This window comes from Calliphora vicina, chromosome 1 (genome assembly GCF_958450345.1).
Source record: "Calliphora vicina chromosome 1, idCalVici1.1, whole genome shotgun sequence".
Classification (NCBI taxonomy): Eukaryota; Metazoa; Arthropoda; class Insecta; order Diptera; family Calliphoridae; genus Calliphora; species Calliphora vicina.
In genome coordinates, this window is record NC_088780.1 from 170,334,329 (window position 1) to 170,456,112 (window position 121,784).

At 30.8% G+C, this 121,784-nt stretch overlaps 5 protein-coding genes across 6 annotated transcripts; 3 read left to right on the plus strand and 2 right to left on the minus strand.

Moving 5' to 3' along the window:
* Positions 1-20,525: 20,525 nt before the first annotated feature.
* On the plus strand, positions 20,526-32,647 carry Rfx. The gene is made up of 9 exons (XM_065512307.1): positions 20,526-21,330; positions 24,634-24,718; positions 26,014-26,221; positions 26,322-26,501; positions 27,047-27,508; positions 27,573-27,872; positions 27,952-28,266; positions 28,981-29,349; positions 30,959-32,647. Exons 1-9 carry the CDS (start codon positions 20,697-20,699, stop codon positions 31,055-31,057), a joined length of 2,652 nt encoding a protein of 883 aa, XP_065368379.1. The 5' UTR covers positions 20,526-20,696; the 3' UTR covers positions 31,058-32,647.
* Positions 32,648-39,990: 7,343 nt separating this feature from the next.
* jumu (jumeau) lies at positions 39,991-55,089 on the minus strand. Its single transcript, XM_065498194.1, has 3 exons — positions 54,501-55,089; positions 40,764-42,887; positions 39,991-40,659 (listed from the first exon to the last, which is right to left on the minus strand). The coding sequence occupies exons 1-3, from the start codon at positions 54,558-54,560 to the stop codon at positions 40,219-40,221; spliced, it is 2,625 nt and encodes an 874-aa protein (XP_065354266.1). The 5' UTR covers positions 54,561-55,089; the 3' UTR covers positions 39,991-40,218.
* A 444-nt stretch (positions 55,090-55,533) lies between these two features.
* On the minus strand, positions 55,534-62,004 carry sle (slender lobes). The gene is made up of 7 exons (XM_065498195.1): positions 61,865-62,004; positions 61,479-61,580; positions 57,016-61,403; positions 56,749-56,860; positions 56,589-56,671; positions 56,400-56,493; positions 55,534-56,330 (listed from the first exon to the last, which is right to left on the minus strand). Exons 1-7 carry the CDS (start codon positions 61,896-61,898, stop codon positions 55,765-55,767), a joined length of 5,379 nt encoding a protein of 1,792 aa, XP_065354267.1. The 5' UTR covers positions 61,899-62,004; the 3' UTR covers positions 55,534-55,764.
* A 1,733-nt stretch (positions 62,005-63,737) lies between these two features.
* Positions 63,738-94,208, plus strand: Bruce (BIR repeat containing ubiquitin-conjugating enzyme). Of its 2 annotated transcripts, none has more exons than XM_065498196.1 (39): positions 63,738-64,191; positions 66,078-66,388; positions 66,516-67,602; positions 68,448-70,161; positions 70,227-70,480; positions 70,552-70,773; positions 70,855-71,239; positions 71,312-71,572; positions 71,640-71,806; positions 71,905-72,149; positions 72,763-72,880; positions 72,955-73,850; positions 74,552-74,752; positions 74,813-75,024; positions 75,093-75,355; positions 75,420-75,598; positions 75,671-75,907; positions 75,967-76,116; positions 76,194-76,308; positions 77,116-77,178; positions 77,243-77,673; positions 77,734-78,093; positions 78,172-78,436; positions 78,504-78,724; positions 80,235-80,352; positions 80,704-80,943; positions 84,237-84,418; positions 84,509-85,017; positions 86,662-87,092; positions 87,155-88,633; positions 89,650-89,955; positions 90,018-90,208; positions 90,512-90,953; positions 91,011-91,225; positions 91,278-91,472; positions 91,570-91,919; positions 92,016-92,502; positions 92,581-93,009; positions 93,066-94,208. In XM_065498196.1, exons 1-39 carry the CDS (start codon positions 63,924-63,926, stop codon positions 93,840-93,842), a joined length of 14,976 nt encoding a protein of 4,991 aa, XP_065354268.1. In that variant the 5' UTR covers positions 63,738-63,923; the 3' UTR covers positions 93,843-94,208. The 2 variants fall into 2 exon arrangements, with proteins under 2 accessions (XP_065354268.1, XP_065354269.1); XM_065498197.1 differs by having other exon boundaries at positions 70,552-70,755.
* A 6,217-nt stretch (positions 94,209-100,425) lies between these two features.
* Positions 100,426-121,452, plus strand: LOC135948761 (solute carrier family 23 member 1). Its single transcript, XM_065498199.1, has 8 exons — positions 100,426-100,671; positions 114,374-114,996; positions 115,077-115,197; positions 115,262-115,517; positions 115,596-115,735; positions 115,823-116,192; positions 116,615-116,735; positions 120,911-121,452. The coding sequence occupies exons 1-8, from the start codon at positions 100,633-100,635 to the stop codon at positions 120,972-120,974; spliced, it is 1,734 nt and encodes a 577-aa protein (XP_065354271.1). The 5' UTR covers positions 100,426-100,632; the 3' UTR covers positions 120,975-121,452.
* Positions 121,453-121,784: the final 332 nt, after the last annotated feature.

Below are 121,784 nucleotides of genomic sequence, written 5' to 3' on the forward strand. Positions count from 1 at the left end.
ATTTTCAATAGGCTTGGTCCTTGGGCCAAAAAAATTATATGTACCAAATTTTATTGAAATATCTTCAAAATTGAGACCTGTACTCTGCGCACAAGGTTTACATGGACAGCCAGACAACCAGATGGACGGACATCGTTTAATCGAATCAGAAATTGATTCTAAGTCGATCGGTATACTTTAAGGTGGGTGTTAGACTAATATTTTTGGGCGTTACAAACATCTGCACAAACGCATAATACCCTCCCCACTATGGTGGTGTAGGGTATAAAAACAAACCAACTTGCCGTGTACAAGCAAGTATGTACTCAAATTTGAACAAATTTGTTCTCCTTAAATCGACCTTACTTAACTCTGACATCTACATTCTTGGTGCAACAAATTATTATTTTTTTAATCACGCTAGCTTTTAAAACCACCTCATATATTTTCTAAATTATTCATTTACAACTGATATTTCGGCCAAAATGGTTCCAAAAAAATAACATGAAAAAATATGAACTTTCAAAAAAATAAAAGATATATCGTCACACTGTTTCAAAAGCCATTAAACAGTATAAGAAATACTTGAACATTGAAAGAAAAACTCTTTCCAAGAGCACCGAGAACTTGTATCAGAAAATCAGCTCGTAAAGTTAAATGCTCTGATTCTTTTGTACGCAGAGCCAAAGCTAATTTTGGGTTGATGTCGTATAAAGTTCAGAAAGTTCCAGATCGTTCAAAGTTCAAACAATAATGTCAATATTGTACCACTGGAGGCAAATCCACCCAACTGTCCAGATAGGTATTAAACTCTTATAAAAAATTAAAGATCACAGGAAAGGTATCCCAGGACATGTCCGATTTTATGCGTAGTTGATACAGTTTTTCTTTTCCAGGAAATCGGGATTCATTTTAAAATTTCCCGGGAATTCCCGCCTAGAACAAATTATTCAAATTTAAGAAGGTAGACTTCGTTAAAAAGCTTAAAAATGTGTTTAAAATGGTTTTAAAATGTAATTAGGTACATATAAAAAATCCAGTTAAAATTGAATATAAACAGATAAACTGACACGGTTTCTAATTTTGTTTATATACAGGCCCGTCGTATCGAAATGGCTTCAATTTCCATTAGATTTTGTTCTACCTCCGTTAGATTCCAATTAACTTTGTTTATATGCTAAAATGTAAAAAAAAATATTTTTTTTTTATTTTGAATTGCAATTTTTGCTTATTATAAAGTAAAAATTAAGTAAAGATGTTAATTAAAACTTGGTGGAAGTTGGTTTTATTCCAAACATTTTCGTTTTACTTTTTGTGAAAAAGCTTGAATAATGAACTTGTTATTGGTATATTTGGGTTAAATCTTTTTTGCTGTATGAATCTTCTGCATTTGTTTTCAAGATTTAACCCTCCGTTAGTCGCAATCATTTTCAATCGAGACTAGTCGCAATGTATCAAATTGATATCAATAAAAGAAACGCCTGTTTGAAAATAATCTCTTCACTTTTTATTTCGAAAACATAAAAACAATATTAAATTCAAAGTAAGTATTTTAAAGAATAATAAAAATAAAATTGCAGTATAAATATATTTTTATCAAAAAATAGCTTAAAATTTGGGGTGTTTAAAAAATTTGTCTGTAACGGAGGGTTATTTTTCCCGGTATTGAAAATTTTGCTGAATTCCAGGGATTTCCCGTCAGATATTGCCAATGTACTGAAGATAGTATTCGAGATATAGGCAAATATAACAAAAAAAATCAAGGTAATGGTTTTAATGAAAAATTATGAGCCTTTAATTGAATTTCGCTCACTATACTATGTATTTATACATACATATTTTCCTTTTTATTCTATACACATGAAATGTTTGTTCGAAATTTGTTTAGTGGTTGCTGCTATCGTTGATGTTGTGTTGTGTTGTCGTTTTTAATTTTGTAATAAAATCAAGTACCATCGGTAAAAGATACCAAGTGCCACAACATCTCGCATCGTTATTAACTGAAGCAAAAAACCCCGTATTAAAAATCTGTGATACACGTTCATACTGACAAATCATTTCCCGAGTGTGCATTTAACACTATTGTCATATACTCATTGAGCCCAACCAGAAAGGCACAAGGGGTGTTATGGTGGTATAGTTAGGCGAACAAATAGACAAATAAACAATATGTATCTAGATATCAGCAACAAGCTGCAATAGATACATTCACCCATCAACTAATTCAAACATTTATGCGAACAAATGTGACAGTACGTGTCCAAAACATTAAGACCGATACGTCCTCTTTTTTAGAGGGCAATCATCTATTTTAACTGGCTGTCATCTATAAAATGTGTGTCCTCTATCTGTCATCTTTTTCAGATTTTTTTTTTAATTTTTTATTTAGAGTTAATTTCCATTTTTGTTCTGTTATTATAAATACCTACTATACTTCATGCTATATTTTTCTAAAGTTTCATTAAAATCGGCCTTAAAATATATAACGTTCCGCTATCTTTCAATTAGAAATTCCAAATATTGAAAAATTTGTCCTTTGACCTTCACGATGTAACGGTTAACGTTTTCCGATTTTACTAAAACATTCACAGTATTTTTAAAATTGTCTGGACTATAATATTCTGGAAAGGTTTACTTAATATTCATAACAGTACGGAAATTGGGCTCATTCGCCAAACTATGGCCAAGTAATTAGTTTTTATCGAAAATCGCAAAATGTAAAATCACAGGTACGGAAGAACTATAGGTTGTATTGACATAATTTTTTTAATATTTCTATTTCCTATTATATTCTCAAAAGTTTTAAAAATTTTAAATGTAGTTTTGAAACAGCCGCTAAAAAATTAAATTTGTTTGGCTATATCTGCGAATTGGTTAACGGATTCTTTTAAATTAAATTGCATCGTTTTAACTTTGTAACTGTTGTAATCAACTTTCCGAAGCCCCCAAATAACTTACATACACGATTCATACATCAATATCTCCGGCTCGGTTGTTATTTAAAATCGAGAGATAATAGGTCCACAAACCAGGACAACCTCGATTTGTTACCTATTTGTTGACCTATATCTGGATTACTAAGTCATTAATAAAGACAATATGGATATCTATTGATAGATATTTCAAAGACCTTTGCAATGACGTATATAAGACCATATTAAGTTGGACCTACAATGGGTCAAAATCGGAACAAATATTTTTTAACCATATTTTTTTTTTCACAAACATTTTTTTTCCGCTAAATACATACATTTTTTGAAAACAATTCGAAAAATTTTTTTTCCAAAAAGTAAAAAAAACAGTAAAAAAATATTTTTTTTTTACCTAAAAATATTTAAAATTTTTATTTTGAAGTATAATTTAGTGAAGGGTATATAAGATTCGGCACAGCCGAATTTAACTCTCTTAAAGGGGGGTCAGACGGCATGTATTGCTTGTGTTTTGTGCCATGTATTGGGACATTTTTCCATATGTAAACATATACATACCGTGTAATCCACATGAAACTTTGTGTATGTAAAATACATGTGTATTACTCGTGACATTTTTGGCAATTAGAGCATGTTCTATTTTCGTGTGTTGTATTTTCAAATACAACACTGTGTGAGTGCAAAATAAAAAAAACAAAACAAAAGCGAGTAAAGAAAAATCATAATAAAATAAGTTTCATTGCATTAAATATATTTATTGTGATTTAAAAATGTTTTAAATAAATATATTGTTAAAAACAATAAACATATAAACTTATAGAGGTTATGTCACATGCAATTACATATGTACGTTTGAACGTGGAAATTATGAATCGTATGTATAATGTGAATTATGACATACACATGGAATTCCATATGTATCGAATACATGTCCCAATACACAAGCAATACATGCCGTCTGACCCCCCTATTACTTGTTTCTCTTCTATCGTTTTATATGTGAAAAGTGAGATAATTTTCAACGATTTGCGGTTTTGCAGACTTATTGTTTTTAGAATTTCATTCGTAATTCCTCATAGACAACTGAGGCGATTGAACACACTAGATCTGGACAGATAATCATTTTAACAAGCATTCCTATAGGACATTGCAGCGGCAATAACATCTTTAGTTTTAGTTTAGGTTAAGATTTTAATACTTATTGTAAATCTCTCAAAAGAAAGCTTAAATAAAGAAAAAGATTCAAAAAAGAAATCGTAATTCCCGGGTCTCTATAAGAGATATCACTTTGGAAGTCAAGATTTTTTCTTTAATGTTTAAGTGAATGAATGGAATGAATGGAACTAGCAATAAGAACGAATAAAGTAGACAGCATTAAGTCCGTCATAATTATCAGATTACTTACTGTATAAACATGTAAAGCACACTTACCGAAGGGAAGCCGCTTCGTTTAATCACAAATTATTAACTCAGTGGAAAAAAGGTGAAATCTACCTTAGAATGGTGATTTTCTGAAAAGGGAAACTTAACAAATACAAATCGCCCATCTCGCAATGTATGTATGTACGTGTACAATAATTATTTGGTAATGATAAAATCCACAAAAGGTAACAACAAACAACAAACCCTTGAGGAGTGAGTGGTGCATGATATTAAATAGATACATTTAATTAGAAACGTTCTGCTGCTACCACATGGATGAACGGGCATATTTAACACTGGGAATCAGAATAAGAATACGAGTATGAATGTCATTGCACATCTCAATTAAGAATTGATATTTCATTTTTTGACACGTGCAATGTAAACATACTTTTGCGATGGTACCGTTCCGTTCAATTCAGTTCAGTTCAGATCACACAACCGGTGTTTGTTGTCTCTTATCCCCTTTTTCTTTTCCTACATTGTAGATTTGTTGTATCACAACAATAACAACAACAAGATGTGGTAGTGTTACAACAAATAAACAACAATAACATAAAAAAAACATGAAATAAGTCTTTTTAATTGTTGTTTGCAACAATACCGTATAATAATCACTAAATTACAAGGACTTTACTGACATAAATACATCAAAACACACACACACACTGAGATACTACTCTACGTATGGATGTGAACGTACATATGTATCTCTGTAAATTGCCGTGTTTTTACCTTTGATTTCTACATAAGGACCTAGAGATAGATAATCTCTCCGCCGCTTGTTTGATGTTTTTAATATTATTTTTTTTAATTTACATTCATTCATACATACAAGTATGTATCTATATATGAATGTAGATGTCTGTATTGTATTTAAGCGAACAAGTGTAAAATGCCTACTTATAGGGATATTTTTAAAACAGTAACGGGTATTTAGCTTTGTTTAGAAACACTTGAAGGAGATTTAATTCCGCCTACGACAAATAATTTAAAATTTTCTTTTAATTTTTGAACTTTGTACGTGCCAACTCCGTAGCACGTAGTTTTAGAAGTAATTTTCTTTATTTATTTTATAACTGGAAGCTAATTTATTATAATATTTAAACCACAAGACATCAGAGTACAATGTTTTGAGATATAAGGCTTTTGATATGTTGAGCATTTTTTACACGATTTTGTCCAGAACTATCCTAAAGACGATATACTATACAGCTTAAATGAGACGTTTTTTATCAATACTCCGCGATTGTTGTAATAAAGTGGCTAAAAATTGATTTTCAAAGTGTGCAAAAACACTCTTCTTTTAGAATCTATGAAACCTACCTTCATTGTACATTATCTCTTAAGTGTTTATGATTTCGACAAAATAACAAATAAATTTGACACTACTAGCAACAAAATTGCAATATTTCAGAATCCAAAATATTCTAAAGTTGAAAAATATAATATTGTATTATCATAAATTCCAAATTTGGATTTTGAGTTGTATAAACGATCTGTTCAGCATAAACAGATCTGTTTTTAATACTAAAAAGTCTTAGAATTTTACCAGTGTTTTAAAAGAAGTATAAAATAATTCTATTTGGTTCTACAATGTTGGTCCACACTTTAACGTTAAAGTGCAAAAAAAATTTCCTTTTTTTTGCACTTTAACGTATTTTTTTGTATTTATTTTTCCGTTTCAATTCAAATTTCAAATTTACATGTATTTGAAACTTTGTTTATATTTACATGTATAGACGAAACTTTTTTTGAAACGAGTCTTTTATCAGAACTTAACGAAACTATTGAAAGTATTTTATTTTTATTTTATTTATTTTTTATGTCCAACAACCTAGCCTTATTGGCCATAACCGGTTATAAATTTCTACTTAAGAAAGTATTCAAAATCTAAAACAGTCCAAAAAGTACTACAATGGTATACGAACAATTTTATATGCTTAGAAAAAACTAAAAAAAGAACTGAGATATTGGATATTCTTTATCAAGCGATTCGATTTCTTCAACATCTTCAATCAGCCAGAGAGTTTTTTTCCAAGTCAAGTTTTAATAAATCTAAAGAAAAAATCATTTAAAAGGAAAACATTTAAATTATATTCTTTTTTAAAAGACTATATCAGAAGATCTCACTAAAATCCTAAAAAAAACTCACATGCGTATACAAAAAGGATTTCAAATAACATATTTGCTATTATTTTTTGGTTGAATTGTAATGTTTTGTTTGTTTTTTTATGATTTTGTAGACAAAATTCGTGGTTGTATTTTCAATTAAAAATTAAAATAGAAATTATTCGGTTAATCGAATAAATTTAAATTAATCGAATACACCCCGATTAATTATTTGCTCAATTAACCGATTAAACCAGAAACCCGATTAATTGAATACCCTAGTTTGTACTATAATAGTGACATTTAATCGGTCTTGTACAACACGTAGTCCAATAAATTATATTATTTTAGTAAACAACTTAAGAAATCCGACTATGTCGTAGTTCACTTCGAAAGAGACATTTCGCAAAAAACTGTCCCCAAACCAATCTTAAAGTCCCCATTTAGGAACAAATCTGTGTAAATTATTCTTTAGTATAAGAAACATAAAAATTGTCCGTATTTTTTTTAAATTCTATACAAAATTTGTTTTACAAATCTTTAATAAATTGTATTATAAATAAGTCATTTAGAGCTAGTTTCTGGGATAAAGATAATCTACATTCTTCGCTTAAACCTAAATTGAACTAAAAATTGTGTTTCTCACTTATTGTTTATATGCTATATAATCTAGGTTTAACTGAGCATCATTGGTCAGTTAAACCTAAGTATATAATGCCAAAGCACAAACAGATGAAAAATAAAATAAACAATTCAGCACAGCAGCTATTTGTCATTTTATATACATACTTTAATGTCACTTTTTCTTTTACAAAGTTAAAATTTACAAAAAAAAAGTTATGCACGCGGTTGCTTTTTCTTATAAAATTTACGTATTGCCATATTTATATGAAAAATTTTGAATAATAAACATGTGATTTGACGGTAATTAGCATTGCCATACTAACAAAATTAATCCACTAGTGAGAAACACAATCATTGGTTAAATTCCGGCAAAATATGTTTCTGGTTTAACATAACAGTGTGTTAAGCTGAGTTTAACTGACAAGTAAGAAACTAGCTCGTAGTGTTCAGTATTTACATAAAATACTTGTAGTTTAAAAACAAACAAACAAATAAAACAAAAAACACTTTTCCGATAATAACTAAGTAAAAAGTTATGAATTTTTGTTTGAAGAACTTGAAGTAATTAATTGCTCGTATATTGTAAATGTATGTACGAGTACTAGGGTATTTAATCGATTATCCGTTAATCGGTTAACCGATTAATTTTGGTCGGTTAACTGTTCGAATAATTTGAAATTGACGATTTTCAAATAATAAATAAACCGATAAATTTGTGTCGATTAAACGAAATTTCTTTTTTTTGCACTTTATATATAGAAATATAGTTTTAAACAGACAAATTTCATTTTTAACTCGTGAACATTCCCTTTTTGAAGTATAGTACGAAAACTGAAACTAAAGGTAGGCTCACACATGACACATATTGGACGAAAAAGGCGTAACCACTAAATAAAATACATTTGAATTCATTTATTTATTTCAAAAACTTATTTTACTTAGTATGATTCAAAACAAAAAATTTAGTTTTGTTTTATTTAATGCTGTTTGATTTTACAAAACACTTGTAAGAGTAAACACGTCAAACTAATTTGTGCTAAAAAAAATGGTTACGCTTTTTTGAGCAAATATTTGTCATGTTTCTAAAAAAAGAACTGAGTAATTGGATATTCTTTATCATGCCTTACTTTCGATTTCTCCAACATCTACAAACAATGAGAGAGTTTTGTCAAGTCAAGTTTTATTAAAACTATAAAAGGAAACATTTAAATTGTTTTAAACGATTATTTCAGAAGATTCCCTATTTGTTGTTTATTGTTTTGTTGAATAGTTTTATGTTATTCGATTAATCGAATAATTTAAAATTAACCGATTAAATCTTAACCCCGATTAATTATTTGGTCGATTAACCGATTAAACCAGAAACCCGATTAATTGAATACCCTAACGATTACTAAATGCCGTACATACAAAATCAGTTTTTAGCCAAAAAGAAACAATGTTCTTTAATTTTACAATATAAAATTTTGGTACGAAATATTTTCGGAAGTTTCGTTAATTTGTTTTCGAAAAATAAAAAATGCCTTAAGAGAGTTCGTATTTAGTATGGCGCCTTCTTTGGTGAGGCGGAGCAAAATCGGGTTGTTAATCGCAAGATACATACATGTTTTTCTTCTAACAATATTCCGATTCTACTTGATTTCTTCCTCCGTAAAAAGATTGCTTGCACAAGAAACTTCTTGGAAAATTTTGTTTGTTTTTTGTTCGGTATTATTCTTGAACATTACCATTACAATTTTTGTTGTAAAATTGTATTTAGGTACTGAGCTACCAGTGGACGTGCACTGTTTAATTTACTCGCATAAAAAATACAAATAAATATTTGCTAAAACTCAGCTGGAAATTATTTAGCCGAATTTTGGATTTTATTACAAATTAATATAATTAGAAATGATAAGAAAACTGAGCACAGAGAATAAATTATAAATCTACGTATTGTTTGTAACTACATTTTGGAACATTTCAATTGTAATAAATTGGAAACTTGCTGTTGCTTTCTTCACCTGTATTATTTTATGAATATTTTCTATTTCCCAAAAGGGCGTTGCTAGGTAATAACATCTTTCTGGAATCCTCCCCCACACACTAAAAATGTGTGGCATGTGTAACTAAGGTAATTTGTATATGTATGAATAATAAATAAATATGTATGTATCTATGTATGTATATTTATAAAGAGATTTTCATACATACATATATATTTATTATGTATACATATACATACCTACACATTAGACTGCCGCAAACAAATTGCTAATTGATGCCACATTTGGAATCTATTATGCAGGACATTGATTTAAAATTATAAAGTTGGGAGATTACAAGTGTTCCTTATTGCAAACATTTAGCAATTGAAATGGATTTTGTATCAACTCAGTTTTATATATTAAATGTACTGTAAATATACTCTTCCAAGATATTTTTTTAAGGACATGCTTATTTACTAAAACATACAAGTTCTAAATCACGAAATTTATTTTGTTTTATTTATTATACGAACAAAATAGAAACGAATACATAAGAAATAATCCTAAAATGTAGTTTCGGTGAACATTTATTTAATTGTATTATTAAATACATACTTATACAAATGGATCAGCGAGAGTTTGACATATTTGTCTTATTATTTGGAGTAAAAGTTGTCTCCATATATTTATGTATATACAATAGAGTTCGTTTGTGACCAGATAACTTCATTTGATTTTCGGGTATCATCATTTTTCTGAAGGTTTTTGCGCAAATAAAAATAATGGCGTCCTTTTTTTTTTGGAAAATTTTCACTCCTTGTGGTTCAACGCACCTAAAGACGCACATTTTGAAATTAACTCTAATATACATAGTACATAGTATGTTTAATTCATTTTCATTTTGACATTTTCAAATTTAACCCTCCGTTGCAATCATTTTCTATTGAGATTATAGTCGCAATGTATCAAATTGATATTAATAAAGAAAAAGCCGCGTTTGAAAAAATCTCTTAATTTTTCAGTTGCGAGTAACGGAGGGTTAATATATGTATTTAATTGTAAAAAACAAACGACAATTGCCGATGCGTTCATTGCTTGTGAACATTTAGTCGGATTTTGTTGATTCAGGAAACATATTAAATATTTTTTTAAATTTTATAACTACATAGAAATATTTTAATATATTGGTATATTAATAATGCAATACTCTGTCAAAATGATTATTATGTAGATCTCTCAACAGAGTTATGTATTGCAATTATTATGGACAATAAAATTTTCTACATCGATTAAATTGAAAATTCATAACAAAAACTTCGAGTTGCTGAAAAATCTTTTAGTTTCATAATTTTTTTTTAATGTTATTTGTATGAAATTGTTATTTTTCAAGTAAATATGTACATTACAAATTATTCAATACATTTAAAAATTATTGTGTTTAACTTTAACAAGTTATGTACGTACACACGCGGATCCAGAGGTGGTAAAATAGGTTTACCCCCCTCTCCCGCGAAACCGAAAAGTTCTCATATAAAAAAAGAGAAATGTAGAATATATTTTAATTCCCCAGCCCCAGGTTGACCTGGATCCGCGCCTGTATAAACATAACCAATTTTGCCATATGTTTAGATGATTTTTTATTTTTTTGCTTGGACCAGCACTCAGCCGATGTCACCTACTCATGCAATGCATTGTGTTGGAACTAGGAAAATAGGTTATGGGAAGGAAGATAGAGGGAGTAGTGTTTGTGGACATTTGATTTGAATGTTCCTACATTGAACGGTACAGGAAATACTTCGACAGGAAGCTTATTCCACATACTACTAAAACATAAATAAAATCTGAAGTAGTTTAAACATTTCTCAGAGATCGCACTATACGAGTTGTTGTAGATCATCAAATTAGTTCAAGATTAATTCAGGGCTACCGCAAGGCTCCATTATTTCTCCTACTCTATTCATTATTTTTCTAAATGACCTTCTAAGTCTAAGAGCCCCCGCTGATGAACGCGTATTTCATAAGAAACTATGGGTATCGGGAACAAGTTCTCTAATTACATCAGAAAACATTCCATTGTAGTATCGATAGAACAGTGAACATTGCGACGATGCTCCAGAGAATCAATAGAGCTACATACTGTCACCGATTAGTACCTTCGCCCTCTCCTATACGCGGTCGAGTAACTCCAAAATAGACTTTGAAGCACAGGTCAATACATGACAGTTGTTATTGTTGTAGCAGCAGTGATTGCTGAGTTGACAGCCCTTGGTCGAGTGAACTCGGGTCATTCCGGTGCGTAGAACTGGCTGTCGTGGGAATTATGAGAGTTGTATTCCATTTTGGGTCGGATATAAGTGGAGCAAATAATAAAGGAGATCAGATGAAGTGAAGTATTTCTTACACCCTCTTAGAAAACCGAGGAACTTTGAATGCTTCTTTCGACACTTGAAAAATGTGTTTTGTCCAGCGAACATTCTCATGCCTAGAACATCGATAGCTTCTGATTCCTTAATATATACACTTACTTTACATGATCTGTCGTGGGTTTGTGTGTTAACATACAACATTGAGTCTTACGTACGTTAATCTCGACTCTGTTCGTACAACCCCATTCAGAGATTGTCACAAGATATTGGTTAAGTGTATCATGCATGTTTTGCCTCATTGCCCCAATCTCCGAAAGGCTTGACCTATAGTTGAATGAATAAGAATGGCAAATGTTGGTGTCATCTGCAAAATAATAGATAGGATTGGATGTTTGACTTAGGTCATTTAGAAAAATAATGAATAGAGTAGGAGAAAGAATGGAGCCTTGCGGTAGCCCTGAATTAATCTTGATCTAATTTGATGAGATGCCATCTACAACAACTCGTATAGTGCGATCTCTGAGAAATGTTTAAACTACTTCAGATTTTATTTATGTTTTTGTAGTGTTTTAAATACATATGGTCAATTCACAAGGTCTCTTATCATCTCATATTGTCATAATGTCCTAATATTTCACAACGGTTTTTATTGTTTTTCAAGCAAAAAATGTCTTAAAATTATAATACTCTGTATGCTATGTTTATTGTGTTATTGTAACCAACCAGCAGAGACCTGCGCCGAATGCCTAAGCCGAGCTGTCGAGTCGTGATATATTAGGACATTACGACAATATGACTGATAAGAGACCTTGTGAATTGACCAATAATCTTATTTGTACTATTCAGATAATTTTTAACTGAAGGTGCTTTCTAAAACGGTTCATAATTTATAGTTTAATGGATTCATCTCTGGTGTAGCAGAAAACAAGTTCTCATAGATATAAAATTGTACATACTATACATATGTATTATTTCTTACCTTATAAGCTGATCGTTCGGGAATAGTGTGTTATTTAGGGGCTTCGCAACTTTTTCAAAAACATCAGTTTGTTACACTTGCTTTGTTTTCAAAGTAAAATTCTTTGAACTCTAGACTTAGACCCTTCATGTCTAATTTTGTAAAACAAATGACAATCGATTGTGAAATCGTATATGGAAAAAAATGCAAAATTCAAAGAAATTCTTAGTATTATAGTATTCATACCCATTTTAAATGTTGCAAAAAATATACTTGTTTTATAAAACATGGCCGTTATTTTTATTTCTTACAAAAATGGATACAAATATAAATTCTATATGCTAAATAAAGTATGTATGCATGTATTTCAATGAATAATGTACATATGTATATAAATACTTCATACATACATACACACATATACATAAATATTTTTACTTTTATTTAAAACGGAAATAGCTTTAAATACATATACATAAATGAAAATATGTATGTTTGTAGCTGCCAATTTGCGCATGTACCATACGACAACGACAAGGTTAAGATATCAATTACAGGTACATACATACATCCTATTCTATGCATGATATTTTTACCACGAAGATGGCTGATATGATGAATATATGTAGTTGATTTTGTATACATATCCATTTTTTCAAATTCAAAAATATTTATGTATTAATATTAAAATATTGGCCGAAACTTTTAAATTTATTTTAAGATTCTAAATGGTCCTTCAAACCTTCTTTTGATGTATCACAGAAAAAAATTACGACAAATCAATTGTCATATTAATTACCATTTTCGTCAATACAATTATTTTTTTAATTGAAAAGGCACCAACAACCGATTTTGTAGATACAAAAAATATTTTTGTTACTTAAAATTGTTAACACTCAACAATATGTTTTAACAACGAGTTTGTCAAATTAAACAAAAAAATTGTTAAATTTTAACAATAGAGTTTGTAATATATATTAATTAAAAATGCATTTGATGGTTTTAATTGTTGTTTTTATTATTATAAACAAATTTACAATTTATTATAATAATGACATACATATGTATGTATATAAATTTAAAATATAAAGTTAATGCTTGTTATGTCCATTATCTCACCTTTTCAACTGGTACAAAGTACAGGTCTGTATTACCTTCCACGAACGGTTATACAGATTGTTCCTCCAGTATTGTTCTTAAATGCGTTTCTTCAACATTCGGCGCATTTTATGTCAAAAGTTTTGTATATAAAATCGATGTCCATTTTTTTTCCTATTGCAGTATTATATTTACATATTCAACTTACCATCTGGAATACACCAATTTCTTTATAATCCGCAAAAGAAAACATACATACATATTTTTTATGAAACAACAAAATGTTTATATTTTTCTTAAATTTTTATTTTCTTGACACATTTATTTTTGTTACTATCAATTTTTGTTAATAAATATCTAAGAGAAATTGCTGATATGAGTATTAAAAAAACATATTCAATTAAAAAATGATTGAAAATCATCATGAAAATCATATTTCAAACAATTTTTTTCAATTCTTAATAACTGTTACCATTTTTTTCTGTGTATAATAACACAGTACAACATTTTTCAGTTCATTGCTTTTGGACTCAATTCTGACAATTGCACGCGAAAGTAGCCCCAAAAATCATTAGTTTTGTCAAGTTGGCTGCCGTAATAATTTAATGGACATACGGTCCATTGTGGCTGAAGCAAAGTTGTAGATATTGAATAGGAGAAAAAAAAGCGGAACATACCTACCAGAAAAAAGTGCCTTAAAAATCGCAAAAATGTGATTTTTCACCTTTTTTGCTCAATAATAGGGGGGTCAGACGGCATGTATTGCTTGTGTATTGGGACATGTATTCGATACATATGAAATTACATGTGTATATCAAAATTCACGTTATACATACGATTCATAATTTCCACGTTCAAACGTACATATGTAATTACATGTGACATAACCTCTATTAGTTTATATGTTTGTTGTTTTTAACAATATATTTATTTAAAACATTTTTAAATAACAATAAATATATTTAATGCAATGAAACTTATTTTGTTATGATTTTTCTTTACTCTTTTTTGTTTTGTTTTTTTTTATTTTGCACTCACACAGTGTTGTATTTCAAAATACAACACTGTTATACACACGAAAATAGAACATGCTCTAATTTCAAAAATGTCACGAGTAATACACATGTATTTTACATACACAAAGTTTCATATGGATCACACGGTATGTATATGTTTACATGTGGAAAAATGTCCCAATACATGGCACAAAACACAAACAATACATGCCGTCTGACCCCCCTTTAACTGGATTACAAATCCAATTATGAACCGATCACCATGAAATTAGTTCGTGTGATTTACGTCTATATATCATTTTTAAGAGATTTATGCACTTTATAGTGATTTTCGGAAGAGGCTATGACTAATTATGGACCCAAAACTTAATTTTTAGTTTAACTAATGAAATAAAATTTTTTTTTGGAAAATAATTAAATCGAGTGATTTCAGAAACTATCGTTTTTCATTAAAAAAATAATCCTGAAAAATCCCGGGATTTACAATTATAAAATCCCGAATCCATGGATTGATAAATTCAGTCCCGCTTGACATCCCTAGTTTTGAATTACTCTAAATGAATCAGCTATTATTCGGATTCTTAACAATTTCATTCCCGAGATTTCGAAATATCGATCGATATCTAATGCTGTGATTTGCTTCCAGAATTATTGATTAAATACATTCTCCACACACTGTTGCAAGATAATTCAGGTATAAAATAGTCAAAATTGAACTAAAAAATCTTCAAAATCGGTAAAATATTTTTGAAATCGTCAAAAAATACGTGTTTTTTTTTGCGAAATTTTAGAAAAAACTAACAATCCAATAAAGAATTCACATATTAAAAGAATTAATATTATAAAATAGATGTTATATAATAAGAATTATTTAATACATATTTGTATACACAAATTAATTACTAGTTTATCATACCGTTATTATTTTCCACATTTTTCATTTACGATCCTTATAAATAGAGTAGTCGATATTTCAATGTTCGTCTGTCTGTTTAAATAAACTTTCCGAAGGCTCTCAATAACTTACAAACATGAATGGTACAACAGGTATGGTTCTGGTTCGGTTGCTAATTAAAATCTGGAAACTCGGCTTACAAAAGCCTGAAAGATTTGCAAAAAGCTACGACTTACAGTTGCGAACAAGATAATAGCAGTACCACGAAATTTTGAAATATTTTAACTTTTTTCACAGTGTACTGTGTTTGACATACAGAAGAGGATGGACCAGTTTAGACCCGCCAGTTCACAAAATATTGTGATATTTGCTTGCAAGCCAGTCGGCATTCAGCGTACTCCAAACGAGTACCACTATGTATTTTTGTTAATAGTGGCTTTTTCCTTGGACTTCGTTCTGTGAAGTTTGCATCTAGAAATCATCTCCTTACTGTCACACCAATAACTTCTAAATTTCATTAGGTTTTTATTTGCTTGACAGATTAAATGGATTGCATTTGATGATTCTAACGATATTTCGATTGTCCTGAGGTGGAGTTTTCCGTTTGTCAATTACGTTTGATATAAAGTTGAATATGTGGAAAAGATTTTCCTTATTTTTTTAACTTTAAAATTAATTTTCCCTAAGCAATGGTGCAATGTTTTGCGCGACCCACTAAAAAAGGAATTACATATATAAAAACGAACTATTTTTAATGTTAAATATACAATAAATTCAGCATATTTAACTAAATTGTACTTTTACATCACAAAAAATTTACAGTCTTGACCGATTATGGGTATAAACAAAATTTTAAGTTTAACATTTTTAAAGACGTTGTACGCCGTTTCAAAAAAATTTCCTAGTGGTACTGCTATTTCCTTGCTCGTAACTGTACATAATATCGCGAATACTAAGTCATGTACAAAAACCATTTAGCAAACGTTTCGGACCAACAATGTTTCAATTTCTGGAAAATCAAGTCTTAATTAACTTTAATAATTCTTTAGTATAGGTTTATAGAAATCTTTGAAGTAGCTGTTATACATATTGACGGACGACTAAAATTAAAAATTTCACAATTTTTTTCTAAAACCTTAACAAACATTTTACATATTGATTCATTAAATTATTAAAATCATGTAATTTAAGCTCTTTAAATTCGGATTCTGTTTTTATATACATAATAATCTTCTTTCCAACAAAAAAAAAATACTGTTCAATTTGTATTCATTCTATTTATTAATTAACCCTTTAATCATTAATCATTTTTAATTTAATTTAATCATTAAAGTTTAATGCATATTGTTGCCAGTTGTCTACATTCCAGTTCCACTTCATTTTAGACGAATATAAGCTTGATACTAATTCAGATTATAATTCCGAAAAATCAAATGAAATACCAAATGTTTCAGCTAAAGGAAATATAATAAATAAAAATCAACTAAATATTTGATACTTTATAGAAAAATAAAATTAAAAATTATGCATTTAATTAATTATATGAAAACCTCGATGTAAATATGTATAGACTTTTCATAAAATCGTCATTTTGAGTACTAAAATAGGCAAATCGCACTTTGCCATTTTTCCGACCAAAAATCGCCAAAATGCCGATAAATCGGCAAATCTGGCAAGTGAAGTATAAAATAACTATATTTGTTTGTACAATGTTGGTCAAGCCTTTATAAGGGTTTCTAATTTAATAGTGGCATTTGATCGGTATTGTCACAGTTGTAGTTTTAATCAGTATAAAATCAATAAATTCTTTGTTTAATTAGAAAACTTAAGAATTTCGACCATGTTAAACCTATAAAACAACCGAAAAAATCTGTGGATACAATAGAATAATTCAATTAGCAACAAATTTGGACATCGAAACTTATCTGAATATTGTAACTTTTAGAAGAAAACTTATGAAGAAATTCCCAAAAATTATCCGAAAATTAACAAAAAAATATTCCCGACAAAAATTTCCCGTGTAGGAACCCTAATGTATACACTATTCTATAGGGATTCCATATGTTTCGGGTAGAAATTTGTATGGTGGATGGAAGAAATACTGGACAGATTCTTGCCATTTTCAACAGAGCTTGTTGAAATGGCAATTTTTAAATAAAATAGCAAAACATTTTCGAAGAATATCAACTATAATTGTATACCCCTATGTCCTTCTCTCGTGTCTCTATCATGCCTTCAATATACGGACAGACGGAAGGACATAGCTAGGTCAATATACGGACAGACGGAAGGACATAGCTAGATCGTCTTAGAATTTTAGCAGGACCCAGAATATATGTATATGTATACATTTTGGGTCTACGACCAATATTTCGATATGAACATTTATTGGAAAGTATTCACACAAATAAAGATGTTTCCTAAGTGCAAACTAACTTTATATTGAATTAATAACAAAAATCAAACGTTATTCAGTTAAATAGTACATACATTTCATTAAAGCCTAATTGGACTTTGAAATAAGTATCTTTTATTTTTACTTCAATGAATTTTTGAAGACACTTAGAAAAATATATCGATAATTTGAATGACTATAACTCTTAAAATAAGAAAGATTGGTGAGAGTATACAGAGTATGCATTTTTGGAAATAGGAAAACAATTAGACATTTCGGGGTCCTGAAATTTGTCCATTATTGTGTGGTATCCGCCTATGGAAGGTTTAATAATACATAGTTTATTTAATAACAAAACACAAAAAAGACCATTCCAATCCCATGTTTGTATCTTCCACGAAAGATATAGATTCAAGAATGTCGATTTTTTTTTAACCATCTAAATTTGACAACAAAGATAACCAAAAAACACTACCTTTTGTACAGTCATGCTGACACAGAATAATAATGATAAATAACCCTTCCTTAGTCAGTTTACCTGATGTACAGTTCATATTTTTAAAAGCTGGTGTTTTATTGGGAAGTGCTCTATAGAATAGACTGCTTTCATCAGCATTGTACACATTTTCTGGTTTAAACTCGCGAAGGAATAATTGCAGTCTATGCCTGAATTGGTTAACATCATCTTCAGACACTTTTACTGCCAGACCTTTGATGCAACAAATGTTGTCTTGCCAATTTTTGTCATTTTCTTGAACAAGAGTTCCAGACATAGGAATGTTTTGTGAACAAATCAAACCACGAATATGCAAAATCGATGCCAGATTTGCGAAATTAAACATTTTGTTTGCATTATGGCAATAAATAATTTTTACATTCCTGTATTCATTTAGATTTTTACAAATAATGCATTAGAATTAAAACATTGTTGCTTTACAAGTTATATTTATAAATGTTTACGTTGAATTTTACCGATCAAATTTAAATAAAAGCATCAATGACATTCATAAATAAGGACACAGCTCTTTAATCCCCCCAAAAAAAAATAAAGAGAATTTCGATAACATGATTGATTACTTGCAAATGTGGAAGTGTTTAATATGTTTCAGAAAGTAGTATGTTTTAAAATCGTAAATTGTGAGTAATTATGTGCACTAAATAAATATTATATGTACATAGAAAGATAGATAGATAGATAGATAAATACATACATACGTGCATACATTTATTTATGTTTTTTGAATGTGGATTCAGTGACTAAATATTACTACACAAACTACAAACTTTAAAACGTATAAATACTCGTAAATACAAATACTGATTATTAAGTATTATTATTATTATTATTATTATTATTTTACTTATTTTTTAGTTTGTTTCTACATCGGGGATGAATCATTGAACCACTTGTCAACGAAACAGAGTGAAAAAGAAAATTATAATGGTTGCTTTTAAGGCATCAACTGAAAATCCTTGCCACCCGCAGTTTTATCCATCTCACTTTACGTGGGGGAGGTGCTTGTGTGCTCAGCTTCCTTGGTGATTGGTTGCTTAACTCCCGACTATTGTTAAAATGGTGCGTTCGACGGAGCTTGAAATGAAAAAAAGTTGTCTGACTGCGTTTCTATGGCCATAAGCAACAGTGGTGGGTTTTGGTGGGTGGTGTTACATACATACACATGTGTACAATACGTATGTATAAGAATGAGAACAAAAAAAAGTAAATAATGATAGAATACGAAATGTTCCTCAACAAGAGCCAATAATTATAAATAAATTAGATTTATTATTTATTATTTATTGTGGATAAATTTTCCTAAAAAGGGCCTACTGATGGATCAATTGTTATTTTTATTTATTTTTTTTGGTTTTTGTTTTTTGTTTTACAAAATTGGGATGTAACGTTAAAAGGGGGATGCAGTAAGGATAGAGTGGAGAGCTTTTCGGATAATGTGTTAATGTGGATGGAGGATAATGGTGGTTGTAGTGAATGTATGTATGTATGTACGTACATGCACAAATACTCACATTCTTTAAAGCATTCACACGTAAGTATCATAACAACCATCCCCTTTTTGACTCATAAACATCATCATTATTATCGTCGTCATCACCAATATCATCCTTGTCAAAGTTTTATTTCATTGTCTATTAGTTGAGGCATTTTACCGGGATAAAGTTAAATTTTATTTTCAGTTGTAATTCGACCATTCGCTGCAGACGTGCGTCAAATATTTTACGCGCTGCAGTTGCTTAGCTACAAATATTTAGCAAGTGCTTTGGTATCTATCCTAGCCTCTCCTTCAACGGATTTATTTTGCTGCCAATATATACATACATATATACCAACATACCAGGCACCCACGCAACCATTACTATCCATCTATCTATCATTCGCAATACATACATACATATGTATGTATTTATCATTTAGTATCCTTCCGGCCTCGTTCACTTTCGCTTTCATATTGTGTTGCTTAGAGCGCTTCACTTTTGCTCCCGTGCGCTATAAAAACAAAACAAACAACCCAAAAAAAAAGCAACACTTTGCACAGAGTTGATATAAGAGATACAGTGGCAGTCATTCAGTCAGATAGATTGACGGTCGGACAGACAACACAATTGTGTGTCCTTGATAGATGGACACATGGAAACATTTTCAATTTGAATCGGTTGCTTGGTTAGTCATCGTTCGGACGGGTTTTCGGTCGGTCTCTTTTTCGGTAGCTTGTCGTCTATTTACACAATTGTGAATTTGTTTATGATTTCTTTTGTTTACCTTAACGTTCTCACGTATGTGTATGCATATGTATGTATGTGTGTGGAGGCGGCATTGCATTCTAATATTTTCGGAAATGCATAGTAAATGACGAATCTTCTTCTCATCCAGCTAAATGTTTTTAAAATTTTAAACTTGTTTTTAAAATCAAACGAATGCATTCGCGACTGACTTTGGATCAACAGCAGCATTTACATCACCACTTGCAGCAGCATTTAAATACGTCAACAAATTTTAATCATATTTTGGAACGGTGTTGTTGTAATGCTCTTGCTATAAGTGGTCATCAAAACCAACGGAATCAACAACATCCACAGTTCCTTCAACAAACCCATCAGGCTTTAACGCCACATCACCATCATCATCATCATCACCACCACCATCATTACCAACATCGCCAGGTACACCTGCACCAACAGCAATCGTTGAGTCAACAGCAGCAACCACAACAGTTATCTTCGCCAGTGCTGTCCGTTTTATCATCCACTCAACAACAACAACAACACCATCAGCAGCCACAAACACAATCCCAAAAGAAGCAAAACTCTATAGCCCATCGTTTGTATCATCAGTATCACCAGCAGTCGACAGTCGTTGCTACCGTATCTTCAAGCTGTTCGGCTGTAACTGCAGCTTCTCCACCATCACACTTGCAGCTTTCACCTCCTCCACCTGCTCCTGCTGCAGCTTCATTTTCATCGTCTGCAATTTTATCACCAATTCCACCGGCTCTCTCGGCGACGGCATCAACAATGTATCGACGTCATAACAATTTATCATATTGTGGTGGTATGTTATTTATATTCCTCCTTCCTTTTCCCATTTAACTTTGTAAATAGTTTTTCGACACAGTTGAACACATTTCTTCTTTTTTGCATCAGTAACCATTCGAACGTTATTGATCTACATACATACATAATTAAACTTTTCAGTTTAGTTTTATTTCTGATTTGGAATCGATACTTGTTAATTCAATTATTGTCTTATTCCAAATATTTATTATTAAAGTGAAAATACAAGTGAATTTATTACAAAAAAAATTCATGACAATAATAAAAACCCTCTGGATATTAAATATTTGTTCAGTACCTGTCTGTTTGCTGTCCGAATCTTTATTTAGACATCTTGTAATTAAGCGCATTTTAGACATATTTTGTGAAAAAAAATAACCATATATTGGAATATAACAACGTTGGAGACCAATTCAAAGCTATTTTTTGGATTATGACGGTAACATACACTATAATTATATAATGCCAAACTATGTAATTAAACCTATGTACATATGTATGTATGTATATTGTAAAATTCTTCTAATATACATACATATGTGAAATAAACTCAGTTTGAAATAAGTAGAGTAAGATCGGGTAATGTGGTATACCTATTTTATATTTGACTGTAATTTTTGGAATCTTAATTCGATTGGAACAGTTCTTAGCTGGTGTTCTACTACAAGCGTTAGGTTTACATCCATGAAAGTAAAAAAGTGGTTTATGTTCAAGTTTCAGAGAAGTTTGGGAAAAAGAGAAACAACCCATTAACAAGCCATTGAAATGTGGTATACCATGTTTTGTGAATATTGTATACTAAACCACATATCCGATGTAAATGAGTTGCATTTTATTTAAATCATCTTCAATGGATGCGATTAAAGTTGACGGCTGGCTAAGCTTCCCAGAAGCTCCTCAATACATTCTTCGCTTCGTAGGAGACATTGAATGACTGATGCTAAAATAATGTCCATCACGTTGTTTCTAATAGATCAGATAGCTTTCTTCAAATCTTCCGCTGGCCATTTTCTTACTTCACCTTTCTTTGACATATTATTTGTTTGAAATTCTTTAGCTATACCACCTTAGCCGACCACCACGTGGTTTATTGAAATTATGATAAAATTAAACATATACACTAAATATGCTGTATTGTTGCATGTGTTATTCAATAGCAAAATATTCCCATTTGACTTTAAAATTAAATTAATGAAGTTATTTTAGAAAAAAATTAATTTTTAACAGATCACAAAAAAAGTCTACCACAAGATCACGCTGATTTTTTACAACTGACTATTTCCATGACCTGCAAAAATGAAATGCACTCACCCAATGTTAATATTCTGAGATCATAAAACTCCTAAGCTTGGTACCGTTACTCCTATGCTCTCAGTTTTAGAGAAAAGTAGCTATACCACATTACCCGCCTATACCATATTACCCGAACTTACTCTATAAACTTTTTTATGAATCAAACAGTCTGATAAATTATGAGCAAATCTTTAAAAATCAGTGTTTAATTACCTAGTCTTTATAATCGGGAAATATTTCACGGGAATATTTTGGGAATTTCTTTATAAGTTTCTTTCTTAGTATTACAGTATTATTTATGCACAGATAAAATACCGACCGATTTTAAAATTTTGAAATCGGTCTAAAAATGTGTGAGTTAGAGGTACTAAAGTACTACGATCTACCCTAAAACAGTTTTTTCAAAATATCTCAAAATTTTGAGGGTGTTTCAAAATCGTTGAAAACAGTTTTAGTATGTCCTCACCTAGGCCTACAACCCCCATTAGGTCGCTTTTCAAGTTCTGACAAAAAGTGTCATTTTGTAGCAGAGTGTAATTATTGATATTCATATTTAGAGAAAATAATGGTAATAATAATGTTTTAAATATCATTATACACATTCTGATTTGAAAAGGTTCTTGTTCGAATGAAATTACGAGTACATATTTTTGATCTATTAATCAATATGTTCATTTCGGGTAATCGTTTAATACTAAATTAAGCCAAAAACCAATAAAGTTTTTCGAATAAGACAATTGGTTAATTCACAAGGTCTCTTATCATGTCATATTGTCATAATGTCCTAATAATTCACAATGGTTTTTATTGCTTTTCAAGCAAAAAATGTCCTAAAATAATACTACTCTGTATATGCGTAATTTTTAAATCATTGCACTACAATTTCAATTTCAAAAAATCATAAGTATGTTGTTTTGAAATTTTAATGAAAAAGCATACTAATAATAATAATAAATATTCCTGTAAATTTACTCCATTTATGTATATTAGGTAACTTTTCTCCACTATAATTAGGGTAAAAATACATACAGTGCACTCGCGATAATATTTACGAATGGCATATAATTCCCATCAACAAACATTTTTCCCGTAAAAATAACAGTTTCTTATGTTACGCACTTTCTGTAATTTTACATGAAATTTTACTTACTTTATACTAGTAATTTTTAGAGTGTAGCTTTCCAAAGCACGCAAATAAATAAAAATCTATTAAAAAATTAATGAGTTATGATAATTTAGTGATTTTGTGAAAACATGTTTTCGACATTTTCAGTTTTTTCATACAATAGCTTTGTTCAATAACTAAAAGTTGTTACTAGTTAGTAACAATTGTTACTGGAAAAGCGTTCTTTAACTCAAAAAACTTTCAAGTAGAGCAAAAATCAAGAGCGTATAAATTTTAGAGACTGTTCTCTCGTTGCAAACTATTACAAGTCCTATTTTGAACTCGTAATTGTTAGCAGCTTATATTTCATATGTTTTGTGTTATTATTTATTTATTTATTTATTTATTTATTTTTGTGGTGAAAAAATGTAAAAAAAATAATTTAAAAATTTAAATTGAAGAAAATGTGAGTATTTTTTTACATTTTAAAAGGAATAAAATAAGAAAATTGTGTGTATAAAACAATTGTTACTGGAAAAGTGTTCATTTACTTTTTACTATTTTTGAGAATTTAAGAGAGTAATTTTGTAAATTTTGATTTTATTCTCTCGTTGCAAGTATTTACTGGGAAAGTAAATGAGCAGACCTAATGCTTGTGAGTAATAATTGACTGTATTTAGCTTTAATTGGAAAGCGTTCTGATTTTAAACTACCGTATCTCAGCCATTTTCCAACCGAGTTTTACAAATCTAGTCCGGTTTAAAATTAATTTCAAAACAAAAAAAGAGAGAACAACCTCTGCATATTTTTTCGTTTATTTTTGTATCACTGTGTAATTAGTATATGTGAAAATAACAATCATTTAAATTATTGTTTGTTTCTGTTCGTATTTATTTATTTCAGTTTCAAACCAAGATGCAGGCCAAAACTATCAAGTTCAATATGTGGACACAGAGTTGTATCATAGCAATTCAAGTCAATCTCAAATGTAAGTTAAAATTCAAATTGAAAAAAGGTAAAATTGAAAATTATTTGATATCAATGATTTTAAATTTGAGATAAATATACAATGGGAAGTACTAGAATTTTTAAAAAAATAATAATATTCATGATGCACTTATTACTTCTTTGTATGTATAATGTATGTAGTTATATTGTATTCAGTAAAAACACATATGTTTACTATTAAGATATCAATCTTCGTCGCGGTATAACTTGTGTCTAATGTTTTGCCACAGTAAAACTAAACTGCTGGATTTCTGTTATCTTGTGAATAACACTAGACCATTTTATTTTACGGGGGGATATTAATCGCACTACATATGATATTGAGTGTATGTTCATAACATATATAAATACACATAGATCGGAAACTCTAGGACATGTCAAAGGCCTAACTCAGTTGTCAAAACCCTAAGTGGTCTGTTTTCTTGTTTCCGCTCTATGCTTCTCTATGATTCATACACTGAGGGAAAACCTGCAACTTAGGAATAAGAACGCGTCATATTAATTCAATAATGTTCATAATAATAGATTTCAATAGAATAATGATGTTGAAATACGATAAATCAATAATTGTCAACTTTAAATCAATATTTTTCGATATTGAAATAAAAAATTTCAACATTACTAGACTTTCGTTAATGTTTCTTATTGATTCAATATGGCTTTTATTGATTTTAAGTCGTTTTTTCTCTGGGTGTACACTATATACATACATACATATATTTGGGGCATTCAAACAGTCTGCTATTAGGTCATATTGTCATAATGTCCTAATATATTATGATAGTTTAAACAAATTGTTGTTGTGCTATAAACAAAATAAGTGTTATTTTATGACAAAACAATAAGCATATGGTCAATTCACAAGTTCTCCTATCTTGTCATATTGTCATAATGTCCTAATATTTCCCGACTCGGCGCATGTCTCTGCTAGTTGGTTACGATAACACAATAAACAAAATAGCATACAGAGTAGTAATATTTTAGGACATTTTATGCTTGTAAGGCAATAACAACATTTTCAAACCATTGTGAAATATTAGTACATTATGACAATATGACATGATAGGAGAACTTGTGAATTGACCAATAGTTCAAAAAGTCTTATTAGTTTAGAATTTTTTGTTTGAAACACAACAAAAATTCGATTAAACTATCATAATTCGATTAAACTACCATAATATATTAGGACAATATGACCTAATAGCAGACCGTTTGAATCTCCCATTTATATATTGTCTGTTGAGGGAAATTAAACATACAAATTTCTATTTTTAGGGCCTATCCATTTTGTCCCATTGGAGATTATCAGGCCGGTGGGCAGTCTTATTATTCCACAACGACAGCCCCCAATTACTCCTCAGCAATACCTTTGAATACATCCACACATCCATCTTCGTTGCCATATATAGTTCCCGTGGAAGAAAGTCTGCTGTTAAATACATCCTCACAGTCTCATAGCAGAGATTCTCCACATAGTTTAACGGTAAGAACGCAGTTTTATTGTTTATTCCAATTCATATGTATTGTACATATTATGTATATAATTATGTATCTCATTCATGTTTTCTATGTTATTTTTATAGGAGGTTGCATTTATACAAGAGACCCATAGTACATCCCAAACGCCTACATCTACAACTACAAACTCCGTAAATATCGGAAGTATTAATATACAGGGAGGAAGTAGCTCCGGCGGAGGAAATGTCTCTCCGGACCACGACCACAACACTTTAGGGAACACGAACAAAATAGCCTCAGCGACTGTAAGTAAATATCCACCGTTAAAGAAATACAATCATTTCGAAAAAACTTTAATGGATTTAATATTTTTTAAGTTCGAGGAGATAGGTGGTTAAGATCTTCCACAAAAATTATCCCCATAAAATTCTACAATATAACTCTGACAATAAGAATTCTCTCAGATATTAACTTACAACATTTTTTTGCAGTTAGTATAATGCTACCTCCGATCAAAAAATTAAAACTTTGACCCACTGTAAAAAAAATTGAGACCAGCTGGACTATAAGTGTATTCTACAAAAATGATCTACTCAACATGACCTTTCAGAATTATAGTCTGTTCCAAAAATGCTGTTGGACAGTGTTATTATACTAACAATTAATTACTTTTTTTCGTTGTAAAAGTCAAAATTAAAATTCATGTTTTCTCGTATATTTGATAAGTAAAAATTTGGGTTAAATACAGATTAGAAAGATAGAAACGACCTTTTTTTAATTATGATGTTGTGCAGCAAATGAGCGATATTTAAAAACTGAATAAATATCATAAGATGTTTTTTTTTTCTAGATTAAATGGCTGTCGCGGAATTACGAAACTGCAGAAGGCGTTAGTTTGCCACGTTCAACATTGTATAATCACTACATACAGCATTGCAATGAAAGCAAAATCGAACCTGTAAATGCAGCCAGCTTTGGTAAACTGATACGATCCGTATTTTCGGGTTTGAGAACTCGACGTCTTGGTACTCGAGGCAATTCCAAATATCATTATTATGGAATACGCATCAAACCAGAATCGATGCTTAATCAAATTCTTGACGAAAAGCCAGCATTTCAAACACAAATCTCAAATACTGCTCACATGACTCAGAGTCAAAGTCAAAATCCTATGACCCCCTGTAGTTCAAGTCCCATTGCTGGGACATCCAGTTCACTACACTCTGGTGGCCCTAACAATATGCTGCATAATAGTCGGTATTCCAAAAAATCACATTCCTTTAAAACGGAAACACACGAAGCATGTGGACAAGTAAGTAATATTATTGATTCCCTTCTAAAAGACACGTACGTAAGTAATGTATTTAATATTTTAGTTTCTTGGCGATGGTGCTGGAGCGATACCATCATTTCCTACAATCGAACTGGATAACACATTTGATAGTGAGTTAACTCAAGAAGATGTCGAAACATTTCGTTCAATGTATCGTGAGCATTGTGAGAATTTTTTGGACGCTGTCTTAAACCTAGAATTTAATACTATTGAATTTCTGTGGCGAGATTTTTGGCGTGAAAACAGCAGTATAGATGAGTGTACCGAAGAGGAGAAATATTTAACTAAAACTAAATTATATTTAATGTGTCACTGCACAGGCGTTCAGAAGTTCGTGCGTGAGGTACTATTACTGATTACACTATAATTGATGTCCTTCTTCAAACCTTATAATCTATTTTTACTTACGTTTACATTTTTAGATTGACTATCAATTTTACCAGAATATAGTAGATGTTATAATACCAGATGTCTTAAGATCTATTCCAAACTCTTTGACGCAAGCCATACGCAACTTTGCTAAAAATATGGAAATTTGGTTATGTGAATCAATGATCGGTGTTCCTGAGCGCATGGTACAAATAAAATCATCAGCGGTTTCGGCATTCTGTCAAACACTGCGCCGATATACGTCCCTCAATCATTTGGCTCAAGCAGCCCGTGCTGTTCTTCAGAACAGTGGCCAAATATCACAAATGTTGAACGACTTAAATCGCGTAGACTTTCACAACGTCCAGGTAAACTTTAAGGCATTTAAATAAGACTACACAACATAACCATGAATATGAATTAAATTATTTAATATTTGGTGTACAACTGATGTATCTAGTTTGTAATCCATTAAACATATGTACATTAGGCAGATAACTAATTTTGGCGATATTTTTGGCATGCCACCACGTGATGGCCAATGTTGTATAAGTAAAAATCATTTTTTTAGGTCATTTGGAATCAAAAACATCACGCACCAACACCAATTTCTAAAATAAACCAAATTTTTTTTCTCTGAAAAATTATATAAATAATTTCATTTTTTTTTTTTGCAAGTATGTGGGATACTTCCCTTATTTAAAAATTATCTTTTGAAGTATGTCCGCAGTTAATAAAATAAAATATATTGTTTTTCAAAATAATTGAAACAATTTAATGAAAAACTTTATTGCGTTTGGTGCGTGAACTTTTTTAACAACCGCGAAAAAATAATACCGTGTTTTTTTTTATTTTTTAATACTCTATCCAACTATGCTACGCCAATTTGCATATTTGCAAAAATTGTCAATAGTTATATCCCTAATGTACATATATAAATGTTTTTTAATTAAATAGTCATTTGATGAATTAAACATACATATGTACCTACTTATAGTAAATTTGGATACATAAATATTATAATTTATAAATACATATACGTACGTACATATGTTTGTACGTATTTAATTATTTAATTATAGGAACAAGCCGCTTGGGTGTGTCAATGCGAACCGGCCATAGTACAGCGCCTAGAAAACGACTTTAAATCTGCTTTGCAACAACAAAGTTCATTGGAGCAATGGGCTGCCTGGTTACAGGTGGTTGTAGATTCAGCTTTGCAAGATTATTGCGGAAAGCCTGGATATGCTAAAGCTGCTCGGCAATTTCTACTTAAATGGAGTTTTTATAGTTCAATGATAATTCGAGACTTGACACTGCGGTCTGCATCCAGTTTTGGCAGTTTTCATTTAATACGTCTACTCTATGATGAATATATGTTTTACTTGGTCGAACATAAAATCGCGGAAGCCCATCAGAAAACGGCCATTGCAGTTATTTGCGATCTAAAGGTAAATTTCATAAAATTCATACACTATTTTGTTGTAGTTTGTGCTGATGTTTGTAATGCCAAAAATATTAACAGTGGTATAGAAAAAAAAAAAGAAGGAATTAATTAAATCTGTAACTTCTAAACACTTAGTCCGATTACATTGAAATTTGATATGCGCAAAGAAGAAGTGTTGTCGAGTTCAAAGGGTGCACCCAGGGGTCCCGGGTATGTTACATATTTAAAACGTCTGTGTTCCGATTTCAATTATCTTTTATAACTTAGGAGATATTCGCATTTGAAAATTAAATTTTCAACATTTTTACCCACTCTACTCCATTTTTGTTTTATGGGACTAAAAACAAATGTATGTATATGGGCAATTGCATATCATCGTACGTGACATTTGTACTCCTCTAGAGTGGAATAGATTTTGCAAAAATAAGAGTATCTGAAAAATAATTTGGTCTTTATGTTCCATTCAGAGGGGGTACTATATTTTAAAATAATAAAAAGTTATTTCGAAATATTGTTGTCCAAAATATTGAGCGAAATAAGGGTATCGTACGTGACATAAAACGGAACTCATTTTGAGGTACATGCGAAATTATTCGAATCGTGCGAGGCGTTATGTTTTCTTTTAATTTCTTACACTAAACGAAATATTTTTCCTTTACAATCCGTCATATTTAAATAAAAACAATGTTTGGATGATTTTATAATAAATAAAATTTAATATCGTACGTTACATACCGTACTTGACAGATTTTTCTCTTATAATAAAACAATATATTTTCTGTAAATATATGTATACAAAAACTAAAAAAGTGAATAGAAAATATACATACATTCGGTTTCAATAAACAATTTGACAATAGCAAAAAAAAAATCAGAGTCAAATTCATTTCATACTACAAGCTAATTGGGAGCCTAGTTTTCGCCGCAATTTTACCCTATAACATTCAAAAATTAAATATAATCAGTTTAAACTAATATTTTTGTCTTTAAAATGTTGTAATATGATCTAAATACTTTCACATATTAACATTTTATTATTTTCTTCTATTCAAATCATCTTGAAAAAAAGTTTCAAGGTTTTTTGTGTTTTCTCGTGGAATTGCCAGTCAATCAAAAAAAGAATTGTTTAAAAATCGTGACTGACTCTAAAGTTATATACATTTGAATTTGAAAAAAGGCGATTTTCGCCAGAATTTATACTTTTTGAAAAGCTTACAAAAAAAATATTTTAAATGAAAACAAATTTTAAAATTGTAGACATCGAAGGGACCAGGTCCATCCAAAAAACGAAACTAAAAAAATAATTTTTTTTGATTTTTTTTAACACTTTTTTGGGAATTGCGGAATTACTGATTACTGATTATAAATTTCAAAAATTGTTTTTATATTTCCATTTTCAATAGAAAAATCTAGTATATAACTGTAAAATTTCTTTAAAAATATTCATAAATAAAAATTTAATTCCAAAATTTAATCTTTGCAAAAACTCAATAAATAAAAAGCTTTTTTTAATTATCAAAAGTTATACAAACATACATATGTATATATATATATATATAGTACCGAGGTGTTAACAATCGTTCATGTATTCATATTTTTATTTTTAATTACAGCACAAAGAAGTGGAATTTGATTTTGGCTACCAACTGGAATACATTGCTGCTGATAGTGTTGTAAATGAGCGTGGACCTAAACGAATGAAACATGAATGAGTTAGACATTATCGTAATAAAGAATTCCAAGATAGGGATCTTGGAATAACGCATACCACCAGAGTGCTTTGTTAACGCACAAAGTATCATCATAGTACCTTAAGAAACAAATGCTCATACATATATAAGTATATATGTATGTATGTATGTACATTAGGGCAATAACTTTTTTACATGTTTTGCAAATATCAAAAGGGCCCTAGCATAGTCGAATAGACCAATGAAAGTTATTTAAAAAACTTGGTATTACTTTTTCGCGCTTGTCAAAAAAGTTCACCCACAAAACGCTGTAAAGTTTGGAGATAATTTTTTTATTTTCTTTTTATATCCAAAAACCGCATTTTTTTTTTTATAAATATATAGTATATCAACCTGACTCGAATCTTTATTTAAAATTTGCGGTAACTGGACAAATCTGCTATTTTAATATAAAAAAAGTAAAAAAAAAAATTAATAAACATTTTGCCTTTAAAAAATAGTTTTTGTGGGTGAGGTTTTTATTCCAAAATGACCCGAAAAAAATTTTATCTTAAATAACACATGTGTCATCGCGTGGTGCTAGTACCTAAATTTGGTTATTGCCCTAATATACATAGATATATATGGACATTGTACATACTGTGTATATTTTTGGCTGACTTCATAAACACAGTTTGCAATGCAACACTGCAAATAAATTCGTTTACAAGGCAAAGCAATACTTTATGACAATACTGCTTTGTCAAACTATGCAATGACATTTCAGTAAATACATTTTTTTTCTGGTAAATTTACGTAAAATTACATAATTATTTACATAAACAAAAATTCATTTCTAACAACATATCTATAATTTTCTTTTGCCTGCAAAATAATTGTATGAAGAACTCAAACAAAGTATGTATTAAAGAATCATAAATAAAAACAAGGCTCAAATTTTAAAAAAATTTGCGCATTGAAAAGCATTGTCATGCAATAATGAACTTGTAACATTGCCAAAACAAAATCTACTGAGTTTATGAACGCTATGCTTGGCAGTGTTGCATTGTAAATTGAGTTTATGACATGAGAAGATCTCGTGTAACAGCGGCTTTAGAAAAATATTTATATGTAAATGTATGTATGTTGATGCTCATCGATAACTACATTCTAAAACATGCCAAGTCATAGACACATTTTCGAAATCCGCCTAAATATTTTAATTAAACTGATGGACTATAAAAAACATAATACAATTACAAGCCAATCAACAAAATACTAAAGTTCTATTTCCTACCTCTTCTGAGATATCGTTAAAACCCTTTGATGTTTTACACATTTCATTGACTTATCATGTTGTAGAATGAAGGTATCGACATGTACATATCGGACCTATCCATACTGTAAAGATCATGAACAATTATGAAAATATGTACATACATTGGAATTCGATCGCGTCGATCGCATTTAAGTTTTGAAAATAAAGATTTTATATGTATGTAGTACTATGTATTTAATTTAAATGTTTAATATTGAAAAATATTTTAAAAAATAAACAAACCATGTCTAATATAAGGTAAAATTTTGGAATTACATACTTTCAAAATAATAAACATTTCCATAAAAAAATCATTAACCTACATTTATTATTTTTTTTAATTTTTATTTCATTTATTTATTTATTTTTTTTAATGATGTGTGAAAGAGATCGATTTCAAATGATGTGTTTATTATCCAGGACAACCTCTATTTTTTACCTATATCTGTATTACTAAGTCATTAATTAACAATATGGTTATCTAATGATAGATATTTCAAAGACCTTTGCAACGACGTATATAAGACCATAGTAAGTTTGACTTTAAATGGGTCAAAATCGGAAAAAAAAATTTTCACCAAAAAAAAAATCTTTTAACCCGCATTTTTTTTCACCAAAAAAATTTTAAAAACAAAAATTTTTTTTTAAAATTTAAAAAAAAAATTAAAATAACAATTCGTAAAAACCAACTGGAAAAAAAATAAATTTTATTTACCTAAAAATATTTAAAGTTTGTATTTTGAAGTATAATTTGGTGAAGGCTATATAAGATTCGGCACTGCCGAATATAGCTCTCTTACTTGTTTCTCTTCTATCTGTCAAAGTTTGTTTACTTTTCTTTGTTAATTTAAATATGTATAACGTTTTCTTTTAAGAAAGAAAGAATAGTAGAAAATGAATAAACGTGAATAATAAAAGTGAATAACGTATTATTTTATTGAGCGTTGCCGTTTGTGTGTTCATATTAACGTTTTAACCAGATGTTATTTGACCAAATTGGACTACATATAGTAAAAAAATTTAAACAATATATCGGTTTAAAAACTAAAAATGCGTCTCCTGAAAATTTAAATTTTTTGAGTTATGACGACGTTGCTGCAAATGAGCAATAAGTATTTATGTTGACAATTTTTGCATATCCTACAAACACCATATTATTCAATTCAATTTTATTTATTCACAATCTGACATAATTTATAGTATTTGACATACGTCAAATTTGATCGCATATATAATTTATATTTTGATAGTATGTATATAGTATTTCCGTTATAGTTACACGTGTTTTCACTACTATGTATCTTTGTTCCAACTATTGTGATATTTTCATAGAGTTTATAGCCCTACACATGTTGCAAGTACATAAGTATGTAAATTAGGGCTATAACTTTTTTACATGTTTTGCAAATATCAAAATGGCCCTAGCATAGTCGAATAGATCATTGAAAGTTATTTAAAAAAAATGGTATTACTTTTTCGCGGTTGTCAAAAAAGTTCACCCACAAAACGCGGTAAAGTTTGGAGATAATTTTTTTATTTTCTTTTATCTAAAAAACGCAAATAGTTTATTTTTTAAATATATCAATCTGGCTCGAATCTATATTTAAAATTTGCGGTAACGGGAAAAAATCTGCTATTTGACTGTAAAAAATAAAAAAAGTAATACAAATTTGACAAAATTTTGTCTTTAAAATTTCGTTTTTGTGGGTGAGGGTTTTCGTAAATAACACAAGTTTTGCCATCGCGTGGTGCTTGGGTGAACATTTGGTTATAGCCCTAATGTACATTCTATTTAAATTTTAAATTTTTTTAAAAAAGTAAAGATCGAAGTTTTGATGTAAATTTTTTAATATTTTATCGTTAAAGAAAAATGGAAAAATTACGTTAAAGTTATCATTTCAACTATTGATAATAGTTGTGCTTGCGTACTTCATAATTTGTACAAATTATCACTGGAAGTTTCGGGATTCCGTTCGTTTACTTTTAAAAACTTTTAACGAGAGAGCAAGATAGTGTTAAAAGTGACAGTTCGTAGATAGAGAACATGATATTTTTTACTGGACATTTTTTGTCCAGTAAAAAATATCAACATGAAAACGTTTTAAATTGATTTATAATAAAATACAACATATTTTTATAAATTGTTATTCGCGTACTTTTTGGATATTTTTTAGATTTAGAGTAAATGTATTTTTACTCTCTAAAATAAAGTTACTGGATATTTTTTACTGGAAAGTACGCGAACACACCTAATGTTAATGTTAAGACGAACTCCATGTTTATCTAATTTAATCTAAGTTATTATATTTTGATTATTAATTGCGATTCTGCTAATATTTCGCCAGCATATGTTCACACCATTCAGCCTTTTTTACTAAGAAAGTAATTCGTACAAAGTTAAAATATTTTTCACGAACCGCAAAATTAAGAAACCGGTTTCCGGTTTAACCGAAAAGGTGTTTTTTTGAAAAACCCGGTTTTGATTTTTATCTTTTAAAAAAACCGATTAACCGGTTTTTGTCTTTACCGGTTAACCGGTTTATACTAAATTTTTATTCAATATGTAAAATACGCTACTTTAAAATTTTTGAATTCTTAAAGCAATATTGTCAAATGCTACAATTTTCTATATAATTAATCAATATTTTTAAAAATGGTATCAAAGTTTTTCAAAAATATGGTTAAATGAGCTTTTGAAAATATATTTCATTTAAACCGGTTAACCGTCTTAAAAAACGGGTTTTCAAAAAACCGAAATGTTAAAGAAACCCGAAATCGGTCGAGTTTATAAAGATGAAAAAACCGGTTGACCGATTTTCGGTTTCGGTTTTGGATACTCTAGACTCACAGCTTATTTGATGCAGGTAAAATTATTTTAGAAAATCGAAAAAAATTAGTCAATATTCATTCAATTTATCAAACAAATTTTATATAAAATGTAATGATATACATACATACAGTGAATGTCACTTAAAATCGTACACCATCGTAGTCAAATTTTATTCATTAGTTTTAGAAAGTTGATGTTTTGGAAATATTTTAAAATGCTATTTTTATATTGTGTGTGCTATTACCTATTAGAAAATTGGGTATAATTTTAATTGCCCTTATCCACAAATAAAAAAATTGGGTAAGACTGTCAGTGCCCAGAATATCAACGCTTCATTTAAAATCGTAAAGGCACTAAAAAATAGCAAATGATACCCTACAAAGTATTAGGATTATTTAATATTAGCATTTTTTTTAATTTTTAAAGTTTTAATTATAATTTAATATAATTTTACGAATTTAAGTGATACATGAATTTTGTGATGTTCTTTAATTTTCATCAATATTTTTTTAACGAATTGAGGTTTTGTTAACTTTTTTGTTGAAATACATATTTTTTGTTCCAATTAATAAAATTACTTTTAATTTTTTATATAATCACCTATTATTGCCTGTATAATTTCATAATATTTTAAAAAAAATATGTTGTACGATTTTGAGTGACACTCACTGTACATATGTCCTGTTATAATGCTGAGGAAGAAAAAATAACAAATACCAACCTAATTGAAGAAATATTAATGAAAAAAAAAAATAATTTTCTCGTTAAAATAAGCTCACAGCATATTGTCGACAACACTCGATTCTTAACAGCATTTATCAACGGCTTATTTCGGGCAGTCCTTCCATCAAAATTTGCCTCGCGCAGAACCCGTCAAACCTAAATATTTTTCAACTTCATTCTTCAACTTTGGAGCACTTAAACTGGGTTTTTCTTTAACATTACGCACAATCCATCACTTATCTGCATTATTAAATATTTTATTTGGCGCAGATCTACCCTTATCGTCTATTTTATTTTCGTGCTTGACAGTTGAGGAACTAATTGCATCAATTTCAAAAATATATCGTTGGATTTTGTTTTTACTTTTAATCTATTTTCAGAAGAAAAATTAAAAATTTAGAAGTGGGTCATAGCCCAACTTAGGTTTTTACGGAATGAAAAATTTACCACGCCCACTTTTTTCGATTTATCTAAAATCGGAAAACGGCTACACTGATTTGGCTAATTTTTTGTTTAAATGTTCGTAGTTATCAAATTTAAGTTTTTACTGAAGGAAAAACTGACCACGCCAACTTTTCCAACTTTTTCGATTTATCTAAAATCGGAAAATGTCTGGCTAATTTGTTATTAAATGTTCGTCGTAAAATTCGTATAAAAAATTTACCACGCCCACTTTTTTTCGATATATCTAAAATCGCAGAACGCCTGGATCGATTTGGCTATTTATTTTTAAATGTTCGCAATAGTCCACAATAATCGCTCACTAATATGTCCACTTATCAAAAGCTGTAAATATGTGACCAAAGGTAGTGACATGGCGTCTAGAAAATGGTTGATCGACCGTCATCTACAACATTGACTAGATTTTTTGATATGTGCGGGAATGATAAATTTTCCCGAACGTTGCTATACTCCGAAATGCCAAGATATTATACTTGGAATCAATCGTCAAAGAAATTTCAACGGCGGAAACAAGGAACACCAGTTTTAAGTTATCACAAAACCGACCGAAACCGGAGACCGGTTTTCAATTTTTTAAAACCGAAACCGTGGTTTTGAAATTCTTCGGTTTTTTTGGAAATTCTAGTTTAAAATGACGAATAACGTATTTTCTTTACTCAACTGAAGTTTGTTTTCCCATTTAAAAATTTAATATCTTTTCAACTTATTTTTGTAATTTTTTTTTTAAAATTACCTTAGCTTAGCGCATAAACAAAAAAAAAGTGCATTGCACCGTTATTTCATTATCAGAGAATAAATAAAATACACTGCATCATTTAAGCTGTGAGAAAATTATTTTTTTTTCATTAATATTTCTTCAATTAGATTGGTATTTGTTATTTTTTCTTCCTCAGCATTATAGCAGGACATATATCATTACATTTTATATAAAATTTGATAAATTGAACGAACATTGACTAATTTTCGATTTTCTAAAATAATTTTACCTGCATCAAATAAGCTGTGAGTCACTGTATATTAGAAATCCAATCCCAGTAAGCACCAAAGCCCCAAAAATTCAAGCACTTGAACATTTTGTTGGAATTTGACTTGAATGCAAATGTAATTATACTTTAAACATGAAAAATATTTGAAAATTTATTTATTTTTCAAACAAAAAACATATGGCTTGAATTTATGTTTCCTTTTTACTGGAGAATGCTATTGAAATAAAGTGTAATACAACTGTAATTCAATTGCTTGACAATAATTCAAGGCTTGAATTACACTTGCTTTCAACTTGAATTCCAGTAAAAATGCTTATTGGGATGCCGCATTTAATTTAACTGTGAAAATACAATTTTCTGTACCCCGAGACTAAATATTCATAGTTCCATGCATAATATATGTATTTGTTCAATTCACAACGTAGTTGTACGTTGTATGATACAACTATTGTGATTGTGAACACAAAATTTTGCCGTCTTAATTTAAATTAAATAAAAAAGCTGATTATGATTTCAGAGTTACCGTTTTCTTGTTATTTTGAACTATAATGCGCAAAATATTTTTGTTAATGAACAGATATGAATATTCGAAAAACATCGCTTATTCGCGCATTTTTAGTTTTTAAACCGATATACATACATATATTTTTTTAAAATGTTTAAGAAAAATAACAAATGATACATTTTTTAAAAGCGAATTTTTTGGAAATCCAATACAAATAGTATTTATTTTCTAAAAAATAATGTAGGCACTATTAGTCCCATAATTTTTTTTACATAATATTAAATTCGAATTCCACTGCTGCTGCGGCCCATATTAATAGCATAATAGCGTCGTAATAAGAAAACAAAATGATGCCAAATTATTATTTTTTTTTTATTATTTTTTATGTATATATGTAGTTTTAAATTTAGTATAAGAATATGTACATACAAAAATAGGATTAAATTACTTTTTTTAATATGTATATTTATAGCGGCTAATTTAAAATGTAAATATATATATATATGTATATAAAAAAAATGGTTAATATTCGATTTAATGTTTGTACTCTATTGCATGTCATTCAAAAAGATGTAGGATTCGATTTCAAGCAAAAATTTATTGGACATGCATTTGATTATAAAGTCGTTGGTCGTCAGTCAGCCTGGTCTACATATGTATGTATGTATATGTATATACCGTTAACTTTTAAAGTTAGTACCGGTCTTATTAATATAGTCAGTACGCTGTAGTACTAGATTATAGATGTGGAGATATATAAATACTGCAACGGTTAAAATTCTAGTAAAATCCAGTGAAGAAAAGGCATTTTTTTTATTTGTTGACCTTTAGGAGATGGATGATATAAAATTAGGGACAAAAGGAATGTTTTATTCATATGTATTATAATGCATGTATGTATACGTGAGATCAACACATTTTTAAATTATAAAACTAAAAAGTAAATCGAGCATAAAGTATTCTTTATTCATTTTTGTTGCAAAATTTTAAAAAATTGTCATAATTTTGAAATATAAAAAATATGTATGTATGTGTGTGTGTGTGTATTTATATGTTTTGTTGTATTATTTTACAAAGTTTAGAAACTATGTATGTATGTATCTATCTATGTATTTGAAATGAATAATTACTTTAAATGAAACAACATTTTTGGAACATGTTCTGCATGTAGAGTTTAGATTAAAACAAATACTTTCAACAAAAAATATCAATAATTATACATATTTCTTATAGTTATTAAATACTAAGAGGACTATTTTGTGCTAAAAATTGTGAATGTAACCACCAAAATAATATTTATTATTTGCACATAAAACTAAAATCTTAAATTTGTAAAAAAAAAAAGAAAAAGAAAAAATTAAAAAAAAAATTTTGAATAATAAAATTAATTAATTATATCCAATATCAAAAATGAGAGCGCAAAACAAAAATTGTTTCCATATATTGAACTTCCTTCACATCATCGCTTTTGGTTGTACAAATGCATATTGAAACTATGTATTTTTTATATTTGAAATTCACTAGTAAGTACGAACATACATATATTCTTCCTTCATATCGTTAACTGAAATGCTAAAACTCGTAAATAAAAAACCAAATCAAATTGTTAACACTAGTATGTACGAACATACATTCCTTCATATGTTAATTAAAAAACCAAATTATGGCGAATCATTATTAAACAGCCATAAATGATAAAAATTAAATAACACTACCATTTTCTACATGATTTAAAAACTGGTGGTATTGATTTCAAAATTAAAACAAATTATAGTAGTGTAGCAACAACTACACGTTGCTTTTGCATTTCAGCTACTGATATGAAATATATTAAGTCCTTTTTCAAAGAAGCATACGTTGAAAAATTAAAGTTTTAACGCGAAAGCGTATTAAAATTAAAACAAAATAAAATAATTGTTGGTCCCTTGAATTGAAAAAAAAAAGAACAAAACGAATATTCTCTTTTTTGTTTCACATTTGTTTAAAGATTACAAGCTTTTTCTATTTGTACAACAATATGGGGTGGGCTTGTATGTGACTCATTTGTGTAATTACATAATATATATTAATTAGTACTTAAAATACATAAAAATTTTAAGAAATACATATGAATAAATAAGAATTCCTATATATATATATATTTTTTTTTTTAAATTAAATTACAAGAAAAACTTAAAGTAAAATTAAGCGTATTTTGTAGAGCAATAAAATATTGGAAAACAAATTATTGTATACATGGAATTTTGTTGTTCTGCATTAACAATATGAAATGTATAAACAAGCATTTTCGATTGTTAACAACAAACACTGTTTTCAACGAAACGCAACATATTTTTCAGCGGATGCCAACAATATGTGCGTATTTATGCAAAAATAAACTTATGAAATTCGGTTCACCAATTGCATTTTACGACCAAGGTGGGTAAATTGTGCGCTACCTTGTTGTTGAAGTGTTTGCTGACTGGAACCACTGTTTGTTGAAATGGTTTGCACAACGATCTGCTGATGCTGCTGTTGCAACTGTTGTTGGATTTGCTGCAAATCATGAACATTTTGAACTTTGACTATTTTCTTAATGCTTTGAATATGTAGTTGCTGTTGCTGTTGATGATTGTGAGTTTGAAAGTGTTTCTCTATTTCGCCAGCAGGACCAATAGAGTAATTAACATTTAGTCGAGCTCTTTTCGGTGATTGATGACTACTATCACCCGATATGTTATAATCGGCCGGACTCAATTCTATAATGTCAGACTGACTTATTGCCATTCGCACGGCTTCCTTATCATCGTCGATATCAATAGCATCATAAATGTCTTCTACCTACAAAAACAAATAAAATAACAAAAATACATGTATTGAATTAGTTTTTTTCATCCAATTGATATTTATTTCTTTAAAAACTTTGGATTTACTACGATTCTTACCTCAATATCGAAATCCCGATGAATATTCGTTGTTATACAAGTGGCGGGGTTATTGCTGGTTGTTGTCTTTGTTGGTATTGTGAGAGGTGAATTTATGGTGGTGTGTAAATTTTTTCTGTCCAGACCTTCGCAACTATCGTTGTCGTCGTTGTGGTCATGAAGGTGTGGAGATTGACCGTTGATCATATCGTCATCGACATCCTCCTCTACAAGCAAATTGTCAACTAGGGTTTCATCCAATTCCTGTTCTTCCATATCGGAAGCTTCCTCAATTTCCGACTGACTGTCCATTTCTGTGTCGGAATCACCACTACTGCCGTGCTTCATTTCACCACGCTCGAGCGCCTCAAGATTGTCCGGACAGACCATAGCATTCCGTATGGCCATTGGATCTTTACGTGACCATTTCTGAACTTCTTCGTCCATTTTTGTTATGCGTTCTGGATTCATGGCCCATAGACAACCTTTGCGCTGATTGCCATTTGTGGGCGGCTTTTCGATCTTTTCAAAGCATTTATTAAGTGAAAGATTGTGTCGAACGCTATTTTTCCACCCACTTGGTGCTGTCTTGAAGTACGGAAAGTGTTCGCACATAAAACTATAAATTTCCGAAACTGGCAGGGATCCTCGTCGTGAATTCTTAAGGGCCATTGCTATAAGACAGGAGTACGAGTAAGCGGGCTTTGGGAATTCCGATTCGACAACAGTTGCTTTTATTTTCTGCTGAAGTGGTTTAACGGCAATAATATTTGTGTTTGTATTGCCCGAAGATGAATTGCTGCTGATGGAAGACAAACCGCTTGCACTAAAAACACTGACGCTTGAATTAGCCGAGTTGTTAGCCAAACTAGTGCTGTGATTGCCGCTACTATTGTTGGCATTGTTCGTCAGGGAAGATGTTCCATTCACCATATTGTGCTGATGAAGTGCATATGAGGTGTGATGTGCTGAAGATGCAATCGATTTCGGTGTAAAACTAGAAGATGACTGAATCGAATTCCGTGATAAAATTTTGGTCACATGTTGACTATTACTGGCATTGTTGGATAGGTTGTTTTGCATAGTACTAGATTCACGGTCACGTTTTAAAACGATTGTGCCATTTGACGATATCGTAGCAGATGTGGATGCAGATGCTGATGATGTTTTCATGTGTGACTGCTGCTTCATCTTGTTATAGGTAATGTTGTTGGCAAATGTTAACCCACCAATACCAGGGCCTAGCTTTATTGTGCTCGATGAAATAGATCCACCATTTAATGAATTTATGTTATTATTAATACTGCTGCTGTTATTGTGGCCTTGGTGTACAGAAGAACCATTGCCAGCAAACGTTGTGATGGTAGTTTTTGCACTAGTAGTGTTACTAATGCTACACTGACTACTAGTCGACGTTGCAGTGCTCGTTTTAAATAATATATTGTCGCCGGTCGTCGATATGGGTACAACTTTTCTTAAATCCGCTCCCAAATCCTTTCGAATGGCGTCAACAGCTGCATTTTTGCGTTGCTGCGCGGAATTCGTCGCCAGAGTAGCTGGAACTGTTGTACCCGATGTTACTGCCGATGAAATGGCCACTATCTGCTTTGGTATGTGAGATGTAATTTGTTCATTTCGTATAGAGTGCGCACTGATTTTGATATGAGCAGGCGAAAAAGTCAAGTGTGACTTGGTATCGTTAACATTAGGTGACGGGGGCGGAGGGGAGTTGCTACGCAGGATATTCGCATTAAGATTTGTTTTAGGAGACATGTGAATTAGGGATGATGATATCAAGGGCATTACAGATATCGGATTAACGCACGCTCCTACATCCGCAAGAAAATCATTGTTTGCACCAAACCACGAAGACGAAGAATTTGAAGAACCTAAACCAAAGGCTGAAGATGTATTCCAACTGCAGCCAATACTTCCGCTATCTCTCCCAGCGTTACTACTGCAATTGCTATTCAATAGTGATAATGAATCTGTGGCATGTTCAAGTGAAGATGGTAGACCTCCAAGGCAACTCTCATAGTCATTAGCACTCCCCACAACATTCGCAACCTCACTTCGTATATCTATATCCAGCATATCCTGCAGCGAGTCTGATATGTAAAAATCCAATGTAGGACCAGACGAATCCTGAATGAGAAAAAAAATACAATTATTTTAAATGTATTACATTTTCATCTTCATACAAACATACACTCATGATCAAAATAATAGGTACACTCTATACATTTATTTTTTAAGTAAAACGACATAGCTTTAATAATAAAAATAAACTAAAAAAATTTCATATTTATTCATGATGGTCTCAAAAATGAAAAAAATTAACAAATAACGTAAATTTTACATTTAAAAAGAAAAACGGGTCATCTTTTAAATAAGGCCAATTCATTTGCTGCTCATAATAATAGGTATATTTCAATAATTTTAAAAAATTTCAATTATTTTTTAAAAATTATTTTAGAATATGTAAAATGAACTAGTAACCAGTTTTGATATTAGTTTTTGGCATGTTTCAGGTTTTATTTCGTACCATGCTTTCTTGGTTTTCTCCCATAGATGATCGTCTTTATTTCTGAAAGTTGCCTTCGACAATGTTTGTTTAAGTTCACCGAAAAGATTTTCTATTAGGTTCAAGTCGGGAGATTGACTAGGTCAACTTAAAAGATGGTCGTTGTTCTCCATTAACCAATTCTTGGCCAGTGCAGAGTTATGCTTTGGGTCATTATCCTGTTGGGAACCTCAAAGCAATGGCATTTCTTTACTTGCATAAAGGAGAATAACGTCTTGCAAAATGTTTCTGTACCCCACTGCGGTCATTGTATTTTTTATTTTCTGTGTACCTATTATTATGATCATGGGTGTACATATCGTCACCTAAAATGCAAAATAACGTAACATCACTTTTCATAAGTTTATGGGAGAAGCAAAAAAAGCGTTATAAAATGACAACTACTTGAGATATTGAAACAAAATTTTCAAATCCGAATTACAATGACTCTAGAAATATATTTTATGAAAAAAAACTAATTTTTTCAAAGCACACTTTAAGATATGTTGTTTACGTTTTTTGAATTGTTATTTTCTGAAACAAAAAAACGTATCATCAATATAAATTTTTATGTAAAAATAAAAACTTATTAAAAATATTTTTTTTTATTTTAAATAAAAAATGCTTTTATACCTATACATTTTTAATTTTATTAAGTTTTTTTTTTATTTTAATTACTAACAACCCAAATTTTTACTTGTCAAATATACGAGAAAACATGAATTTTCATTTTGACGTTTACAACGAAAAAACACTCTCATACTAAAAATAATAGACTTTTTTAAAACTGATAAAACTATATGAAAGACTAAAGAACGGTGCATATTTTTGTATTACTCAGTTCAAAACACCCTGTTTATGACGTTGTTGCTGCAAATGAGCGATATGTATTGTATTTATTATACAATAAAACTTGATTATGACGAATTCTCGTTTAATACTCATTTACTTTAAAGTCCCAAGGTTTTGGTAACCATTTTCATACAAACAATTCCTGCTATAATGGATTCGGTTTTAGCGAAGCCTGGTTTAAAATGATTTACATTTTTTGGCGAATGGATAAATAACATTTCATACCTAAATCTCCTTCTTATTTTTAACGACATCCAAAAACATACATAAGTTTAGAAAAAATAAGATAGAAAAAAATTTAAATATGTGAAAAACTTATCTATCACCTTCATCACTTCATCGCTTCATCGCCCAGCTTTATTGCCAACTCCACTTTTATATACACATCTGCTCAAAATAATAGATACACCTAATTGGAAAAAATTTAAATGGCGGTAACATTGAAAATTTCCTCGCAAGCGTTAAGAATACATCATCAGTCAAAAATCTGGCAACTATTTGCTTTCATGTTGATTTTTAAAAACGAATTTATTTGAATTACAAAAAATTATTTGCTCATAAAAATAGATACACATCAGTAATTTGTAATTTGTTTATATACAATTTTTTTTTTGTGCAATTTTTTGTTCCTATTTACGTGAAACAGTAAGTATAATTTAAATTTTAGCAACAATTTTATAAAAAATAGGACTCTTTTGAAGAAAATGGGACGAAATCATCATTGTACCGAAGATGAGAAAAAAATTGTTCAAACGATGAGAAATCAAGGAAAATCATTACGGGAAATAGCAAAGAGCATAGGAGATCTTTACATTTTGTCCAAAATGCTTTATCTAAAAAACAAAAAAGAGAAACTCGCGGTAGACCAAAGAAAACCAGTCCAGAAACAGATAGGCGGATCGTCCTTATGGTTAAAAAAGACCCTTTCATATCATCGAAAGCTATTTCTGCGGAGCTATGTAACGAAATCAGTCCACAAACAGTTCGTCGTCGTCTTTTACAAGCTAAATTGCCGGGAAGAATTGCCAGAAAAGTGCCACTAATGCGCCAAAAAAATATCAAGACAAGATTAGAATTTGCTAAAGAGCACTTACAATGGTCCGGGTGTGAAGGGAAAAAAAATGGAGAAATATTTTATGGAGCGACGAAACAAAAATAAATTTGTTTGGAAACGACTGCCAAAGAAATGTACGCCGACCAAAAGGAAAAGAATTCCACGTTAAATTTACAAAAAAGACGGTAAAACATGGCGGGGGAAACATAATGATTTGGGGTTGCTTTTCATGGAATGGTGTTGGTCCGATATTCCGAATAGAAGATACCATGAATGCTAGTGGGTATAGAGACATATTGGAAAACGTAATGCTTCCATATGCATCGGAAAATATGCCATTAATATGGACATTCCAGCAGGACAACGACCCAAAACATAGTTCAAGATTAGTTAAAAACTGGTTCTTGGAGAATAACGTACCTGTTTTAAGCTGGCCCAGCCAATCCCCTGATTTAAACCCAATAGAAAACTTGTGGAGTGAATTAAAGATAAGGCTTTCGAAGGAAGTTTTCAAAAATAAAGACGATTTATGGGAGAAAACGCAAAAAATATGGTACGAGATTCCATTGGAGAAGTGTCATAACTTGATATCCAGTATGCCCAGAAGAGTGGAGAAAGTTTTACAAAACAAAGGTGGATATACTGGATACTAGCTTTACTTTAATAATAAACTAATTTTTTTAAGATAAAATTTATTAGCTTTTGTTTAATAAGAATTTTTAAAAATGTATCTATTATTATGAGCACCAAATTTAAGAAATTTAAGAAATTTAATTTACTTTATAATATTTATTATTAATTATGAAATATTTTGTTTTTGTTTTTTACTCTCCTTTTAACTATAAATAAAAATCGACTGAATTTTTTTTATAATTTTACAATATACCATTATTTTTTTTCGTTTTTAAAAAATAAATTTTGGTGTATCTATTATTTAGAGCAGATGTGTATGTAAGTATATAAACCAACTATGTATTATTACTAATCCTATACAGTTCGTTATAACCAAATTCGAATGTATTTGTTTTTTAACGAAGCACATTGTATTCTTTACTTGAAAGATACAACAATATGTTGTTTTTCGAAAATAACTCTCTTAAACTCGAAATTTCTCACCCTCTCTGTTTGTTAGTCTCTCGCAGATTCTCTTCATCTGTTAAATTAAAAATGTATACCAAATTATATTCACCATTTTGGATTGGTTAAACTCATTCTTGCCACTCCGAATATGTGACTGGCTACAAAAAGGAATAAAGCCGTATAACATACAACAACAACAAACAAACTTCAGGGAACGTTTGCGTTGTTTATTGTTGTTGTTGTAGTGGGTACAGTTGACGACAAAACACTAACAGTGGTTGACTTGCCTTTGTACATACTGTGTTTTCTTACTGTTTCTGTTTTTGTATTATTTTTCATTTTTATAGCATAAATATGTGTATCTATGCTGTTAATATTTTTACTAGTGCCGGCATGAAACTCATTTATTTCTTCGTCTTTTTATTCTTGTGAAGGGCAACAAACAAAATTGATTATTGCTAATTTTGTCTGAATTTATTCTAAATTTTATTTTATTCAAGCTACACAAATAATAATAATAGTGGATCATAAAGATGATTTTGATTGTCTAAAATGTTATTTTAATATTTATCTGCATAGGTAGGTAACTTTGAAGATGTATTTATTTTATACTATGTAGGTATGTACATATTTTTAAAGATGATTAACTATTTTTTTTCTTTTTTTTTCAAGAATCATAATAAAATAATATTGTTATTCTATTAGTATCGAACATCAAAGTATAATGCTGCATGTATGTATAGGTACCTACATACCTATATTTATTTAAAATTTTATAAGAATATAGGGTATCTATCTACATACTAACTAGGGATGCCAAACGGGACTGGGTTTTACAAATCCCGGGATTCGGGATTTTAGAAATGTAAATCCCGGGATCCCGGGATTTTTCGGGACCCCGGGATTTTTCGGGATCCCGGGATTTTTCGGGACTTCGGGATTTTAGTTAAACGTCAAAAAGATCAAATTCAACAATAAAAACTATTATATCATTAATATATTTAAGTAAAAACATAACAAATCAAAAACTAATGCGTTAAATTAAAATAAAATGGTCCATGATTTCCCCTAGCTCCATACATTTGTCCCCCGGAGTACTGTTTGAGCAGTCATAAATATCCTGATTATGCGGCAATCCTTATACAATTTTGCACAAAATAAGTTGTAAATACTCTGAAATTATACTGTAAAGTACTGCGGAAATCGGGCTACATTTGCCCCTAGTCCCCTTTAGAAAATAACTTGAACATAAATTTCGTAAAAGTGTAAATTGTGTAAAAGCCTGTTAACGCAAGGGAGACGTGCTGCTCTCCGATTCAAATGAAAAAATCTGTCTGCGTTTGGATTTGAAGCGAGATTAGTATTATAAAAAATATGCTGAAATTTAGCTTTTTAAGTATTTTGGGTGCTTCAAAAATCTTCCTAAAATATCAAAAATCTCATAAAGAATCCCGGGATTCTTTTTCACAAATCCCGGGATTCGGGAAATCCCGATCCCGAAAAATCCCGGGATTTTCGGGATTGGCATCCCTAATACTAACAGACTAGCGTTCCCAGTTAATTTTCCAAATATGTAAGTACCTATGTATGTGTATTTATAATGTCGGGATTTTCAAAACATACGCGGACAATTGATCATTAAACTTTCCAAATACAGATAACTAGCGGTAATAATGTAAGGCTCCAAATAGGTAGTTCACATTTTTTTGTCTCAATTCTTTTTTGTAATTTTGGGTATTCCCAATTTGTTAAAACTTTTTTATAATTTTGTTAATTCCCCAATTCCTTTTATTTTGTCAATTCTAGTTATTTTACGTCAATTGTTGAGTTCGGTTTGGTAATAGAAATGCAAAAAAAAACTATCGAAAATTTGTATCCTTAATGAAAAATATAAAATTCTGATTTATTTATTCATTCATGTAATATAGAGCCAAAAAGGCCATACAAAAATTCATATTCAGTGCATTCGCAATAATACGAACACCCTAATAATATATGAACACTCCAAAATATGAACACTTTTTACTTCCATTGGCTACTCTAAAATATGAACTTAGTGTGCAAAAGCTTTAAAATATGAACAGCTTATTTTTTGTTTTTTAACGTATTTGATCAATCTACACAGAGTTGAAATCTAAATCAACAGGGAAGTGGCTAAATTCTAATTCAACTGCATAATAATTTGAAGATTTCCCTGGCTGTAGATGGGAATTAGATGCCATTCGCAAATATCAACAATCTTGCAAAAGTGAACTTGCCTGGTTTTAATTAGTTCATATTATCGCACATTAAAACTAAGTAAATAATAATAAAATATTCCCTAAACCTCTATTCTTCTATTTCGAAGTTGAATTGTTTTTGTTTCGATAACAAACATAATTTTCGAAAAACTGGACTGGAAAGATGGTAAAACGGTCTATCACACAATTAGTTTGGAATGGTTTTCATAGAAAATAGACTGAATTTTTCTGAATATGTTATGAAATAAATAATAGCAATAAATAAACTTGTTGTCTTTAATTGAATGTGTAATTTCATTCCTATCATAAAAACCATTAACCATTGCGTTCTAATTTACATTTAAATACAAATACTGAAATATAACCGTTATCGTTAATGACAAAACGTCCTATTTAAATTTTGTGGACGCTTAAAAGATACATAATATGTTGAATTGTATACTAAATCCTCGCACATTTTTTAATATTTACGTCTCTAATTGTCAAATATGTACTACAATAGCGGTATTCATGATGTGGAGCCTAGTAAAAAATCAGAAAAGCTATTTTTTGACAAACATTTATATTTATAATGTATTAATTACATTACCAGGCATTGTGAATGTTAGCAAAGTTTTTCGAAAATATGTTCAAATGGTCTTTAGAAAATATACCTATTTCATTAAAATTGGTTTGTCAAAAACAGCATAAAATAACAGTTGAGAGAAGAAAATTGGTTACTATATACATCCCAGGTAATCTAGTGTGAAGAAAATTGCCACTTAGGTGTCTCTAAGTAATCTAGAGTGTGGACACTTTAAACGTTTTGTGAGTACATAATTCGTACAAACTGGTTTTATACAAGTTGTGTTGATATAACTCTCTCTACCTTCACCTTCGTGAGAAGGGTATATATGTATACATAAGTTTGCCATACCGTTTGTAATTTCCACAATATAATTTTTCGACCCTATAAAGTATATATGCACATATATTCTGGATCCTTATAGATAGCGGAGTCGATTAAGCCATGTCCTTCTGTCTGTCAGTCTGTTGAAATCAACTTTCCGAAGCCCCAAAAAACGTTCATACACGATTCATACATCAATATCTCCGGAATTCTTCCAGCTCTATTGATGACTGAGATATAAGGAAAAAACCAGGACAACCTCGATTTTTGACCTATATCTGGATTACTAAGACATTAATATAGACAATAGCGGAGTTCAGTATTAAGTGCGAATGGTATTGCATCATTGCAAATGCAAAATTGTAAATGTTTTTGTTATTAGATTACGGTAAAATTTTGCATTTGCAATGATGCTAGACCATTCGCACTTAACAGTGAATACCGCTAATATGTATATCTAATGATAGATATTTCAAAGACCTTTGCAACGACGTATATACGACCATAGTAAGTTGGACCTATTTTTTAACCCGAATTTGTTTTCACCAAAAGTTTTTTTTTGCTAAACATTAAAAAAAAAATTAAAAAAAAAACAAAAAAATTTAGTTTTTCAAAAAAATTAAAAAAAACAACTTTGAAAAAAAAATTGTTTACCTAAAAACATTTAATTTTTTCTTTTGAAGTATTATTTGGTGAAGGGGATATAAGATTCGGCACAGCCGAATATAGCTATCTTACTTTTTATTTTTGTATAATAATGGAGAGTTGTCGAGGGAAGATTTGTTTACAAGCGTTTAACGTTTATTGGACTGTCTATGATATGTCTTTTTAGCTGACTATTTTAGGTCAATTATCACCCGTACATGTTAAAAAATAACTAGTTATGTAGCTGATCAAGTAACCAGTTAGGTAGATAGTAAAGTAAATGACGCTATGTAACTAATATCAAAAAGGGTCAATTGATTCCCCGCTTAGGGCATTGAAGTAAGTAATTCCCACCCTAAATGATGACCCAGTTAATAAAGGTTTTACTTAGAGTATCCAAAACCGAAAACCGGTCGTCTTTGTAAACTCTATCGGTTTCCGTTTTTTTAACATTTCGGTTTTTTAACAAACCGTGTGTTGTATGACGGTTAACCGGTTTTAATAAAATATATTTTCTAAAGCTCATTCAAACATATGTATTTATGAAAAACTTTGATACTATTTTAAAAATATTGATTCATAGGTAGAATCACTAGGGAGAGTTTTCAATATTTAGCCCTATAACGTCAAACTTTGATTTTTTAATATTTTCTTTTGTTTGACGTTACAAGAAATGTATAATTGAGAATTAATTTTTTACTGAGTGTACCTTATATTGTTGTATCATGTATTGATTTATTTTTTTTTAGAAAATTATAGTATTTGTCAATATTTTTGAAAACACACCGGTTTTTTGGACTCTCTAGTTTTACTGTATTAAGATATACATCCATACATACATATATGTATGTGTGTGTATTTTAATATTACATAAAGGAAGTATTATTTTAAGGAAATTAATAGTAGGTACCTACATACATATGTATATTGTTTGTAATTCAAAGAAAAGCAAAATATAGAATCGTTTTAATAGATAAAAATGAGCAGGTAAAATTTTTAAAAAGCGATTCGTCCTTTTGTAATGCAAAGACAAATAATCCATTATTATTTTTAAAGAAACCAGGTGAGGTACGAATTACTGCAAATGCGAAGACGGCAGCTGCATTTCCATGCACACAGGCAAAATTTTACATTTCTATTGTACATAGGAATGATGTACATAGCACACTACAACTTCTTGGAAAAAGTGGTGGAAATAAAGGTAAATAAAAGATGTTTTTATTTAACCAAGTGCATTCTTTTAACATATTTAGTTCATATGTTGCACATAATTTTATAAATTATACATACATACATACAACAACAAGGACTTTCAAAAGTACATCTTATTAATACAGCTGTTACATACCTATGTATGTAACTAAGAAAAATTGATTTTCATTGCATATTTAATAGAACATCACAAACATATTTATGTAGGTATAGACATACATATATTGCATAGATAATTAGGGACAAATACAGTGTTAAGGTAATTATATAGGCATATACATACGTACCTTCCTATCTTCTGTCCTGCGTAATTTTTTTTTGTCACCTACAGTGCACTCGCGATAATATGTAGACCCCAATATATGAACACCCCAAAATAAGAACACTTTTTACTTCCATAGGGTACTCTAAAATATGAACTGTTCATATTTTAAAGCTTTTTAAAATATGAACAGCTTATTTTTGTTTTTTAACGTATTTTATCTATCTACACAGAGTTGAAATCTAAATCAACAGGGTAGTGGCGAAATTCTAATTAAACTGCTTAATAATTTTTGGACTTCCCTAGCTTTAGATGGGAATTAGATGCCATTTGCAAATATGAACAATCTTGCAAATGTAAACTGGCCTGGTTTTAATTAGTTCATATTATCGAGAGTGCACAGTATTTTGAAAATTGTTCCGCTTTCTGTAAAAATAAAACTGGCAACCCTACATACAATGCGATTTTATAATTAACCTCGAAATGGATTTTTACACCAAAAATATCCCGATCGATCTATATATATATATATATATATATATATATATATATATATATATATATATATGTACATACATATATGTAGGTATAATATGTAACTAAATGCAAACAAAACAAACTACACTCAGGTCTCGTTTTATGCGGATTTTTTTTATGCGGATTCAAATTTATGCGATTTTTAAATTAAATTTTTTTTATTTATTTAGATGGTTTTTAAAGTTTTTTTTTTTTTAATTCTTCATTTACATAAACGAGCTCTTAAGGGCCTTACCTTTTTACCATTTTTAAATTATTGCATCACTGATATAATGGTTATAGTTTGTTTTTTTACAAAATCAAATTCTTAATATAGATCCAGATACGGAAAGAGAATTAAAGATTCATCGCGGACTGATTGATCTGTTTTCCGGATATCAAGAGTTGCATAAGCAACTTAAAAATTCAAAATCGCAAAGTTTTATGACCAATTATTTTGCAAGAAAAGAAGCAATTGAAGCTCCTAAAAATTCTTCGATTTCGTCCCCTATTCACTAGATTAATTCTAGTGATGAAAGTGATATTTTACCATATGATGACAATATGATTATATCATCTAGTGATGAAAGTGACGTTGAACCGATTCCAAACCGATGCAGACAATTATTCAGTGATTCAGATCAATCATGCATATTTACAGAATTTCCTTAAAAAATGTGTTAGCTCATTTTTTTTGGATCATTTTCACTTTTTCTGTAATTATACATTATTTGTTTTAACGTATTTTGTTTTTATTGTTTAAGTTAATTAAATAAATATATTTTTGTTGATTTTTTTATGCGATTTTGTTCTGATTTTTTAATTAAAATCTGAATTTATGCGGTTTTTCAGAATTTTGAAGCTAGAGTATCGTTTTATGCGAATTCAATTTATGCGATTTTTTTTGGAACGCATCTATCGCATAAAACGAGACCTGAGTGTACATACCTATTAAAAAGCTCTTTAAATAATAATTCTATCAGCACATTGAACTGTGTACCTATGTAATCTAAAACAAAAACATGCAGCCTACCCAGACATTAGACAACACAATAAAAATAAGGGTGCAATCATAACAAAAGGATAGACAAATGCAAATTAAATTAATCAGAGTTGGGGCTATTAAGCAATTTTAGCGTTCATTTTCAATGTCAGACAATCAAATTACTCGTACACACACTTTTAGCTATGAATATTATGCGCATGTTCGAAATGAATGCAAATTTCCATTTCTTAAGGGTTTCTTCAAAAATAAAAACCGGGAAAATACCACCATTTGTAAATACACTTTTACACACATTTTTTCCAAGTATGTAGGAAAAATACAATTATTGTAAAATATTAAATATACATATTATTATGTACTTCTGTTACATTAACCAGCCAAGCGCATCGATCATCATTTTGATCATACTTCCTATGGAAAAAGATTTTATTACATTTGCTATTTACCTTATATTCCAATTTTTTTTAATTACATACATTTCCATATAATGTTACATGTTTGTTAAAGAAATTTTACCCAAAAATAGGTTTTTGTCCGAAATATTACTTTTTTTAAATGAGTTTATGTTTCAATATTATTATTTTCTCACATTATTTACATACAAATGTACATATATTTTGCAAAAAGAAGAAGGTAGGTAGGTAAAAAAAAAAAAAAACGTTAAACCAAAACAGAAAACTAGAAAAATAAAATTATTTAATATTTATGTAGTATGTATGCACACATCCATACATACATATGCGAATAAAGAACGAGAAGACAGAAAAAGAAAAACAATAACGTGTTCTTTTGTTTTGATATACATTTGTTAACAGTAAACGGATGGATAGCAAAACAAATGAATAAAGCAACAAAAAATATACCGTCTTCTTCAAGTCTTCTTCTAAACGTTTAACTACACAATTAAATATGTATTTATAATAGAAATATACGTAAAAAACAAAAAAAACTAAACAAATTCATATATTACATACAACCATACGTGCACGTTCTTCTTGCATTTGTATTATTTTTGCGTTCATTTTGGAATGTTTACATGGATGAATTACAAACAAACAGAAAGAGCACTGTAAAACAGATACATGTTTTCTCTTTAATACGGATTTATCTTGCTCTTCTGATTTCGGTTGTTGATAGAGCAAAATTGGCATGGCAAGTGGTGAGTATATGAACTAAGAATGAGTATTAAAAGATATACTAGAAAACATAAAATCATAGAGGCCGTTACAGAATTTGAAATTCACCAACAAAAAACACATGAACAAAATTATTGCAGTTTTTTTTTTGCGTTGAACACACGCATACACTCCAACTCTCATGTACATAAACGTATTTATACAAAATTTCGGCACGACATTTTTAAGCCGCAAAGCAAATTAATGAAACTTTCCGCAAAAGCCGGCAAAAATAATAAAACAAAAAATATGAATATTACATACCGCATATTTATTAAGGAATCCATCATGAAATCCACCTGCATACTCCTCCAATTCAAACATATTCCTCTTTCTTTTAGTTGACCTTCTGTAAGGTTTAACAAAGTGTAAAACTTTTCACTTCACTTCTTTTAATCAAGCCGCCTATTATATATTGTTCTGTTTTTCGGAATCCGCTTTGCTTGAATCCGCCAATGAAATATCTACATATATATGTAAAATTATATTTTTAACCGAAGAATATGTGTGCTTTTTGATATTTTATTTTTTTATATTACATTGCTTTTTATCTTCTTTGTTAAAATCAAACAAAAAACCAAATTTATTTATTGTAGATACGAACACACGCACACGAATGAAATGTTATTTGCGCGCAACCTCCTTGTTCTCTAGCAACACAAAGATTTGCCGGCAAAAATAACAGACTTTTCAATTATTTGTAAACTAGTTTACTACCAGCTGCAACACAATTTCCATGAAAACCGTTTATTTTTCCGCCAAGTGTCGTATTTATTTAAACAAATTTAGCAATCATTTATTTTGGATTAAAAAAAACAAAACACACGACCAACACACTAAACACAACCACTCTCTGCTCTTGCTAGCAACATACTGGCAACAAACACATTTTAAGCAAAAAAGAAAACCAACATTTTTTCTAGCACTCACACAATCTCATAACATTTCTCTTAACATTAAATGTTAATGCCAACACACACAAACACATACACACACACCCAGGCACATACTATTTAGGTAAATTCTCTTCATGAGACATTTTTCAAACGTAACGTATTATTTGAATTTTACTTTCCTCTCATTATGTTAGTATCATGCAATTAAAATTGTTTAGAAGCGAGGGACCGTCCACATTTATACAAATTTATGTAGATTGTAGAATCTACATTGTAGATCCTGAAAGGGATACAGAACTAAGGTCTCTAAGACGAGCAGCAACAACAAATAAACTAAACTACATGCACACATACGTATGTATGTATACAGATAGTATGTATTTAATAAAAGAACAACAACGTAACGTAACAGAACAGAACAATTTATTTGCAAAACAAAGTAGGTATAAATTTAGATAGACTATTTTGCAATATATATAATATGTGATAATAAAAAATAAGTATAAACTAGAAGAATTTTGATCGCATAATTCATCGATTATACGAATACAGCATGGCAATTAAGTTAAATGTAAGTAGGTATGTATATAGATAATATGCTTTGGAATGCAAATCGTAATACGATATCTTACTTAATAATGACCCTGCATTTGGCGACGTTCTTTCAATTGTAAGATTTCACGCTTGGTACTACGCTTAATGTCGGGTCGCATCATGGCATTTTCTTTGAAATTACGATTAATGGCTGTTAGTTCTTCGTTTTTGGTTTTTGGATATCCACCGCATACGTGTGCGGTTTCAGATCGTACAATGCGACGATTCTTTGAAATGTCTTCTTCTATGAATAGGCCTGATTGAGTCCACTGTGATTTTGGCAAAGTACGGTCTTTGGGCTTTTCTTCGTGATGTCGTTTCCTTTTACCATTCTTTAAACACAATGAAGACGAGTTGTTGTCTTCCGTCAGTGGAATTTGCCGAACTTTAAAACCAGTAGCATATGGCGTAACTGGACTTTCCCTGAATTCCGTACCATTAAATGCTAGCACTGAACGTTTTTTGGGCGTAACTGGCTCAACGCTCACTTTTCCAGTAGGCAATTGAATATATGTTGGTTTCCTCTTCTTCTTTTCTGGTGTCTGTGGCATGTCCATGAATTTACCAGCCGATGTCAATGTGGTATGAACATTTCCAGTATTGCCTTCAATTTAAAATTTACGCATTAATGTTATTAAACATTTTATAGATATGTGTGCATATGTAAATTTACCTTTTTTACACATCTTTTTCATTGATGATGTCTTTTCAATAGCTTCTAACACATCTGGGGGCAATTGTTTTGACACAATTTCATCCTTTTCTTCCTACAATACGAATTAAAAAAATTGCATATATGTATGTACATATGTTCAATATTAAAGAGCCCAACATTCAACTATGCATATAAGACTTTACGTACCATTTGTTGTTGAGTTTGTTTCTTTTTACCGAGTATGACATCTGCAGCCTTAATTGCCTGCGATAATGCTGTTTTGGTCTTAACTGAAATTATATTTATGGGATTTGTTGAGGTTAAATAAATAACTGTTAGGCAATTTTAGTACCATTAACTATATTACCTTTACGCTTTATTTCTTTGGATACTTTTCTTAGTGCATCTTCAGGAACTGTTTCTTGTGGTAAAGTTAAAATGGATTTTTTCCTCAGTTTCTTCGAGATTTTACCTTTACTCTAAAATAAATGATGCGGAAATGAGTCTAAATATTTAACATATAAATTAATTTTAATCTAAATACTATTTATAATTTATGTTCATGAAACCTCCGATGTGGTTTGTTATTGGCAAAATAAACCACTAGTTTTGAACTAAATATTGCGGACATTACCTGTTTGTTATTGATTTTAGATTCAAGCTTAGCTCTATTTGCTGCTTCTAGTATTTCATCACAACGAGTTAAGATGCGTTGAATGTTGTTATTGGAATCATTTTTGTCGGTCTTTACGTGAGGAGTAGAGCAGATTTTAGTGGATAGTTTACTGGTGTTGATATGTTCAATAGAGTCATGATGACTTTCAGCAATATTGTTTTCACCTATCAATTTAGACCGTTTGTGTAAGTGACGTACGTCTATGTCTATTATACTGTTGTCGAGAGCCTCCGAAGCTCCACAAAAACTTTTCGATAGACGCTTCCGTTTTGCTACTTGTCGGTTGAGCTCACTTTTATGCAGTTCTATGCTATCGATGAATGACTGAGAGGGATTAAAGTCACTACCCGACAATATTCCTAAACTTTTACGTTTTGTTTTCTTGCTAGTAGCGCCCCCATGAGAGGAACAAATCTCCATGTCCGGATTTGTGGGTAGTGCCAGTGATTGGCGACGAGTGCGGATCAAAGGATTGCCCAATGGCAAAGGCATATGCTTTATATTTTCTAAATATCTTAAGTCTTCTCCATTAAGCACTTCTGTTTCTCGATCATCTGTAGATGAGGAAGCTGATACAGTTTCTTCTTTTAATTTAACATCAGTTACTGCAGTTTCCAAGTCTCCACAATTTACGGTTACATCTATTGTAAATGATCGTTGCCATTCTTGCCTCCCTTTAGAACGATTTTTAACATTTTTATAATTACCAAAGGACACGCTCAATCCGCTGTCTGGCATACGGTCGTATGGTAAGTTCAATGATTTATGCCCGTTTTCTTTGTCTGCGTCACTTTCCGATGTCACTGATACTTCTCCCAAATGACTTTCAGATCGCAATTTACTAATGTTGCGTGTTTTGAAGGTACCCTCTTCGGGAGATGTTGAAGTTGTGAGTCCTTCATCGGAAGATTCCAATTTTTCATCAATGTTATTCTCTTGAATTATTTCAGGAATTATTTTAGCTTCTAACTCAGCTGGAGATGTATCAGTTTCTGTATTCAAATCTCGAACTGATTTGTTAAAGCGATCTGATTGATTAAGTTTGCGAAGAATTTCTTTGCGCAACATATAATTGTTTGCTCCATCAACTTCTTCTTCGTCAGATTCACTTTCGGATGTGCAGTGCATGCGCAATGCAGAATCGCTGAGTTTACTCGTATCGAGAATAATATTTTCGCTAGATTTGCCAAGTAAATTTTTAGAATCAATGTGAAATTCCCCAGAATTCAATTCTGACTTCATTGGCTTCTCCTCATTTATGTTTTCCTCATCAGAGAATTCAAGTTTTAGTTTTTCTTCGGATGTAAGGATTTCCACCTCATCATCGGATGACGAGGAACTCTCCATTTGACGTTGTAAACGTTTGTAGGTCTTTTTCTTGTCTCGATTATGATCATCTACGTCTTCATCGATAGGTTCATCTTCATCGCTACTCTCCGAACACTCTAGCTCCTCATTGTCTGAAACAATGAATGAATCAGCATTATCGCTGTCTTCTTCTTCATCGACGTATTCTTCGTGTTCATCATCAGTGGTATTACTTCCAATTGACTCACCATCGACTGGTATTTCATTTTCTTCAATTTCTTTTCGTTCCTCGGAATCCATGGAGTCACCACTTTCGTAATCATCCACTTCCATTGCTTCATCATCATGAAAATCATGTTTCCGCTTGTACGGCTTTTCTCCTGCTGCCAATTCGCATTCACCATCATCATCATCATATTTATCGTCTTGTTCTCTTTCGACATCTTCACCCTCATCTTCAGAGGAGAAAATAATACTCTTCTTTTTTTTATTAGTTTTGACATGTTCGACGGAAGTGTCAATATTATCACGGCAATTATTGGAACTTGTGTCATTACGCGTGACTACTGCATCCAGCTTAGACCCCTCTGCAGTTGCGCACTTTACACTGGGATTAATCCATTTAACTTCTTCATCATCAGTTGAGTGTGCTTCAGTTGTTTTATTTTCCATTTCTTCATTTAAGGGTGTATCTTCGGCTTCAGTAATATGATTTTCTTCTTCTGGCAATAGTTCTTCAGGATTGGATGCTTCTATATTGATTGGAGTAGAGCTTTGAGCAATTTGCAATGAGCGGGCAGATTTTAAACCACGCATTGGGGTCACCTTTGCCTCAATCTGTGAGAACTCGTCTTGTTTATTTTCAACTTTTTCAGTGTTTATGGCAATATTATTATCTTGGTGATTCTCTGAGTGAATTGCCATTGTCTTATGTTCTGCTTTGAATGAGCCATCATTATCCCGAGACGAATTAGCATCTTTGAAGCAATTTGTTGTTTTCATGAAGGCTGGCGTCTTGGGATAAACATTTTTAATGATCATATCATTTGAAGGACTTGATGCGAAATCTACTTTTCTCGATGACGCTTTACAATTGCTTACATTTGAGTCTTCCTTATTTACACCGCTATAAGGTGTCAATGTACTAACACTAATTATCTCAATTTTATTAGCTACATTTTTATCAATAGAAGAGTTTATTTCATTTTCTTGCAAATTCTTCGCACCATATTCTAGTTCTTCATTCATCATATCATCGATCGTATTTTCTGGGTTATGATCCGTAAGTGTGTGCTGGATTTGTTCTTCAGCATTATTGATTGATTCTGTTTGAGATTGCGATATGGTCTCTTCACTTTCTTTGTGATCGCTTGTTACGCCAATCGGCTCTTTAAGAATATTGATGTCAGTTGCTGTAGCTGTTGTTGAATTTGTTTCTTGCACAGTACAATGCATGTTTGAATTAGATTTATTGGTATTTTCTTCCATTTGCGTTTCATTATTATTTAATAATTCATTCTTAGTAACATTGATTGCGTCAGAAAGCTGTGAATCAATTTCCTCTAAAGCGAATTTATCTGTGCCTTGTGGTGTTTTATCTTCTTCAATAGTTTCCATAATGGTTTGATTCGACTCGTCGTCCGTTAAAACGATTATTGTAATATTCGACGATTTGTTTTTAATCTCTTCCACTTCATATTCAAGCACACTGGTTTCGACATCAGACACATCCTCATGGCATCCTGTCTTACTTTTGGGGCCGGATTTTCGCTTCTTCTTCTGTTCCAATTCTTTATTTTTGTTTTTATTAAGGCTTTTGGTCTGTTTAGGACTAGGTGATAAAGCCTTCGATGATTTAATTTGATGTGGAGACTTGGATTGTGAACGAGTCACAGTAGATGTATATTCTTCAATAGCCGAGATTTCTTCCTCCATTTCTTTATTTTCGGTTTCGTTAGGGCTTTTAGTCAATTTAGCACTTGGCGATGAAGCCTTAGAAGATTTAATTTGTTGTGGAGACTTGGATTGTGAACGAGTTACCGTAGATGTATATTGTTCAGTAGCCGCGATTTCTTCCACCGGCTCTTTATTTTTGATTTCGTTAGGGCTTTTAGTCAGTTTAGGACTTGGCGATGAAGCCTTCGAAGATTTAATTTGTTGTGGAGACTTGGATTGTGAACGAGTTACCGTAGATGTATATTGTTCAGTAGACGCGATTTCTTCCTCCGGCTCTTTATTTTTGATTTCGTTAGGGCTTTTAGTCAATTTAGGACTTGGCGATGAAGCCTTCGAAGATTTAATTTGTTGTGGAGACTTGGATTGTGAACGAGTTACCGTAGATGTATATTCTTCAATAGCCGAGATTTCTTCCTCCATTTCTTTATTTTCGGTTTCGTTAGGGCTTTTAGTCAATTTAGCACTTGGCGATGAAGCCTTCGAAGATTTAATTTGTTGTGGAGACTTGGATTGTGAACGAGTTACCGTAGATGTATATTGTTCAGTAGCCGCGATTTCTTCCTCCGGCTCTTTATTTTTATTTTCTTTTGGGCTTTTGGTATGTTTAAGACTAGGCGATGAAGCCCTAGATGATTTGATTTGTAGCGGAGATTTGGACTGTGAACGAGTTGCCGTAGATGTATATTGTTCAGTATCCGCGATTTCTTCCTCCAGTTCTTTATTTTTGTTTTCATTAGGGCTTTTAGTCAGTTTAGGACTTGGTGATGAAGCCTTCAAAGATTTAATTTGTTGTGGTGACTTGGATTGTGAACGAGTTACTCTATTTGGGTTTTGTTCATTAGCAGCATTTTCTTCATCTAACGCTGCAAACGACGGAACCTTTAGTCCTGTATGTGAAATTTCATCGTTCTCATGTACTGAAATACTACGTCTACGAGTGCTTCGTCTTGCAGGTGTAACTGCATTCTCTACAATAATTGAGGAAGTAGCAGCGACACGTTTCGCTGGAGTTTTTACTGGTGTAGCAACTCCAGAAGTGGAATTACGACGGGTCATGCGAGTTGGTCTAGATGGAGAGGCAGCTAATAAAATTAAACAAATATTTATTAATTAAGATAGAAATATATTAAAAAATATAGAGCAAAATTTTGGCTTACTTATTTCTGAAATTGATACTAATTTCGATGGAACTGGAGTACCAGGCCGGCTGGAGTTTTCGCTATCCACCGAAGCTATTCGTTTCCTCAAGGAACGTGTCACTGAAAAAAAAATTATATTTTTTTCATACATATAAAAAACAATACAAAGTGAAAAACTTTAATGTGACTGATATTTTTAACACAAATTTGTATAATGTAACATTCCACAAAAAAAAGCTAACAAAGCTTGAGTACCCACGCTAGCATTAAAACCATTTTAAATAAAAACGGTTCTTTTACTACATATACACTCGGTTTTAAGAAATACTAAACGTGCTACATACATACCTATGCATTAACAATGGAATTCTGAAAACATAGTATTTTTAATATTTTTAACTCACCACGACTCGCAGAATCAGTTGCATTAGTATCCATTGCTTTATTTAATATAATTGTTAAGATTTTATTTCGCAATACAATTAACAAATAGAAGACGCTCAAAATTATAGAAATGCCACAAAATAATGCCAAAATAGTGTTGTAAAATTATTTGATGTAAGGAGTACTTGATTCTTGAGTACTCAATACCGACTATGTTTGAGTACTCGATACTTAAATGTACCTACTCTCAACTGTTAGCGTTGCACTTTTCATGAATTTATCAAAATTTAAAATTGGCATAAAAAGAACGTTTTGTAAATCTTTAAAATAAAAATATTATTATTTTTGTTTTTAATCTGACTGATTTTTCGTTTTATTTAATTAAAAAAAATACTATATGTACTTGAATTAATACAAAAATTAATAAAATAAATTCAATATATACGTAACAATAACCTTTAACCTTTTTAAAACGCTGGGTTTATTTCCTTTAAATAAACCGGATACTTTTGATTGCAAATAAAAGTTTGAAAATTGTAACAACTCTTTATTAATAGTCACTCAATGTTTTTTATACACGTTTATAAATTCGCAGAAATACAGACACACTTTGTCACCATCAAGGCAAATTTACTTACAGGTATACCCAATTCTACAACAAATACAACTTTACCAAAAACAACATGTACTTTGTTTTTGTAAAATTATTTGCTAACTGTCAAACAGCTAAACAACAACAGACTGCAAAAATCAAAAACAGGGGTGAAAATAAATACGTGAAATTTACTTTCAATAAGTACTCCATTCACTTTTATATTATCAATTATTCACTTTTCTATTATTTTATATTTTTTATTAAAAGAAACAAAAACGTTAATTTAAATTAAAAACGAAATGTAAACAAACTTTGACAGATAGAAGTGAAAAAACATATCGAGCAAAAAATTGTCAGCTGACTTATTAACGTCACCTGTAGTAAATTCGCCTTGGTCCACATTTACACTGTAAGATTTTTGGCGCATAAGATTTTATTATATTTTCTTTAAACTTGCATTCGCGTTTACACACAAAGAATTTTATTGCAGACAGTTTGTACATTAATGTGCATGTTTGTGTGTATGTAGGTATTACGAACGAAAACACAAAACGAATTGCAAGTACATCAGAGTGTGTACCCCTTTCTATGCCTCTTGCCTCTGTTGCCTATAAAGTAAACTTTCATGCGAGGAAAATCTGCATGTGTAAACGGCGACTAAACGCTAGGTTACCAAGAGTTTACACATGCAAGTAACAGTTGCAAAAACTCTAACTAACACAATTGTGTAAATTTACACATGCATAGTTCAGTTACTTGCACTGTTACTTGCATGTGTAAACGCCAGATTAATATGGAAATTATTTCTGAATAGAATACAAAAATAACTATTAATTGATGTATTGATCATTCATAAGTACTTTCATTTAAAAGTTATATGGTATCAAACTTTGGAAAAGTAAAACAACAAAAATAAGTAAAACTTTTTTTTTTTCTAAAAATTGATTGAAATATTCATTGAGCAAAGTACTTAAAACAATGATAGATATCTCCATTAGTAAGACTTTTTGTCCTCTATTCATAAATATTTCCAAAACAAACGACTGCTACTGTTCTGCAGTTATTCATTTCCAATTTTTATTTTAAAATATCGTTTAAAATGCCCAGATAATGATTCTACAAATAGAGCAATATTTTGGTCATGTTTTGTTTACATTTTCATGACGGACAAGTGCTCTCATGTTTACATAAATAGTACTTTTTTTTGCAACTCTGTAAAAAAAGTTATACAAAAAGGCCTGTTTGTTCTCTTCAGTTGCGTTAAATAAAAAAGAAGTAATAATTAATGTCCATTTGTCTGATCTGGTAACTTTCTTGTTGGAATTTTCATTTTCAATCAGAAAAAAGTGAAGTAACAAAAGACGAAGAAAAAAATAAATAAAATTTTTGTGTGATATTTTTTGCTATAAGCATTTAATTAATCAGACAGACTAATACGGCTAGAAAAAGAAAAAATATCAAAGGATTATTTTATCAATGACAGTATGGCCGCGGAGCAACGAATTTTAAAACAAGATGGTTACTTGGATGTGGGCTGTATCAGTAGAGGCGCTCTATCTATGGAAAGCGGCGCTATTGTTAAATCCCCCGCATCGAGCACAAGTTCCATAATTGACGGAAGAGCAGTCCTGACAACCAGTATTGTTTATCATCCAAATCTGAATGTCATACTTGTATTCGACAGTATCAATCAAATCAAAGTTCTCGATGTGCACTCTGGTGTCATATTGCAGACGTACCATCTTGGAAATGGTAAATTGGTTGCAATAAACTTCAAATGTATTGATTGCCAAATGCATACAAAGGCAATAAATACAGATTGTGTTTGTGAGTCATAATGGTGTTGTATATTGTGAGACAAATACAAGTTGTGTGATCACTATCACAATTGCAACTCAGAAGTATTTTTTCTGTTATACAAGTTAAATTTACAATCAATTACTTTAGTTTGGCTTAAATTTTGATGTACCCTTAAGAAATAGGCTTACAAATTCATCATCCTCCAACCAAAATGTGTTAGCTATTTTGTTTTTAATTGTGAAATTAAATATTCATTGTTTGTTTATGTTTAATTTAGTTAAAATGTGGCTTACATGATGGAGAATTAGGGAAGTATTTTTACATCCGAGATATGTCGAAAAGCGGCATCGCATATCAATTATTCCAATAATTGCAGGCGTTCGGCAGGAGGTGTTTTCACCTCCAACACATGCCTAAAAAAGGGAGCAAGACACAATGTTAACACCATTTACATATCTATATTATTATCTTAAACACTATTAATAGCGAACAAATTAAAAAATTGCCATGTTGAAAATTTTACACAAAAATCTATCGTAATTGCAATTTTTGTAATATGTATCAAATATTTGTGAATAATCACTGTATGAGATATTTAAGAATTGTAATAATCAGGGAAAATGGAAATAAGCTCTAAAAATTTTGTGTGCTCATTAAATAAACTGTAAAAATAGAAAAATATGCACTTAAAATTTAAAAAATATGCTTTTAAAACCTAATTCTATAGGTATAATTTTTACGGCCAATATTTCGTGAATAACATTTTTTCATATTGAAAAAAATAAGAAAAACATTGTAATTTTTAAAGAAATTAAGTCGATTTGTTAAATTTTTTACAATATAGCAGCCCCAGTGTACGAAGACGTGTACGGAGGCGTGTTTTTTATAAAAATGCGCAGCACAAAATTCAGAACTGTGGTTAATTCCAGTTCTTAAATTTAGATGCCGAGCGGAATGTTGTAAATGAAAACAAACTGTGCCGCCAGTGTTAAAATTAACATCATAGTACAACACATATCTGAAATATTTGCCTATACAGTCATATACAGAATCAGCGAGAATTAGTATAGAACTTATATGCACCCTAAAAGAGAGAATAACATTTTGTCGGAGGACAACAGAACAATACGAATTCTTGAAACTACCGCCATTAGGAAGAAGTAACAATCTGAAATCGGTTTACTATGGAAAGATGGAGTTACCACAGAATTATGAATTTGCTTGCCATATCTTAAAGTGTCTCCAGAAGAGGTTCAATAAAGATCACAAGTTACAAAACACCAGATGATCACGAAATCATTCGCGCTTGCAGTAGAGTCGATTCTCTAAATTGTAACAACGTCATTATTCTGGCACATAGTCATTATATTACGTTTTTGTTGATCCGAATCGATTCTTGAATATTTTGGGAAAATACTTATTTTGAAAAAACCGCTCAATAACGGTGACCGTCTACTGCGTTTTGAGTTTGTTAAAGAGACAGTGAAAACAAATTGTTTTAAAACATTCTAATTTATTATACACAATAAATGCAGGGACACTTACAATTTATTAGTTAAAATTTAATATATTTTATTATAAAAATGTTTGTTGTTCAAGTATTACGCAGGAATTTAATTTTGTAATATAAGTTTATTGCCCTAGGAAGGCTTGTTATGTTAATTTTTATTGAAATGAAAAAATAATGCTATGTATTGCCACTCATTTATATAATTTGAGTTTTTAATTGTTCGTATAACTTTCTTTCAACACATTGGACTCACTCACAAATCATATCTTTTGATTGATCTTTTACAAATTTGTTATTCATAATTGTATTTTTATTGATTTTTCTTCAGATACAAACCACAAAATCCATGGTTATTTCATGCCACTGCAAGAGAAGATTATTATAACAGATGGCCATGTTATTGGTTTTCGTGGAGACTACAATGGAGTTTTATTATTAGACACAGTTTTGCAAACACCAATTACACATAATGATGACCCAATAAGAATTGAAATGCTACTGTCAGAAGCTGTACTATTTCAGACATGCCTTAAAGAATTGGAACAAGATCTTGAGTGCCCTAACGATTTGTTAAATGAGCTTATTGAAAAGATAAAAAGTGCTCAGTCAAATTCCAAAAAGGGAATCAAAGCCCAAAGGGTACGTACATATATACATATATATGTATATATGGACATACATACATACACATGCATATATATTTGTATATTTTCTGATTTTTAGTAATTCAAATGAATAACTGAATATAACCAATTTTTATTTTCAGTGGAATACAATTTGTCTACAAGTCCCTTATTCTAGCCTTAAATTGGTCGCCAGTAATTTGGTTATATTGCTAAAACGTCTCGAGAGACATGTTCCTGCTTTAGCCATTGCCTCGGCGATTAATGAACGTTTAACGGATTTACTTGCGGGTGCACGTTTGCGGGATATTAATTGGCATTGTAATAATTTTCAACGTGTTCTCATGCACTCAGAGGCGGTGCGAAGACAAACGTTTGAAAAGTGGCCCCATATGGATTACAAATGGGCACTGCCAGACCAGATGGCACAAGCTGGTTTCTATCACCAGCCCTCGTCATCGGGAGAGGACAGAGCAATGTGTTTTACTTGTAATGTTTGCCTGGTTTGTTGGGAGAAAACCGATGAGCCCTGGAGTGAACATGAACGCCATTCGCCAATGTGTCCATTTGTCAAAGGTGAATACACCCAAAATGTGCCTCTGGCAGTAACATATGCTACAAATCCCGGAGTATTGGTACCTGTTGCACAAGGCTTCGATGTCATATCGAACAGTGACTACGCGAATGTCCTGTGCACTAGTTGCTCCAAAACAGGTGACATAACTATTTGGAGCATTGAACGTCACCTAAAACAGATGCACTCTTTTAATATTGCCTCTCTTATGAAAGACATTCTGTGCTGTAATAACAGTCTCGATAATGCTTCAGAAGATACAGAAGGTTCATATGAATGGGTTCGTGTCACATCCATTTGTGCTTTGCCGAATGCAAGAGCTCAAAGTAAAATATACTCCATGAATTCTGTACAGCCAGGTACCAGCAGTTTAGGCTCTGCTGCAACTACTGGAGGAACCTTACTTCCATCATCAGTATCACCCTGTACATCAACCTCAACTATTCGTGCTGGAGTCGTAGGATCAAAGATTATTTTGGGCTTAAGCACCAAAAAAACCACAGGAGAACACATGTTGCTGATGGCTGTTTTAAAAATTGTTGAATGTGATCGCCCTACTGATAATGCTAAAACTAAAAACGAGCAGGTGATTGAAAGTGTAATCACATCCAATTCTGGTGATAACAAAGATACAACCGCATCCAATAATGCAAAAGGTAAAACAATTTTTTTTTTATATACTGAAAAAATCCTTACCTTTACGAACACAATATTTTAGAAACATTGTTTCAAACAAATTGTTATGAAACAATTCTTTGAATTACCAACATATTACTTCTTGACTACAAAAATGCTCCAATGCTGTACAATTTCGATATTTAAATGTAATTTTTAAGTATAGAAACAAAGTGTTATTACTTTGTGCACCTGGCCAAAGGCCGCCTATATTGTCAAGAAGATATTAAAGATCTTGGATCAGAGAAGTTGTATATACAGTTGTTTTCACTTAATTGATCCCCGCATAATTGATTTACCAGTTTAATTAAACAAGATCAAATACAATGCAATACTTTCATATACGGATTTCGAGGAAATTACCGTTTTGTTGAGTTTCATTTAATTTAATTTAATTACACTCTTAAATTATACATAAATGATAAGCTCTTTTTTTAAAATAACGCTAAAAATCCCTCTAATTGTTAAACAAAAAAGTCTATAATTCGAAAAGTGTACTTTTTAAAAATCACAAAACGTTTAAAATTTAAACAAAAATTAAATGTACTTTCCTACACGAAAGGAAGTGATATAGATGAGCTATATTGTAAAATATTAGAGCTCCAAGGACACCATAAATATAATTTAAAGAACTTCACTTGTAGAAACTCGAATACTATCAAGGGACAAATAAAAAGGGATATAACTGCAGCTCTTTCTTTATGTTTTAACCAAATACGGCAATACAATTAACTGGCGAGATTGAAGAAGATTTTAAACTCACATCTGTCTGATGTGATAATTTATAAAATTTGTAAGTAAATAACACTTTATTTTTTATTTTAAGGTGAGAACGATACTTTACATTCTAAAGAAGTTTCGTTGATGAAAACATTTAATCAACTTGGCGAGAAAACACAATCGATGGTATTTGAGAAATATGCCGATGGATTTGACAGTAATGGATTTGCAAATGACATAATGGCAACGTCGAAACCAGATGTTAGTACAGTTATGTCGGGTGGTAAATCAGATTCACCAATGGAATACAATGATGCTTATCTTGAAGCTGAATTTAAAAAGATGGCCGAACAATTCAGTGACCTAAACAGTCTTTTCGACTATGATTACGGCCAGCCTGTGGAGAATAGTTCATTGGCTGGCGAAGAGGGTGGCGGAGGTGGTGGCGGAATTGGTAGCGGTGGTCCAAGTGTCGGCACCGATGATATCGAAATGGATGCCAGTTATTTTAAAGAAAGCCTTCTATCTGGAGCGAAAGCTGCTCAAAAAAATAAAAATTTAAATAAAAATTTTAACAGCAAAACCAACAATTCACCAAATCCAGAGACAGGAGGAATTTCAAAGGTTAACTACAGTGAAGATATAGACTGCATTGTCGAAAGCTGTACAATTCTCAAGCGCATGAACGCCTTAAACGATGGTAATTCACCCAATGGAGGAGAGGAACTTGTGGAAATAGCTGATATTATTCCAACAAATAGCAATTGTAGTCAATTATTGGTAAAATTGTTAAAGACAAAAGCATCGAAAATAACAACTGCTAGCAAGATCATAATGGCAAATGTAACTACTGATGCGGATAGTGAGAACGATGGCGACGATGACGACGATAACGATAATAACGATGAGAGTAATAATGAATATCAAACAAGTCATTCTCGGTCTGTGTCCAAAAAATCTGTAGGTGGTCAGTTGTTGCTATTTGATTGCATTGATGGTGCAATTCCGAATGAACATAAAAAAGCCATTACATTCAGTAGAGCAAAGTGTCCCAAAGATATCTGTATATTACCGAATTTTCAGCACATGGGCGATGTTCCCGAATCGGTAGTAGCGGAATGCAATAATGGTGAAAGTATTGGTGCATTTTCTGTTGTTTGTGCTGATGGCAGTATCGAGTTATTTTCATTGTGTGACTTTCAACGTATAAGCAGCATTAAGGAGGAACAACATCATTTTATTGCCGTTACTTATTGTCGCAGTTTAGAGCGTTTATGCTGTTGTACACAAGACGGAGCTTTGATTTTTTATTCTCTCAATGATACTGATGAGTCAGGTGACGAAATGATTGACATGGAGGAGGAAAGTTGTACCGGCCTTACGTTAAACGAAAGCTGTGTTGAACTTTGTGTAACTGATGGAGGTAATTTGAATCAACAGCAACAACAACAACAACAACATGGAGCCAATTCATTATCGATCGTCGATGACGATTTAGCACAATCTAATTCTGTACAATTTCCATTCTGCACAAATATAAAAGTTGACTGTGGTACTAGTCAAACTCCAATCTCCGGAGCAGGAGTGCCCGCGTCACCATCTCCATCTTCGATGACCGTTAACGCAGCGGCTTCAAACTTACTGGCTTATCGAAGCGGCGATCTGACCTTGGACGAATTGCGATCGTTGTATGATCTCACTCTTTTTGATGAAAAATCAATACCTTACACAGCCGAAGTACCCAGTTGTTGGAATAACTTAGTGCAAGCTCAAAAGCAACGAAAGCAATCGCAGCACACTTGGCGTCTACATAATGATGCGTAAGAAAAATTAGCTATTTGATATGAATTTTGTATATGTATGTATTTTATTTAACTACTTTTAGCACAACATGGGATGAGCACATTATTGAAATAAATTTGTTGCAACCTGCAACATTGGGTCATATCGATTTAAAGTTTTCATTATATCAACCGTGCCACAATCCAGCAGCGATACAAGTGACACTATTGAAGCAAAATACCAGTGGATTCGGCTACAGAATGAAGGGTGGTCCACACTCCAGTTTCAAACACCAGTCTATGGAAGATGGCGGAAGTGCCGATGTACCTTCTGGTAGTAGTATTAATAGTAGCGATGGTATTTTAATATGGAATTCTGTCTGTTCTTGTTCCGCTCATTAATTTTCATAAATAATTTTACATTTTAAGGCAACAATGAGAATCCAGTTTTGAACGAAGAGTTTTTACAGACGCACAATGCTGAAATTTTAGCAGGCCCCATAGAACTCTCTTCATGTATAGATTTGTGCGACCAAGGTGGAACAGTTATTCTAACATCTCCAAAACTTTACAAAACTCGAACTAGGAATTTCCTGCTGCACATCAAAACGATGGCAGACCCTTCAAAAGAAGGTCAGTGTAAGACTCGCGGTAAGTTTCAATTTATTCGACATTAACAAGCTTATATGTTTGTTTCGTTTTATTTTTCAATCCAACGGAATACAATTAAAGGTTGCGACTGGTTACATGAAATTTCAATATTCGTACGGGGTGTTAAACCGCAAACTCAAATCCCAAACGAACGTCTCCAACGTATTGCCATGTTAGAAAGTAATCAGTTACTGGACATTCTCTTCAAAATAATCAGTAAAGCGGAGACCTCAACGTTGGAAAAAAATTATGCGCTCGACATTCTTATTTGGATCTGTTGCATTCGATTGAAAAGATTTCGATCTCCAAAATCAGAAAGATGCAAAGGTCAACCTATATTGGCACAGCAACTGGAGTGCATCAGTTCAACAGAGAAATATTTGGAAAATATATTACGTTACTGTATCATTCACAGCAGCCGCAGTATGGCTCACAAATGTGTGAAATTAATTCTAGTGTTAACAGAGTAAGCCCCTTCTTTATTTGAATAATGGACTGAATGATGTATGTGATATTTTTTGTTTGCTTTCGGTTTCAGTGGCTTTTGCAATTTACCACCAACCATTAAACCATCTTCAAAATTAGATTCCGCTTTAAGGGATGCCATCTACAATACATTTAATGAACTTCCATTGGCTAAACATGCTAGCGTTGTTCGTTGGTATGTGATGTTGGCATGCATTACATCGTCTAACAAAACCTACAACAGCATATCGGAAATGTGTGTGAAGTTGTTAATGGATATTTCAGAAGAAATCCACAGGCGATGGGATCCATATGGTGCGCTCATCGGCACAAGGTTTGTTTGTACTAATATTTGTGTTATGAGAATTGTGTTATGAGAACATGGGTGTGTTTACTTTTAGATTTGGTTTATATGGCTTTCCCTTTGAGCCGGACATTTTTGATTATGATTTACCGAATGTCAATAAAAATAACGTTAATTTTACATCAACTCTAATGAATATTATACGAAACAATGCCGGTCTTGTCCAGGCAGCAGGAATTGACATAAAGAAATTGTGTTCAATTGGTAATTATGATACATACATACATATGCACATACATTTGTATATAAGAAATGAAAACATATTGAAAAAAATATCGAAAATGTATATTTTTATTTTTAAGATGGTGTTGATTTTAGAACATTTCCCCATTTGATCAAGTGTAAAAGTGTAAGTAATCAATTGCGAGGTTTGCTTGAAGTAGAACAGCTTCATTTTACTTGTGCTGCAACCTCAGAAGCAACCCGAGTAGATAATATGGATACTGTGTCCGCAAACACCAGCTCCAGCAATGTTAATATGGATGATCTTCTAATTGCTCCAATGGTAGCAGAAGCTGTCGATCAAATGTATTCAAAATCTGACAAGGTAATCATAAATGACGAACAACTCATTTTTCTTAAATTACGACTCAAACGCAAAATCGGACAAGAGTTTGTCTGATATAAATGTGCTCTAAACATAAAGGGATGTACCAAAAAAATTGTTTTTTTCGCTTCTATTTACACTCCACATACCTATATCTCTAAAAAATAACAAAAACCAAAATTTGCACAATTAAAACTGTAAACTTTTGCATAAAAACCAAAATAACTTAATTTCTTGCGCCATACACAAAATCGGACAGAGTAAAATAGGTATTTAAAAGTGGGCGATAAATATTTAGTTGCATATCCTTTGTTTTCCCGAATGACCTGTAATCGCTTTTGAATACCTATTTTACTCTGTCCGATTTTGTGTTTGGCGCAAGAAATTGAGTTACATATTTTGATTTTTATGCAAAAGTTTACAGTTTTAATTAAGCAAATTTTGGTTTTTGTTATTTTTTAGAGATATAGATATGTGGAGTGTAAATAGAAGCGAAAAAAAAACAATTTTTTTGGTACATCCATTTATGTTTAGAGCACATTTATATCAGACAAACTCTTGTCCGATTTTGCGTTTGAGTCACTGTATATAAATTGTAAATTGTTTTCATTAGATGAATGACATTCTAAATAATGTTAAAAATAATGTCAACAATATTGTCGATAAGATCAAATTGGAAAAGAAATTGGATATGAACGAAGGCACTGATTTAAAGCCGAATGGAATAGGACGTAAGTACTGTAGACACTTATTAATAAATGTTGAATAGATCATTTACATATGTATTTATTAAATAATATATTAGCGATCGATCCTGAACAGGGCATTGCAACTGGTATATCAAGTAAAAATGAAACATCTAATGAAGACAAAGTTAAATTGAAGACATTGCCAAAGTTTAAATTTATTTGCGAGTACATCGATCAGCAATTGGGTGGCCCAGAGAAAACATCCAAAGATAGTAAATCAAATGAAAAATCTGATAAAATACGGGTGCCTCCTGGAAGCTCGGTTAATGGTGGCACAGTTTGCGGTGAAAATGGTAGCGCTAATGCTCCAAATATATTCACGTGGCATAAATTGTTATCTCCACCACCAAAACAAATGGTTGTGATTGATCGAATGCACTCCGGAGCTAGACGCTTTGTTGTACTTGATTTTGGTTCACCCATTCTTTTAACAGATCTTATAATACCAGCATGCGACGAGTTGGCTTCTCTGCACATTGATATTTGGTGCTTCGATGAGGAGACCGACTGTGTTCGTTTAGTTGTGGCACCCGATATTGGAACAAAGACTTTGGTTTTAAGTGATTTGCTGCCACCACCTATTTGTCGTTATATGAAAATAACTATAATGGGACGCGTCGGCATGTCATCGACAAAATGTAAAATTCCACTTGGCTCATTTTTTGGACATATAGTAGTATTGGAATCCGATGGCTATGGCGATATTCTTCTAGATTATATGAATAGCCAGTCTCAGAATATTCAAGCTCAGATAAAGGCATTGCACTCATTACACGAAGACGTACATTGCCGATACAGTCTAGCAAGCTGTAAGCTATTGGAGTTGCTAACACCACTTCTAAATGCAGACGTATCTAATGTAGCCCACATGCAGGCATTTATTAACAAACAACGTAGTGATGATGATACGTCCTACAACTTGGAGAGCGGAAAAATCACTTCAATATATGAGGTTTGTTTTACAATTATTAAATTTTTGTTTAGTTTTCAAGCAATCTGTAGGCCTTTAGATAAATTAACATAGATATACATACATATATATCTCCGTACGACAATGCAAAATCTAAAGGCAGTTTTCAGATATAAAGTTTTAATGTTTTTTTAAAGATATCTCGGAAAGGTTATATTTGTTAGATGTGGCTCATATTTTTGGTATTCAAATTGAGAAAGAATATAATTTATTGATTGGTTTATTGAACAATTTAGCTTTTCCCCAAATCCGTAGAATTTAAAAAATTGTAAGTATGTATGTATGAACTTTTATTGGACATTCTAGTAAATGGTTGAGAGTGGTTACTACCGATTTCCGAATTTGTCGAGAATCAGTTTAACCTTCGCTTTGCCAAAGGTTTTTTATGTACATGGTTTACCAATGTGGTACTGCACTTCTATACATATATTCGACGAACAAAATTTTAAAAAATCGAAAAAACCTTATAAAAAGTTTAAAATGTTTTTATTAAATTATATAGATAGAACTCTAAAATTTTTTCAGTGAGTCTAAATTTTATTTAAATCGAAACAAAATGAAAAAATTTATTAAGCTAACAAAAACCGAGAGGTCAACCGGGTGGGTATTGGTAAAGCGAAGGTTAAGCTTAAAATACATTTTTTTACTTTTTACTTATTTAATGTTTGTTATTTTTTTTTTAGGAATGTATAGTGCTTCAGCATGAAATTAATGTTATACGGAATGTTATTATTAGATTAGAATCCTCCATTAAGGATAATAACTCATATACTCCAATGGATCCGTCGCAAGCCTTACGTATGTCATCACGTGACAAGTTGCGAGTTCTTGGCCAGGCGTTAATAGAAATTCTATTAAATTTCTCCATAGAATTCAGCTTCAAGGTATGTACACAATTTATTAACAAGTACAATTAAATGTTATAACAATACATTTTCCCTTAGGATATGTTGGCTATGCAACAACTGTTCACAGCTGATGTGGCCAATATGCTATTTAATTCGTTTGTCGTATATGGAGATGCTCATATTCAATTGGCGACATGTTCTTTGTTAGTTCGCATGTGTTGCGTACAAACCTGGTGGGGGGATTTTCTTACAAACATATTTTGCAACTTGTTCTCTTCTCAAAATAGCAAAATATTTCCCCAAGATCGGTAATATGCTTGCTGTATTTTATATTTAACTATATAATGAATAAATTAAAAATATGATTTTTCTTCAGTATATTCTTTTTGCTGACCTATTTGGGAAGACGAAGCATTTCTATGGGAAATTGTCGGTCTATAGTAATAGATTCAGTGCTAAAAACATTGGCCAAATTGCTGGCTCCAATTTCTCCACGATATCAAGAGGCCACTGGAGGAGGTTTTAATATTTCGGGCATTGAATCGGACACTAGCAACTTGTGTGCCAAATCTGACTTGCAACTGATAACATGGCTGCTTTTATTTCTTTCAGTTTGCCTGGATGATCGCAAAGACAAATGTAAATTATCTTGTTGTCAGTGAGTTTAATAGAATAATTTATATGAAAACATTAAATTTTACAGCTGCAAATAGATGGGACTTTATGAGCTGTGAAACAGACTTTGCCAAAACACGAGGACAATCATCAAATAGTTCGGGAAAGCAATTGCGCTGTTTTAAAAAACGTATTATCCAGCAAAATAAATATAGTGTACAACCCTACACAGATTGGGGCAAAAAAATCTATATGATACAGAATGAAGTAAGCATTAGTTAGATTAATATTTTGCAATGTTGGGCACAATACCTAATTCAATTTGTTTTCCTCTTGTAGCATCCTGGTATTTTTATGGAACTTACCGGTAAACCAAAGTCATCAAGCAAAACAAGCAAAAATAACATTTTGCCAAAACTTCCCAAAGATGTTAACCAAGAACCCGAGAATAATTTCGACAAAGGCCTCAAGAACATTCGTCTAAATAATATACTGATTGTCATACGTGGTCTAATTGCGTTGCTGCTTGAAATGGATTTTACTTGCAATATGGACCAATTTTTGCTCACATGCAAAGTGAGTACGATGAGTATTGTATAACGTTCTTAAAATATATTGTTTGTTTTTATTACAAGGTAATCGCACGATTAGTTTCCGCTTGTAGACCTGCAGTACAGCTATCAAAGATTATAACTATAAATCAATTGGAGCACTTGATTCGTATGGCTGTATGGAATGACCAACAACAACCATGGGCTGTTCATGCTATTACATGTTTATTACAGGTTCGTTTATACCTGCACTGTTTATTCTAATAAATCGGTTAATTTTAGTTTTATATTTTCTATTGTTTTTTACAAAGGACTTGTTGGATGCGGATAGACATTTCAAAGATAACGATGCTACACCCACGAATGATGGCATTAGGCCATTGGACACTTTACAGGAAACAAAAGATTTATTCGCTGCCTATACTTGTAAGTGGAATAAAATAAACAAAAGTTTTAAGTACGTTCTAATAGTATTTTTAAATCGTTATATGGGAAACCATTGCAAGATATTCCTAACAATAATTCATTCCAAATTATATTATCTATTGAAATAATTTTAAATAATTGTTATCTACCAACACAAATTATACATTTTAATATCAATATATTCAATGAACATTAAAGGGTGTTCAAAATACTATCATCTCAATTATGAATAAAAATTCCCCGGGAGTTTTTTCCTTTTCAAAAAAAAAAAAATGTTGTTAAAAAACTCCTGAGGAATTTTTATTCATAATTGGGCTGAATATGAATATATTTCATGGACTCATAACTCATAATCATATTTTTGGTATTACAAAGCATAGAGAAATATACAAAAAATTACTCTCTTTTCACACATACGGGTGATACAGTAACAAATATATATGGCAATACATTATCATGAATTAGGTTTTTGACAACAGACTTGGTTTTTGGCTCTCAGTTACCTATCTAGTTGTCATGTAAGTTACAAAGTTTGTAATCAATCATCAGTATTAGATGAGCCATTCCATTGGGTAATCTAATAATAGTAACTGGTGCCCTAAATCGATTGATAATTGAGAAATGTGAATTGTTGGATAGCAACCAACCATCCAAGTACATGAACAACAAAGTACTGATGCAAAAACCTTCAGTACAAAATCAGAATACATACTTAATCCTGCCCTTAATCAAAGTAGATTTGAAAGATCCATCCATAGCAAATCTATTTTTTAAGAGCAGGTCTAATATAAATATATTAAATTTTAGCTTTGTACATGCCACAATCAGGGTCTACTCAGACGACAAGCAACGATATGCAATATTCAGACGGTAAGTAAAAACATCTAACATTCATATCAGTTCTCACTGTTACGAGTATGCCATATTGTTGTAGGTGTGAAATATCCATATTTGCCCTCACTAATTGAATGCGAAGATACAGAGTTCGATGAGATATTGAATGACATTGATAATTTTGAACGAAACAAATCAGTACCAAAGAAGGATAATAGCAACTTGAATAAGAACACAGTTAACTATTTTTGCAAATCGATTTCAAGTGCAATGGATTCCCGTTTAGACATCGGACTGGATTTAAACGTTGAAACGGATTTACGACGCATTACAATGGTCTCATCTCTAGATATGTACTCATCGCTCCCTCAAATAGCTGCTAGTGAATTCAAAACGGCTTCACCGGAAGTTGCGGTTTGGCCAGATTATGTTACAGATATATGGTCTGGCCCAGAATACAATTGTGGCGTAAATACATACAACATGTTCAAAAGCGTCTTTGATTGTATACTCGCAGACCTGCATTTAGAAGTATGTTTATGATTTGATATGTTTTGTTATTGTATAAGAGAAATTTCGATTTATTTCCAGGAAACGTGGGTACATCTTGAACAAGTTTTGCAGATGTGGTTGACTCTGAATAGTGAGCTGGCCGATAAGTCTTACAATTCCGGTATCTCAAACAGCGAAGTTCCAAAAATACCTTTTGGTGCGAACGCTATACAAGGACTTTTATTGGCATTGGCATGGTACAATGATGTTAAATTGCGTACGTGGTGTTTGGGTTTTCAATGCCTGCTATTAGCATGTAATTCTCAAACATTTTGCCAAGAGGAAGAAGACCGAACTCGTATTAATGAAGTCATTATTAACGATGAGAACTTTGAGAAAATGTTGCTAAGGTTTTTCTCCGGCTATGGCATGAGCTCAGTTATTATTACTAATCGATGCGTAATTATTACATAAATAATTAATATAAAAGTTAAAATTGTTAATTCTATATTTGTATGTAAATTTTGTTTCAACTAGGCTGGACCAACAATATGTAAACATTTGCATGAACTGTTGCACTGGCTACATCGCAAATGCGAGTCTGCCGATGCCATCATATCCTGCAAACGAAAGCTCAAAGATACGCTTCTGCACGTGATTCTGCAACTTGTTCAACCTGGTGGTGCAATAAGCAACCAATTAGGTCCAATTGACGCTCAAAGCCAATTAGTTCGTGACTTATTAATAATGCCCTACGATAAGGCAGATCTAAATATTTCATTGAATATTATAGAGTGTGTTTGTAAGTATAAATCGGTAATATTTAAATGAAACAGTAAGATCTCTTAAACAATTTTTCATCATTACAGCATTTTTGGTATTTAATAATATTTCGAATGGCGACAAACTGCAGTGTCAACGTACATCTGATACCAACAATGCCAGCAATTCATTTAGTAGTTTATTTGCCAATGTATTGGGATCCGACCACTCTAAACAAAATTGCCCAATATCTGATAATTCTCTTATTATAAGCTTGCTGAAACTTTGCTCATCGTTAATACAAACAGAACTGCCACGACAACTGACAGTAAGCCATATATTGTTTTATTTAACTTAAAAAACAGGGACCGTTTTATTTAGTTTTATTAAAAATTACTCTTCAATAATTATTTTTTGAGTTTTATTTTTTGCTTCGACAATAAAAGTTAAAAGTTTCACAAATAAGAGTTTATGCACGGACTCTGGAGGTAATTTCCGATTTAAGATCAAACTTATCTCCAGAGTCCGATCATAAACTTTTATTTGTTAAACTAAATTACAAAAAACATTTATCAAAACACAAATCAAAAAATAAAACTCGAGAAATAACATTTATTTTTAAAGCAAAATAAAACTTAAAGAATCACCTTGTATTCGGGGAAAAATATAGAACTTAAAAAAGCAGTATTATTATTTCAGTATTATTTTTTTAGTTGAAATTTTAAAAATAACACTGTCCAACAGCATTTTTGGAACAGACTAGCGACCCTATAATTCTGAAAGGGCATGTTGAGTAGATCATTTTTGTAGAACAAACTTATAGTCCAGCTGGTCTGCATACATATGTAAGTTATCTCTTTTAGTTCAAGAGATATTTAGGTTTATTTATTTATTTTTTTTTAATTCTGATTGATCTTTTTTTGGGTTTTTTAGATATGGCGGGCCTACGGAGATTCGAAATTTTTTTTCAAAATATCTATATTTGCAATAAAATTTCGAATACAATAAAAATAACATGCTAACAGTTATTTCATCCATATAAAAAGTTACACGCATCCAAAGTTGGAACATGAAAAAATGGTCGTATTTTTTACTTTGTAAAAAATCTAAAAAACCAAAAAAAGATCGAGCAGAATTTAAAAAAAAAAAATAATCCTAAATATCTCTTGAACTGAAAGAGATAACTTACATATGTATGAATATATTTTGTAGATCTCCTTAAGGACTACTTATATTTTAAATTTCAACTCATCCGGATCATATTTGGATTTTTGGAGATACATATTTTTAAAAAAAATGTGAGACCCGAGATGTAGTGCAATTTTGCTAATTAAGTGTAAAGCGCTTTATTTACAAATTTTGTATTTTTGGTGACCCCACTGAAATTTTACGGTAAAAAATTTCGTAGAATATTTTAATCCTTAAATGTCCTTTTCGAAAGGAGTTTTTTTATTTTCTCGAAAAAAGGGTCAAAAATTACAAAAATTATCCCCATAAAAATCCACAATATAACTCTGACAATAAGAATTCTCTCAGATATTAACTTACAACATTTTTTTCAGTTAGTATAATGCTACCTTCGATAAAAAAATTAAAACTTTGACCCACTGCAAAAAATTCAGACCAGCTGGACTATAAGTGTATTCTACAAAAATTATCTACTCAACATGCCCTTTCATAATTTAGGGTCGCTATTCTGTTCCAATCAAAAAGTCTCATCTTGTTGGACAGTGTAATCATTATTTGCGGTCCCTGTAAAAAATAACATTTTGAAGTACAATCACAAGTACATGTGCCTTATGATTTTAAATTGAATTTGTTATTATTTCAAATGTTAGGATGTCACTATTCCAGAAGAGGAAGAACTTACAAACATTTGCCAAACTGACGAAACTAAAGCTGAACAATTAAATATAGACGGCCATCGTGTCAAAACGCCATGTATAGCTGATACAGGTATAATTGTTTTTGAATTTAGCTGAAATGTCGTAATAAGTATACAGTGCTTCACATGAGTTTGTGAATTTTGCTTTCATATGGGATCTTTTGAAAAGACGTTATAAGTTTTAACCATCTTATTGGTTAATATGATTTATGCCGATTCATGTTACACTTTTTAAAAGTTGGTACATGGAAACTGGTAATTAATAAAAAGGAAAAAAAATTTTTCGTTACTGTGATGAATTGAATGAGCTAAAAGTTTTTTTTTTAATCTTTTCATTTAACTTGTAGCAAAATTCACAAATTTACATGAGACACTGGACATGATTCACACATAAGTTATATGTAAATTTTAATTTATTTTAGTACTCCGACATTTTCCAACTATGAAGCGTTTATTAGGTTCTCTGTCTCATTGTTCAAGTACGTCATTTACCTTAATGGTCTCATCTGCCCTCTACAGTGTTAAACCGGCCGATTCGACATTTTTGCTTGATGAACCACAAACTACAGCTGATGCCGTATTCAACATGCTTATAACATTATGCGAGAAAGCGTCAAATTCCCGTTTAATTGTAGCTCCGATATGCCAATACTTGGAAGCATGTAAGTATATAAAATATTAATTTAAGATTGTAGGTTTGTTCGCGTACTTTCCAGTAAAAATTATTCAGTAACTTTAATTTAGAGAGTAATAATAAATTTATTCTCAATCTAAAAAATATCCAAAAAAGTACACGAACAACAATTTGTAAAAACTTGTAAGTTTCTGTTTGTAAACATTTGATAAGTAATGGCCTTTTCAAAAAACTAAAATCGCTGTTAATGCTCATAGAAACAACAATTTAATAATAGCATGATTTTTGATCAACAAATGCATACAAACAATAAAAGAAGCACTTAATATTAATTTAAACTATATTTTTGCTATAAAACAATTTTCATTAACAAACAAACTCATTTAAAAACAAATATATAATGCATTATTATAACAGAAATCTAATTATAAATGTATTTGAAGTGTTTGTTTAACACTATTTTACATTTATTCATTTTAACAATTACAATATTTGTGTATTTTGAGTTTCATTTCTTTTGTTTACATTTGAAAATATACAATCATATGTTTCTATCTTGATATTTTTACTGGACAAAAAATGACCAGTAACAAATATCAAGTTCTCTATCAACGAACTGTCACTTTTAACAATCTCTTGCTCTCTCGTTACAAGTTTTTAAAAGTGAACAATAGCTAGATAGCTTTCTTCAAATCTTCCGCTGCCCATTTTCTTACTTCACCAGCTATACCACATTAGTCGACCACCACGTGGTTTATTGAAATTATTATAAAATTAAACATATACACTAAATATGCATCTTCAACGCCAAAATATTACGTTATTGACCACTTCTGGCCATATCTGTCACTTACCTTGTCATTTATTTCTTAGTGGTAATGTTCTTGACATTGTGGGTCTGACCGAAACATGGCTTAAGCGGGAAACTTTGACTGAAACTGTCAATATTTCTGGTTATGATATGTATAGAAGTGATGATTGTTAGGTTTGTATTATGGGGGATTTTAATATAAATATGTTTTGTTCTAGAAATTCTAATATAGTTAGACAGATATGGTATGGGTTTGATTTGTCATCATAATTCGGCTCCTACTCATTATGATGTTAATAATAATTCTACTTCTCTTATCGATTACTTTCTGTTGAGCGCATCTCTATTGATAAGATTTGTTCTAAAACTGATAATTGGTTTAAGTCGCCTAATATATTATATCATATCTCGTTACGGGATATTTGTGTTTGATTTGTCATCATAATTCGGCTCCTACTCATTATGATGTTAATAATAATTCTACTTCTCTTATCGATTACTTTCTGTTGAGCGCATCTCTATTGATAAGATTTGTTCTAAAACTGATAATTGGTTTAAGTCGCCTAATATATTATATCATATCTCGTTACGGGATATAGCCTATAAATATTATCTCCGAAATAGGAATCATAGAAATTGGACAATATATTGTGAATATAGAAATCGAGCAAAGAAAGTAATTAAAGTAGCTAAGGAGCGTGCCTATTCAACTATGTTTCGGAACTTTGGTCCGAAGAAAATGTGGAATTTCTTAAGGAATAATGGTTGTTTAGACTCGAGATAATCTCATTACCGTAAATCCTAGCGAAGTTAATGAATATTTTGTTTCATGTCAAAATGAAGATGTATCTTTCTCACTTGACTCTCTAAATGATAACACTGTAGGAGCTTTTTCATTTCATTGTGTGGATCTTGAGGATCTGTATATAGCTTTTGGAAAAATTCTTAAAAATTATTTTTCCATTTCTTTATTCCCATTTACTTCATTTAGTTAACACAATCATTACTACATCGGTATTTCCCGAAGAATGGAAAATGGCTAGATTAATTCCTACAAGTAAAGAAGGTGATTCTGTTTCTTTTAATAATTTGCGTCCGATATCTGTCCTTCCGATTCTGTCTAAAGTTGTTGAACATATTTTTATGAATCAAATGTTGTTCCATCTTGATGGTAACTCATTGTTACATTCAGCTCAATCAGTGTTTCGATGCGGATATAGTTCCAGTGCACTTCTTGTTGGTTTAACGGATTCAAAACGTAGATAAAGGCAAGAATGTTGTTCTTATCTCTCTTGATTTATCGAAAGCGTTTGAGAGGGTTATACATTCAAGATTTGTGGTAGAATTATTGCGGCATTTTGATTTTTCGTTTTTGGCTTGTAAGCTTATATATTCTTATTTATGTGGTAGAAGCCAGTATGTCTCCATTGGAGACTCCAATTCCCCAATACTTCGTGTAGTAAGTGTGTACCTCAAGGGTCTGTTATTGGGTCATTACTATATGTATTGAATTTGTTAATAGGATGAAATGTCTCGGTATCTTTATTGATGATCACTTAAATTTTAAAGCTCATATTAACAGAATTTCTTCCAGAATATAATTTTTATTGAGAAGGTTATATTCACTTGATATACATCTTCCATTTTCTATGAGAATGCGTGTTGCTAATGCTTTACTAATGCCACATATTTTGTATTGTATAGAAGTATTTTCTGGTACTACTTGCTACATTTAAAATAATTAATAGAATCGTGAGATTTGTTTTTCATTTGGGATGTTCATTTCATAATTATGTAGCTATAAGATTATTAATATTTATAAGTAGAAAACTTTCATTTGATAAACTCTGATAGGAACCCTCAATTTTTATATCCACTTTTTCATTCCGCAATATTTGAAAGATCATTCCAGATAAGATTATAAAGAATATGGAATACACTACCTAGGGATTTAAGATGATTCTCATTTTCGCCTTATACCTTCCGAAGGAAACTAATGAATTATGTAGTTACACGTGATCTATAATTTTTTCTTCTTCTCTTTAACTATTCCTCAAATTTTAAAAGATATAAACCTTCATGCTTTATAATTTTTGTTTTATTATTATATCTTAATGATTTTTTAAAAAAGGGTCTGATAACTATATTTTTTTTATTAAATTATATTTATTTAAATGTTTGCTTAAAAAAAAAATTTAATAATTTTGTAATTACTTGTTTTTAACTATTTTTATTTGTTAAACGTTGTTAATATATTTAATTATTTTATTTAGTAGCTTTTATTAGCCATTAATTGGTTATATAAATTGAAGATAAATAAATAAAATATTTATTATATAAAAAAAAGAAGAGTAACCGAAACATAAATATATTTAAAATGTTACCAATACATTCTTAAAGTAAGGTTTTTTATGAATAAAACATTATATTAATGTATTTTTGCTAAAATGAAAATTTGAAACCAGCACTTTGTTGTTAATATAATTGATATTAATGATTGTATTTTACAGGCACATCACAGCGTACATCTCTACCGCGTTTGCATTTGTCTGAACCATTGCTGTGGTACATATCTAAAGTTCTTGAAGTTTCATCGGCTGTTCAAATATTTACGCAGCTAGGAGGTATTGAAATAATATGTAAAAATTTAGTTCGGCTGAATAAAATTCTAATAAACGTACAGCCCGGATTGGTAAGCTAAAACATATTTAGTTCAGCTTTAGTTTAAGAATTGTTTTTAAGAATTTGGATTATTTATTTGAGAACATTTTGGTTATTATAGATTTCTATGATAATGCAACATATGACTAGAAATACGAAGGTTAAGATGGTTTCGCATGGGTGTGCCAACGGGAATGGCAAAAAATCATCATCGAGTTCAAATCAAAATCATCGTTTCTTACAAGATGGTTTAATTAATTTTGCTCCATTCTGTACAATTTCGGCAGAAAATGATACAGCTCAATCGGCCGATATTCTTATAATGAATCCAGTGGCATCACATCGACGACCACGCACACCTGCCTGGAGCTACATGTTTTATCCGAACGAATCACATGCAGATCTCACAATAACCCTGCCAACGGCAATTTTATTACGCGAGGTCCAACTACAACCACATGCCCCAACACTGGCTTCATGTCCTTCTGCTGTAGCTTTGGAAATCTCAAGAGACTTTGGATTAGGGCCCGTACCGGTGGGGCCTCCTTTAACAACAACTGGCATGACTTGTATTCGCCTAAAGTTATCAAAACCAGAAATAGCTACAAGTATTGTTCTGAGACTATATAGGTATGATACACTTATTTATATTTTTATTTATATTTCTATTAGGTCAATATATTAAAATATCATCTGCAAAGAGAAATTAGTAATCTTAAAAATATTTTTGGTTTGTTCTGGAGAATTTGAGGGAAATGTGTTTCTTATGATGATGTGATCCAAAGTTACAGATTATTAAAAATAAGCATTTTAAAATTCCACCATTTAGTTATTGAAATATATACAAAAGTTACTATTGTTTTAACATTTATTTTTTTTATATTTTGTACGTGTTGTTAATATGTAGCAAGAAATATTTAATATTTAAATAATACGAAAAGTTATTGCTAATACTAGACTTAATATTCATGATAATTATACCCTTCACCATGAGTGGCAAGGGTATATATAAGTATGTCATTCCGTTTGTAATTTCTACATTTTTCATTTACGACCCCACAAAGTATATATATTCTGAATCGTTATAGATAGCGGAGTCGATATAGCCATGTCCGTCTGTCCGTCTGTGTGTTGAAATCAACTTTCTGAAGCCCCCAAATAACTTACATACACGAATGATACATCAATATCTCCGAAATTCTTTCGGCTCGGTTGCTAATTAAAATCGTGAAAATCTGAGCTGAGATATAAGGAAAAAACCAGGACAACCTCGATTTTTGACCTATATCTGGATTACTAAATCATTAATATAGACAATATGGATATCTAATGATAGATATTTCAAAGACCTGTGCAACGACGTATATAAGACCATAGTAAATTGGACCTACAATGGGTCAAAATCGGAAAAAATATTTTTTAACCCGAATTCACTAAATTCACAAAATTCACTAAATATTAAAAAAAATAAATTTAAAAACCAAAAAAAAAATTTTTTTTAAAATTAAGAAAAATTATAAAATTTAAAAAAAAAAATTTAAAAATAATTTCGAAAAAACAACTGGAAAAAAAATTAAATTTTGTTTACCTAAAAATATTTAAAATTTTTATTTTAAAGTATAATTTGGTGAATATAATATGGTATATAAGATTCGGCACAGCCGAATATAGCTCTCTTACTTGTTTTTCTTCATATTGCTAGAGAATGAGAAATTATGAGAAATTGTCAATGTGTAAACATCATCGACAAACTTGTTAATGTATGTAAACGCGCGGTCATAACATTAAAAAACTTCAAATATGAGATTGATCGCAGGAGTTTTCAAAAAAGTCAATTAAAAGTCAATTATTTTTTGTGTGAGAGTGTTTTTTGTTGTAAACATCAAAATTAAAATTCATGTTTTCTCGTATATTTGACAAGTAAAAGTTTCTGTTAAATACAGATTAGAAATATATTAAATACTACTATTTAAACCAGGTTTTATTTCTGAAATTGCATGATTTGTTGAAAATTTATTTAAGCCTTTTTTTTTAATTATAACGTTGTTGCAGCAAATGAGCGATATGTATTTAATACTATAAATAATTGATGAAATTCGAAATGAACTAAATGCAATAAAAAAAAATGTTGGGCTTAAGGTCTGAGAATTATTCGCAATATATATTTTAAGGATTTAATAATTTCAAAACAAACTTTAAAAGATAATATTGAGATGTGATTTAATTAATATTGTTCTAATCTATCTAACTTTTGTTTGTTATTTTCTATTAAAGGCCCAAAGATAGCCCCAGCATTGGTTTAACACAAATTGCAGTGTTGGGCAATACGATATTTGCTTCACAAACAAATAACTCGAGTATTGCCAGTGGGTCGAATTGCAATACTTCAGCATTAACATTTGATCATGCCATAGATGACGATTCGTTTGCCAAAACGAGTGTGGGATGGGTTCGTATCTTATCACGGTGCTATAGTGCTGCATCTATGGTTCCTTCTGAATCTAAATTAGCAGCAGATGTCATTGGAGCTTCTGCTGCTTATCCAGGATTTTTGGATGCTTGTTGTTCGTTGATGAACATTATGCCCATGATTCCAAATGCAGCGGTACAAAATCTTGAATGTGTATTATTAAAATTGGGAGCATACAGTCGTGAGCTTTGCCTTTCGCTAATACGGACTTTATTATGGGGAACGACACCACAAAGTATGTGTTAATAATGCACTAAACTTTTAATTAATCTATTTTAATTTAATTTTGCTTTTTAGTTTATAAACTATCTAATGAAAGTATATGCGACTTGTTGTATGAGCTGTGCACAAACAAAGATGAATATGTTTTAGATAAAATTCTAGTTCTCTTAGAGTGGATAGAAAAATTGAAAATGAACTACAGTAGTAATAACAGTGCACGGTGTAATAATCCTCAGAGCGGTTTCGTGAAGTGTATTGCTTCGATCCTTTGGTATATTTATGCTGAGAATAATGTCGCAAATTTGAGCGAACATATCACACAAAATGTGTTTGATGCTTGCATGCATTGGATTGATAGACTCGAGCATGAAGAGCCATTGAAAATAGCTTTTGATTCATTACTCTGTTCGCTGTGCTATATACAACCGAAATTATTTACTCATCTATTAACAAGACTTAATGTCACCTTAGCCCAGACTGATGCAGATTTAGACTTGTCGAGAGATAGAAACGATGAGTGTGGCTTGACTGATGACAACAAGGAGGTTAGTGGAAGTGTTTGGTACGCCAATGTGGCAGCAGATAACTTGTCAACATTATTTGGACGTCCATCATATTTAGCTACCATTGCAATGGCATGTCAATCTCCAAATGCTGTATTTCTATTGGTTGACTCTGGACTACCTAAGCTGTTAGCATATGCCTTGTTTGAGTATTGTTCTTCGCTGTTGTTGCAGGATAATGAGTGCCAAACATTGGAATACGATCAAACGCAATTTGCCACACAATATACTTTGTCGAATCCTCCATCATCCTCGTCCTGTATGACCGATGCAGACAAAGTTGCGGGCGATAAAATGGAAGTAACGCAAACGGAAAATGACACCGAATCAAATAAATCTCAACTTATGACGTTCGATCTTGTATCAAAAATTCTCGATTTCTTTTCTGAGTGCTGTTCGGAAGGACATATGCGTGACTGGTTGGGGACACAGCAAGGATCCATATTTTGGAAACCCTTATTAAAGCTTCTTTGTAATCACCGACCTATCAATTTCGTTCCAATCACACCCATAATAAGCAGTGAACCTACACAACAAGCGTTTATACGTATAGAACGAGCGACAATTAATTTCTTTGCACGCGTCACCGCCTGTCATCCCAATAACCAAAATATATTGACAATGCTATTAATCGAAGTAATAAGAGAACCATCCGTATCACTGGGTCTTAATTCTGTGGAGTCTAGTTCAAAGCAAACCATATCTGGTTTTACGCGTCAACTCGTTCTTCAATTGCTGCTTGAAAACGAACGCATTCTGGTTTCTGTGCGCAGCAAACAACCACTTCAGAAAAAAGATCCGTTCACCCCCTATTTACCCATGACTGCCAATATCCCATCCGCAACATTACCAAATAATTTTACTTCTCCAAGCAGCGTTACAATGTCCTTGGTCAATCACCATCCAGCAAAACGTATTAACAATCATCATTTGCTCTTTTCTGTTAGCGCGAATACGAAATGTCAAGAGATTATTCAAAATTGTCTATCAGGTAAGTTTGTGCTATATTTTCAATCTCACATGAATAACATGATTCCAAATTACCATTGTGTAGCAAAATAGGTAATTTCATTTAGATAATTTATTATTGTTAGAGAATTATACTCAGTATGTCGTCTGTAAATACTTTAAGCACCATAAAACTAAAAGTTTTGAATTTTGGACAGACAATTATAAAATATTTGAAAAAGTGATGTCTTGATACCATATTAATTAAATTGAAATTTTGAACCAAACCTCGCATTACCTGGACTTTGATCGATCAGAACTAATGGAAGTTCAAATTTACTGACGTTAACGATCTTCGGGTCAAATTTGACCCAAATAGAAAATATATGTATATTTTTTGCTGCCTTTTTTTAAAATCTTACGTATTTTTGACATTTGAAATTAAATAAAAATCATAAAATATCAAAAATATCAACCTCAAAATGGGTCTAATTTGACCCGCAGACCTGAACATAGCTTTGGTATCTTACCGGGGAATCGCAGTTTTCATACAAGTATAATGTTAGGAGGTATGATGAAAAGAGACAGATATATGTTAGTGCTACCAAATTTAACTTAGATTTTTGGTCCAGGTCAAATATACATATATATTTTTTTTACCAATTTTTTTTGTTATTAGAATACATGTATATTCTTTATCATAATTATATGATCTCTTTTTTCTTTTGTTATGTTTTTCCATGAACTGTTTTTGTTTTAATAACTATTATTTCGATAAATAAAACTTTTTTCTTCTTAAAATTTTGCAAAAAAAAACCGGTTAACCGGTTATTATTAAAAAGCCGAAACCGGTTTATATTAAATTGCAATTTTTCAAAGAAACCGAAAACCGGTTATGTACTAATATGTACTTAAACAGATAATTAAAATAATTGAACTTTTGAATATTTTAAAATTTATGTATTTGACGGCTTGAATTTGCTTGTTTTTTTTAATAAATTTTTTGTTTGTATGTTTGTGTTGTGTATCATATAATTTCTTTATTATTGTTGAAAACAGCATACAGTAATTTCTTATCTCCGATGAATTCAGAAATGCGACAAATCGATGGGAGTTGTAATGCTGCCTCTGGGATTAGTTTGTCAAACGCTACACACTGTGACTTGCTGAAACAAGATGATGCTGATAAGAATCAGAACGATCCTTATAAGGACATTTCAATTAATTTTAATGGTTTGGAAAATGGCATGGAGTTTCTGAGTGTAGCAGCTGGAGTTACAGCCAAAGACAAACGCATTAAAGATGCTAAAAATCAAGTTGCAGCAGCCAGTAAGGATAACAAGGATATGATTACAAATTTTTCAAGTAATAAATGCAATAAATGTAGAAATTTTGAATTTTTGTAATGCACATTTCCCCTGTTTTAGAACTTGTTACGTTTGATGATTACCTTACACAACCGAATTCATCGTCCAGTGCGGCGAATAGTGGTGGTCAACTGGTGCTTCGAGATTATCCAGATATATTTATCAGTGGAGATACAACGATTTCACAGTTGCTTGCCACACTACAAAGAAAGGGACATTCCTTAGCTAAACCATGCATAACACTTGATATGGTATGTAGCTGAAACTTTAAAAATAAATAAAAAACAAGAGTGCTATATTTGGCTGTGCCGAATAGTATATAGTATGTACATATTTACTCTTTACCAATGTATACTTTAAGATAAATAATGTTCGCGTACAATTGTTTGCTTTTATCTCTGCGGTCCGATTTTCTTGATTTTTAATAGCATTGAACCAGGAATATTCCCGATATCCGAATATTTCCGATATATTTCGACAGACGGAACGATGTAGAATATACATATGTAATTTATTATGTGGTTTGTTATTTATTTTCTATTTCATACCTACAGATAACTGGTAAGGGGGCAAATGTCGATGTTCTTGATGAATCTTCCTATATAAAGACATCGTGTGTGGAGCCATTACCTTCACCATTGCAACGTTTTTCGACTCGAGGTGGTCTGTCCTTATTGGCCCAGTATTTACCAACAGTTTATCCAGATATTTCTTCACGTAAGCACCAAAATACGGCACCAGAGAAGGAGAAAAGTCCACCAATGAATGATTGGGTTAAACTAGAACCAAATGACGATATCTACGAGGATCTTGAGGATCCATTGTCAGAACCAACTGCCAAACAAGCCACTATAACCTCAGTCCCTCAGCATTCACTAGCCGCGTTTGGACTATTTTTACGTCTGCCCGCCTATTCAGATGTTCTCTTACGAGATAAGTTGAGAGCGCAGTGTCTTCTTCGACTTGTTTTAGGAGTAACAGGCGATGGAGAAGGAAGTAAGATGGCTTAAAAATTATGATGAATAAACTATAAACAATTTTGTCTATATTTAGATGACATTTATAGTCTGGCATTAGCTCCATCATTGCCGACATTGCCGTTTGAAGTTTTCCGACAGCTATTGGATAGTTCGCCCTTGACCACAGATGACGGCATGCTCTTAAGACGCATGGTAATTGAAGTGGGTGCAATGCATTTAGTTTTGAATTGCTTGAGTATATTTACGCATCACTCACCCATATATCCACTAAGTAGTTCTCAAAATGAGGTAAAGTAGAATAGTTACTATCAAGAATGATCTAAATCAGTATTTTCTTTAGATTCCTAGCGGTGGTGCAAAAACAGCACTTAATATTGTAGAGGATGCTTCTTTACCCACATCAGATGACAAGGGCCATATGTATTGGGCAAAAGGTACTGGATTTGGTACGGGATCCACTACACAGTCCTGGAATGTTGAACAGGCTTTACTAAGACAAAAAAGTGAAGAAGAACATGTAACAGTTTTACTGCAGGTGCGTTTATTTGATTGTTTATAGGAATGTACCTATATTATTATGGAAATGCGTTCACTTTTATGTATCTGCGTTTTTTTGTTTTGGATTTGAACAGGTTCTTGCAAGCTATATTAATCCGGGAGATTATATTCCAACTGACGATGAAATGCCATATCATGAAATAGCTGATCTATCGGACGAACTTCCAAGTGAGTTTTCATCTCTGCTTAAACAGTCGTGTCTCATTCCAGCACTCAGTTCCTACTTGCGAAACGATTCCGTACTCGATATAACCCGACACATTCCGCTTTATCGTGCCATACTGCAGCTTCTGCGAGCAATATCTCTTTCGCACGAATTGGTTTCATTGCTTCAGCCTCAAAATGCAGGCGAGAGTTCACCATCCATAGCAGAATTACTATCGAACATGAGAACTTGTGTTGACACATATGCAAAACGCTTAAAGTAAGTTGTTGTTCATTCATTTTAATTCTTTAATTATTGTTGCGGTTGTCGGTTGTCGGTTTCGTTCTCTTATTCTTATGATTTTTTGTTTTTTAGATTAAATAAGAAATCGAACATAAAAGGACAAACGCAACAGGTGACTGTCAACATTGACGATGGTGACGATGAGGGTTTGGCACTTCTTATACCCGACATTCAAGAGACCACGATTCTAGTTCAGAAAACCACAAAAAGAACAGATCAACAGCTACAAAATCAATTGGCATTAACAAGTGAAGGAGGTATCATTAATGACATTGAACGCATACCACAGAGTAAATCTATTGAAGAGCGTTACTTGGAGGTCATGAAAAAATTACAATTCGATACATTCGACATGATCGTTGAAGCCGATAACAATGGCTACCGTTTCGTTGTATCGCACCATTTTGAAAAAATGGTTCGAATGGCTGGCGATCGTTATCATCCTTCTCGTGTCAAACGTTTGGCGCAGGAGGCTGTGACTCTTTCAACTAGTTTGCCACTATCTTATAGCAGTTCCGTTTTTGTACGTTGTGATACAGATCGTCTGGATGTTATGAAAGTAAGTTTTTGCCAATACACACATACACTATTCCATTAAAGACCCCATAATTTCAAAAATAAATACTTAATTTTTTAGGTACTTATAACGGGACCTGCGGACACGCCATACGCTAATGGATGCTTTGAATTTGACGTCTTCTTCCCACCAGATTACCCGAATTTGCCAATGCTTATAAATCTTGAAACCACTGGCCGCCATTCTGTACGCTTCAATCCTAATTTATACAACGATGGCAAGGTTTGCTTATCAGTTTTAAATACATGGCACGGGCGTCCGGAGGAGAAGTGGAATGCACAAACTTCAAGTTTTCTTCAAGTTCTTGTCTCAATACAATCACTGATACTTGTGCCCGAGCCCTATTTTAATGAGCCAGGATTTGAGCGCAGTCGGGGTACACCAAGCGGGACACATTCGTCTCGTGAATACAATAGCAATATCTATCAGGCATGTGTCCGTTGGGCTATGTTGGAGCAAATACGTAATCCTAGTCCTTGTTTCAAAGATGTAAGTAGTTTCTCAGAGCAATCATCTTCAAAAAATATAATTATTTCCAATTTCAGGTTATTCACACACATTTTTGGCTTAAACGTAATGAAATTTGTGCCCAAATTGAAAACTGGATTGAAGAGCTTTGTAAGCCTCAATACAATGAACGTAGTAGTCGAACTATTTCATTTAATTCGATGGTTTTAAGACGTCAATATCGCCACTTACGCGAAGAATTGGCGAAACTTAAAGTCCCAGAAGGTTTAAGTGATCTGGATGCCCCATTTAACCCTAATGTTACTTTACCAGCAATGAACGAAAGTGGCAATACCAACAACAACTGTGGCACAATTTCCGTAATGAAAGCCAACTGTGAAACGATTACTGTAGTCAATACAATTGCCACTGCTACAGTAGCTGATTCCAGTGACAATGTTCTAGCGGAAACTACTCAGGCCCCTGGTGCATTCGGAAGTGTGTCTTCGGATACAAATGTTCAACAAGAAAAAGATGTACAGTCCTTGAATACTACTCCACTACCACCACTAGAGATAAATACAAATCAACCCTTTATTACTTGCACCATTGAGGATGACAACGATGACTCACCAGCTATTCTTCCACAGACGACTTTACCACCATCTGCTAAAGCTAAAATAGTGACCGTCGATGAACATAACGTAGCTTCGAACAATATGGCGGGTGGCGAAGGTGACGAGGAAGATGCTGACGTAATTGCAACTGAGGGCGACGAATTGGACGTTAGTGATTATAAATGCAATACAGTGGATGAACTAATGGAACAATTATTCTTTGATAGTTCGGAAAATGTCATGCAATATGATGATTGAATTGAAACAGAAGCCTGTACATTATCTTTTCTGCCTTCATTTTTGTGCTTAAACAAAAACAATTAAAAACAAACAATATTAAGGATCTATATTCATACATAAATACACAAACACATGTATTAATTCATACGGTTGCTCTTAGGTATTTTGCGTGCGCGGTTTTTTTTTATTCTAATATTTAATTTTTGTATGGATATCGTTTTATAATCTACATATTTATCTGAAATGAGAATATAATGTTGCAACAGTATGCATAATTTAAAATAAAAAATATATATAAAACATAAACCAAAATATGAATTAATAAACTTTAATGTAACCTAATTTGGTATGATTAAGATGAATAAAATAATGTTTTCCATCAAATTTCATTTTATTTTATTATTATTATTATTATTATTATTATTATTATTATTATTATTATTTATACTCATTTAAACGCTTTTGTTTTCATTTGTTCAATTTTAATTGGTTTTTTGATATTCACCAACGTGCTTTCTTCCTCTGTCTATTAAATATTATTGGATAAATTTATTGAAAGTTATTGCTGGGGGTAAGCTAGTTTCTATGCGCTGGTTGCTTAGGAAACCTTTTCCCAAAGGTTTTAGGAAAGCTAAATAAAACAAAACTATAGAGCTAATGAGAATTACAAACACTCAATATTTATTTGTAAAAATATAATAATATGCCATGCCGTTTACACCAACTTAAAACTAGTAATTTTTTGCGATATTCGGATTTTTATAAACTAGTCAAATTTCTGGTTCAAATGGTTTATGTTGAAAACCAAATAAAAATCATAATATTGAGCTTATTTTTTGTTTACCATTATTTTAAAAATTGTTTTGATCATCATCATTGGGATTTATTCAGAATAAAAGAGGAAACAAAAATATGAAAAAATAAAATATTTCCTTTAGTTTTTCCGTACCTGCGATTTAAATTTTGAGATTTTTGAGAAAAACTTAATATTTTGGCGAATGAGACCAATTTCCTTACTGTTATCAATTTTAATATAGTCCAGGTAATTCTAGATATAGTCTGAAACTTTTACTAAAATTGGAAAACGTTAACTCTTAAATCGTGAAGGTCAAAGTAAGCGAAATGTTATACTTTCAAACACAGTCAATATATGTAAATGGTTATAATAATGGGGAGGATTTTTATGCATTTATGATTGGAAAATATTCAAAACTAATAAAGATACAAAAAAACTTAAAATTGCATGCTACTCCATTTAAAAAATAAGCTGACAGGTATAACGAACTTTTTCGAAATTCGAACCTTTTATGGGAGAAAACGGTTAAAAACTATATTTTGGTACTTTTTTGGCACCCTATGTATCTTTTAAACCAATAAACATAGAAACAAAATTTAAATCGTATTCTTTACTTATCGAAAAATAAAAAATATAAGTTTGTTACTTTTTGGAAATTCGAACCCTTAAGGGATAAAAATTGTGCTTATTTTTTGGTACTTTTTCTTAAAATGTGTTTTCCTATAAGAAAAAAGGGATAAAAAAGTACCAAAAAGTGGATAAATTCGGGAAGATAGATTTTATTTGAAATTATTAAGCCAATTTTGATAATTTTTTTAACATTGGTTTCTGGATTCATACAAAAATTAACTAACAGGTTGTTATTTGGAACTCGAGTGCCAAGATTTATATTGCGCCAAATCCCGGTAAACAGTTTGGTACTTTTTTTAAAACATATTTTTTCTTGGGCACATTAAAACAGATTTTTATCGTTTGAGACATGTCTGTAGCATAAACAGTTTTGACAAAATGGAATATTTTTAAATTTCAAACTTGAGGGGTGTTCAAGGAAGAAAAGGGAAATTGGTAATTTTCTCCTAATGGTACTTTTTTAATATTTTAAATTATTATCTGAGTAGTATCTGAGTGACCTTAGTGTTAGAAATAGGGGATAATATGTAGGTACCAAAATTTTAGAACTGAACTATAGGTACTTTTTTATTCTCCTAATGGTACTTTTGGAATTTTCTATAAAATCATATATGGAGCTGAGTGATTAAAAGTTTGACTTTTTTTAAAAATGTATGGTACTTTTTTTTATTCTAATGATAATTTCTTAATTTTCTATAGCAATTGACCTAGAAACATGAAATTAATCTTTATAGTCATGCGTGAGAATTCAAGGGGGAGACTTTTGCTACATTTTCTTTATAAGAATGGTACTTTTTGTATTCTCTTCACCAATGAACATAAAAACATAGACCTAAGCGAAAGAAAATCCTCAAGTAGCGACTTTATTGTAATTTTTCATTATTCTAATGGTACTTTTTGAATAGTCTATAATAATCGACCTAGCTAAATTCAAATAAATAGGAATCAGATGGAATAGGACGATTAAATATTTTGAAGATTATGGACAAACGTTATATGCTAATCAAATAATTTGATAAGTTAAGATGTTTCATTAATTGCACATTGATATACATTTATTTTAATATCAAAATATATGCTAACGAAGTAGCTGGTAATATGCTAGTCTCGTAATAAATGACTATGAAGGTCGGTAACTGTCCATGTAAAGTTACAACATTTTTCGGTAACGAAATCTCTTATACATATACAGTATTGGCCATAACTAAAGCACCCCCTCAATGGATTTTTTGAAATCATAATTTTTTTGATAAAAACGGCTTTTTTGGGATGTATTTTGTATATATTTTATTAACTAATATTGTTAATGTTCATTTAATATTCATTTAGTAAAAGATAATTTTATTAAAAATTAATTTAAAATGAATGATCATATAAAAACTCCAAACTCAACGGACAAAACAAAAGCACCCTCTTATAAGATGTTTAAAAATTTGACTCGGTACTGCATATTTGCAATGTGAGTTATCGGGAATCACAATGAATGGACTTAAAAATTCCAAAAGATAAAAATATAGGAAGACGTAGTGTGCAAAATTTAAGTTTTATAGAGTTCATTGCGAAAAATACAATGACAAGGAACAAGTACTCCAGTAAATTTAAAATTAAAGTTATTGAAGACTGGAAGACGGGCTTAACACTACATGAATTTAGTAAAAAATATTCAATTAACAGATCAGTTATTTCCAGGCTCGTTTCAAAATTTTTTAAGACTGGTCGATAATCTCCGGTGCATTCTGGAGGTCGTTCGCGAAAAAAAACACGATATTATGATTTATTGATCAAAAGAGCAATACATAAAGATCCTACATCATCAGCTATTCAAGTACGAACAAGTTTAAGATTATGCGTTAGCGAAAGAACAATCCGTATAAGAGTAGTAGAAGCCCGATTATTCAGCTGACGACCAGCAAAAAAACATTTCTATCAGCTAAGAACAAGAAAGCTAGACTGAAATTTGCCAAAGCCCACATCGACTGGAGTGTCCAAAAATTAAAGACAGTACTGTTCCCTGCCGAATCCAAATACAACTTAAAAAGTTCCGTGGAATAAGGCGTGTACGCTGACCAAAAGGAGGAAGACTGAATCCTAAGTATTGCAAAGGAACAATTAAACATGGAGGAGGCAATGTAATGGTCTGGGGTTGCTTTTCTGGTCAAGAATTTGGGCCAAATCATAAAATTTATGGGATTATGGATCGGTTCATGTACCGTGATGTATTGAAAGCTGTAATGTTGCCTTATGGCAGTGAAGAGATGCCAATTATAGGGAGCTTCCAACAGGATAACGATCCTAAGCACCCCTCCAAAGTTTGTAAGACTTGGCTACACAGCAATAAGATTCTAGTTCTTCATTGGCCTGGTCAATCTCCCGATCTCAATCCTATTGAGAACTTGTGGCACATTGTTAATATGAAAATAAATCGTGAAAATTGTTGAAATAAGGATCGGAAATTTTCACGATTTATTTCATATCGTTAAAATAGCCTAGGAAGGAATATCGAAAAATGCCATAAAAACATATCATATTATATGCCAAGAGATGTTCTTGTGCCATCCAAAACAAAGGATTTGCAACAAAAAATTAACTAAAATTTTTTTATAGTATATCCTTAAAGTGGCGCTTTAGTTTTGTCCGTTTCATTTTCTACCTTAAAATAATTTTTGATTTTAAGTTACCTCTTATAGAAAGGTTAACTTTGAAAGTATTTGTTTATCAATACTAAACATATTAACAAATGAAAATAATACATAATAGATATTTAAAACTATGATTTTATACAAAAAATACCATATGAAAAAAATTCATTGAGGGGGTGCTTTAGTTATGGCCAATACTGTATGTACATATGTACATTAGACCGTACCTCAAAAACAAAATTCGCTAATAAAATGCAGTTCTGCAAGGCAGTTTTTTTATTCTTTTGGCGAACGTACATTTTTCCTTATATCTTTGTAATTTACAGTTTTGTCTCGGGAAGATCAATGTTTTTGTCTGGGGAAGACCAATGTTTTGCTCCAATGGCCATTGACCTCAAGTATACCGTTCTAATATTTATCCACCAGATCTTTGTTCCTACACCCTTATGTCAGAAAATTTAAGCTCTCAACAAATAACTAAACTTTTTCTAACGAAGTAATTCGATATTACCTCCACAGAAAAGTCTGCATTTACCGTCGGATATATAAGTATGATGTAACGAAATCGTGTCTTTTTGTCAAAGATAATTCGACAAATATTGCTCCAAGAATGAAGTCTATTGAATTTTGTTAGAATGGGACCATTACTTCTCCTAGCCCCCATATAATTGCGCTATCTGAAAATATCTCAGAGCTAGATTCTGGGATAAAGATAATCTTCATTCTTCGTTTAAACCTAAATTAAACTAAAAAATGTGTATTTCACTTATTATTTATTAGGGAAGACAAACGGGACTGGGTTTTACAAATCCCGTGATTCTGGATTTTAGAAATGGATTTTAGTTAAACGTCAAAAACATCAAATTCAACAATAAAAACTATTGATTTCATTAATATATTTAAGTAAAAATATAACAAATCAAAAACTAATGCATTAAATTAAAATAAATGGCCCATGATTTCCCCTAGCTCCATACAATTGTCCCCCGGAGCACTGTTTGAGCAGTCATAAATATCTTGATTGTGCGGCAATCCTTATAAAATTGTGCACAAAATAAGTTGTAAGTATTCTGAAATTATACTGTAGAGTACTGCGGAAATCGGAAATGCCCCTAGTCCCCTTCAGAAAATAACTTGAACATAAATTTCGTAAAAGTGTAAATTGTGTAAAAGCCTGTCAATGCAAGGGAGACATGCTGCTCCCTGATTCAAATGAAAAAATCTGGCTGCGTTTGGATTTGAAGCGAGATTAGTATTATAAATATGCTGACATTTAGCTTTCTAAGTATTTTGGATGCTTCAAAAATCTTCCTAAAATATCAAAAATCTCATATTTCGGGATTTGTTAATCCCCCTCCCATATGAGGCCCTCTTCTGAAAATCATTTTAACGAGATTAAACATTTTGGTATTTAAATCCAAAAATGAGCTTTAATTTTAATATTTATCAAAATATATTAATTTTGTTCCTACCTTTCTTATTCTAGTTGCCTGAGACACGTTAATGGCCTGGCGAATTTTTAATAAGTTTAAATTTTTTTACCAATTTCTGTTTTTTATGTCTCATTAGAACAACAATTACGTACACATTTCGATTCTTTTAAATTAAATTGCAAAAGTTATTTTTTAATGGCAAAATTTTTACAAAAACTGAAAAAAATTCATTTTTTCCCCTTGTAAATGCATCTTAAAACTTCAGAGGGCTTGTCTTATCCCCAACCGATTTACCTAAAATTTTTTCAGGATGATTTTTTTACTAATGTTCACCAAACTGGAGGGTGAGAATGGCCAAAATCCAACTTTCGTTTATTAAGGGCCACCCTAATGATCATATAATGTGTCAGAGAAAAAAAATTGATTTATTTTAGAAATTGGTGTGGTGAGTGATGTTTTTGATTCCGAATGACCTAAAAAAATGGTGGTATGACAAAAATTTCGCCAAAATTAGTTATACCTAATGTGTCAAATTTCATCACATTTGGGAGTATTTAGACAACACAAATCGGAATGGGTAATAAACTAAGTATTTGTACGACATACATATTAACCCATTTCTAGTGCTTCTTTAATTACAAGCCTAAATTGTGAATGCATCTTTTTAACAAGGTTCATTCATAAAATGTATCCAGATTGGCAATGACACTACTTTCTCTTCAGCTTCACTGTGCAATGTTTTAGCTACATATAAAACACTGAATATTATAGTTTCATCTTATCATGATTTTGTAAGTTGTACTACATACACGTCGCGGTGATTGGTCAATGTGTTTATAAATCTACAATATTTTTTGAAATACTCTGCTGTTGTTTAAAAGAATCGCGATTTATTGTTTTATCGATCTATTAATTTAATGACGTTGTAGCGATGCCGCCCGATGTCGATGCCAACGCCAATTGATACAATGATAACATTGCCAACCAACCAAAAGTCACAAAACTCATACTTACTTGTACTTACACAATAAGAGAAATATAAGAAAAATTAAAAAAAAAACCTTTTACGATCAGTTCTTTAGGAACTTGTTTTTTTTCATTTTCTCAATAACATTTGACGAGATCACAGTTATTTACGGTTAATTTAAATGAATTAAAAACAAAATCGTGTTACCGATAAAAAGGAAAATATCTATAAATAAAAAATATCTTGTTGCTATTAGTGTACAATATATATTTATGTATATTTATATTGTACATTATTGTATATAAAAAGTCAAGGATATAATAAAAAGTGTTATTTGTAGATCATGGAGTTGGCCAGTGTTACAATTGATGCAACTCAATCTGTAAGTTCAATTATTATTGATAAAAAAAAAATAAAAATAAATATGTAAAAACATATGTACATACATATGTATAAAGAATGTGTTTAAAAACAAAGAACAAACACCCAAAATATAAAGATAAATAAATTATTGGCACGTGATTTTCAATGCACAATTGAGTGAATATCATATAGGTATATATGTATATGGTAATTTCCACCGAAAGGTCCACCGAGACCAGAAAATTAAATGTGTTTGAAAACACTTTGTTTTATCATATTTTCATAGGGAAACAATCAAATTTAAATAATGTAAAGAAATTTTCCATTTATTCATAACCCATTTCGAGATATCCGAATGCAAAGTCGAACAAAGGCAACTTTTCTGATTTGAATATTTATAATGCACGTTTTGTTTTGATACAAGTTCTTAAAGAGATACATTATGCATTGACTTTTGATATCTAAAATCTTCCTGAGGGTACAAAGAGTCAAAAAAGAATACATAAGAAATTATGCTATTGCAAATAACTGTAAGTTTTTGCTTTTCATTATCACATAGTATTTCGATGTCCCGTGCGACATTGAAAAACAACATTTGGTATCAGTGCGTCGGAAGTATATGCAGAAATATTGTCAAATATTGAGTCCAACCAGGGAATTTTTATACAATTCAAATAAAAGAAACTTTACTTTACTTAAAAAAATTGAAAATTATTTTTTCTTACATAAATGAAATATATCTTATGCCGTTTGATCAGATTGAAAAGCATTTTTTGTTATATAATTTAGACAAAAATTTGAAAGAAGTGAACAGAATTCCAGGTATAGCCCAGTTGGACTACTTTTGTTGCAATGGGCAAGAAGGAAAATCAGATAGAACTGCGTGTTCTGGAAAAAATCCGTTTGATGTTCCTGAAACTATTTCATTTAAATATATTATTTTTATTGATATATATGTACAATACTTTACCCTATGTCTATACTTGATAAATTGTTTGCATGATAAACGTCAAAATGGTTGTCAAGATAAAAAATTATAATTTTTTAGTGTTATTGCTTTGTTATGACACAATTGTTAGTGTTTTTGCCAAAGAATAATAACAAGAAAAAAAAATTATAATAAATTTTATTACAATTAAATTTAAAAATTCAAACAATTGTCAAATTATTTGAATTATGCTAGGTATACACGTTACGATAAGTCGTACGATAAATCGTATAAGTATGAAATTAGTAACGTGTATCATGTTGTCGTACTAACGAAGTATGAAAATCAAAAATTTTTGATTTTTGTGATATTTTTATTACTTGTCATTTTTTTCAAAGGAAATAGTACGATTTGTAGTAACGTCTATCACAAAATCGTACTTCAACTCATACTACGATTAGTACGAAAAATAGTATCGTGTATACCCAGCATTATATTTCATTCAATCATTTCTGCAAAAATTAAGTTTATTTGAGTTATTAGTTTACTCTGATTAAAATTAATTTAAAAAAAAGTATAACTAATTTTGAATCTGGTTTCGCTGAAATTGGCGTTCGAATCCCGTGCGAATGCCTCGGTTTTTTGCAATTATCTTGAAAATGAAAACTTGCCCAAAATCAAACTTAGCACCAATTATAGGGCTAACTGAGAGCTATAAACTAAGCCTTTTGTCAAACTAAAAATTTTATTTATTTTGACTATTTTTCACTTTAAATGTGTACGACGATCCCGTGCGGCATAATGGAATTGCCCATATACATACATATGTATGTATGTAGTACATAAAGGTTGGAAACGGAAAAAAATTACATTTCAAACTTAAATATTACACCGAAACTGCGATTTTTTTATGTGCAAATACCGATTTTATTTTATAAATATTTTCAATATTCAATTATAAGGTATTTATGCATTAACAAGCTATTTATTTATTTATATATTTATTTCAAAAAACATAAACAATAAAGCTCTATAACATAATGAAAATAAATTATTTAAAGGTTTATAACACAAAATTTCAATACAAAATTAGTTTCCTTTGATAAAATAATCTTAAAAAAATCTCGAGTTTTATCAGTAATTTTAAAAATACAAATGATAAATTTAATACAATTTATTTTAAATTTTGCAAATTCATTATCATTTTTATTGTTTGGGTTTTTAAAGTTCTTATACTCAGTGTAAATATTTTTGATAAATTCACTGAAATTTATTGTTCAGTTCCTATGTGTCTTTATTTAATTTTTTCTCTTATTTTACAACTTTTATTAGAAACGTAATCAGACAATTTTCTTTTCTACATAAGATAGCCTGTATATTTTAATTTAAATTTGGCAACTTATATATGTATATAGACAGACCTGTCATGATATTAATTTAACTTTGATAGATTTAAATTTACTAGGATCGCCTGGTGGTCAAAATTCGACCACTTTCAAGGGAGCTATATTCGTCTGTGCCAAATCATATATACCCTACACCAAATTATACTTTAAGATAAATATTGAAAACTATTTTTGTCGAAAAAAATGTTGTGAACACCTTTTTGGATGAAAAAAATTTGTTTGGAGAAAATTGAGGTAGGCGGACCGATTTTCCCGAGTTTAAATATCAGCTGAATTCAACAGACAGACCGACATGGCAACATCGACTCCGCTATCTATAACCATTCAGAATATAATATAACTGTATGCGGTCGCAAATGACAAATGGCACGTTCAAGTAGCGGGAATTTAAAAATTTACTGGCGACATAAAAAGTTGTTGTACATTGGTTTTTAAAACTTTCCATTCATAAAATAGGCTTAATTTTAAAATTTTGATTTTGGGATATCATAAATATATGTATATAAAAGGTTTATTTTGTATCAATAAAAATGTGTGGGCTTATATTTTTCAAACTAACATTATAATATAGAATCAATAAAAAATCCATTTCGAAAATTTTGCATTACATTATTACATTTCAGCTAACGATATGTATTGGGATATTTTATAATATATTTATAAAGAAATACTTATACTACGTTCTATTCGATTTTTTGAATTAAATACTACATACTATGTATTAACAATTTGCGATAATTTTTTATAATATGAAATTTTACTAATTTTATAAAAAAAAAATAGAGCCAACAACAATTTCCATATTAATAAATACAACAGAACGTTGTGTTCTATAGTTAACGTTGTAACTTATAGTTAATTCCAAGTTAAGCACAACGAAATTTGAAACTTTTCTTACTGTCTATCTTCCTGTGTTGCATGTATATATACCCTGCAGTATTGATTGAGATAATGTACCCATTTTTTTGCAAAACCCTTCACTAATGTCTGATTACTTGGCAGACTCCAGCTCATTTGTTTTTGAGTAAATTCGACACTTGCATATCGAGGGACTTCATATATTCAATACTCTCTATCTATTTTCATGAAAGAATAATTACCAAAAATCTATAAATAAAATATACACATGGCACAGAAAAAGACTAAAATCAGTTTTCAATCTCCAGTTTGATTCAACGAATCAACACCAAGGAGAAAGAAAGAAAAACACAAAAACATTCATAGCTGAATTGTTAACCAAAGGTTGAGTACAGCAACACTAATAAAATGATAAATTTGTAATAATAAGAATACATATATGTACATATACATATAATACAAATATTTGAAATTTCGTCAAATTTACAAATAATATTCAAATGAATGCATTCCAATTTGCCAATTGTCTAAAATTTACTTTCAAATTATATGTATATATAAAAAAAGTTCGAATAATTACCAAAAATCTATAAATTATAAATTTTTATAAATTTTTTATTTATTTCGCCCCCTTCAAAAACTGCATGAACCTGGAAATGGTAACTGGAATTTGTTTCTAGAATATTTCAACCCAAATATTATAAAAATACCAAAAAACCAATTTTTGAAAAAATGCGAAAATTACCTTTTGTTCTGTGGCTTTCTGCATTCTGCATCAAAAATTAATACAATTGATGTTTTTTGAATCTTTAAAAATAGTTCCAAAAACCTATTGTGGGTTTTTGGAACTATTGTGGGTTTTTGCGCGATGAAAAGGCATTTTAAGCTTAGCAAAACGACACCATTAAAAAGTTATGAGGCTTCAAAGTTATTTATTTAACAAGAAAATAATAATTGGTAAAAAAAGTATAGAATTTTTTTTTATTAGTTTGCCTTAACAAAACATTTTTAAAACCACACAACTTTTTAACGGGTTATGATAGAAAATAAATATTGGTACCATTTTTAAATGCCTTTTCATCGTGCATGTTTAAAAAAACTAAAATCCTTTTTTATTTTTTTAATGAGATTTGTGCCCTCTGTTGTGGGTTTTTGGAACAAATTTTAAGGATTCCAAAAACATCAATTGTAATAATTTTTTATGTAGAATCGACTGGTGAAATCAGATTTGCAATATATTCAACCGTTTTTGCTCTATAGAAAAATGTGCTCAAAATCCGCGTCTTTAGGTACGTTGAACCACCACAAGGAATGAACATTTTCCAAAAAAAAAGACGCCATTATTTTTATTTATGCAAAAACCTTCAGAAAAATTATGATACTCGAAAAACAAATGAAGTGACCTGGTCACAAACGAACTCTAATCTATCTATATATATAAAAATGAAGTGGTCCATGTATGTAATGGCATCACGCGAGAACGGCTGGAGGGATTTGATTGATTTTTTTATTCGATTCGAAATTTTCAGGAGATATTTGTAAAGAAAAAAATTCAAAAATTCGGAAATTTTAATTTTTAATAAATTGCCATCTTTTCACTTCTCACTTTTCTTAATAAGAGACATTTTTGGGAGAAACATGAAGAACTACATTAGTAAATAGCTACCGGGCGAAGCCGGGGCTGTCATCTAGTTTATAATAAATATTTTAAGGGAATTATTTTTTATTATTACTATTATTAAAGTAAATTTCTATTAATTGGACTTATGAACAAGTTACCCTGCAGGAAATGTCAATAGTGAAACTATACTGACTTACTATTTACACAGTAACCAGTACTAGTGACTTATTTTACCCCAGACAATGCTATTTACTATAGACATTTAACATGTGCATGTCATTGGAAGTCTACTACTGACGATATTACTATTGACTAGGTACTTATTCTTTAGTACATTTTAGTAATTCTAATCTACACTTTTGGTACTTTTCTGAAGTAGATATAAATAATGAAACTGCATATTTTGTTAACATTTGACATTGTATTAAACAAATTAAAAAACGAAATGATATGAATTCATAACAGATGGAAGAGTCGTCTTCGTTGACGCTTCGTTGACAATGTCGCTAAAAAGTCACCAAAATAGTCGACAAAACTGGTGACTTGGAGACACTTGTCCCCAGGTTTCCTTCAGGGTATTTTCAGACTCTGTCAACTAGATAGCTTTTTGTTTAATAAAACGTTTCACACTAGAAACTCATTACCACATACACAGAACCTATTGTCGGCTGATTTGTCTTGATTTTTGATTTTTTTATCAAGACATTCGCCAGAACTGCATGGTTTTATTAGAATACAACAAATATCTAATAATAACTAATACTAGAATAAATACATCAATACAAACATACATACCTACATATATTTTATTCAATGTAAACATTTTGACATAAATTTCCATTAATTAAGATTATTAAATTTTAATAAAGTAATAATAATAATAATTATAAGTTGTTACAAAAAATGCTCTCATAATGTAAACTGATGAAATGTCTTGTTAGTAAGCAAACTGTAAAACTTTGAATTATAGCTTTATATGTATAGATAAATGCATTAATACATTAGAATAGTTCAAAAAAGAACGGTTGTTTTTAAAATAAATATTTAATTTACATATTTAGTTTTTATTTATATAACCAAACCCCAAGAGGCATTTATGGGCAATAAAAATCACTATATAAAACAAATATAGTTTTTTTATACTTGGGTCTTCCGATCTTGACCATATTCAGTCCTTTGGGCTATTCTTTTAAATTTCGCGTTTTTATTCACGATTTAAATTTTCAAATTTTTTTTATGAAAAATTATTTAAAAATTATAAAAAAAATAAATTTTAATGAAAAGTGATTTTCATTAAAAAAATATGAAATTTTTTTCCTTTCGTGTTTCTTAATTAGGCCCTAACTTTCAATATTCGTATCTAATGAACCTGCATTCATTCATGATGCAAATGAAATTTTCAGATGTTCTTTTGGAAATTATTTTAAAAATATTTGTATATTCAAAATCTTGTTTGTATGGAAAATATATAACCCTGAAGTCAGCAGTTTTGTGGACTATTTTGGTGACTTTTTAGCGACACTGTCAACGAAGACGACTCTTCCATCTGTTATGAATTCATACCATTTCATTTTTTAATTTGTTTAATACAACGTCAAATATTAACAAAATATGCAGTTTCATTATTTATATCTACTTCAGAAAAGTACCAAAAGTGTAGATTAGAATTACTAAAATGTACTAAAGAATAAGTACCTAGTCAATAGTAAAATCGTACACGCACATGTTAAATGTCTATAGTAAATAGCATTGTCTGAGGTAAAATAAGTCACTAGTACTGGTGACTGTGTCAATAGTAAGTCAGTATAGTTTCACTATTGACACTTCCTGCATGGAATGTATGGATAATATAGAATATACATATATATATGTATATGGTGTTCAATATAAAGAAATATTAAAAATAGTAGGATTTCTCGTCAAAATTTTTAGTTTAATTGTTTAGTCAACTGAACACTTTAATATTATTTGAAAACATTTTAAATTTTATTTGATACGAGCAATATGAAAACTCTTTAAAAATACAAAAACTATGGTAAAAATCGGCAATGGTAAACACCAGGGACTTATTCCATAAACAACTTATCAACTTTTCAGTTTGCACTTAACAAATCTCATTTTTTGGCAAAGTGATAAATAAGTGTTTCTGTTCCACAATATTCTTTGCAAATCATACTTTGCAATAAGCAAATTCTTTGTTCTCTTTGCTATCTTTGCAAAGTCTTTGCACTCTCTGTGCAAAGTGAGTGGGCAAAGTGTTCCACAAAGCATTTAATCATCTTTGCATTTCTGTCTTATTACTTTTCACTCTGCTTTGCTAAATAGTACGTGTTAAAATGAGCCGCAAAATAGCGGATTTCAACATAAATAAGTCTCCTGGTTCTGATGGTATACCAGCACTGGTCTTGAAGCAGTGTTCTTCGACGGTAGCTCGTCCATTAGCTAACCTTTTCAGCACTTTATACCGTGCCGGCAAATTTCCAACAATTTACTCAGCAACCGGCAGCAATGGCTTTCGTAGAGGACGCTCTACGGGAGACTTGCTAGCCTTCCTATCGGAAAAATGGTGTCGTTCCATACACCGTTTTGGCGAAAGTAGTAAGTGGTGGCTCTAGATATTTCTAAAGCGTTTGATAGAGTATGGCATGGTGCGCTTTTAGCAAAACTTATTGCTTTTGGTGTTGGTAATAACTTCTGTCGATTTATATCGAACTTTCTCAGAGATCGCAATATACGAGTTGTTATAGATGGAATTTCATCAAACGGGTTCAAGATCAATTCAGGGGTACCGCAAGGCTCCGTCCTTTATCCTACTCTATTTCTTATCTTTATAAACGACCTTCTACGTCAAACTTCCAACCCTATCTACTCTTTTGCAGATGACAGCAACATTTGCCATTCATATGCATTCAATTATAGACCAAACCTGTCGGAGATTGGGGCAATGAGGCAAAATATGAATGATACGCTCAACCAAGATCTTGTGACAATCTCTGTATGGGGTTGTGCGAATAGAGTCGATTTTAATGCACGCAAGACTCAATGTTGTATGTTAACCCACAAACGCACAACAGATCATGTTGCTCCATCTGTTTTTATAGGTGGTGTAAATATTAAGGAATCAGAAGCTCTTGATGTTCTAGGCATGAGTATTCAGTGCGATGTCCGCTGGACAAAACACATTTTTCGAGTGTCGAAAGAAGCATTCAAGTGCCTTGGTTTTCTAAAACGGTGTAAGAAATATTTCACTCCATCTGATCTCCTTACTATTTACACCACTTATATCCGACCTAAAATGGAATACAACTCTCATGTGTGGGCCGGTGCTTCGAAGTCTATTTTGGAGTTACTCGACCGCGTACAGGAGAGGGCGAAGATGCTTATCGGTGACAGTAGGGTTGTGTTTCACTGTTCTACCGATATTACAATGGTATATGCTCTGCTGAAATTAGGGAACTTGTTCCCGAAACCCGTAGATTTTTACGCAACACACGCTCTTTGGCGAGGGCACATCAATTCGTTGTCGACTGGACAGTAGATCGCACAACACATTACAGGGAAAATTCGTTCTTTAGCCGTACTGTCCGTATGTGGAATAAGCTTCCTCCTGAAGTATTTCCTGTCACTTTCAATATAGGAAAATTCAAATCAAATGTCCACAAACACTACTCCCTCTATCCTCCCTCCCATAACCAACATATTTTCCTAGTTCCAACACAATGCTTTGCATGAGTAGGTGTCATCCCCTGAGTGCTGGTCCAAGAAAAAAAAAAGTAAGAGAGCTATATTCGGATATTCACCAAATTTTTTTAGCTAAACAAATATTTTTCTTAATTTTCATTTCAAAATGTTTTTTAATTATTTTAGTGACAAAAGTTTTATGTCAAAAATTTTTTTTCCAAAATTAATTTTTTAAATTTTATTTTTTATTTTTTTAGTGACAATTTTATGCCAAATATTTTTTTTCAAAATTTATTTTTTAATATTTTTGCAATTTTTTTTTTCATTTTTAATTTTTTTTTAAATTGTACAAAAAGTCATGAAAAATTAATTCGGTCTCTATAATTTCTTGTTATAACCGCGTCTTCACTATCGTCGAACAAAAATTCACGTCTTAACGTTTTTAAAGTTTCACTAGTTATAACAATATGAATTTGTAGAGCGATCGTTTACCTTGCTAATTTTTGACAAACTTATCAAAATAGAACAATAGAATTTACAGTTTTTGTGGAACGAAACAGCATAATTATTTGCAAAATCTTTTCAATATTAACATTGCACTTTGAACAAGAAAACGTACGTAGAACAGAAATTGCAAAGAGAATATAAAAATTGCAAAAAATTTGCAAATTACACTTATCAATTTCAATTCATCACTTATCAAATTGTATAGTTCTGAGGAACATAAAGTTTTGCAAATTGAACAAAAATTTGATAAGTGCAAAGTGAAGTGTTGTTAGGTTGTTTTGTGGAATAGGGCCCAGATCACATGTACTGCCCTTGATCGGTTATGCGAACATATTAGAGATTCCTATGTAAACATAAACAAAATATGTATATATATACATACTTATGTAATTGCACCTTCCGTATTTCAAAAACCGTGTCAACTACTTACGTATGTATTTGCTTCAACATTTATAGAATTTGGTTTTTCAGAGCATTGTTTCGGATTTGAATGCATATTTAATAAAAACTCTATATGAATTTATTATAAAATATTGATTTGAGAATAATGGATTAGAGTATTCTATATTGTTCGACAAGTATCGAACTAAACTGAAAGAATAATTCACTCTATCTTTTATCTTCGATTATTATGTTCATGTGTTTAAAATCAAGCTGAAATGTAAAATAATATTTCGGTACATTTTCATTTCAATGTACATAAGCACATGTATTGAACTGAGCACGAATTATATCTAATCTAATATTTCGGTTTTACTACACCCTAAATATATTATTATCAAATTCAATGAAATAAATAAAAACAATAGTAGAGAATAGCTAAATATAGTCATCTCAATTAACATATTCAATAATTTTACATTAGATGCAAACAAACTTATTAAAATTAACTACAAATATTTAATAATAGTACTAAGCGCAAATTATTCCAAGAATTATGAATTATTAAACCATTTTTAGTAAGAACACTTATAGCATTAAATTATCTAAAATTATTCTTAATCTAAAATTAAAAAATCCAAACTTATAAAATTCGCTTTAACTTTATATCTGAGGGTATTTTTTTTCTACGTTCATTCGCAGAAATAAAACAAGTAATAGTGTTACATTCGGCAGTGCCGATTCTTACATAACCATATACCACCCTCTACATATCGGCCATTCAACAGACAGACAGATATGCGGATATAGCTAGATCACCATAGAACATATATACATATATACTTTTATCCAATATTTCGATGTATTACAAAAGGAATGACCCTCAATCTTTTTGTTGGTGGGTATCAAAATACCCTTATTAAAGCAAAATTTAAATTTAGTGTTGTTTGTAATTTAATTATATATGTATACAAGTTTGTTATTCCGTTCGTAATTTCTACATTTTTTATTTGCGACCCCACAAAATATATATGTACTATATATTCTGGATCATTATAGATAGTGGAGTCGATGTCCGCCTGTCCGTCTGTATGTTAAAATCAACATTCCGTAGCCATAAAATAACTTACATACATGATTCATACATCAACATATCTGTTATAAGCCCGGTTCGGTGGCTATTTAAAAGAAAATCGGCCCACAAATAGCTGAGATATAAGGAAAAAACCAGGACAACCTCGATGTATACATATGTATAAAATATACTATGTCATTAATATAGACAAAATGGATATCTAATGATATACATATATTTCAAAGGCATTTGCATTTGAAGTAAGTTAGACCTACAATGGATCAAAATCGGGAAAACTTTTTTTATTCCGATTTTTTTTTTCACAAAACTAAATTTTTTGATATACAATTTTTTTTTAACTAATAAAAAAAATGAATATGTAGTATATAAATTTTGAATTTTTTATTTTGTTTACCAACATAATATAACTATTACAAGGTAGAATCAGTAGAATAGTAAGTTATCAATTTTTCATGCCTTAAATTGTCAGACTTACATATAAAAATAAAAATAAAACATCAAAAATTAAAAAAAGTTTATTAAGTATTTTTGTGAAGAAATCAATTTAACTATTAAACCATATAACAAGAAATATGAGTGTGTAAATGTTCATTTGAACAAAAGGATATAAGGTTTTTAAAATGTCCTGAACAAAAAATTAAAGAATGGAGTACAGCTTGCGGCGTTGAGTTGAAGAAACACTCCAGGATTTGTATGTACCATTTTGATAACAGCGATTACATTGAGCTGCATCAAGATTCTAAACGCGCACGTTTAAAGCCAAATGCACTAACTTCTCCTGAGCCAATAAAAGGAGTAAATAATTTTTTGGGGTATGCAAATGAATTATATTTTTCAAATGTAAACCATTTTTAAATTTTCTTTATTCTTATTCATATATTTTTTTCTCTTTTTCTCATATTTGACATAACAAGGCATACAATTTTAAACTCTCCCTACTGATTTTACCTGGTTATTGTTGTATAATGGTTTACCAAAATATTAAAATTTTTGTAAAGTATTATTTGGCTATATAAGATTCAGCACTGCCGAATATAGCTCTCTTACCTGTTTTTAATTTGTATCTTCTAAATGTGAACAACGACCTGACCTGTATTGTCATTATGGACTTTTTAGCAATTTCTCAAATAAAGTCGTTTCCCAAATATCCTACGGCTCGACAATGATGAGAAATTTGATATAAATTCATGAGAAATTTGGTATTGAAAATCTGCATAAATGTCTCGATTTTATACACATCCGATTGTATGTACTACATGACAATATGACAGTTATTTAGGAACAAAATTGCTTGCTATATTTCATTGTTTTCCATTAATTACTTAAATATTTCCACGCAAATTTACTTTTTCTTAAATATCCATCACTAAAACATCCGAGTCTTCTTCAAGTTATAATATTTTTAAATTTGTAGAAAACCTTTTTTTGTTAACTTACATATGTATTTAACATCTATTTTATTTTTATCCTTAGAAAATATTAGCGTCATTCAAAGGTTTTATCAGCATTTCCAGAAATCGACAACTCGAATTAAATATTTTTTTGCCATTCAATTGTTTAACCGTAAATCTATATAACAAAATAGAGAAAAATATGTATGTATGTATGTGCAAGCATACATGAAAGTATTCGTTCTTTTATTTTTAAAAAATAATTACACACAACTATGATTTTATCATCATCGTGCTTCTTTCAAAGATCATTTTTGTCGCAAATACAGATAGTATTTTAAAATGAAATGCCCCTCAAGTATAATAATGCATATAAATAAGCAAGTGTTGGTTGATGACAGCTGTTCGTGCTAAATTAAACTACAATTTTTCAAATCGCAATAATTCAATAAAAACACCAATTCCTTAATGTGTAATTAAATGCAAAAATTTTAATTAAGTAATAAATCAATATTAAGTAGATTTACTAAGTTTTTAATGTACATACATATACTATATAAATATGTACGTACATATAAATAAATAAATAATATACAATCTCTAAAGAATAGTGGTTTTGTTAAAATCACAATGTCAGTTGTCATTCGTTCACTTTTTAACAGTTTACATCAGGGATGGAAAATTAATTACTGTTGTACGTGTTTCTCGATCTTTTGATATCATGATTTCTTTGGGACTTATTTACTTAAATTAATTTTAAATACCATCCAAAATTCTATAACTGTGTTTATTAAAATATACAGAAATTTGAATATACATAATAAATTGGAAGAGATGTTCAAAACTGAGCTGAAACAAATAAATATGAAAAGAAAGGAAACAAATAAAACAAAGTAATTAGGATATTTTCTAATTATTTATTCAATCGTTTGGAAGATGGAATTCTTAACAATAACGACTCTTTACAATTAACTTAGAACTAATGACAATTGGAATTATACTGAAACACATTGCATTCGTAGGAAAAATAGGAATTGCAGGGGAAATAAGGAAAATCGCTTATTTGGCATGAACACCAACATTGTAATTTAATTTTTTTTTTTTTAAATTTAATTTAAAATTTTATGACCGATATCTTTCGAAATAACAGCAAATACCGTTACCGAAATAATCCAAATTATAGTTACCGTTACCTTATTACCGTTTTGAATCGGTAGCCAACCCTGCTTCCTTTTTTACCTTTTAAGTGCACTAGGGATAATAAATACGAAACTGCTAGGAGCACATAGAAATAGAATATTAAATAATATACATATGTATGTGAATTTCTGATGAAAACACGCCCAGTCGACTAAGAATGTAGCTGACGATATATAGGTTAATATAAATGTGACCCCATTTTCATATTATATTGATAATGTATAGAAAAAAATGGTGCTTACGTGATTATATTTTTAACAACATCTACATATGTTCAAGCTAACAATTAACAATTCTCAAACATTATATTTGTTGTTTTTAAATTTCAGATAGGAAAGGGTTTGTAGCATCTCCCGTTAATATTTTAATTGAATTTGAAACATTTTTTGGAATCTCCTTCACATTTTTAAATGACCCTTAAATTAATTCGTTATAGAATGGAGCAATTTGAAAATAGCTTTCATTCATACAAATTCGGTCTAAATGCAATTATTATCTAAACCTTTTTAAATTATACAAAACTTCTCTCTAGAAGTTGCATTTCACGATCAAAGAGATTTATGATTTTTTTTTAAATATGTATCACCAATTCTTTAGCCTTGCAACGGTCTCAAAATATATAACTGTTAATATTCTCCATTTTTCCCTGCAGATCCCAGAAAATGAAGCCAAAACAAATGATTCTCAGTACGATAAGGATTTAGGTGTCAAGAAAACATCGAAGCTCTTGTATGGCATAAATGATAATCCTCCTTGGTATCTGAGTATATTTTTAGCATTTCAACATTATTTAACAATGATTGGTGCGATAGTTTCGATACCATTTATTTTAACACCAGCTCTTTGTATGTCAGACGAGGATCCAAACCGTGGAATTATCATTTCGACAATGATTTTTGTAACTGGTATAGTGACATATGTTCAAGCAACCTGGGGAGTTCGTTTACCAATTGTTCAGGGTGGTACGATATCGTTTTTGGTTCCTACATTGGCCATACTGGCGTTGCCACAATGGAAATGTCCACCCGATGATGAAATCAAAGAAATGGACGAAGATAGTCGTCAAGAACTGTGGCAGGTGCGCATGCGTGAGTTATCAGGTGCAATCGCAGTTTCAGCCATGGTACAAGTCATTTTGGGTTACACAGGCCTAGTGGGTAAAATCCTTCGATTTGTAACTCCCCTGACAATTGTGCCAACAGTATCATTGGTGGGACTAACGTTATTTGAACATGCTGCAGAAACAGCCGCGAAGCATTGGGGTATTGCGGTAGGGTAAGCTTTTCGATTTAAAGTGTTGTATTTATTGTTGTCTCTCTACATGAATCGTTTAAACGGAAACATCTTTTAACCAGGACTACATCTATGTTAACATTATTCTCTCAAATAATGTCAAATGTTGCCATACCCATGCCAGTTTATCGAAAAGGTCACGGTCTTGAGTTTCGACCATTTCTGCTGTTTCGTTTGTTTCCGGTAAATTTGTTTTTCAGTTGTTTTGGCATTTGAAAATTTGATTGTGCATGTTTTTCGAGTTTAGGTGCTTTTAACAATAATGTTAATGTGGGGCCTGTGTGGAATTCTTACGCTGACTAATGTATTCGAGGAAGGTCATCCATCTAGGACCGATGTACGCATTAATGTCTTAACTAATGCTAAATGGTTTTACATTCCATATCCAGGACAATTTGGTTTACCATCTGTTACTTTATCCGGTGTTTTGGGTATGCTTGCTGGGGTTTTGGCATGTACCGTAGAATCGTTGAGCTATTACCCAACAGTATCCCAAATGGCAGGTAAGACTAGACGTTTGATTGTGCTTATGTACATACATATGTACATAATTAATTCGATCCTGTTTCAATAACTTGTAGAAGCTCAATCACCACCATTACATGCCATAAATCGTGGTATTGGTACTGAAGGATTAGGTACAGTTTTAGCTGGTCTTTGGGGTGCAGGCAATGGTACAAATACCTTTGGTGAGAATGTTGGCGCCATTGGAGTCACAAAGGTACATATACACATACATTTGCCAAAATACATTTTTCATAATAAATTAATTAATTAATATTATTGGGGTTGCTTGCTTGTGTTATAGATCGGATCTAGACGTGTTATACAATGGGCAGCATTTATAATGATCTTACAAGGTGTTATTGGAAAGTTTGGAGCTGTTTTCATTTTAATTCCAGACTCTGTAGTTGGCGGCATATTTTGTGTTATGTTTGGTATGATTGTGGCGTTTGGCCTATCCACATTGCAATATGTAGACTTACGATCTGCTCGAAACCTTTACATACTTGGTCTATCAATATTTTTCCCTATGGTATTATGCAAATGGATACAGCAACATCCGGATGCCATTCGAACTGGAAACGATACAGTTAATTCGACACTGACCGTGCTATTGGGTACCACCATTCTAGTGGGTGGTCTATTAGGCTGCTTACTGGATAACATAATTCCTGGTAATTCTTTTATTATTTATAACTTCAACAGATATACATATGTACATCAGAAAAAAACCTACAAGTTTTGTCCTTTTTTATATAACATTAACCATGATTGGGTAAGGGTATATAAATACATATACATACATATGTATGTAAGTTTGTCATTCCGTTTGTAATTTCTACATTTTTCATTGCCGGTCCCATATTCCGTCTGCCAATCTGTATGTATGTTGAAATCAACTTCCCGAAACCTCCTTTATAGTTATAGTCTAACTTAGGTTGCTATTTAAAATCGATTTTTTAACTTTTTTTCTCAAATTTTTTTTAACCAAACATTGTTTTTAACCAAAAATTGTTTTTAAGCCGAATATGTATGTTTAAGAAAAATGTAGTGGAAATATAATAAACACATATGTATAATAAATTTAATCGTGTAGGAACTCCAGAGGAACGTGGACTTGTAAATTGGGCCAAGGAAATGCCTCTTGGTGATGACAATATTAACGATGGTACTGCAACAGATTATGATTTTCCCTATGGCATGGAAACGTTAAAGCGGTATGTCTAAACATTTTCTTTATATTTAAAAAAGTTTACATACATATCGTCACCTTAAATGTAAAACAACGTAACATCAGAAATACCGAAATCGAATTTTTGATACATAGTGATAAATAATTAAAAAAACATAATCTGAATTTGGAAATGTTCTTTTGTCACTCTGATTTATATAATAACTTTGAAAAAATTAATTTTATATCACAGATAGTTTTCATTTTGTAATGGGTTTTTACTAGGTTAATTCACTCGTCTAATGATCGTTCGATAATCGGATAACTTCTTACGAATAATTATTCGAACAGTTTAAAAATGGCCATTTTCGAATAACGAATAATTCGAACAATTTTATGTAGAATAATCGAATAAAACGAATAAATGTTCATATATGTATATATTTAAATTTATTAAATTATTATTGCTTAAAATTGTTCATAATTTCAAATTTAAATAAGTAATAATGACTCACAAAAATTGTATTGTTTCTGAAATTCGACAAATAACTAAAGACAAAGGGACTTTCGATCACTGTAGATGAGTGTTCCGATAGCTCCTTCTCTAAATATGTATATAAATAATACTGCAAGAAGTTACAATTCTAGAAACAAATCTTTCAAAATTTTTAACTTAGGACTTGAACCAATGAAATTTTGTTAGTTAGCTGGCGAAATATTAGAAGAATCGCAATTAACAATAAAAATATTAACTTACGTTAAAGTGGTGTTGAATGTGATTTTGAAACGGTCGTCGAAAGTGATATTGAGGATGACATTATAATGATTACATTGAAATAGATGAAGGCCATGATAGCAAAATATATGTATGTAAGTGATGTTATTAACCGCGTACCTAAGTGTTGCAAAATATTTAATAAATCTAATGTTAAACACAAATATTGCAAACTAATGTTTTGTTGCAAGAAAAGCATGGAGTTCTTTGTCTAACATAGTAATAAACTTGTTTCGTGTTAAATTAGCCACGTTCACTGACAATGATTTCAAACTTTGGACAGATTCCCTTTATTGTGTAATTCCCCAAGACCACTTTATTAAGCAAAGATTCGGCAACGTTTATAGAGCTTGATGTATAATACAATTTGTTATAAATAATTTAGAAATAGTGAATAATTAATTTACTAAAGACTTAGTTACTCAATTTAAAACCCGAATTAATGAACGACATAAAAAAGTACTTAATACGTTTATATTGTATTTGAATTGAGGATCATGTCCAACTATCTCAATTTTTTTAGTTTTGATATACGTTATTTTTTGTTTTTCTTTAACAACAAAGTATTAAAAAACGTACATCAAAACTTCATTCTTTACTTTTTTTTAAGACAATTTAAATTATTCGAATAATTCGATTAATTTTAAACGTGTCATCGAATTATTCGTTTTATTCGAACAAGGGAAAAATCGAATAATTCGAATACCCTAGTTTTTACTCATCACTTTATAAATTATTGAAATGGTGTTACATTATTTTGCGTTTCAGGTGACGATATGTATGTAATATTTATTGTTTATGGGCAATTCCATGTCATCGTACGTGACATTTGTACGCCTATAGAGTGGAATAGATTTTGCAAATATTGGAGTATCTGAAAAATAATTTGGTCTTTATGTTCCATTCAGAGGGTACTATATTTTAAAAAAATAATAATAAGTTCTTTCGAAACAGTGTTGTCCAAAATAAGGGTATATCGTATGTAACATAAAACGGAAGTAATTTTGAGGTACATGTAGAAATATGCGTAAATTTGCGAATCGTGAGAGACGGATCATTTTATAATAAATAAAATTAAATATCGTACGTGACAGATTTTTCTCTCAAATTAAAAAAAAATAAATAGAAAATATATATGCATGTATGTATGTACTCGGTTTCAATAAACAATTTAATAGCAAAAAAAAGAGAGCTTAGTTTTCGCCGCAATCTTAACCTAAAACATACCAATTAAATTAAAAAAATTAAATATTTAAATTTTAAATAAAAAACTAAATAAAAAATTTAAACTATTATTTTTGCCCTTGAGAAGTTGTAATTAGCTCTAATAGTGTTTTCTCCTATTCAAATCATCTTGTAAAAAAGTTTGAGGGGTTTTTGTTTTTTCAGTCGTGGTTGTCATTCTCTTAAAATCGCAAAAAAAGTTTCTTTTAAAATTTATGAAACCGACCTAAATAGTTAATTATTTCTTATACATATAACTAATTTCATTAGTTATAGTTTCTTTTTTTATTTTTATTCCAAATATTCCAGCTTTTGGATTTAGATTTGTATTATTACTAGAGTTTTTCACGGGAATTACCGGGACGAGAAATCCCGGGAATTCCGCAAAATTGTCAATACCGAAATCCAGGGAAATTGTACGAGAATTCCGGGGAATTATTTTCCTTAGTTTTATGTGATTTTTTTGAACTTGATTTTCTCTAAAAGAAGCTTAAAGCTTTGAAACAAATGCTGAAGATTCATACACGAAAAAAGATTCAACCCAAATAGACCAATAACAAGTTCATTATTCAAAATATTCCAAAAACACATGAATGTTCACGGCTTGCACCGAATTCTATCCGGTCGAATGTGGAATTATTTTAGTATTTTGGTTTTTTACAAAGAGTAAAACTAAAATTTTTGGAATAAACCCACCTTTCGTGGAACTGAATTTTGTTTAATATTATTGGTTTATCATCAAGTTTTAATTAACATCTTTACTTCATTTTTGATTTAATAAGCAATGCATTGTTTTTTCAAAATTAAAAAAAATAAAATATTTATTTTTTGCGAATTAACAGAATTAATTGGTATCTAACGAAGCACAGTGGGACAGAATCGAAATTTTTTGGAAATAAATCTGGTATTTCTAAACAGCTGGTCCGATCGGGATAAAATTTGACGTGGGCGTAGCCAAGTACCTTCAACATGTAAAATTTTTAAACACGTGCCATTTTTTTGTGTCCCATCATACAAATATTTATTTATTTTATTATATTTTAATAGGATTGCAAATATTAGGAACAATTTGAACCACATTTATTCCATTTTAAACTCGAATACTCCCTACGCCCACGTCAAATTGTATCCCAATCGGACCAGCCGTTTAAAAATGCCAGATTTATTTCCAAAAAAATTTCGATTCTGCCCCACTGTGCGAAGGTAGAACAAAAAGGTCACAAGTTTGTACATAACCAAAATTAGAAATCGTGTCAGTTTATCTCTATATTAAATTTTTATTGGATTTTTTTATTTGTATCCAATTACAATTTAAAACCAAAGACATTTTTTACATTTTAAACAAAGTCTACATTTTTAAAATTGAATAATTTGTTATAGGCGGGAATTCCCGGGATCACGTGAAATTTCGAAATGAATACCGATTCCCGGGAAATGAAAAAGTGCGGAAAAAGAAAAACTCTAGTTATTACTCAATAACCATCCGAAAAAAGTTATAAGTTGCTAAATTTTGAAGCCAACATTTTGGCTATTTTTTTACCAATTTAAGTCGGCCGGCATCTTTACAAAGTGATATAATTAAGCTTCGTTTAACACACTTGTAAATTATAAATACTCATTAACAACAAAGTATGATCGATTTAAAAACTTCTTATTTTTAAAAATGTTTGTAAGCGGAAACCGAAATACATAGGTACATATCGTCCCCTTAATAAAACAATAGTGTATAATTTTGTTGCCATTTCGAATTAATTGAGTTTAAAATTTTTGTGTTAGTAGGTAGACATCTAGAACAAAAGTAATATTTCAATTGATCTTTTGACCCACTTTGTGGAAGTAGAATTTCACCAAATTTTGACCAGATTCTTATTATGCAATAAAATAATGGTGTATATGCTTATACACTATTGTTTTATTGAGGGGACGATATGTACTTTAATTCCAACCCATTTTGCTGGAGCACTTCCAAGATCAATTGTGAAAGTTTTAAAATCTGAATGGAATAACTTTTGACAAATTACATTTTATTTATTTGAAGAATAAAAAACATCTCTGTATAATTTCTTTTAGAACTTAGAATACATGTAATATTGAATTCTTAAAATTAACTTATATGAGAATAAATTATAGGGATTATGTATATTTCCCCTTAATTTATTATATGTATTTCCCTTACTTTTAATAATTTCTTACTGTTTTGTTTGTTTTCTTTTTTTTTGCAGCTGGAAGTGGACTTATTATGTACCTTTCTTACCCACGTATAAATTACAAACAAAAGATAGTTGAACATTTAAAATGTCACTTCATTTCAACGTACATATGTACATATGTATGTACAATGGAAATGATCTTAGAAAATAGAATTGCTTTGGATGGGTCTTATTCAGTTCATTAGTTGCTAAAACTAACTATTGCTAAATATACTTAAGTGAAATCGAATAACTACAACCCGTATCGATAATCGATTGAAAGTTATAAAATTGGGTAAATAATGGTACATTTTTTGATTTCTTAAAATTTTTTCATAAAAATCTTATCTTCTAGAGAAACTATCTTCATCAGAAAAAGTACCATTATTTATACAATCGCACTTAAATTTAACATCAGTTAGTTTAGCTACTGAAGAACAAAATAAGACTTATCCAAAGCAAATCTATTTTTGTAGATAATTTTTATTGAAAATTTTATTTTTTTTATATTAAAATTATTTTACGTTTATACATATCAACATTTTTACCTAATAAATAAACATTATTTTCATTAACGCTTGGTTTTATTTTTTTTAGTTACAAATAGTGTTTATAAAAAACCGACTTTTTAATAAACAGGTTTGTCGGTTAACCGAAAATTGGCCTTTACTAGAAAACCGGGTTTTCGGTTAACAGACATCGAAAAAACCGGTTAACCATCATATACATACAGTGGGGAGCTCAAATGAGTACATGTTTCTATTTTGTGCACTTCTTATGGAATAAAAATAAAACTAATAAAGCAAATCCAAAAATTTGTTCTGTCATTTATTTTATGTCTAATATGTAACGAAATGAATTACAATTCAAAACAAAAAACATTCAGTTATAAATAAAAAAACAGACA

Coding starts and splice junctions, on each gene's coding strand:
- Rfx (XM_065512307.1), top strand. CDS start 20,697: ATGCATTCGCGACTGACTTTGGATCAACAGCAGCATTTACATCACCAC. Junction 21,331..24,633: donor CAATTTATCATATTGTGGTG/GTATGTTATTTA, acceptor TATTTATTTCAG/TTTCAAACCAAGATGCAGGC. Junction 24,719..26,013: donor AATTCAAGTCAATCTCAAAT/GTAAGTTAAAAT, acceptor TTCTATTTTTAG/GGCCTATCCATTTTGTCCCA.
- jumu (XM_065498194.1), bottom strand. CDS start 54,560: ATGTTTGAATTGGAGGAGTATGCAGGTGGATTTCATGATGGATTCCTT. Junction 42,888..54,500: donor GATTCCTTAATAAATATGCG/GTATGTAATATT, acceptor TTTCTCATTCAG/GATTCGTCTGGTCCTACATT. Junction 40,660..40,763: donor ATCGGGATTTCGATATTGAG/GTAAGAATCGTA, acceptor TTGTTTTTGTAG/GTAGAAGACATTTATGATGC.
- sle (XM_065498195.1), bottom strand. CDS start 61,898: ATGGATACTAATGCAACTGATTCTGCGAGTCGTG. Junction 61,404..61,478: donor AGTATCAATTTCAGAAATAA/GTAAGCCAAAAT, acceptor TAATTTTATTAG/CTGCCTCTCCATCTAGACCA. Junction 56,672..56,748: donor CAAAGAAATAAAGCGTAAAG/GTAATATAGTTA, acceptor ATATAATTTCAG/TTAAGACCAAAACAGCATTA.
- Bruce (XM_065498196.1), top strand. CDS start 63,924: ATGGCCGCGGAGCAACGAATTTTAAAACAAGATGGTTACTTGGATGTG. Junction 85,018..86,661: donor ATTGTTCTGAGACTATATAG/GTATGATACACT, acceptor TTTCTATTAAAG/GCCCAAAGATAGCCCCAGCA. Junction 91,226..91,277: donor TAAGTAGTTCTCAAAATGAG/GTAAAGTAGAAT, acceptor TATTTTCTTTAG/ATTCCTAGCGGTGGTGCAAA.
- LOC135948761 (XM_065498199.1), top strand. CDS start 100,633: ATGGAGTTGGCCAGTGTTACAATTGATGCAACTCAATCT. Junction 100,672..114,373: donor CAATTGATGCAACTCAATCT/GTAAGTTCAATT, acceptor TTTTCCCTGCAG/ATCCCAGAAAATGAAGCCAA. Junction 116,736..120,910: donor GGCATGGAAACGTTAAAGCG/GTATGTCTAAAC, acceptor TTTTTTTTGCAG/CTGGAAGTGGACTTATTATG.